The sequence below is a fragment of the Platichthys flesus genome, chromosome 1, assembly GCF_949316205.1.
Source record: "Platichthys flesus chromosome 1, fPlaFle2.1, whole genome shotgun sequence".
In the NCBI taxonomy this organism is placed as follows: domain Eukaryota; kingdom Metazoa; phylum Chordata; class Actinopteri; order Pleuronectiformes; family Pleuronectidae; genus Platichthys; species Platichthys flesus.
Window position 1 is genome coordinate 13,412,297 of NC_084945.1, and position 121,115 is coordinate 13,533,411.

General features: G+C 41.8%; 5 protein-coding genes across 9 annotated transcripts; 3 read left to right on the top strand and 2 right to left on the bottom strand.

The window, feature by feature from the left end:
• Positions 1-699: 699 nt before the first annotated feature.
• myo1ea (myosin IEa) lies at positions 700-49,083 on the bottom strand. Of its 2 annotated transcripts, XM_062385580.1 has the most exons (29): positions 48,838-49,083; positions 33,830-33,973; positions 32,058-32,147; positions 30,628-30,722; positions 25,354-25,441; positions 23,431-23,520; positions 22,491-22,622; positions 22,080-22,214; positions 21,829-21,961; positions 18,870-19,066; positions 18,679-18,759; positions 17,982-18,068; positions 17,791-17,874; positions 16,506-16,673; positions 15,437-15,522; positions 13,525-13,606; positions 13,209-13,315; positions 11,572-11,670; positions 10,820-10,964; positions 8,373-8,487; positions 8,106-8,275; positions 7,863-8,008; positions 6,497-6,643; positions 5,891-6,048; positions 5,059-5,148; positions 4,764-4,968; positions 3,890-3,925; positions 2,953-3,122; positions 700-2,281 (listed from the first exon to the last, which is right to left on the bottom strand). In XM_062385580.1, exons 1-29 carry the CDS (start codon positions 48,838-48,840, stop codon positions 2,205-2,207), a joined length of 3,360 nt encoding a protein of 1,119 aa, XP_062241564.1. In that variant the 5' UTR covers positions 48,841-49,083; the 3' UTR covers positions 700-2,204. The 2 variants fall into 2 exon arrangements, with proteins under 2 accessions (XP_062241564.1, XP_062241574.1); XM_062385590.1 differs by lacking the exon at positions 3,890-3,925.
• Positions 49,084-51,747: 2,664 nt separating this feature from the next.
• Positions 51,748-68,242, top strand: mtmr10 (myotubularin related protein 10). Of its 2 annotated transcripts, none has more exons than XM_062385602.1 (16): positions 51,748-52,297; positions 53,781-53,841; positions 57,090-57,226; positions 57,746-57,818; positions 58,718-58,860; positions 60,781-60,874; positions 61,009-61,156; positions 61,891-61,978; positions 62,153-62,241; positions 62,404-62,534; positions 62,664-62,733; positions 63,173-63,243; positions 63,523-63,695; positions 63,807-63,977; positions 64,349-64,531; positions 65,171-68,242. In XM_062385602.1, the coding sequence occupies exons 1-16, from the start codon at positions 52,241-52,243 to the stop codon at positions 65,780-65,782; spliced, it is 2,301 nt and encodes a 766-aa protein (XP_062241586.1). In that variant the 5' UTR covers positions 51,748-52,240; the 3' UTR covers positions 65,783-68,242. The 2 variants fall into 2 exon arrangements, with proteins under 2 accessions (XP_062241586.1, XP_062241593.1); XM_062385609.1 differs by having other exon boundaries at positions 57,749-57,818.
• A 2,304-nt stretch (positions 68,243-70,546) lies between these two features.
• atxn1l (ataxin 1-like) lies at positions 70,547-80,733 on the top strand. Its single transcript, XM_062385621.1, has 3 exons — positions 70,547-70,685; positions 72,206-73,413; positions 74,318-80,733. The coding sequence occupies exons 2-3, from the start codon at positions 72,331-72,333 to the stop codon at positions 75,809-75,811; spliced, it is 2,577 nt and encodes an 858-aa protein (XP_062241605.1). The 5' UTR covers positions 70,547-70,685; positions 72,206-72,330; the 3' UTR covers positions 75,812-80,733.
• Positions 80,734-81,671: 938 nt separating this feature from the next.
• On the bottom strand, positions 81,672-98,865 carry znf821 (zinc finger protein 821). 2 transcript variants are annotated; one of them, XM_062385672.1, is made up of 6 exons: positions 98,753-98,865; positions 89,546-89,677; positions 89,288-89,406; positions 87,976-88,074; positions 86,090-86,256; positions 81,672-85,334 (listed from the first exon to the last, which is right to left on the bottom strand). In XM_062385672.1, exons 1-6 carry the CDS (start codon positions 98,754-98,756, stop codon positions 84,371-84,373), a joined length of 1,485 nt encoding a protein of 494 aa, XP_062241656.1. In that variant the 5' UTR covers positions 98,757-98,865; the 3' UTR covers positions 81,672-84,370. The 2 variants fall into 2 exon arrangements, with proteins under 2 accessions (XP_062241656.1, XP_062241648.1); XM_062385664.1 differs by lacking the exon at positions 98,753-98,865 and adding an exon at positions 95,667-95,941.
• Positions 98,866-98,877: 12 nt separating this feature from the next.
• Positions 98,878-120,317, top strand: ap1g1 (adaptor related protein complex 1 subunit gamma 1). 2 transcript variants are annotated; one of them, XM_062385645.1, is made up of 23 exons: positions 98,878-99,016; positions 105,534-105,737; positions 105,860-105,984; positions 106,237-106,378; positions 106,525-106,621; positions 108,214-108,290; positions 109,807-109,902; positions 110,305-110,385; positions 110,475-110,573; positions 110,668-110,723; positions 110,812-110,925; positions 111,018-111,158; positions 111,637-111,691; positions 111,887-112,009; positions 112,145-112,234; positions 112,339-112,463; positions 112,582-112,686; positions 112,830-112,971; positions 113,501-113,627; positions 114,173-114,265; positions 114,461-114,621; positions 115,418-115,516; positions 115,663-120,317. In XM_062385645.1, exons 2-23 carry the CDS (start codon positions 105,537-105,539, stop codon positions 115,762-115,764), a joined length of 2,451 nt encoding a protein of 816 aa, XP_062241629.1. In that variant the 5' UTR covers positions 98,878-99,016; positions 105,534-105,536; the 3' UTR covers positions 115,765-120,317. The 2 variants fall into 2 exon arrangements, with proteins under 2 accessions (XP_062241629.1, XP_062241635.1); XM_062385651.1 differs by having other exon boundaries at positions 115,669-120,317.
• Positions 120,318-121,115: the final 798 nt, after the last annotated feature.

Here is a 121,115-nt window from a genome sequence, read left to right on the forward strand (position 1 = left end):
TATATTATATATATTATATTATATGAGTGTCGTTAATTGAAAGTCTCTTCAGGTCCGGGTAGGAGAACTGTAAAGGTTGTCACATAAGAAACTGGATCAACTAGAATGGCACTAAATAAAGTGAATCCCTCTGCTAAGGCCGACAAGTCCCCTTCTGAATCCACATTCAAATTGCATTCACTCAGATAATAATCCCCTAAACTTGCCGATGAATTTGGGGGGAAAAACATAAATCCACCAAAAAGGAAATCCTGGAGTTGTCTCTTTATCCAGACTCTTTTTTCCCCCATGTCCTGTCTTTCCACCAAAATCTGTTCAGTAGTTTAAAGAAACTAGAAGAACATTCAGAGACACAAACCTCCGCAAAGGCAAACCCATTTCAAAAACAATCCTGGCTCGGCCCATTGTCTAGATCTGCTTTCCAGATGTAATGGGTTCTTCTCATTTCATTTTTCATCCTGCTAACAGCATTTATTATTCTTAAATTCAACCTCTTTATAATTTAAAAATTAATACAAAAATACATCTATTAAAAAAATAGAGTTCGGTGGTTTTAGTTATTTCCTCATCCAGATTTTATGGCAGTTTGGCTTCTGTTCAACATAAGTTTATTAATATTATTACGTGTAAACGTGTATCTGACACTGAGCCACGCAGCCCTGGTGTCATGCGTGTGAGATAAAAAAGAGAAACCTCAGATTGATGGTCATTCATTTAATGATCGTTTTAATAAAACAAAAAAGCAGTTCAATATACAATATTACATGCTTCATTAAAAGGTTCATCTACTGTTTTTGTATTGCACAAGGATGTTTTAAACCATCCAAGATCACACTATATTTGATGATGAGGAAGATCTGTGACAAGAAGTCCCAGCATGTCTCTTTACTGACTCGAGTATAATGTGGTTATTCAATGGAAACAAAATAAAAACAAATGACTAAAGGAATGTGTGAGTAATTCAACAGCAGTGCAAAGGATGTGCAGAAACAATCAAGCAGAAGCGAAAAAGGAATTCTTTTTAGTGCCGTGGAAAAATGGGAACAAATCGTCTTCTTTCTACCAAAACAGCTTGACGAAAAACAAAAATCCATTCACCCTCGTGTGTGACAACTATTATTAACTATCTGTAGCCGCAAGGGAAACAAAGCAGCCCTCCGTGAATATCAAAAGCAGAAAAAAGAACTAAGAACGCTAAGATCCTTCAGAGAAAATACAAAAAAAGAATAATTTAAAATCTACCCAACGACAGGCACGTTCCTAAATATGAAAAACACATATACAGAATCAGCTCTACGACGCCCGTTTAGTTTCATCATCTCATGTAAACAACTTCTTCTCCTCAGTAACTGGGCTTATTGCTTTAGCTTGGCAACCTGTCCTTCATAGACTAAACTTACTGGCTGTGGCATGAACGAGTGACGGGTGTCTGTATCCGAAGGTAGTACCTGTACCAATAAAGTGCTAATACACCACAGACAGCATGCTCAGCTTACAGTATGGCCTCGACTCTGTAGGTTAAGTATACTGGTGTGATAGAAAAACAAACAAAAAACAAACAAAGATGAAGGTGGTTTTTTTTTTCCAGGTGAGTCACCCAGCTGCCCTCGGACAGACCTGTTCAAATTTATATTCCTTTGGTAAAAATCGTTAAAAAAAACAATCACAGTGTTGGTGATTTACTGAGCGTCCTTTCCCGAGGAAGCAGTTACAGCTTTTGCATCAAAAATAAATAAAACCTGGTAGAGCAGCCCGGACACCGAGGCGACCGCCCGCGCTCCGGAGATCACACCTTCATCGAAAGACGACAAGTTGAAAAATGAAAGTAAATCACAGCCTGGTCCCACAGATAAAGCATACTTCATTCCAGCGCTTCAAAACGTTTGCGCTCAAATCCTCTGCAAGAATATAAATGGCAGCGAGGAGAACACAGAAAGCTATAAATACAATAAATAGTTTTTGTTCACTACTCAAAGGGACTGAGGAGGGAACCAGACCCCTGGGTCAAACAGTGTTCTTGTCTCTGAAGCGGAGCCTCGCTGTCGGGCCTGACGGTCTTCTGGTCTGGTGGCAGAGCCGAGGGTGGCCCTCGTGCACCGCGATGCAGAAAGTGGAGGAAGCGGGAGGTTCTCTCCTCGGGGAAGCTCGCGGTGCTCCTGGCTCCACGCCGGCTCCCTCCTCCGTGTGCTGGAAACCTGCAGCTCTTAGATCTTGGTGACGTAGTTGTTGGGGAAAAGTCCCTGCTTTCCACGCAGGCGTCCCATCCACCATCCTGATGCATCTGGAGAAAACATGACTCAGTTAGTTTACAGTCTCAAACCGAGAGGATGAGAAGAATAAAGACGTTTATTACCGATAAATGGACAGTATCATATTACAGCTTTTCCAGTCTTAAGATTTAGGTGAAAGGATCTATTGGTAGAAACTGAATAGAAAAATCCTGGTGATGTTTTCACTAGTGTGTTTCATCTAAACTGTACAAATCATTTTTTTTATTCACCCTAGAACTGGCCCTTTAAATTTAAATATTTTATATTTACATTTGGAGCAGATCCTCTCTCCAGAGGCAGACATGTTTTTTACATAAGCCCAGACTGGACAAACTAAACATCTTTTGACTTTCTATCACAACTGAAGGCTCCCACAGGTTCTAGTTCATGTTTGGAAGGGTGAGATGAGGTGAGGGGTAATCAGCTGCAACGTGAAACTTCACCACTAGATGTCACCAAAGTTTACACACAAGTGCTTTACTGTACAAAACCGGTCACAGTCACACACACATTCATACAGTAATTCTATACAAAGGTGCTATACACGATTTGGGGTTCAATATCTTGCTCAAGGACACTTTGGAATGCAGCCTGTGGGAGCTGGGGATCGAACCACCGGCCTCCTGCTTAGCGGACGACCCCCCTCTACCTTCAGAAAGAGAGAGTGCTGCTGTGCGCTCACCCTCTTTGATGAGGTCGATTAGATCGTCAGCGTTGAAGCTGAGCTCGTCCGTGTCCTGGGCGTCGTAGGCGTACAGAGCTTTGCACTGCGGCACCTGGGGCTTGGGTTTGGGGGCGGGTTTGGGTCGTCCTCCTCCTGGTGCAGGTCGGCTGGCCGAGGGTCTGTGGGCTCTGAGGGATCATGAGACAAAGAGAGACACCACAGGGCTGTCAGGACGAGCTTCGTGCAGGCGGACCAGAAGTGACAGATTGAGTTCACTGTGCTGCAGTGGCTGTGAAGGAAACTCAGATGAGGGCTTTTTAAATGGGATATTACACTGTCATAGAGTATATCCCAACATACGAGTGCATGCATGATCACCATCTTGTTTCACTGTACGAAAATACTCCAATTTCGATTTTTTTGAAACTGTAAATATTGTGATTTTTTTCCAGCTGTTCACACATTAGCCACAAGATGGTGCTCTAGTGCTTTTCATAAAAACTCGACTAACTGAGGATCAACTACTTTAGGTGGCGTCACCTCAGGGAGCAGTGAGCACAGAGTGAAGTAGTTAGTTTATACAATATATTTTATTAACTGAATTAAAATATATGTCTTCCAGTTTTGACCGTGTACATGAATTTGTTTAGTGAAGAGGATCCCCGAGGCACAGCAGGAACTCTTTCACTAAAAAAACTCTTGTCTTTCATGACACAAGTGAAAGATGCGTCCACACAGGTCACCTCTGACATCCACTACAATGAGCATCAGCAGCAGAAAATGAAATATTAGTTGTGTGCTACAGTCGGCTCTTTTAGCGAGGTTGAACTATTTCATTTCCAGGGAAGATCAAATCAAATCAAACAAGAGAAGAAGCATCGACATGTGCTGCTGCCGGAAGATCTGCTGCTCGTGAACCACCACCACCAGAAACACCGCAAACACTCCAACTCACATTCCTCCATTGGAAGCTGCTCGTCTGTCTCCATTGCTACAAAAGAATAAATCATCCAGATTATGTCACATCACAGAAACACAGGTGCGTGTATGAGTGTGTCCACATAGACATAGAACAGCCTGAGAGCTTTACGGCTTTGTGCAGAGAGGCTGTTTGCACCCCAAGACATCCGGACTTCATCAAACATAAATAAATGTGTCTTATGTGAGTCCTATGTGAGTTTGTACGTTTATTTACACAGAGAAGTCACACTTATATAACAAATAATGATCATAAACTATGAACTGTGAATCACACTGCTACGGCATTGGACTGTATTAGGTTCAGGGTCAATAAACAGCATTTTTCAGCTGATGAGTTGATAAATGAGACTAATGAAATATGATGGAAAGAGAAAAGGAAGTCTAGTCTCCCCAGAGATCCAACAACTTGCCCTTTGTGCCACGGGAAACTGAGCTCTCCCCTTGACTTTTACCTTTGTTGCTTATCACCAGCTTTGTATCACTCACAACACTTTTTATTTTCAGGTGTTAAGCGTGCAGGTGTATGATTTTTATTATGGAGCTTTGAGCTGAACGTATGAATTTGATCTACACAAAGTTACACAACATCTCCAAAGAAATCGAGTCACCTGCACTGAGGATTATAATAAAGCTTTAGAATTGTTTACCACTTAGCGAGAGAACTGAAAAGAGTTTTCACAAGATGAAACCGACCAGAAGATGTGATAAACTTCTGCTGGAGTGTGAAGGGTTGAACATTTTGTCTTCCACCTAATACGGCCCATCCTCATAGCACTTACATGTTAGTGTGTGTTATTTCATCTACTTCTGCGTGTACTGTGTGTGTGTGTGTGTTTTGGGTTTCTCACCCTGCAGCTCCTTGATCAGGCACTTTGAGACAGTCCAGGTTGGGCGGCGGCCGGCTGCCGCCTCGCTCCTTCAGCTGGCTGATGTTGCTGGGCAGGAAGGGGCGCGTTGAGTTGCCGGACGGCGGCGGCCTCTGGCTGTGATGCTGCGAGTTCCTCTGATTGGCTGCGTGGTTGGAGTTTTTCAGGCCACCGTTCTGGTGAGAGCCTGTGGAGAAGAAACAAAGTATGGGTTTGTGTGATGCTGTGTTGTGGACAGTGTAGAAGAGGAGCTGGATCACTGTGAGGGTCCATGTACCTGGAGGTCCTGGTGCAGCCCGTGCTGGGATGTTCTGGTGGGTTCTGGACGTGTTGGTGCGACTCTGAGTGAAGCTCTTCCTGGTGGGGCCTGAGGAAGAGATTTTCAGGAGGTTAATATCTGACATGATGTTGAGAGGAATTGTAGGAATGGAGAAACATTTTGACATTTTAACATTTGATCCAGTTAGTTGTAGTTTGAAACTTGAGGAGCGGACTGGAGACTTTTGTATGACGTACTTGACATAGATTGGTTTGTGTGTCTGATGTCGGCCTGTTGCCAATTCTGCTTTTGTATCGTTAACTCTTGTCAACAAGTGCATAGAAAATATTGTCTTTCAGTTTGAATGGATAAAATGAATGAAACAGTCAATCAGGGTATTATATTATTTTCTAGCAGCAAAATGAACGTCCTCGTCTTTCAAACATTATATCTTCTAAGGTGAAGACTACAAGCAAATCCTGAGGTTGTTTCTGGATCTTTATCTTCTTCTGGTGTTTGCCGCTCTCTCAACTTCCTGCAAATGGTCCCAACAAGTGTTTCCACACCTCTTATATTGGATCAACAAAGTGTGAATGTTCCCTAGGTTATGCTTGAAATACAGGTGTAGTCTCCTTTAGTCTCACATATGGTAGACATGAGACTAAATTACCAATAAATGTGAAGTCTGCGATAGATACATCCTCTTATACAGGTATACTTTTCTATGGTTATATTTTAAACATCTGTGCTAATGAGCCTCTGACATCATCTACTCCGAGAGATGAGGTTCAACTCCGAGAGTCAGATGTTTTTTTTTTTAAGGCTCGTTCGCGGGGCTGTTTATACTCACGCGTGTTCTTGGGAAGCCCGGGGCCGATGCTGACCTGCAGGGATTTGCTGGTAGGCTTCAGGACGGCTTCGTTTCCCTGACCCTGGACGAACAATACCTGCCGGGTGCCGCCGCCGCTCAGGAAGCCCCAGTTCTCCTTCTTCAGTTTCAACTCCAGTCTGAAAACGACATCGTTGGGACAACTATGAGTTTTTTGTCATAGTATGTGTAGCCAAAGTGTTTGTTATTGTTTATTTAACCCCCTGGTAAAAGCTCCAGGGGGTGTGCTATCTCTTATTTTTTAACTCTTAAATTTGTTTGGCCGGTTATAGACAAAGACGGGAGTAGGGCTCCGATATTTTCTGTTGATCGTCACGTTTCGATTTTAAAACCCACAAAACGCATCATGGATTCATGGATCCTTTTTTTGAACGCATCACAGTCAGGCTGCCTGCTAAGGAGCATCATTCATTTTAAAAGTTAATACAAAATTTGAGTTCAAACAAGTATCTGATTGATTCACTTTCAACTGATGAAGTATTCAAACACCAGAGTCAGAAGTATACGATCATGTGCTGTGTCTGGAGTGTGTGGTTGTCTGGGATCGTGCTGCGTGTGTCGACTTACGTGTTACTAAACTTGAGTGGTAGCTTCCTCTGTGTTTTCTCCTCGAACCTGCGGGACAGCAGGCTGATGAACTCGGTCTTGAAGACGCAGTCCAGCAGGCTGTCGTACTCCTGCTCGTGGAGGATCATGAAGTCGTCCTGCATCGTGCTGCAAAGACACGAAGAGGACGCACCCCGTTAAAGGGTCAGAAAGAAATCTCACAGCTGCTTTTGTTGCTTTTGTCCTTTTCGATGAAGCCTCACGCGTCGGAATCGTCTTTCACATTTGCATAGCCCCACAGAGGGAGCCTCCCGGGGGCCGCTCACATCTGAAGAGGGAAGACAGCCTGTGCCCCGTAACCCACACAGGGATACTTTGTTCCTCCCAGTGAAGTGGAGCTTCTCTCTGATGAGCTCTTTACGACTCCTGCTTTCGTTCACTGCGCCACCTGGTCCGTATTACCCCAGTGACTCGAAAGCCACATGCTCGCACCAGCAGCTCCGTGATTCCTACCTCTCAAACCCATTATACAGAGTTCCCATCAACAACAAAGGCCCCGCGACTCTTTCAGTTCCTCTTCCTTTATTCCCCTCTTTTTTCTTTGTAGAGAACGAGTCCACATTCTTTCACCCAGAGTGTTTTTGATGGTTCATTATCACAGGCAACATTTCTGCGGCAACATTACAAACAGGGACACAGAGGAATACGTGAGGTCGTTTTAATAATCTCCACATACCTCCAGTGTGATTGGGAAGACAGGCTGTGGCCTTGAAGTAGATCCACCGCTCTTTGCATTGTCTACAGATTATATGGCGGATCTCTGCAAAACATTCTGCTGCTCATTGAACAGCCCGTGTCTTGTTGTGGAAACTAATCATCACCCACTGGTCTCTGCTCGCAGCAGCACACACAGAGGTTTCAAATTCAATCCTATCCAACCATAATAATCATCATCATAATACTTCATTTCTGTATCTCTCATTTAAACCAGGTTACAAAGTGCTCAAACAAGAAATCGCCATGTTGCACCGTCATGGTTCTACAGTAGCCTAGAATGGACAAATCTGTCAGAGATGGCTTTTCGTGTCTGTGCATTGATGCAGCAGCTTGATTTGACGGACAAAAAAGGACCCGGTCCGTAGAAAAACCAAAGAAGAAGAAGAAGCTGGGTCCGGATGTTTGAAAACTGAAATTACGCTGTGGAGGATCATACTTATCCTCTGCTTAGAAAAACAACAGAAAAAGCAAGGGAATCTGGACCAGTGCTACCAGTGCTCGGTGTTGCCTCTCCATGATGGAAACCTCTTTTAAAAATGATTGACACTGGCTTTTATATCACTGAGTATTCCTATTTATATAATTCTATAATTCTTGGACTAGTTCGTACCTGAGTGATACGGCCAAGATCTTCTCCACCTCGATCCGCCTCTTCATCACCTCGGTCACCTGACCTTTCTCTGGTCCCTGCTTCACCTTCTCTCTTCCAACCAGGTACACCGACTTCGGCGTCAGGATCAAGTCCCTCTTGATTCCCTACAGGGCAGAAAAACACACAAAAAACTCCATAGATGTTCTTTAGCTGAAGGAAAGAAAGAGAACAGGCTGCAGACGGAGCCGGAGCAAAACCAACCTTGAAGCGACGGTCGTATTTTGTGACCTTGTCTGCAAAGTCGATCTTTTCTCTCTTTCCCAGAAACTGCCGCAGCTCGGGCCGGTCGTCCATGCCCAGGTAGTCTCCTACAAAGTTTCTGTTGATGCTGTGTCGCCGCCTCTCCTTTCGATTCACCAGCAGGTCAGAAGCTAGACAAGCCCAGGAGGAGGAGGAGGAGAGAGTGAGAAGAGCACGACGGAGGGAGGCGGATAAACAGATAAAGCCGTGACCTGTTGCGTGACTCACCTTCCTCCCTCATCTGGACGTACTTCTTGCGGGCCAAATATTTCCTCCAGGCCTTTTGGATGGTCCTGGCGTAGCCGTCAAACTTGCGCTCCCTCGTCTCTTCCAGCAGAAAGAGCTGTGAGGAGACAAAGAGAAGATAACAATGTAAGAGACAAGAACACTGACACAAGGAATGAGAACACACCCATACTGAACATACCGGTGTGCAGGTGAATACACCAAACCCCGGTGTCACTGATAACATTAACAACTCAACCACTGAACTGTCCTGATCCCTATCTGACAGCAGGAACAGCCGAGTGCTGAGATCAGATCGTTCTATAGAGTAGCAACGTAACATTTGTTTTTTGCATAGAAGCTTATAACATAAACCTCAATGTTAGAAAATATCTTTTATATTTTAAATATATATATTTTGTTGACGTGCTCTGTTAAACTGGACTTCTATTGCACTTATGTCCAGTTAGAGTGAGAGGGATCCATCACTTGTGACTCTCCTGATGTTTCTGTGTTTTTATTTTACTTGAATTATAATAGGATTATGTTAGTATCTTGTTTTCCAGATTAAACAGGTGGCACGATTTTTTGATATTGTGTATAAATATAATGGTTACCATTATATAAAAAATATATAGATTTATTCTTTGGCCATAAAGTCATTTCATAATTTCCTGTACAAGGAGCTGACGACCACCAGTCTTCTCACCAGTCCATGTCATTTCCTGTAAGCCTGTAGATATGCAATCACACTCTGTGTCCTCTCCCACCCAGTCTAAACATCCTGCCCACTGCCTCGCTGCTGAGACGGGACTGGCATCGACTGGGCCGGCCACAGGCCACAGGGCGACTGGGCCGGAACCGACCACGAGCAAAACCAAAACACAACGTGATGGAAAACAAACTTTAACCACAATGGCTGTGAGGAGAAAAATGTACTGAGTCACTGATTGAGACAAGGGAACTACACAACCAAGCGTTTTTCACCAGAACGGCGACAAATCCAAGAAGAGTCATTATTGTGACTGCAACTATCACTGATCTTTATTATAGAAAGAAAGTATTTATGTTTGCAGGAATAATGTAGTTACTTGCTAAGTTAGTCAGTAACAACTCACATTTAATGAATCATTCTGTTAGTTAATGATTGACACACTTGTATATAATTATGCTATATGAGTAATTAACTATCTGCTGTATAAACAGGTAATGAACAAAATTGCAAAAGTCATCATGTGAAAAACTATAAAGGCTGACAAGTAGTCAACATTTAAATGTCCCTACAGCAGCTACATAACGATGTGTGATAAACCATTAAATAAATGCTTGTATGCTATTTATAGATTCTAAATAATGGAGGGATTTAAAGCCAAATGCAGCCCCCAGTGCGGCCCCCAGTGCGGCCCCCAGTGCAGCCCCCAGTGCAGCCCCCAGTGCAGCCCCCAGTGCAGCCTGGTGGTGAGACCTCTGACTGACAGTGACCCATCAGCTCATCCATCAACACTTGGAGGGAGCAGCTCTTCTCCTACATCTGGCTTCATGTCAAACAAACTAATTCTATCCAACCCGAAAAAGAAAAAGCCTCAGTCCTACGACTAATTAACTGGTGTCAGTGTCTTATCACACAGAGCTGTTTTGAGAAGCCTGGCAGCTCATTTCAGCGGCCCGCCCTGTGTGATATTTGCCTTTTCATAAGCACACCTCCATGACTTGGACTCTCAGTCTGGCCCAGTGGGGGGATGGGACCCTCTTGGCAGTGCCTGGCTGCGAGAATAAGTGCAGGCATTCAGGGTCAGCTGTAAGGCTTGAATTTAGACTAAGATGCCTGTGTATAAGCTTCTAAACATACATCCGTGTGTGTGTGTGTCTGTGTGTGTGTGTGTGTGTGTGTGTGTGTGTGTGTGTGTACACATGCATGCTCATTTGTGCACAAAGTGTACAAATGTCAACAAGTGAGCGCACAGGCGTCACACAAGTGCTGCTTTCATAGGAGTCATGAAAAAAGGGCAATTATGGTGGAAAAAGACGAGCCTTTACGATGTCCCCCCCCCCCAAACTCTGCAACCACAGTCTGTGCTTATGTTTTAGTTGCAGAGCGGTGTTGACTCAGTGCTGACGTGGTGCGAGAGTCGGGTTCAATCTCCTCCCCTGCTACAAGGATTTCAGCATGATTTGGGACATTAGTGCCCATTTATGGTATTTCGTGTAAAATGAGCACGTTCAGTTTTCTCCCTTCTTACAAACAGACCTTCACGTACCGGTGGACTTTCTGACATGTGATCTGGGTTTTCCCTCAACACAAGAACAACACGTGAAAAACTTGGTCTGCAAGTTTTTTTGCCCTGTAGTGCATTTTCCTGGAAAGCTTTCTGATAAACATGTGGGTTTACAAAGTGCAGCAGAGCAGAAGACACGATGGACACATGGTGGACGGCAGACGACAAACGTACCGACTCCGGGGCTTTAACGAAGATCTTGGAGCGACCGAGCTGGAACTGATCCTGGTCCATGTTGACGGAGCGTAAGAGATGAAGGACGCCTTGTTTCTCGTCTCCTCGCCACGTTGGCCAGGATTCTTTGGTCAGGATGGCGTACCTGAGCACCAGGAGGTTTTGAAGAACTTGGCATTAGATGGGCTGCTTGTATGGGTTTGGATAACAGGGTGTTTGTTTATCTGCACAATAGGACACTGGTTCAAAGCTCAAATGTTGATGCGGGACAAACTCAATGTTTTCTGTCCTGAATCGAATTCCAAAAACCTAAAATCTGGATATTTATCACTCACATACCTGAATGGTAAAAAATCATATTAGAGCCATTTCAGGTAAAACTCAAGTATGTTTAATTCAACAACAACTACTTAATGAACATACTGCTGGTGTGGTAACTGGTTAAAAAGGGGAAACTAAAGAGTCTTTAATGGTTCTATTTCATTGTCTGCTTTTCCATTTTCAATATATGTATATGTTGAGATTTGTTCCATACATGAATATTTATTCACTTTTATTTTGAAATCTGGAATTTATTACGGGAATATTTGCTTGATGCTGAGTGTTGGTCATCTGTGACTGAATGACTGTCCGAATTATCAAAGTGGAATACTCATTTTTTTTAAATATATTAGCATGGAGACCATTAAACTTTCAAACAAGATCCCCGTCAGAAGCACATGTGGCCGTGCTGTGAGGGTGAGCTGAGCTACCTGTTGAGGAACTTCTTGAAGACTCTGCGGTAGGCGTAGCCAGCACGCCTCACCCTGATGTTCTCCTTCAGACCCAGATACTCGACCTGGTGCTTCACTCTGAAGACGAGACAAAAAGAAACCGGATTCGACATGAGCAGAGAATGAACAGTTAATTGATCAGCACAACTGCCAACTACAGGACTGATTTCCATGAACCTTGGTGGAAGGATACGGTTTGGATCAGGGAAGACCTTGAATATGACATTTTACTTTCACTTTCTTTTCTATAACAATGTCAATGAGGACGTATTTCAACCAGAATGAATACACAGATCTTTAAACTGCTAATATTTGTGAACCGAATTGGGGGCAGATCCAGATAATGATCCACATTTTCAGAATAAAATCAAGTATTTTTAGGCGAATGCTCTTTCCTCAAGTATACAAATATTCCTTTCACTATACTGTGTTGTGTAATGTAAGCAGTTCCTTTGTGTGCATGGTGTATGTATCTGATGCTGCAATATTCTGGACATATATGTTGATAAAGTGGCCAATCAGCAGAAGTAAACACTCTCAAAGTGCCCTTCCAGATGACATTGAGATTGATACCCACAACTTTGCATTTCACTCGTATATTAGCTGCCATGTCTTCAGCACAAGAAGCTTCCTCTCCACTAGCAGAAGGACCTATCACAGGTCATTGTATGTAAAACAGCTGCGTGTTGCAAACTTTTTCCTCACAATAAGAACTTAAGGACTACTTAGTGCACTCAGACTTCCTGTGAAAACAGCGCTTCCGTTGCTAATTAATGAGCCACCCTGTGCCCGACTCACAACAGGAAGGTCATCGGCCCTGAACAATACGACCGCACAACAAAACTGAACATGTAGTGCCTGACGCCTGCGAGCAAGGAAGAAAGAGCGGGAAGCTGAAACAAAGGGATAAAGAGCGGCGGGGGAATGTCTCCGACACATCTCACATGACTAAGTCTGAAGACAAAGATTAAATAAAAATACAAAATAAGATGTCTTGGTTGTGTGAGAACTAAAGAGACAGGCCTGTGTATATCAAAATGTAAATGGAAGGGTGATTGTACCAAACGCAAAATATAATATGGGGATAATGATGGATAACTTAGTTGAATGAATTTGGTGTTTACGAATATCTCTTGAAGAAAAAGAGGAGTCATACACGAAGAAGATTCTGACAAATGTTTGAGTTCAAGAAGAGCACTGAGCTGTAAGAGCCAATGCCGAGGTTGATGTGTTTAAAGAAAACATGGGATCGCCGCAGGGGAATTTCTACTTCATATCTGACCTTGTACCTGCTCTACCCTGGTGCCCCCCCCCCTCTCCAGAATGTTCCTGTTGTTGTGAACTTGACTGATCCAAACAATCTCCAGCTGGGTTTTTCAAATGTAAAAAGGAAAACTCATCACCAAGTCGGAGTAAGTCAAGTTGATAAGTGTGTTTTGTTCTTCTCAGTCTCTACTCTCCTCTCACTTTGCTGCTTCAGAGAACTCTTACATATAATGATCCATACAGGCCGTGGATGGTGGCTGTCTCTAATGTGTGTGTGTGTGTGTGTGTGTGTGTGTGTGTGTGTGTGTGTGTGTGTGTGTGTGACTGTGAGGGGCCACAGTGAAACTTACCGGCTCTCCTCCCAGTCTCTGGGCTTCTTGGTTTCATTGGGCTTGATGCAGCGGATGTAGTGCGGGGTACATTTCATCAGCGTGCTCACCAAATCGTTGGCTTGTCTCTGAGGAGAGTAGTTTGAGCAAATATCAAGACAGAGGAAAGAAGACGATGATGAGACTGAGGATCACGATGTCAAAGTCATGAAAAACCAAAACACTGAGAATGAATGACTAATGCACATATTCTTTACGAAGGCCCCTCCAACAGCCGCCCTGACAAGGCGGAGGGGCAGGTGTACACACACACAAGCATACATTACTGAACACACACCTTTATTTTGCTGCCTGCAGTTGAGGGTCTACCCTTCTTCTCAGCGTTGAGGTTTTCTAGAAACAGTGCTCTGATGAAAGCGCTGTGAGGGGGAGAGAGGGAGGACACGGAGTGAGGACACAGAAACACTGGTATCATCCTCGTTCCAACCAAAACAAAGTATCACAGACCTAAAAACATATATAATGAGTTACTATGGAGGCTAAAAACAAAGAAAAGTTAATGATTAAAGAACCAAGGACATTTTACTGAGGTCAATGGTTTAAATTCCTGAAGCTCTTGGGAAGGTCTGAACTGGTGGGAAAACAAGTGTGTGAGTGTGAGTGTATCCCTCACATTTGTCTCAACCAAGGACCAGATTTATACTAACAGTAAAACTGAAGGTTTCACTTTTTAAATAGAACTAGAAATGTGTGTATATAATGTGACAAAGGAACATCCGTCGCCACCTGCCAAACTGGACTGAGCCACAATAAGACACCAAATATAAATATTGATCTCATTAAAACACAATTGAACTCTTTTGTTACTCATGTCTCATATTCTTGTGCATCAACATGTTCCTGTTTTAAGGAAAATGAATACACACAGGAGTATTTTAACAACACCAGGGTTTACTCGCAGCTGTAAAATAAAATGAACAATGATGTCTTATAGTTTTTCTTAGCAGTCTTAGGTTATAAATGTCCGACTTATTCAAAGACTTACTTTAAAAAGTTACACATTTAAAATACTCGTGTATATATAATCTGATGGAGGTCAAATCTAATAATAAGCAAAGTAGTTAACAATTTCATCAGTATTATTTTCACCACATCTGTCATTCAGGCAGAAATGTGGAGACCGTCAGGCCTGGTCGAACATGTAGTGCAGCGGAGCATTCCACATATTTCAACTTGCATATGTCGCTGCATTTGATGTTTATTGTTTTATTATTTCAAAGTGCGTTTTCATGTCGTTTTTTTCCCCTTCTAATTCCAGCCCCTTTCCAGTTTGCTCCCACATTGGTATTTGTTTGATTTGACATATCAGGCTCAGGGCCATGGACACAGAAGAAAGGATCAGCAGGTTGTGTGTACAAATAGACCACAAGTCCTCTAATATTATCCAGCTGACAACACTGCCCATTCCTTTCTTCTCTATTCAGACCCGCTGCTCCAAGGAATGAGGCTGCTTCCTTCCTTCTCGTGCTTCCTTTATGAACGATGGTGCCAAACTATCTATACGTGCACATGTTTGCAGAGTGAAGGGGAGAGCGTGGCCTAGGGGATAGAGCGGGTGCTCTGCAACAAGAAGGTTGCCGGTTCGAATCCCACTCTATCCCATCTGCATGCCTAAGTGTCCTTGGCAAGATACTGAACCCCTAGATGGCCCCTCATAAAAATGATGAGTGTTCTAAAAAATGTAAGTCGCTTTGGATAAAAGCGTAATTTTACAACACGTGTGCGTGAATGTGAATTTGGCATAATGGCCTGTGACGCCTCACGACACACAAAGGGGACGAGCGGTGGCTGAGGTCTGCAGGCTGTTTGCACAGATGGCCCCTTTGACACAAAGAAAGGCCAAGGAACCAAGACAGGGGGACCAGACTCCACTGTGTTTCCCCAGAGGGAGACCCCACTTTCAAGGTCAGACTGAGAAGACCCCCATAAAGCTGCAGACCGGGACAGCAGCCAGACGTGATTTGGGGCAGAGGGCAGAAGTGTACAGAAGTGCACAGAAGTGTGCAGGGCCCAGCCCTGCACACTTCTGCTACTCCCACCAGTTCCCAGATGCACTGGAGCATCTGAAGCTCTCATTCACATGTGTTCAATTATAACCAAATGCATCACAATACGAGGGTTCTTTCAAGTGGAGCGCCATAGAAACCCTCACCACCTGTTGGTGCAATGTGCAAATGGGAGTTACTTACATTTCACTGCTCTGCATCAACTCGATGAGGTCGGAAAATAGGACGTCTCGGTTCCTCTCGCAGAAACCCTCCGCGTCGTAGGACACCTGGACGAGAGAGACAGAGGAAGGTTCCATGTCAATCAAAGAGGACGAGGTGGAACCATTTGAAACCTCTTGCAAAAAGGAAAAGTGACACCTGTAAATGTGCCATGACAAAAATGGTAACTGATATTTTGACCTAAATCAGTGGCTTGAATTTTACGGGGAAAGAAAATGATGGGTTGCATATCCAGGCTTTACACCTCCCAGGATTAGCTCCCTTATAAACCCAGCAGTGGTTTAAAAGTGAAGAAAATAAACCATTTTATTTCTCTTATAGTGTCGGCTGAGGCTGGAGGAATGTTTTGAGCCCGGTCATGGGAGCCCCTCAAGTCTTTATGGCAAGGCTCATTAAGCCTGCGGCATGTGTGCCAGGCTGAGGCCGCCGCACATCTGGAGAGTGACACTGGACGACCTCGGCCCTGACCACCAGAAATAAGAAGGATGGCAAAACAAAGGCATCTACTGAACTGTAATGAACGGGCGAAATAAAGCTGATTAGCATGCATGACGTCACTAGGCACTGTTACAAACAGACCTTAAATAGTCAAAAAACAGAGCTCGGAGATGACGAAGAGAAGAATGAGTGGGAGCTGGAAGGTTTAAAAATAGGAAGATGATGACAGAAACTCCAGAATTAAAGCAGCAGCTGCAGAACTGGTATTTATGACAGATCGTAGAAGTGGGGAGTGACGGGGACGGCTTCCACTAACACCATAAAAAATGACATGTTAATAAGTTTCTATTTGTAGAAGCTACAGCTCCCAACTGCAGGCAGCCGGCATTACAAATTGATTTACAGTCGATACCAAAGCAAAGACAAGTGCATAGAGCTGCTGTAAACTTTATATTGAACATTAAATCTTTCTGTTTTGCAAGCAGCAACAAGTAGTAACACAAGGTTTTTCTGTGTGTGTGTGTGTCTGTGTTCATAAGGAGCTCAATGGGAGAACTCACTCTGGGCTATGTGCACTCAAACTGACACTGACCTTTCCGGCGTAATGGTGGACGATGAAGCCCTGGTTCCAGCTGTTGAAGTGTTCGTGGGTGTTGATCTGTACTCGGAGCTTCTGCAGCATGGTCTGGTCGGCTCCCTCGCCCACCGCGTGCATGGTGGCACACACATCATCCAGGACGCTCATGATGCCTGGAGGATTCTGGGAAAAACACAAAAGGAAACATATGATATTCATTTAACAACACTATTGCTCACACACTGTTGATACTGCAGATCATTTTTGACCTTTCGCTACTTTATTTATAATTAGTGAGGAACAAAGTCATAAAAAGACTCAAATGAAAATATCAATGCAAGGTTTTATATGTTCTATAGCTGCCTGAACTATATGATTGACAGAAAATGAAATAGCATCAACTTCAATGGGAAAACTATTGTTTAAATTCATCCATCTATCCATCCTCTAAACCACGCACTCTTTGAGGTTATTGTTTAAATAAAAATGTTGTGTATTTCAACTTCTGTAGTTTTGTTGTTTCCTTAGTATTTTATGTAAAATCAATATCAATTAGATATTCAAAGTCACCTTATAGCCTCTAGGAAAGTAAATGATTGTGTTATTATGTATTTATGGGTTGAAGTATAGTTTGAATTAATAAATTTAAGGCTTCTAGCTTTATCAGTCACGCAAAAATGTTCTTTCAAAATCTCTATGACACTAAAGAAGCATCTAAAAGAGTTGTAAAATAAATCAGATTGTGAGGTTAAGCTCGGACTCTGTCCAACATTACTCTCACACTTTGCCCTGTTCGGCTCCATTAAAGCTGATCAGTGTTGCTCCGTGTGTGCACAGTGGCAACAGTGTGTCGGACTCAGAGAACATGCGTCTCTGTCTCTGGATTAACTAAAGTGGGTCTGGTGTACAGAGCTGAAGTGTCAGGCACCGATACAGATCCCCCCCGCTCCTCTCAGGGGGAGGCTTGTTGTAAAGCCCTTGTTGTGGATTTCATGGATTAGACCCCTCAGTGGGGCAGATAAATCAAATTAAGAGGTGCGTAGGCACATTTGAGGATATCAAGAGGCAAGTCCTGGCAACAGAGCAGGAACTTGGCAGCAACTTGTGGAGCTCTAACCCTATATCAATATAAAACAAAACTACTCTACATGTGCCAATTTATTTTAAAGTAAAATGATGCGAGGGCAATTTATACTATGTGCTTTTGTGTTTTTCTAAAAATGATGCACCTAATGTCGGAGCAGTGAACTCAGTGAACTCATAGTTTGTTCTCTGTATTGTTTATCTATTGTTTGTTTACTTTGCTCTCGATGAGATCGCAGACAATCTTGTTGTTGAAGTACTCGATGGGAGTCCACTTGATGCCTTCCTGCACGTATTCCTCCTGCAAAAGAGAGTCCGGAGTCAGTACATGAAACATGTGAAGAACTTACAAATTCAAAAAGAGGAAAAAAGAAAAGAAGAAGAGTGCAGGGGGTGGGAGGGTGTTACCTGCTCCGCCTTCAGAGTCAACTCGATGAAAATCTGCTGCAGCTTCTCATTCACGAAGTTGATGCAGAACTGCTCGAATCCGTTTTTCTAATGAATAGACGATGTAGTTAATAAAACCCACAAGGCCTAAGTGAGATTTGCCTCTAGCAGAGGACGGATTTCCTCTGAGCACAGGGGCCATTGTTTGGAGCAGGAGCTCCACACAGATTGGCTTGCATTAAAGGAAGGGCCATATTGTGCAATTCACAGCCCATACAATGGGCTTTCAGCCTTATGCTACTGCAGCCTGCATCTTCCTGTGTTAATAATCTTTGGTCACCAAAATGCAGCTGGCCTTATCTGACATTGTGCATACAAAGAAACTAAACTTACAGAGTAGATGTCATCATGCTCAGCACCATAACCTTGATATCCTTACAAAGCCAAATAAAACAAGTACATCTCCATTTGGTTCGTAAACTCCTGACGCATCAAGGATGTCTTATTAAGCAAATGATACAATCAGCTTAGAAGAGCATGTTGAAGTCTGCTGCCTCAATCAGGAGATGGGACTTAATCCACATACTTAATAAATTAGTTTCATCCGTGATGTTTAATCTGTTTAAGTTAATGCCTGTTAATCTAACTTATGTGTTGCTGCAGAGTAAACATCCGGTTGCCATGTGTCAGCTCGTAAAACAAACAAAAAAACACTTACTTGGAAAATTTCAAATCCATAAATGTCCAACACCCCAATATTTAACTCCTGTTGATCCTTCACCACGGCTTTGTTGATGGACTGAAATCAAAAGAGTGGGTTACTGTAGATTTATTGCGGCTTTATTATCCGTGGAAAATATGTGGATATTTATTTGAGTTGCACTGAGCTGTACAGCAGTAAGATCATACCTCGACTAAGAAGTCAAACACACGTGAATGCAGGGCTTTTGAGAGGGCGTCACGAGTGTAACACGCCTGCTCCACATTCAGAGTCACGTCTATGGACTCCACCGCATTCCCCCACTTGCTGTCCATCTTCCGGCTCGTCAGTTTCTCCTTCAGACGGTTCTGGTCAATGCCGAGCAGGAACGCAGGAAAGGCTAGAACTGTTAAAAGAGGGGAAAGAAAGAAGAAGGGGAGACGAGGAGAAATAAATAAAGGAAAGGTAACTTTATAAATGTTTATTTTCCCAAGTGAAACTGTTCCAGTAATTTTTTTCCAGACAGCGATGGAATCTGTACACTCAACTGGAATAAATCATGTAATAGCAGGCAGTTACTATTGTTTTGTATTTTATATACGTACAAATTCCACAGACTATAGCTAATAGTATATGTATATAATAATAGCACCCACAATCATGCAAATGGGTCAAACATTGCTTAGTTTCAGCATTTTAAATGTGATGATTTACTGTTTTTCTTCATCTTTTCCTGGTATAGTTGGGTTTTGAAATCTGAGTTGGACACGGCGAGATGTTTGGTGACACCAACCTGGTTACGGGCAAATGTATTTGTTTGAGTTTTTTTCCTGCCCTGTCATATTTTTGACATTTACAGTTTAAATTATTATTCCACAAAATAATAGGAGGAGTTGCTGTACTATTATGATAAACTGAGAGTTAAGGCAGTTTGCCCTGGGTTCTGTTCGGAACTAGCAAGAAGAAAATCTGTATGAAAATCAAGACGCAGGACCTCATACGTTTGACAAACAGCCTTATGTAACCTTTGCAAATATAGGGCTCCAACGTTTCCTTAAGCTCTACATTGACTCATCAGTGTTACGGTCTCACGAGTCAGAAAAAACTTCTTCTGACAATCACAACGCATGCAATCGGAGCTAAAACCGCCAAACCGAAACTTCCTCCAGAGAAAATTCAACACAGATGAGCTCTGAATTACGGCTAAATAGAAGAACAGCACCGGACTAAGCATTGGAATAATAAAAAAGTGTTGAGCACACCACAGATCATTTGCCCCAACCTGGCGTTGATATCGTCCCCAGAGAGCCCCTCCCTGCCTTATTACAGTGACTCACTTCCCCTAAAAGGAAATAGCTCTCAGACCTGCAGACTCACTGTGTCTGGGAATGCATCAGGCTTTTGCAGTAGCTCCCCTTCTGGGACATTAGGGTGTGACTGACCATACGCCGGCTTAAATCACCGGGAAAAGCCACTGATGTGTTCAGCAGGGGAGCTATGGATTACATACTACGGTGTACAAAATGCAGGCTGTTACACATTGTTAATTTCAGGAACAATGCACAAGTTCCTCTGCAGGAAATGTGTTAAAACAGCAGTGACTAATAAAAGCCACTGTAGGAAGGGTTATCAATGCAGAAGTCTGTCAAGCGTGTGGCCTCATTAATTTCAAGTAGCTGTCACACACACAGTGATCCTGTCACGTTCGTTTACAGAATTGACTCTGCTTAACTTTCAATGTCAGAATTATAGCATCTTGGATGTTTGAATATCTAAGTTCTGAAAATCTCAAGAAAGACTTGAAATAAACCATGAAGCGCAAAAGAAAACTCAGCTTTTACTTACATTATCCATTTTTCACGTTCACCTCTGTGGGCAACAGTTAGCGTTTATGCAATAAATTAAAAGTTCAATAGTGTATACAATGATTTTTAACTTTACTTTTCTCATTTATATAAGTTTAAATTTCTAAAACAGTCATTTGTACCACTCTCGAGTTCCTTAATGTCCAGCCAGCCAAATTAGGTACAAGTCCTTTATAGGAAGTACAGTCAACATCAGATGATGTTGCACTGCTGAGGGTGACGTGATGTTAAATGTGAACTTTTCTTGTTTAGTTTTATATGGAGAGCAGAGTAGGACTGAGCAGTTTAAGCACACAGGAAGTGAGACTGGAGCGAACAGGAAAAGCAGAGATTTTGACGTGCCACTGTTTCGTCTGCACAGAACAGACCGAGGCTTTGTACACTGGCATCTGCTCAACTGGTTCATACCAAAACAGAGTGAGGAAGAAGGAGAGAGGGGAAAAAGGACAGAAGAATCAAATGTGGGAAGAGGCAAGGGGACAGAGGGAGAAGTGTTTTTCCGAGTCATTTTAGACTGTGACGAAATATGACCAGCGCTTCGGCATAGCATTTTATTTTATGGTAATCTCGCATGGTTTTGGGTTACTCCGGACATTTGGCTGCATCCCTGCATTAACACAATAAAACTTCAAGGAGACATTAAGGAGTGAACGTGGTGAGAGAAAAGGAAACTAGAGAAGGAGCTGCTCAGGGCAATGGAAAGAGGAGAGCCATTTAGAGAAAGGCGTCTGCAACCAAATGAAGAGAGTTACCCCTCAGCCTGAACAACACCTCAGTCATAACAACACAACTGTACCTAGGCCGCCACACCTGCAAAAAATACCCTACACATGGCAATGCTGGTCTTACACAATATGTTCAACCCTGATATATCTCAGCATTCATGGTCCCCAAAGGATGAATCGTGCTGACGCCACCATCATGTCAATGTTTTCACTCAACGCTCAGATTTCTAGCATAAGCTACATAGAAAGCTATTAGCAGGATTGGTGACAACAGCTAATGTTAGCTCACAAAGTTGTGCCTCAGGGTCAAAGTTCACCATTCTACTCACTTTAGCATGGCTGCAAGTTTCCCCATGTTGGGACTAATAAACAATCATCTTAAACTATTAGTCTTTTCGGTTATATTTAGATACTTTCTCTTTGTTTTCATGCTTTCATTTTCTTTAACTGTCCTTTCCAGCAAAATCTCAACAACACGTCGAAAATAGTCCCTGTTTGTTTTAAAGGTAGCTTTAGTTATTTCTTTTTGGTTGGAACCACACTGAGCACAACACAACTGCTGATGTGAGGCCACTTACACTCTTCACTCTCCACAGCAGCGTAGTTGCCAGATTCCCTGAAAGTGATATTTCCCAGGTGCAGGACTCCGGCCACAATCTGCAGCACCATAGAGCGGTCTACCGGTGAGATGCCGATCACCTCCATGGCGTGCTGAGAAAGCAAAGACAAACAATCAGGGCTTGGTTTATACTGTACAAACTCTTATTACTCCTCTTGTGGTTTGACCGGTCAACAAAAACAGGGGATCGTCTGGAAAAGGAAAACTAACCATTGTCTCCTGGAAGTCGCTCTTGTCGTTGATGTCGTCCACTTTGTAGGAACCAGACTGGTTGAGGTAAGTGTAGTAATCCAGGCTTGTGATTCCCAGGCTGTTCTTCTGCTCGACAGTGGCTCCTTCTATCAACTGTGCAGCAGAAATCAACAGGGGATATTTATGCAGTTACACACATGACATCTCGCAAATACTGTAGTAGTGTTAGTGTTCCCATCTACTCAATCTTTTACTGGAGAAATCTGAACATCTCTATGTGGAATAGGAAAATCGGGTCATGCACAATGAAAACAGATTCCCCCTCCTCCTGAAGCCAAAGGGAACTCTGAGTCCGATATGTCCTGAGCTCCACACACACGCACCTTCTCCCCAAATGTGTCCCATTAACTCTCCAGCTTGAAAAATCACCTGATAGAATATGTGGAAACTCCGCTCCCCAGGATTCCTCATGACGACACGTGATTTCTCCAGAAGGAAGTTGGAGATTTTCCCTCCGTCTGGTTCGCCACCGGAGCTGAACTGGATCTCAAAGTATTTCCCCTGATGGATCAAAGCAAGTTTGTTTTTAGTATCAGAGGGAGCTGCAATAAAGTTTAAGCTGTAAGATCTGAAAAACTGGCATCTGGTTGTTCCAATGTTGCTGCTGGTGTGTGAATGTATGTGTAAAAATCTGATCCTGTATTTTGCAATGCCCTCTTCTCTTGAATGTAATGTAATATCTGTTCCAGTCACGGTGAGAGCAAATCGGAAGTGGAGACATTTTTAATCCAAAGAGAGTTTCTTAAAAACTGAGACAATACTGCTTTGTATGCAAACACTTAACCAATCAACTCTGAGGGAATATGTTTTTACAGTCATTGCAGACCATCTTCCTTAATAAGCAGGGGAGGATGTGCCTCACTGGTTGTGCATGTATGTCTTTCTGTGCACAGCCCTCTCACAGCACAGCTCTGGTTAACCAGGACACACACGATGTTTGCTGCCTCATCCAGTAAAACAGGAGTCGGGAGAAAATCTGTCACTGTAAATCTTTGTTTTCCAAAGACTCAGCTCGAATGCAAAAGGTATATACCACAAAAAAGTTGACTCCTCAAGTTATTCCAGCTCCGATTGCATTTATTCCCCTCTGTGAAACATAGGATTTGCATTGACGGTGTGTCATTTCATTTTTTTCCCCCAGCATCATCTTCACTTAGGCTGCAAACCAGATTTGGCAAACACACACGATATGTGGCTGAAAAACTCTGTCCTTGGAAGAATAAGAGTTCTTTGGTTAACGAGCACCAGTTATTTATTGAGCCAGAATGTTAGGCGCTGATTCACAAAAAAAGTGAAACGAAATCCTTACAAATCTGCTGGAGTTGTTGTTCCTCACTGTCTTGGCGTTGCCAAAGGCCTCGAGCAGCGGGTTGGACTGCAGGATGATGTCTTTGACGTGCTGCGGGGAGACAGACGCAATGAGCTGTTAGCTACGTCACAGACGGTCTGTGGAGCAGGTACAGACACCACACACTTCACACCCTCACTAACAGGCTGCTGTGTACAAGAATGGAACTTTCCACTCAAATACAAACTGAACATGAATACACGCACACACACACACACACACACACACACACACACACACACACACACACACACACACACACACACACACACACACACACACACACACACACACACACACACACACACACACACACACACACACACACACACACACACACACACACACACACACACACACACACACACACACACACACACACACACACACACGGTCTGGAAGACATTATCTTTCCTGTGAGCCATCTGCATGTCAGAAACACATGAGTTTTAAATCGGTAGAGCAGACACAGCTACTCCCACTTCCATTTCGGTCCACAGAAGTTGAGTGGAAATTATTTCTTGTTTTCTTTGTTAAATCAAACTGTGTTCTGTGTAAAAGACAGGAAATAAACAAGCAAAACAGTCTTTGGTCTTTTATTTGATCACATTTGCCTCCTCCAAGACAATCCGTGCTGAGTTCAGTAACCAAAACTAAAACCTTAGATTTAGATTTACATCAACCGAGGAGATTATATTTTCACCTCTGTCTGTTTGTTTTTAGTTGGTTTGTAAGCAGGATTGTGCAAAAACAGATTACCACGCAACTTGGGGGAAGGATGTGGTAGGGATCAGGGAAGAACCCATTCAATTTTGGTTTTGATCTGGACCAGGAAACTGATGCAGGCATTGTTCCCCCCTTTCTATAACAATACTTCTTTTGATTTCTTTAAGGGACTGATATCAATGTGTGTGGCAATTTTGGTGAAGATCCAAATAAAAATCCCGATCTAATGGATTTAAATGCAGTTTCCTGAGGGCAAGGTTTAGACAGATGAATACTTATGGAACTGACAGGGAGTTGTTATTTGTTCAAAACTATGTGACCACATTGCATAAGAATGTACTGTCCTGCTCATCACTGAGCTCAACCCAGCTGGATGAGGTGGAAGAGACCAAATATGAGGTTAATGTGCTTTCTGTAAGAGTCACATTTGTTCGAACAAACAATAATAACTTACATTTTTACTTCCTTAGTAAAGGGCAAAACAGAACATGAATTATACCATAGAAGAATAACTCCTTTGAATCTAAAAAGTCTACCAGCTCTACTGTTCAAAGCCAAAAGATGATTTCTGACGTGGCCATGCCAGCAGCAGCTCCGACTGGATTAAATAAAAAAAACTGCACAGCCATCATGGTGAAGGCATTTCCTCATCAAACTTTAGATCTTTATCTAGCTTAGGGAACTGGACATCTGCTAGTTGGGGGGCTGCCAGATGGCTGTGGAGGGGGCTGGGGGAGCAAGAAGACGCTGATGAACTGATAATGGGGAATAAGGATGAGGATGATAAGATGAGGGGCCGGATCCGAGAGGGAGGGAGAAGTGCAGGAATGAAGTAGCAACAGGTTATGAGAGTGTTATGCTACATTTTTTACATGTTCTACAAGCAGGGTTGACAAAATATAATCAAACACATCATTTGAGAAGTCACAAAATGAAAAGGAATAATTCAAGTTAAAATAATGTAATGCAATATTTAAGAAGGGATGCTTAAAGAAAGTCCCCGACCACCTTTTTCCTCAGTCAACACAAATGCAAATGAGTTTCCTGCTTGAAGCTGAATCTCATCTCCATCCAGGTCTTTGTTGCTCAACATCTCACATGTTTCATGCATCTTTAACATTCTGTCCTGATGGAGAAAGAATAAGCAGCCAGTCTCACCTGTACTCTGGGTCCACCCCCTGACACTCTGGAGATGTAGCCCATGATATACTTGGCTGCTACCGTCTTCCCCGCGCCGCTCTCTCCACTGAAAGACAAGATCAAAATGTAAGCACATTTTCTCCTACAAGCAATCTGATCCGGTGAGTGAAATTCAAATCCGCCCACCAGGTGCACGGTGAAGTGGCATGAAACACCTGAAGTGTTTCATATGCACTTGAGTGATTGTTTGGCAGGATAGCCTAAGGCTTTGAAGGGCCAAACAAAGGGAGATCCACGCAAACTCCAAACAGAAAGACCCCGACCGAACTGGGATTCGAACAGTGCACCACCGTGCTGCCCTATTGCCGTGTTCCTGCTGTGTAATTCATTATGTCCAAAAATCTATTTTGTGAGATCATAATGACTTTGACCTTTGACCACCAAAATCGAGTCCGTTCATCCTTGAGTCCAAAGTGAATGCTTGTGCCAAATTCAAAGACATTCCCCCGAGGTGTTGCTGAGAATTGGGACAGATGGACGGACTGACAAACCCAGACACATAAAGCCTCTGGCCATGTCTGCTGCTGGCATAGAGGCACGAAGACGCCTTGTTTGTTCCATTATCCACGCTGCTCAATGGACCCTGAGAGCAGGAAGCATCCACTAAGGGACGAAGACACTTTGTATTCACTGTTTATTTCTTTGTGCCGCTATTGTGAATATCTGAGGCCGATGTACTGTAGACGTCTGATGTCTTACAAATGTCTTACAACTGAGGAAAAGGCCCAACTACAAAATGTCTGTGGATTAAATAAAACCTCATTTCTGCATGTTCCACCTGACGAGGATGTTAGAGGTTACAGAAATATTACAGGCACACGCTCCTTATTCAAATGGTAAAAATTCGGCATTCAATAAAGTCTTGACTGTTGAAATTGCTCATTATGCTTTAGACATTGTAAACCTTCACTCTCTAAACACGTAAGAGCAAGTTGTGATGTACAGATTTGCCGTTATTTAGTGTGCATCTCTGATTCTGTGCAAATGTTTCCAGCTGAGCAAAGACATCCTTGAGTTCATCAGTCATATTGAGTCTGCTGTACTAACAGGTCAAATCCATGCCCCTGATGAGATTTGTACACACTCCATTTACTGCATGAACCAAAATATGGTTAATACCACTAGAAGCAAAAGTCACATCTGGATGAGTGATTGGCTACAGCACCTCTGGACCGATGAACCTCTGCAGTAATAAGCAGACTGGTTCAGTTTTGTCACATTTACAGACTTTTCCCCCCCTATCTCTCCTTCCTCGACCCACACTTGTCTATTTTCCTCTTTGCCTTCTCACTTTGCCAGGGTCATACTTATTTTGACATATGTGGTTTGGCAGTGGATGACAGTGGAGTCTGTTTTTCTTTCGGTGCCTTAAAGCAGGGTCAGGTTGGTAATGCCTCTGTGAGAAGCACAGCTGCAGGCTGTTAGGAGCTGCCAGAGGAAGTCATGGTAGCCACTCTATTACACTGCAGTCTCTCTGTATGGTTTGTAACCCTCCCCCTATGTAACTCCTCGTTACTTCCAAATCTTCAGCATTGTACCCGCTCGCTGCAGAGGACTTGAGTAACAAGAAGTGGGGGGGCAAATATTCAATGAGGTTTAGCATTGTGTCTACTCCTGCAAGTTATTTTAAGTAGAAGCCGCTCGGAGTCTTGAGTCACATTTGAGCTCCCAATGGGAAAATCTCATTGAACTGAAAGCTTTGTTAACTTTTTTTGTTTGGAGATTTATTAACCAAACAAGGACATGAGTTTAAAAAAGGCAATGCTGGGGGAAGGGAGGTTTAAACATTAACTTTCAGAAGTCATGACAGACACTCGCTATGAGAGGAGATGCACACGCAACACTGAGTTCTAGTTTAGGTGTTTTGGTATAACAGTCACTGCGCTCCCATAGAAAGACTTGAACTTTCATTTGATGCCCTCAAATGCAATTGGAGTCTTTGTCAAATTCATATTAACAGATACAAATTAAATGACAACCAATCAAGCGAAAGAGTGCTTGGAGACTTTTGAAGCTTTACATGTGGTTGTGTTTTTAAAGCAGTTATGTGCTTTTTCTCTTTACATTAGAATTGTATCGTGATTTCTAGTATTATTATCAATAAGTGGTTATTGTCATTGGTTTGTACCTGTTCTTTTTATGTGCATTGTTTGAATTACTTCTGTTAACGAGAGAAAATTTATAACATATTGGTTAAAACAGTTCGATTTTATGTATGTATATAAATAAATAAAGTCTAAAAATATACACACAATAAAAGATTTGCAATGTGACATGTGAAATGAAGGATGGTGTTATGACGTATTGTAGCAGAAGAGTTAAGCCATTCGATGCTTTGATTTTGTTTTACACAAATGTTTAATTTCAGTGTTTGATGAAGTTTCTGATTCACATCTGACTCTTGGCACAAAACCGTGTGTGAACCTGTATGAGCTGCTGATTGGCTCATTTCAAAATAGTGCCTTCAATCGTCCATTGAGCCTAAACAATCCCCCCCACCCCAGTTTCTTGGAGCAAAACAACACAAATGATGGAGTGTTGAAGAACAGCACATCTGTAAAATGAGCTGGATTCATTCCAACTGGGACGAGATCAAAGTCATCAGCAGACAAAGGAGTCGGTCGACAGTTGAACAAGGATCAAAAAGCTCATCGGACAAAGACCATATTTGAACAAAGACACTGGTGATGATCCCCTATCCGTCTAAGACTTACTGTTAATGTATATTGGTCTCATGATGACACCTAAACTTTCTATCATAGCTTAGCTTTGTTATATATACATAAATGGCACACAACATTTCCCTTAAGAAACATTTAAATTCACTAGATCCAGATTATTATTTGGAGCGGCACCAAATTGCACAAGAAATATTTTTTATCAAGATTCCTGAATTATTCTCTAAGAAATCAAGGGGAAATGTTGTAAAACACCTTATCTCGCAATGTTAAAGGAAGTCAAATAACTCCTGTATCTGCCCTCTGATCCGGATCCATACCAAAATATAAATGAAATGTTCTTTTTCTAACCCAAACCAAAAGTTTCATGGAAATCCGTCCAGTAATCATGTTCAAAGTCAGACAAAGTGAAAACACAACAGCCCAGGCAGAGGTAATAATTATCCAGGTTGTAAATCAGTGTTTGAGCAGGTAGATGGGGCCTGTTCTTTGACCTTTACTTATTTATTCAAAGCAATTTGATGTAATATGTAATCCAATTTTATTTCTGTATGAATCCTATACAGGTGGCTGAACAACATTTCTGCCCCGTGCATTAACACAGTAGATCAATGTGTTGCTTGTTGGTTTAATAAACCAATTTAAGAAGTACTTACAAGGGAACAGTAAGCAACACCCTGTGAATACACCTGTGCTATTAAAAAGAACTTGGCATTCCCTCAATACACGTTGTCCTTTTAAAAACAGGTCCTATTTTCATTCAATAAAAAAAGAAAGGTAAATTTAAGGAGGCCTATACCCAACTGACACAGAATGAACCGTTTCTTTTAAAGCATTAAGGAGCTTTTGTTTGGCGAGAAAAACATTTGTCTTACTCACAGGACAGATGTGAAGCAGCTGGTTCTCACATTACAAAGGTTTCGGTTGATCGTCCTTTAAAAAATGTCATTGGCCTGATTTCAATGAATACTTTGTGAGCCAAACTGATATCACCACCTACGTACATCACCTGCTTCCATTCTTCATTTTAACATCGGATAAAGGTTTTCTAAGGACAGCCACGTCAGTTACATGCTATGGTCAGCAGATGGCAAATGGATAAACTGCTTAATAAAACAAATAACTTTTTATTGGGAAAGTCACAGTTTCCCTTCAAGAGTCATCAAAACTGTTTGACCTCTTTGTCCTGAATTCCCCTTACGTTTAATACACGGGTTTCCTTGGTTAATATGAAAAAGCGCCTGCACGGGGCCGATGCTGACCGCATTGCCTGCATGGCCAGCAGTTCACAGCGAGCCTTTGTTTGTCGAGACCTGGTTCATCATAAAAAACCACTTCCATGCTTTTGTTTGCTGATTTAGTTGGTCACAAAATCCACCTCGGTGCCTTTATGTGGGAAACTGAACGAGCAACTGCTGGCTGTCCAAACAACGGGCGAAAGTGCTGAAGCAGGGTTCATTCATCATGAGGTAAGCACTATAGTAACCGTGGTGCTCAGGTGACGAGGCTACAGGATAAAGGCCCGATCATGACTCCACAGTTTTCCCCGTGCAGCTTTGCAGCGCAAAAAAATAAAACCACCAACAAACTCAAAGAGGCTGTGAAGGGGTCGAAAAATCCCCCAAATACAGCGAGAGAGTGATTCTGCACAGAGGGTCCTGCAGGTGGTTTTTCTTATTTCAACCAGGAAGTTCTTTAAAAATAGCCTTTATAAACGATGCTTTGTTCTCGTCTCACATCCAAGTTAAAAGAGGCCATATCCTGCTGTGAACCGCACATTGTTTCCTTAAAAGGACATTTTCATTTATTCTTTCTCTATTGGTAAATTCCCCATTGAGGTACAATATCTCTTCTGCCTCCTTTTCAGGATGGGCAGCAATGTTCAAATATCAATACCAGCAGGGACAAATAACACACAGAAACAGCAAGCTGACTGAAAATAAAGGAGATACAGAGAAAGACATAGGAATCTGTGGCTAAAAGAAACAATAGAAAATAAAAGGCCCATGTTAAAAACAATAGCATTGTTCTATGATTTTTTTTAATGCACCACGGGAGGGTACATGATTCAAAGTTCAGGATGTCTTCAGCTCATTCAAAGCATAAAAGCAAAGGTCATGGATTTATCCATGGTTTATTATCCACATTTATATAGGTTTTCATTCCTTTGCATTTCACCGCGGGCGTGTCACTTTCGGTAAGTCAGCTGCACCGAGTAATGTGGTGGAACCTGTTCGGTCGGTTCTCCGAGCTGCTCCCCTGCCAAACCATTATCGTGACCTGCACAGGCTCCGCTTCACTTCAGCTTCATTATATCATCCCACAGATCACATTGCACACAGATAACCATCTCCACTCTTTGACTCGCTCGCTCCCATCCTGCCCAGTGCGAACAGGTGACGGGACAGGGTCAACAGTCGATCGGTTTACGAGCCATCGTATCGCACAGGGATGAATTCTTTCTCTGTTGCGTGCTGCGACATATTGAGGCTGTCAAGCATCATTGGTTCACGGTGTGCGAGAGAAGGTGGAGAATGCCGTGCGGGAGTCTCACCTGATGATGACACACTGGTTCTCACGGTCGATCATCATGTTCCTGTACATGTTGTCGGCCAGAGCGTAGATGTGAGGAGGGTTCTCATACTGAGCCTGCAAAACAAAAAATCAGTAAATATCGGTGTTTAAACCGCTCTCATTAAACACTGTGGAGGTTACTATTACCAAACTAAAGGTTGTGACATATCGAAGATGGTGATATTGTATATTTACCTCCCTAACCCAAGGAGGTTATGTGTTCATCTGTGTTTATTAGTTAGGATTACACAAAAATTACAAATTACTGTAAAACTAGAAAGGATGCAGCATAGGTCAGGGAGAAACCCATACAATTTTGTTTCTTGATCTTGACGGAAATATATATATTGTAGAGGACAGTATGTACAGCTGGTGGAGATCCAAATAAAAAGCCAGTTTTTGTGCATTTAAACGTTGTTTCTTGAGGGGACTGTTGCCTCTGTGGAGGTTTGCACTCTACTTAGGGCCATTATAGCGTTTGGTAGGATATAGTTGTATTTCATCAACTTTGGACAGATCCAGCGTTGGTTGTAACTCCCACGTTTTTAGTCTGTTTGCTAAGCAAATCCTTTTTCCTTTTTATTTCCCATAAAGTCTTTATGCGGGGGTCTGCTGGGCCTTGGCAGACGTACTATTTTCCTTACTGTCAACAGATTTCATGTTAACACTCACCCGTGTGCTAAATGTGTAATAATCCACCTCTCAAAATAACCTACAGGAAATGCCCTTTACCTACTGTTTGAGAAACATTTGTAAAAAACTACTGTGTCTAGATGTTTGAGGAAATGACTGAACCCAAGACTGTGAAGTCTGCACTGTTCTGACAAATCTGCTGCCCTTTTAAATAGGAAACAAAGTCAGCAGCTTCATGAATGTTTCATCTTATTCTGATGGAATCTGAATTTCACCCTGTAATCTGAGCTGGCCCACTCTGCAAATCAGAACCCAGTGCACCTCTGCAAAATGATAATCTGCCAATCTGTGAAATTTGGCATGTGTCGCACTGAGTGTTTTCACAGTCAGCCCGGAGGATTTTAAAAGTCTTCCAGTGTGCTCCTGGCTTTAAGCACACAAGCCCACTCTTCAGCAGACTGGCCAAGAGAAGGCAGACTCGAACAGGCTGTCCTGTGAAGGTGCTGCCAAGCCTCTCAATGGTTGAGTCAAGTTTCTGACAGCAACATCTGCGCCAGCCTGCTGGGAAGATCGCACCGCATCTAACCAAGTTCATTTCCGAGCATTTGTCCTTCACACTGCTCCCATCTTAAACCATTCAGCAATACATCAGTAACACTTCGGTAACCCTGGGGATTTCAATAAGGCATCAATAATTCAGTCGCACATCAATAATTCTAAAATATTCTGTGTGTCATGTATTCTCGCATGTCATTGAAAAGATGGAGTTGTACTTACAGCACCCTGATACATCTCAATTTCTTTGTCTCCAAAGTACGGCATCTGCTTGAAGGGGTTGATAGAGATGAGCACAGGGCCGATATACGTCTGATGACATGATGCATTAAGGATCAAACAGTGAAGACAGAAACATCACAAAAAAACAGATCCCATTAAAATCATCTTTTATCAGGAACGTTTCTTTTAGGGTTGAAAATGTTTAATTCCAACAAGAGTCTGCAAATATAACGTTTTTACAGAGAGATAATGAGACTGTGCAGGGAAGAGATGACTTCATCTGAGGCCAGGACGTCACCAGAGTGTGCACCAGCGCAGCAGTGGAGTATTTGGTGATGAGGTCTAAATGAGTATCCAGTGCTTATGAAATGACGGAGAAGAGACTGGCCGGGTAACACTGTGAGGTTCCTATGCCCCGGAGTAAAAACACCGCTCGAGGCAAATAAAGCTGCTATTGCGGGTGGCCTTCAGCGGCCGACAGCGACCCGCAGCCTTGGCAGGGCCGATCTCACAGTTACTGCGATTGATTGACCCAAATCAAAGGCCAGACTCAGGGCTGACAAACCTAAAAACTGCCGGGCATTTACCAAACTTCATGGTCCTGAGCGCTGCCAGAGCGTGGATTGGAGTTTATGTAATGTGCTGCTTTAAAAATGTTGCTTTTCAAAGGGCTCCATTCATTCATTCATCAACTCCTTTTTACGTCACTAACAGCTCGTGTGTGTGTGTGTGTGCCCAAACTTAGCATTTGTGTGACGAGTGCAGTGCCCGTTGTCAACATGCTTGGTAGGCAGGGGCTGTTTGTTTAGCCTATGGTAACAGTTCGGAGCTACTTCTGAATTTTTTCTTGTAATTAGTGAGTCCTCCTCAAACAGTTATTTGACAATATACTGTCACTTTTTTATTGTTTGTGCCCTGGACGTTGACGGCAGAGCTTTTTATAAACAGTCTATGGTGCAGAGTCAAGTTAGAAAACTTTGTGTTTAACTGCAAAGAAGATTTCATAGTCAATGTTTTTGATCAAATTAAACGAAATTTGCTTCATTACTGTTAGAACGTGTAGGTTTCATATAAATTTAAATGAGTTTCTGAACTGCTCTTATTTATTTATACATTGCCTGTCAGTCTTTTCAGCTATCAACACAATTTTCAGACTCAATTTGACATTTCACTTTTCAAAATAAAAGCTCTGTATTTCGACTTGATATAAAGTATTACAGCAACAATATTAACGTTGGGCTTTTACTTTGAAGAAATGTTTTGATAAAGAGGAAGAGATTCTAAGAATGATGCCATTATTGACAATATCGCACCAAACTCTGCACTGACTTTTGTGGAATACATAGGTAGACTTAATTTATGGAAATACTAGCTCTCACCACACCTGTTGAAATCCCTACCACAATGAAAAACACTGTGAAAAAGATAGCAGCAATGCTCTTATTAAAGAGGACGAAAATCTCCTTTATGCAATCTGCTACTCTTCACACCATTTTGCTCACATTTTGCACCACGGTGAGATAAAGCTAGAGTAAATTTGACACTGGTGGAGTAACAGGAGTCAGAGGTCTGGGAGGAAGTTTGAACAGAGAGGCCCTTTGCCCCTCCCGCTCACAGCAGCGTCTCGGGGGGAAGGCGTCACCTTCCAACACTGACTTATTACTCACTGCTGCACTGTGATGACCATTCAGCTATTCTGGTAACAGCACAGATGAGATGGGACTCAGCTATTCCTCACTGGGGTGTGAGCTGCGATCGTGAACAAAGGATACAAAGATGTAGTCATCCATATATCTCTTCTTGAGGTTGTCCACGATGGCGTCCTCATTGATCTTGGTGAGCAGCACCATGTCGTCCACGCCGCTGATTTTGACATTGTGGCTCTGCCAGTGGTACTTGTAGTGGCCCCGGCTCCCCTGCAACAAAACACACACAATGCGCGACTGTTAGCTCGCTGAGAGAGACACAATGAGATGGTGTGGACAAACCAAGGGTCGGACATTTAGGTTGCACAGAGGCGAGGCTGCTGCATGAAGGAACTGTGGCTTCAAACGCCCTTAGTGGCAGAGGTGGTGTGGTTTTTATCACAGTGTTCAGATAATCAGACCAAACTAAAGCCAGGGGAAAAAAAATGATTATCAGTCCAGCAAAAACCTCAATGTTTAGACATTTTCTGATGTCAGCAGTATAATGAGCCATGTTTACTTTGAAATAGTGCAAGGTCAGATTCCCAGATGTGCGTCGTGTTATTTGTCTAAATGTTAAAGATGCTCTGACCCAGATTCCCCCCCCCCCACACAGTCAACCACTCCGAGTTTCTCCCTACGTTCCTGTTTTTGTTTGAGCTGAATGAGTCTCTGGAGAACTGAGGTCATTCATCATGCGCTATGAGTCAGTGTTGTCTGGCTACTGTGGACGAGAGTCACAACGTGCTCGGAGGAGTGAGTCTCTTTCTCCTGGACGCAGAACCACTCGAAGCCACAGAGAGCGTCCAGAACATTAGTCAACACACAAGTTAACTCTTGACTTCCTCCGTCTTTAGTGAGGAAGTGTGGACAGAGGAAGTGACGATAAACAATACTCCCAATGGAAAATAAAGAATAGATTCTTCACAGACACACTTAACTTTAAGTAGCAAGTAATTCATTCTTGTAAGAATAATCAAGATTTCAATTGGTATGCGTTTTTCAATATTTTCACAGTTTTCCAAGGGAATAATACTGAATCAGGTGTAAACTGATATCTATGAAGTTGCTGGAGCTTGACTGAATACAATGGGACTGTTGGGCCATGGTGGATGTATACGCTCTACTGAATGCCATTCTAGCATGTAGTGGCTGTATTTAGTAGCTTTGTTATTTGTTCTGAGCATAAACTCTTCAGTGTTGTCTTAAAAGCTGAGAACCGTAACTCATTACTGAAAAGCAGCTGAGTGAACCGTCTATTATACACTGAGTAAACTGTCTATTATACTCTGAGTGATCAATCTGAAGACTGCAACAACAGCCACAGCTACTACACACAAGTACTACAACAACTCTTCTGCAACTATTTTCATTTAAATGCTAAAATAATATAGCTATAACAGCAGGACACTGTTGATTTGCTGATGAAGATCAAGTGTTATGATAGAAAGCTCCCGTTGTTTTCGCAACTGCTATTTCCAATGTCAAGAATGTACTTTAAACCTCAGCTGTATTTTTGTGTCCTACTTTTTCTTTCCCTTTCAGAGGCTGTAATAGCTTGCTGATTGCAGTATTACACATCATAAACACCAGAGTATAATTCTTAATCTGATCACATTCTGGCTCTGTTCAAGTTTTTTTCCTGTTTAAAGAAAATACTTGCTCATTCTGGGAACTGTTTAGTTTCTCTAATGTAAGGTCTCAACTTCACTATGTAAAGTTATTTGAGGTTATGTATGTTGTGAAACTATACATGCAGCTGTCCACTAGACACAACTAGAAAGGACAAAAGGAGAAGACAGAAACCTTGGTGAATATCAAGGACCATAAATAACCAAACCAGAGGCAGGTTATTGAACTTTCAGTAATTACAGTAACTTGAACTTACTAAATCATGGAGGGCAGCCAGCAAGCGTTTAATAACCTCCAGGCTGATTTTATTCTTTACAGCAGCAAAATTAAAACCACTTTACAGACTCTGTCATAGCATGGGAGATGGTGCTGTGGTGAGGAATGTTAACAACTTCTTCAGCCTAATTCAGTGAGTTTTTTCTCCTCAGGAGGGAAACAGCCAATTATAGCTGGATTAATTCTCCAGATCACACCCATTAACAAGTTTTACAACTCTCTGGGCGCTGCAGAGGGAGCTGCTGACTTCCCTCCTCCCTTAGCAACGATGACGAGCTGATGTCTCGGGGAGGCCGAGTAGCCAATTTGTGACGTGGAGAAAGTAAACACAGAGAGTAACAACACACCAACGTGAACAAGGAGAAATGGCTCCTTCAGGATGAACAATCAATACATGTTACACAGTTTGAACAGAGGTAGAGAGGGTACAGTTAGGAAAATGGAGATAAAGAATGACAACGTTCAGTAAATAACTTAAAGTATAATATTGGGTAAGTAAATAAGTGTGATTTGAACAAGGTTCAATAAGAAACACCTTATTCCCTGTGGTTCTAGGGCTTCAGGATATTGAACACAATATTTTACCAGCATGTTGATTCTCTTAGAACAGATTTGTGTTCATTCATCTGACTTCACTTTGTCCCCTGATGGTCTGACTGGGCCTCAGGTATCTCCAGAACCAGCACAACCTGAATCTTTTATTTACTGTTGTTGATACCGAATGTTCTTTTTAATTAAGACAATTACTAGGTATCCTTTCCCTGCCACCTTCTTATTAAGAGTAATACTCAGGCAAATGAAAAGCCTTTCTCTTAAAGCAGACATTAAGAGAGTGCTGGCCCGACCACAAAGTGAAAACAATTGAACACGCTATATTTAACCTCTCTCTGCTATGTCTGGAATGAACAAGCGCAGACTCAAGGAGGAAGAAGTAATGAACACAAGACTTGGGAGAAGAACGTCAAATATTCCAACGATTGCTTCATCTGTTTTGACTTAGGCCTTTGTGTAATGAGGCGAGAGGAGTAAGAAAATATGCTTGCTTCAAGGAGTGGACCATAAGGGAGTAGCTGCACAGGGAAAGTGGGCTGCACACTTACACACAAAGACGTCAGGGAGGTGCCCGAAAGCAACCGCACTCCACTGCTGCTGAGAAACTCCACAGCAACCAGGGGCTGGAGGTCGATATACTCAAGTGAATGTTGTACAGACTGAAGTTGGGGTGATGGGGTCACTGAACCGGTAGCTATTCATAAAAAATGCCTCTGCGTATCAACATTACATTTCTGCTATGGCGGTTTATATCCAGACACTTCTATAATAGAAGAAGAACAATATTTTGCACTCACTGCAGATGTTTCAGCCTTGTAATAAATAATAAATAATACTCTAACTGTTTGTACTTAAAAAAAATCTGGAGAATGATGAATTGCCCTTTGTTTTAGAGAATTCTGGATTTTCTTCTAATACCAAATGCAGACACAGTAATCCAACATCCAGTGAGTTTCCTTTCATTTTAAAACATCGTATGTAACTTAAGCCGCTATAGGGGTCTCTCAATCAAAACAATAACAAAAGACCAGTGGTCCTGTCCTACTGGACCACTGGCAGGATTTGCGGTTATAAGGGTAACTTCAACATCAGGGTTTTCAGTCCTATGAAGCTCGTTCACTTCATATCAGGGTGAATCTCCATGGTAACTTATGCTGAATGGCTAACCTGTTCCACAGCAGGTTACATTTGAGATATGAGAACAACCAGTATAAAAAGAACTGCCCACTGACCAATCAATTCCTTTGAAACATGCAAAATAAAATAAAACAAAACAAAAAAGGATTTTCCTGTGCAGCTGCATGGGTGCAGATTGTGAGAGTCTCTGAGGAGGACACAGGTCTTCAGAGACCCACAGAATCCTTTTACCTAATCTGATCAGTATCTTTATGAGAGATATAGATCCTCATTGGAGGGAATGATAAACCTTTGTCAGCTGCTGGAGCAGAACAGAACCAAGCTGACAAGCTGTCGGAGCAGCGTGCTCACAGTAACACAGACTGTCTGCATCGCTCTACGTTTCTTTACTTGGAGGGAGTTACTGATATTGATGTAGTGGGTGTGTTAGCGGCAGAATAACCAAATAGTTGTATCCTTTCCTTTAAGTAGGGTTTCCTTTGTAATCAAATATTCATTCGGAATGGGGGATAGATAGTTCTCAGATTTACCTTGTGACAGACCCCATTCGTCCCTCCTCCCATCAGATTCATATCTCCTGGTTATTATGTAATATTTTATTTCCCGCCCAATGTCACTGGGGATGCTCCGAGACTTAAACAATCACACATACAGAGCTTTTGTTTCCCAGAGGTCCTTCCTGATTAAGCAGCTGTAACTGTGTTTCTTTTAGTCCTGGTGTTTTTCTAAGACAACAGTTTGCTCCTCGTTGTGAAAGTGGTCTCTGCTGTCAGTTCACCTGTCCATGTTTGTGACTGGTCATACGCAGTAAACAAAGCCCCTATGCAAATGAGGGGAATTTGTGTTTCAAACAAACACACACACACACTCATGCATGCACCCATGCACACAAACACACACACAGGAAATATTGGGTGTCTATGGTGGCCATAACAACATCACCATGGAACCACAGCCTTCCCTCTGAGCTGAGCAACACCCAGAAATTAGTATCTGACATCACCACAACATGGTGATAACAAGAGCTAAGTATTTGACATTGTAACAAGTTAATAATAGGAATACAAAAAAAATCTATTTTCCCATTGGGCAGTCAATGAGACCGCCCAAAAAACCCAGAGTAGAGGACCCAACCTTTTCCCAGCAGTTAATACAAAAGGAATTTCAACACCAGTTCCTGATCCATAAGCCCAGGCTTTCCCTTCATGCAAATACCATCACCATATATGGAGAGTGCTGAGCAGCTCTGGCTCGAGGTACAGGAAATGGCTGGGTTTGATTCAGTATCATAAGCGGCACTTTTCCCCTCATTTCTCTCCCGTCTGTGTCGTTCTCCTTTTTCCACACCAGGAGTTGACACACAGTCCACCATGGGCTCGGGCTGCGTTTTAGCTCTGCCCTCTTGGTAGCCAATCTGGATGAACGCCATGAGAACCAACTCCTCTCTTCTAAAATAAGAAGCAACAAGAACCGTTCATTGCTCTGTCTAAAGGTGTGTAGTGATCACCCAGTTTCAATACAAGCGAATGACTGAGGAAAACAGCTCATCACGAGTGGTCAAAATAAATCTAATGCCGGTCAAGTATCTCAACATCTGAGGGCTTATGTGTCCCACAACCATGTTTGGTTTCTTTGAAGGAACACGCCAAGTCTCCCGTTTGTCATCAGCAGATTAGAGAAGGCATTTTTTAATGAAGACTTCAGGATGTAGGATCTTTTAGAGCTATATGACTTTGACTTTGGCTGGGAACAGACTTTAGTCCCTAGGTCTGATAAGCCCTTGTGTATTAAGATTATTATCGTTGCCATGTACCACCAGTTTACATGACCTGATTTCTAAAGTATTACAAATTGACATTTTCATAGCTGCTATAGCATGTTTTTTTTGGTTGTGTTGATTGTGAACAAAAACACAATTAAAACATTTGCATACCTCAGTCCTAAAAAACTAAACAAGTCCCTTAAATACGAGCTGCACCAAATTTCACAGACTCGTAAATATCTCCTCCCGTGTGCGCGATTTTTTCATCATCCATGAATGAATCAATGAGAAAATGGTCATACTGTTTAGAGAACGCCCCCTTTTGCAATGTAAAAGAAAGCAATAAAGGAAAATCCTAGATCTCCCCCAAGATCTGCACCAAAATGTAATGGGTTCTTCCCTGTCCCACATCCCTCAGCCAAGTTCCATGGAAATCCATTAAGTTGTTTTTATTTAATCTTGCTTACAAACAAACGGACAGAGATGAAAACAAACAACCTCTCTCTCATCCGACTAGTGGCTGCAGAACAATACATCACTTGTGCTTTTTTACTTTGAAGGGCAAGTGTTGGTCAAAGAGAAGAAAATTCTCCATGGGTGTAGGGGCACTGAATAACTGGGAGTCAGATGTAAAAGCTATTTCCACATTATTATCAGGACATGCCAAAGACTGTGGTGAAAAGGCAGCTGGTGAAAGAGCTAAGAACAAAAAAAACAAAGTAATCCAATTTAGTAAACATGTGTCAAAAATGAAAGCACAAATTAAATGTGTCACAAATTAAAGCAAAAAAAATTCCAACAAAACTCTGTCTGCCCTACGAAAATCAGTGTGTTTTTGATTTGTTTTGGTAACATAAGGCAGAGTTTTCTAAATGTATTTTCATAGGAACATTCAGTAATTATTTAGTAATGGGTTTTCTGAGAGAATCTGTCGTCCAAATGGAGTAAAAAGGGTTTGACTCGCCATCAAAATTAAAAACACCAGACAGGAAATCTGCTGTTGCTCCGCAGTTCTTATTATTACACAGTCTAACAACACACAGCAGTAATACACAGGTCATTGTGTTCTCTCAGTGTGTTTCATGTTTGAAGAACACTGTGAGCCTTTATCAAGAGCTTGTACCATTCTATTTATTATTTTACTCAACGGTCTTTGTAGTCTCAAAAATCACTGATTTGACTTTCGGTTCTTTTTAGTTTTTGGATATAAAAGTTGAAGAAAGAATTCAAATGTCATCTAAACTCAGAGCTCGACGATAAGTTATAGCATTTCGGGAAAAATCTGACCTCCAGCCTCAGAAAAATCTTTTTAATGCATAAAAAAGAAAAATTCACTTCATCCTTTCCATTATGTTGTAGTTCACTCGTTGTTAGTCTCCCTGGTTTTACTTTCCCCAACAATCTTAAAACTTGTGAACCCAGTGTGAATCCAATGCTTTTTGAGGATGACTCTCTAACTATCATATTTCTGAGCAGCAATCTCAAAATGGAAGGCTTCGAACAATGGCATGCTGCAAAGAACTGAATATACATGACTGTCTCATTGTCTTTGTATAGCACTGCTATCCTGCTATCCATCCACCCATCCATCCATCCATCCATCCATCCATCCATCCATCCATCCATCAGCCACAACTGCTTATCATTGTGGATAAGGTAGGAAAGGCAGTGCATGCAGTCAATAGTGTGGAAACAAAATCAAAGACAACCATTCACACCATTCACCGGTCTGGTATGACTGAATTACTGAAAGGGCTGTAATTGCTCCCCAAAATTGTCCACTTCCTGAACGGAGCCAAAAGAAGTCGGGGAACAGCTGCAGCACAAATTCACTGCAATAACGTGTTGGGTGATTTTGACACATTTTCCCCCCTCATGCTCTTGGAGGAAACTGAAGCATATCTGGTTCTATCGGAACTCAGAAGGGCTTAAGGAAGTATTACTCTCTAAACAGCATTTCCACCTGGTCTCTGCTGCTTGTGTTTGCACTTTGTCCAGGATTACTCACTGTGTGTGTGTGTGTGTGTGTGTGTGTGTTGTCAGAGGAGCAATGACCCACAGGGAGAGACAGTCTGATTCCTTCTGAACTTCTGAGGAATGGGATATTCATCAAGGTCGCACACACACACACACACACACACACTTCCTCTACAGTGATGCTGAAAAATACAGATGGCTGGATCTTGATTAGACAGTAAATCCAAAGTGAATTACACAGAGTGGAAAAGTGTTGCTGCACAACTAAACTGAAGCCGTCCCTGAGGTTGACACGCTGGTATAACTTAATATATTCTGACAAATAAAAGCTGTTTTCTAGGTGTACATTCTCACGTTCTAGTCTAATCTCTCTCCCGGTTGAAACCACACAATCAATCATGTGGTGCTACAGCCAACACGCAGTAACATCTGAGCCAGCACCACAGAGGAGGAAGAAAGTAGGTAACCAGTTGCTTCACCTGCCAACAAACTGGAGAGAAGCATCTGTTCTTATTTCATAGAGAAATGTACAGAGTAAGCTGCAGCCTCACATATTACACTTACTCTATTTTAAAACATCTGACTTATATATCACTGACAATGTGCCCTGTTTTCCACAGAAATCTCTAGTTAAAATCATAAAATCACAGCATTATAAGACTGTAAAGGTGAGACCGCTTCTTAAATGTCAATATCCAATTTAAAAAGGAAAAAAATACAACTTGCTGATATACAATCTGAAGTCATTTCCATCCATCTACTTCCATCTAAAGCCCTGACTGCAGCTTATGTGAACTAAGCTGTGAATTTGTGGAGCCATTAAGTTTTTGAATTGGATCTGAAATATGGTTCATATCTGTTCACATACCCAGAATAGCCAGGGACAACTTACCATAGCACTTCAGACATCACAACAAAGGCATTGGAAGTAAGACATTTATAAAACTGTAAACACAGTAGAGCTGATTGCTGAGGAGAGATCACATGCTCTCTTGGCATCTCAACCGGTGCCTTGGTCACTTGCATGTAATGGGCACACCACCATGAATAATGCAACCACCAGGCCCTGCCCATGACTAGATACGCCGCAGTGCTTGTGATCTGAACTGAGAGAGGTCACATACAAGGGAAGAATGAAACGATATGTATTATCCTGCTGCGATGTGGTAACTTGAGAAGCGACTGGTTGTGATGACGTTGTAATGTTGTGCCTGCAGGACGGGAGTGAGCACCAACTCTCCCAGAGACAAACAGGAGAGAATGATTAAGTGTAAACAGACACTGGATGATTTTTAACACATCTCAGACTGAGCTACACAACGTTTCAACTTCACACAGGCTCTATCCTCCTTGTCCTATCTACAGTAACCTATCTAACTGGAGTGAACGGTGGACACTCCTTACTTTAAACGTCTCCAACCGAATCTGTCTCTTAAATGGATGACAACAGCCCCAAGGCCACTAATACACTATGATATCAAGGAAAATGTGGTTTCGGTGGAACTCAGCTGAAATCCTAGACAAGAGACAAGTCACAGAGTGCTGTGCTTCCTCTTTAAAGCAGTCTCAGTAGTGGTTGAATATAAACAAGCCATCCGCAGTGGAAACTCATTCATAGCCGTACTGTGTGCCACAACAAGACTGCAAGTGTCAACCAATGAAATCCAAACCAGCATCTCCTCTTCTAGCCACTGGGTACATGAAAAATACATGTTGGACACAAACGGCAGTGTTTTCATCTCAAACTGGAGAGGGAGGAGAAGCCTGACCGAGCACATGGTTTGGTGAAATGCCACTAAACCTGAGGGCTCTCTGCGTTGGCTGCAGCTCAGGAATGACTTCAACACATCCTTCACATCTTAGAAGGTAAAAGGAGAATGGTGGAGTTGGAATTATGAGTTTGGGCAAGTAAGGTCAGGTAACAGTTCCAGCTGGATCGGAGTGTTTGAACCCAGAACAGGGTCAGTGCATCAGTTTGTGGGAAATCTATCATCCCCATTAAAACAGATAAGCCTCTAAAGCGGAGGTATATCACTAGATAACACAGTAACATCATGGCTCCGATTCCTGAATAAAGTGTCGATAACAGCCCAGTGCAACAGTCTTACATTGGTTTGCGGTACCTGGTGTTGCTGTGAGAAAGGTCATTGTGGGTCATGTGGTTCAGTAAACAACATTTTATTTAGTTTGTTCCAAATCTAGGAGGTTCTGTGAAGATCTAAAAGAGAACTGTGGTAGAGAAGCATGATTGCTCGAGTTGTTATTAAGCTCCGCGGATAGATATTCTTTTCACCTGTGTTGTTTGTTGGTTTGTTTGTTTGTTTGTGAGCAAGATAACACACTAAACAACTGAACTGATTTCCATTAAACTTAGTGGACGGATTAGATATGAATAAGGGGTGAACCCATTGAATTTTGCCGAGCATTATGAGACAGGGTGATTTTTGACATTTTCATTAATGATAACGAGCTAACTGAATGTCTGAGAATTTATGTACAATGAAACTACACATAAATCTATAATTGTTCACTGTAATTTTTTAGAACAAAGCATATGCTGCAGTGGTTAATCCCAGGAAAATTTGCTTGTGAATGATCAGACAGACGCAATTCACAAGAGCAGGAAGATCAATAAGAAATAATGTGGGAGATGTATTTAGTTGAATTGATTAAACTGTGACCCTTGCTGCTGTAAGCAACCACATCTCACGATAATGTCAGGAATTCAACACAAGCAGCCAAACCCAACGTCAATCGGATCCGAGTCAATATTTATTTTGGCCCAGTACAGACAAATCCACATGGAGAGCAAAAGTGACGACATGATAACATCACGGCCTTCACAAACCGTAGTAATGGTTTTGCTACCGAATACAGCATGAAAGATAAAGCATGTGGTGTCTATCATAAGGCTACAGCAGGAATCTCCACTGATTGGGAATAAGTTTGAGATTTCAGTTCTACCTTTACTCTCAGACAATATTTAGTTGGACCTTGTGAGTGTGTATAATACACTGAAGAGCTAGTATTTAAAGCTCAACAGGATGCTATTTAATACTCCAGTCACTGCTGATGGGTCACGAGACAGAAAACACAACTCATTAAAACCAGCTGATTTTGACTTTGTTTCCAACCGGTTCCTTCACGTCTTCCCATACAACAGCTGATAACCCTTTAAAAAGCCTTTTCCTTGATGGTCTGTGGAAAAATGAAACACTTGCCACTCGACATTTTGAGCTTATCACTCTAAGGTAATGAAATAATGTTCATTTTTAACAGATTTTGGATATTAAAAAGCATCAAAAACCAAAGGTGTCATCAAATTTTGACTCAACAGATCAAACCAATATAAAGACTAAGTGTCACTCAGTAAACTCAACTTCTGATATGTCATTTTGCTTCACTGAGCCAGTACACTTTCCTTGTTAAGGAAGTAAGGTTCAACAATAGCAGTGTAAAGGCCAATCCTACAGCAGACTGAGAACAAAAAGATGCATGAGGTTTCCACTGGACAGAGTGAGAGGCTCTAACCACTGAGTCAGAGGCCAAACAATGAGAAACTATTAGAGCAGATAAGCACGGGACAGCAGCAAGAGTCCGACCTTGTTTCCTTTCCATGATGAGGGAAGTCATACATGCAAATGCAACTAGGCGTCAGTGAAAGACACGACTGGGTTAATGATCCAAGAACACGGAAGATAAACTAGACAAACATGAAAGGGGAATTAACATTCACACGAAGCAGGACTTCTGTTCTCACAAATAACAACATTTACAACTTGACTGGCATTCACAAGGAGAGAGCCCCCCCCCCGCCAGGGCCCAACAGTCCCTTAAATTCATCCAGTTGCACCAAATTACACACACAGGATCTCAGTTGTATATGTTTTTGCCTGCATTTATTTGCTTGTTCATTTGTTAAATACTCAAAAACTACTGGACAACCTATTACGAGACTTGGTGGTGAAATGTGGTATGGACCAGGAAAGAACCTTATACATTTGGCTCTGCGGATCTGGACCAGGGGGGATCCAAGCTTCTTTTTTCTTTTTTTTCTACCTTTTTCAATGATTTTATTAATTTCTCAAAGAATAATTCATGGATAGAGTGAATCAGACATGTTAAGGGGACTAATATTTATGAGAGTGTGTAATTTAGTGCAGATCCAAACAAAAATTGGACGAAAACATGATCTCTCCTAGCTGGGGGTAACAACATTATAGTTTTCTTGATTTCATTAATTATTGTATATGGTCTCTTCAGGTGTTGAGTTGCAAAGAATGATCCAATAACAGCTGAGTAAAATGATTTAACACCTGACACGTTTTGAAACTGTTATAGACAGAAACTAAGACGCTGGAATGTAGACTTGAGTTCTCATTGTTTGATGGGAGTGTTTATCTGCTTGATGATGAACAATCACAAAGCATTGTAATCAGTGGACAAACAGGAACCATTCATATCTGTGAACATGCATCCTACACACCAATCTGTACAGTTGCTCCATCAGCTGATGTACCTGCTTCCTCTCCTCATCACACCGTGTTGGCTGCGACTCCAGTACCAGCCCTACAGCAGAGTCGTGCACACTATAAGGGCCAAACAGAGCCAAGCTGTGCAGCTGCACTGTGCTCTGGAGACTCAGACAACACAGTATACAAACCTGAGTCATAGGGAGAGAAAACCACGGAGTGCTCGTCACCTCCCCACTTCCAGGGTCAGAAGATCAGGTTTCACAGTAACTAGAATACTGGACTCTTGAAGACACCAGCCGACGTCATAAAAAGAACTGCACCAATCAGGTGTTTGGTTTCTGTGGAGATGATGCTTAGCCTTCCTCATGTTCCTCATTGTAAAATGTGATTGTGAGATAGCAGCCACTAGACAACAATAGCTACAAATATAATAAAATGTATTTTTATGAGTAGAAATTAATCCTATCTATGTAGGAACATGAAACACTTCATCATTTTTTTGTAATTGTAAGTGTAAAATGTACAGTACAACCAGATGAATGGCTCCATGTCTGAGTTTGAACAAAAATAATAGACATGCCCATCAGTCCCCTTAAACTCGATTTAGCAACACCAAATTTCAAACACTCATAGACACCAGTCCACTAAATATGCGTTATTATAATATGAGTTATTCTCTGGGAAACCAGTGACATTTTAAAAAATGCCATATATCCCAATGTTAAAGAAAGTGAAAGACAATTCCTTGATATGTTCTCTGATCAACATCAGAACCAAAATGTAAGGTGTTCTTCCCTGACCCATAACGCATCCGTCTCACATGTTTGGTGGAAATCCTTAAATTCGTTTCTGTGATATATCTCTTACAAACAAACAAAGAACCAGGAAACACACAAACAAATGATCTTTGTGCCTATGACGACAAAACATGAAATCTGTGTGCAATGTGTGTGCGTTTGTCTGTGTTTGTGGGTGTGTGTGGGTCCGCGTGTGCGTGCATGCAATGAAATGTTTTTATTTTCATATTCAAATGTATGGAAATGTTACATCTCCTGGGAAAAACCAAACAAAACAGTGTTGTGTTTGTGTGCTCCTCTGATCCAAAATGGTTTACAACAAGTGCCACTGTAGGCTAAGTCAACACGGAGGAGGTCCATCATCACAAACAGCAGAGTAGTGCAAACACTGCAGCTTTGTAATAAAGACGTATGGAACTGATCAGGAGGAGTGTGTGAGCGCACTGAACCACAGCGACAAGCCTAACGAGTTCCCCAGCTCCACAGAATGGGTGTTCGTCCTGTTTTCAGAGCGAGGGCTTGAATTCCTGAGCAAATCTCTACAGCAGTGATGGGTTTGAAAACGGAGCGCCAGCTTTGAAATGAAGGGGAGAGGGGGGTTGCTCGGTACGCACCTCCCTGCAGGAGAAACTAATGCAAACCATCTGCTGTCATACCGACTCGCTATTCAGCATCTGGCAGAGAGGGAACCAGTGAGCGATGCTGGAGTCGGCTGTTCCAGACAGTGAGGATGACAATCAGACGCTTTTACTACATGAGCAGATACTCGCCCTAACTGCCCTGAAAACATTCATTAACCTTTCTTTACTTTGAGCAAAGCATCGAAAAAAGTTGAGATGTTAAGTTCTAAACCTCAACATCATTATAATACCTCACAGGGAGAAAACACCTCCGATCCATTCCGACATTAATTTAACCATGACAGCTATACATTAGGCAAATACTACAGTAAAAACTCCTGCTTTAAAAGTGTGTAAATGTCTCCTCATGAGCAGATTCAAAGAATGAAAGTTTTTTTTGTCTTTGTCACAGTTCCAAGTGCAAAAGCTTTGTATTGCTGACCACTGTACTTTGGGTTTTGTGTCTGGGAAACATAACCGACAGGGTCATTTGAGCAGAAAGGGTGGCAGCATGCAGGTTCCAGCCCTGCACTTGTTTTAAATAGACTGTGTTTGTGTGTATATTTACATATAAACAGATAATGAAGTAGAGCCAGACTGATACTGGGCCCATGGTGATAACAAATGTACTGAGTTGAAAGGTTCTGATCCTGATGTATTAATCAATATCAACAGATGTTCTAGGTCCTATTGTAGTTGAGATGAAATGCTTGTTTATAAGTTAACCTGGGCTTGGAAGTACAAATCAAAAGATCAGCATCTTTTCTCTTTGTTGGAGTTTAATCAACTAAAGTATTGTCACCATTTCTAAGATACTACAAGCATCATTTTTCTACATTATGTTCAATAAAAAAAAATTGTATTAGCACTAATGGAGAACATATCAACCAATACAAATTTATCTGACCTATATTTTAAATTATTGTTCTTCACTTGGTCTCTATACATTCTTTCCATGGGTGGAGCAACTGAAACCCAATATTTCCCCGGGATCTGATTTCTGATCTGATTGACCTATATATTTGGCTGATGGATTATTGATGAGTCTCTAAGATGCCATAATGCATGAAACATATTGAGAAATGGGATTAGTGAAGAGGAGCTTTCTATGAGGATTTTCAACCTTTATTTTCATTTTGAACACGTTTTCATAACATTACTGAGTTGTTGATTACAACACAAAACCAAATTACAACCAATATGTTAATATTGATGTATCCAGTAATGGAAGAAGCAGCCATATTGTCAAAGTCCTATAAACTTCAAGCAGAACGACCGGGTTGCACAGTCAGGTAGGAGTTCATCCACAGTGACCCGAGGAGCTGTCGCCAGAACGCAAGGATGAGGCAACACGACGTCCTCCTCCATTACCTGGCTTTAGGCGTGTCAGGAATGGAACCCAGTAACCAGGAAAAACCTGTCTCCATGAAATGCACGCACCCACAACAAGCCACACACATACTGTACACACACTCCACCTGACACACGCTCCCCGCTGCGTGCTCCAGGACAAACCGGTTTTTAAAAGAAAGAGCTGAACCAATGTTTTCTAAATGACACCTCACATCACATCATTCCTGGGGCAATGACTTCTGATAACCTGCACACTACAACACTAATATATAAAAAATATGTGGGAAAATAAAACAAATATACACATGTGATTTTCAAGTTAAAAGGAAACTTATTGAAACTGGAATTAGTGTCATTTTAGAATAACATTTACTGAAGCCTACACATCAACCTTCCATAATAAAACCACTAAATAAAATAGCTTACACCTGTATCGACCACACGTGGATCCGTGTTTGTTAATTAAATATTTGGATTGTATTGACTCTGCCATAATAATGTAAACAGCACTCACCATCCTGACTCCTACAGTGTTCTCTGTGTGCAGTCCAGCTGCTCTGTGTGAGGAGCCTCAGTGAAGTCAAAAGTCTTTCCCTTGACTCGACCCGTTTCTTCCCGAACCCACAGGACGACAAACCCCCAAAATCCAAGTTCACTCCAGATGTTATTCCCGTTAGTGTGCGGACAGCGTGGAGGCGGCTCCTCCGTCCATGGTGCGATCGCTCCGGAGGGTTCGACTCTGACAGCAGCGGCGTTCACACTGGATTCACACACTGAGACCGATGCCCTCAAACATCGCCTCTACACAGCACAACACAGGAAACTGGGCCACGGCGACCAATCACGGGGCGCCGGGCGAGGAGCGACATTAAATATTCATGAGTTACACCGGGAGACGCAGCTGGGCATGCGCAGCTCCGGGGACGTCCAAACAACAGGGTCAAGCATAAGTGGACAAAAAAGGTTCAACAGCAGCACAACATGGAACCAAGATCATATTGTGATGAAGAGTTTTAACAATCAGCATCAAGCAGATAGAAAGAGGAAGAATTTATGCAGTCAACACTTAAGTTACTTCACCTTTAAACATTATGTTAGGGCTTTTGGATGAAAAGCAATCCCCAGATATCAACAGTGATTATTTTGCTAGGTATTGTTTTTAAGTTTCAAAGCTGGATCAGCATCTTTCTAGAATCTACTTTTAAAATACATTTGTCCTTATGTAGTTCTGGTGAAGGGATGGACTATATGGGACTTTGAAAGTGCTATACCTGCCATATGTTTATTTCTGTTTTTAGATCTACGGGTATTGTAAATGGATCCTATCAAATTAATTAGTGACTAAATTACCAGTAGTCAAGTAAATATTGAATGATGTTGTCTGAATTCTAGAGTGAAAGTTCAAATTAGCAGAAAAGGTAAATACTCAAGTAAAGTAGAAGTTCCTCAAAAGAGATACTACTTAAGTACACAACTTGAATAAAGGTTTAAAAACACCTGTAGAAATAGTATTTAATATTTTCTGCTGTCTTCTCTTTTTGCAACATCCATAACAACTTTTATTCCAACAATATTTCAGATTTATCTTTGTCAAATGAAGCCTTTTAACATTATAGAGTCAAATAATCATTGACCTAGCAGTTCTGTTTACAGGCAGCTGACAATTCCGTGAATCGTGTCATATGCAAAATAGTACAAGGCTGTGACACAACATTATCAGACGACCTTTACATTCTGTCGTGGAATAATCATTTGCTGGGCGGATGTTGGATCTGGGTGTTGCTGTATCATTGGGTTATATCTACACTGTTTTAAAAAGAAGCTCACATTGTGTCCTGTAAATAACCCCAACTCTCTCTTCAGACAAATACAATCCACAAGCTCCTTGGAAAATCTCTTTTGAAGTGAAGGGGTGGCACTGGCATCCTCCTCTCACAACCCGTCTCCTGCCAGACAGAGGCTCGCCTTGAAATCATGTTGGGCAGTGAGGCGACTCTCTGGGTGTGACCTGTCTGACAGGCTGCCTCTGTATGCGTCTGACACATAGGCCTAATGTGCGTGTGAATGTGTGTTATTTTATATCACATACAAATGAGATGTTATTATTAAATCAATATAAATTCCCCACCACAACCTATAAAACAGGTGTAACCTATGTCCCAACAGACCCCTGGCAAACAAAAGCTGTTTTACTGTATAAAGAAAAGATAAGTGAGCTTTGGTGATACTTGTGATACTGTTGGTGCAGTATTTTGTCTCCATCCAGTGGGCATTGTAGGACAAAACAGACACCAGGACAAAAACTTGAAAATATCTGTGCATTGTTGATGATATGCGATCACAGCAGGCATTTTATCAAAGAGCATTATGAAAATCTATGCAAGAGTTGAGAAGAGTCTTTGCAGGCATCCATTTTTTCTAAGGAAGCACTGTTATGGTTAACATTATTACATGCATTTAACAGCTTTATATACTGTAATGCTGTAAACATTTGTTACCTTTTAGAACACAAAAATCCGTTCTTATGAGGTTTTTTGATTTCTTTACAGGTACTAATTATCAAATAAAAAGTTGCTATGTACAGCATGGCCAAAGTGAAGTTGTTTTTTGTTTTGGTTACAACATTTTCCGTGACCCTTTTTGTGCAGTGCATGCTGTGTTTTGAAATGGAAGCAGAATTAAATATAATGGATTTAGCTCTAAATGTGATATTTATATAGATTTTTATATCCAAGGCGTTGAATCATTCAATTGCATCTCAGCAGCAGATGTGAAGAGCAAAACTAGAGCAAAACTCTAGCCAGCCAAAAAAACTCCAGCATTTAACCAACAGTGCCACCTAGTGCACAAGGCTAAAAGATAAATGGAACTCTGTTGGAAAAAAATACACTTGGCTCTCTGTTAAAGGCTTCGTAAAATCATTCACATTTTAAATATTGTTGGAATAAAAATGTGATGGATGTTAAAATCGCAAAAAAATAAGAGATTTTGCGCTTTATTATGTTTTATATAATATATATATATATATTGTTCATTTTATTTGTGGTAGTTTGAGCTTCATAAATTTCATTAAAAAAAGTAGAACATTCAACTTGTTCACACATGAGTTTGTGTGGAGCGAAGCTATTGTAACAAAAACACAAAAAGAGGCACGCCCGTTCAGCCCGAAGTTCCCAGGGTCTCATGGGAGTTGTAGTCAGTGGGTGGTGCACTTGATGCACTTGAACAACCACAATCGTTGTTCTATCGCTCAAATCAGAATAGTATCCAGATATATATCAGCACGTCCACTAGTATCTGTCTATCTGGGTGATAATACGAGCGGAGTTGCCTCGTGTCCGGCTCCACTTCACCCAGAGAAAGTCTCGGGACAGAAATAAAGCTGAGGAGCGAAGCCCGGAAACAGGGCGGGACCTCGGCTCTGTATAAACATGGCCGCTAAGCTCTTCGCAGCACCAGGTACTGCGTGTGGGTGAACTAGTCAGACTTTGAGGAAGTCACCGAGCTAAACTAGCGCAGGAGCGGCCGGAAAGAAGATGTGGACACGCGACGGGGGGTCTCTGAGCTATTTCACCCGGTTCCCCTCAGCGCGAGGACGGCTTTTATAAACTCCATGCAGCACTTTAAGCTAGCTAGCTCACGAAGCTAACGCCGACGTCTCAACGTTAACTTCTGTCAACTTTTTTTTTTTTTTTTATCCAGCGAGTCCGACGTGCCACTTGACTACGTGACGGAATGGAGGAGAGCTGCCGCGTCCGGCCCAGCGCGTCCGCATGACTGTTTCATTACCCACCGAAGTCTCGGGCTGACTCGCTGAGAGGCTGAGTCCATCTTTAGGGGAGCTTTCCCCCTTTTGGTTCGTGTCTTTTATTTTTCCACTGGCAGCCGCAGAACGTGCGGCGGGGCGGACGTAAACAATGTTCTCTGTCAAACCCGTGAAACCGACCTTCAAGAGTTACCTTCCTCCTGTGCAGGTGAGTGTGTTTACCACAGTGTGTGTTTGCTTGCCACTGCGGGCTGCCAGTAAACAACGTCGGGTCATTTCTTGAGTTTGTCCTAGTGGGAAGCTGTCGTCACTGGGGTGTCCAGGATGTCTGACGTGTGTCTGAGCTTATGAGCAGATACTGGGCAGCTGTTGTGCAGGACTGACAGCATCTATAACAAGCTGTAGTGGGATTCGACCCAAATCAGCATCCCCAGAAAGCTGAAGCATGTAGGATAACTACACTGTGTTTATCCCCGGGTGGCAAATAGCAACACGAGGTCCTTCCTGCTCTTGTACGATTTAGAGAATTGAAACTTGCAGAGTGAATCTGAAAGGGAATCGTAGATTTTTTTAGTTAATCTTGTTATAATTTGGCATCATTGGATTTACCCATGCATTAGGCACAGCAGGTGAAAGGGGTTTGCTCACAGACGCTGGTGGTGCAACCCAAACAAATCCAGCGTTTGTATGCACATGGTCAACAGCAGTGTTGGGAAGTGGCTGGTGTTGAAAGTAGCTGACATGGGTTAGGATTAGGGTTATTGTCATGGACTTGCCACTGATGGGTTTTATAGTCTGCACGGAAATGCTTCTCCAAGATGAACAATGGAGGAGGGGACTCTGAGGGTGAAACGAGGACATTTCCAAAGTGGTAGTGGTATTATTTGATTAAGTAAAGGTCTTTACACTATTTAAAGAGATGGGTTGTTGCACTTAAGGAAGCTCCAGATCTTAATATAAGAAAATGTGCTTTGACCATTTCATTCAGCTTTTTCTTGCACAGTGCAGTCCTAGTATTTGTTGTTTTTGTTTTTCTGAGCACATTGGATCTTCAAGAAGGCAATTACTGCAAAGTTAAATCACTTACTATTAGATCTATTTTGAGGATATTTACACCTACACAGATTTACACACTACACAAATTGTGACCACGTTTATACATAATCATGGGGAAATTCCTGAATGATCCCTACACACTGACACTTTCAAACAGGAAACTCAGCACTTCTTTTAGTCATTCATTCACAGTCATTGTGCTGAAGTAGGGCCAACGGTGGAAAACACTGGACTGCCCAGACACTAAAGGAATGTCACTGCATATGCAGGTTTGAGCAGCATTTGTGGATGGTGTAAAAGTATCTTCTAGTTTTCTTCAGAAATCTTGCAACAGGCTTAACGTCACTTACTGCATGCTGTGTAGATGAAACATTTGCAACATGAATTCCCCAGAACAAATCATAACAAATGTTAGGATATTCATTATGGTTTTATGACAGCTGTCAATGAATAATAGGTATTTGAAAGTCCTACTAAAAGTCTTGTGCTTTGTTTACAATCAACTGACACATTTGAGTTGTAATTCTCTCGCCCCTCCCCCTCGTAATGGCAGGTGATTGCTCTGCCATAATTCATTAACCCTCCAATGACTTAGTGTTTAACTAACTCTGATGTGAATTATGCTTTTTCTCCAGACTGATGGGAAGAAAACCTTTGAACCGCCTATTAGGAAGTTGGAACCCAAGTTACTTCCAGGTACGTTTTATGTTATTCATTATCCCAAGATTAGTTAAAAGCACAAACATATACTGGAAAGCAGTTCTCACATTCTCAGCATATTAAAATATATTATCTAGACACAATGTTAATAACCAGAGAAAAGACTGTATTTCCTTAAGAATCGTATACACAACAAGAGAGAACTATGTCTTTGGCATGTTTACAGACTTCTTAATCAGTCCATTTTGTTTAATGATAGCAAAAACAAAATGCACAAATTGGCCTGATTATCAGTCAAGAAAGATTGTATAATGAGCTCCATGTAAACAGCTGTAAGAAGGAGCTGGAGTAGATGGATCTGAATTAATAGCTGAGGTGAGGCTGTCAGCAGAATTTTCTCTGAACTAGCTGATCCAAGTCATTATAAATGGGATTTCTCTGAAATAAATTGTTAAACCTAAGAAATAAAAAAATTGTAGGCTTTTCATTGCGCCGTCTTTGTTTAATCAGACTGTTCTAACAAGCCTCTCAGCAAACATGTCAATCTGTCTATTCCTATGCAAATTAGGGTAGTCTTAAATCTTATCCCAGTGCTAATAATTGTTGTGGACAGTGATTATTGTCTTCACAGAACATTATAGTTTTCACAGAGCATTATCAATTTCGATTTCACATGGTATTTCCCACTTGTAGCTTTCACAAGTGTCATGATGGTGCATAACTCAAACAGCTTGACTTGCTATTGTGCAGTGACACCAGTTATTTAAATGATCAGTATTCCTTTGGATTAGGGCTGTGTAATATGAGCAAAATTCCATCCTGATAGAAGTAATTTCATGTTAATTGAGGCAATATGTACGTTTTTACAGCAGCTGGTTCTTTCAGGTTAGTGATTCTTACCGCATGGTATTTACGGGTTAAAGCCTCTCACAACATCTAATATTGGAGTTTGATTTGCAGCTCTCCTCCGTAGACTCTCTGTCTTGTTGTGCTGATTGTTGTGTAGGTGGTAAAAGAGGTTAGACATCTTTGAGTCTGTTGCGGGGACTGGTCTGCAGCTTTTAGGAAGTATAGATTTTTTTTTCATACCGAAAACCACATCCATGCAACAGAAGTAGCCCCTCTTTTAGGTATACTGTACTATATGTTAGACACGATTGAAGGCGCAAGGTTTTAATTTGTAAAACTAATGTGTGAATTCAGTGATCATTAAAATGGTGTTGAAAAGTAATTTTTTCTTTTTTTTTTTTTTTTATCACGAGCATCAGCAAAATGCCTCCAAACCCAATCGTCAATAGATGAGTTAGTCATCACAACTCTAACAGGTTTCTATTCAGTCATCGTGTTTGAGGTTTTCTCATGATGTCACATGGATTTGCAAACGTCTCCCTGCCAGTGATAATTGCATGAGCAACAAAGTGGAGCTAAGTGCTGATTACAGCATAGTGCCATTCCTTCCACCTTCTTTGCTGCTTTAAGTGTTTAGTAAAAAAAAGTAGGATATGGGTCTTAATACTGTGTCCGCTAACATGTGACTTACAAAAAGTGCAGTTAGTTAATTAAGTTGAGCGACAAGAGAGAGTTCATTATAATGATTTATTTTGGTTAGAGTGTTAGTAGTGACTCAGGGTTCTCATGGACACCACCTTTGCATAGTGTCATGTTGAGTGTTTTATTTAACTATGCAGATATATCCTTTTTAAAATAAAAAGAGGAACAGATTCTTTTAAGTTAACTTTTGCATATTGTTTTATTGAAACACTCTACAGACCGGTTTCAAACCTGCTTTGCTGAAGTCAAGAGAATTTGATTGACCTGCTAAATAGCTGGTAAAGCAAACTTTCCATACAGTCCCAGGCAGCATTTACTGCTGAAGGACTGTCGCTCCCTCACTATCTGGAGTTTGGAGCTCGACAGACGAGGTTAGACAATGATCAGCTTCCTTGTTGTTAACACACTGCACATCAGATGTGCGTTCCTCAGAGGCAGAGCTTTGAAGTGACTGCAGGACTCCACCCTGTTGGCCCAGTTCATCTTTAAAAGATCCCAGGGGCAACTTTTTATAGCCATGTTTTTGTCTATGCATTTATTTAGTCATCATGTTTAGGGCTAAGGGTCATTATATCATCATTATGTAATATATGAATAGCTGCTTTATTAACCCTAAGTGGAAATAAAATCTATAATGTGACTTTCATGTGTCAGAACTGAAGGGAGTTACTGTTCCACTTATCACTGTAGAAACTGTGTGTGTGGCCTCTGAGCTTTTACTCTGCCTGACAGAAACCTTGTGTAACTAGCTTCTTTTTTCAACAACAATGCTACCCTTTCAGAAGATTTATCATTTGTTATGTGTAAATGACCTAAGCTTCCTGCTTGTTTCATTACTGTTGATAGTTCGTAGAGCATTATTTGATGGTTTCTCATGATCTTAAGCATAGTAAGATGAAGCAACGCTATTTAGGAAGCTTGTGAAACATTACTGCCGTTTTCCTTCCTGCTCACTGAGACAGAAAACAACTGAGGTTCACAGTCAACCGGTCAAATATCTGCTCAACTAGTTGAACTTGTTTTTTTGACTGTAAGTGGCTTTGTTGTGACTTTAAGGCATGTGAAGTCTCTGTAAAGATTTTTTCCTGGATAGTTGATAGTAGCTAACACTCCTTATTCTAATGAAAGGCAATTGTAGGCTATTTTTTTAGCCACATGCTTGTGAAATTGAGTATTATTTATGTGCTACAGTTATGTTAGTCATAAGCAATATGTTTGTGTCTTACATCAGTATCAGGTTGTCAGTGTCACTATTTACCCTCAACAGTGTCATTAAGACTAAAACCTGTAACTTTGAGCTACCACTTATTATGCATTTTATCACACCATGTCAACAGGGAGGATAACAGTGGAAAGCAGAAGATGTTATTCTCTATGCGTGGAGAATTGATCATTTGTAATGATGAGCAAATTATCTGTAATCCATGAAATAAACCCAGGTCAAATCAGTATGTTTGTAAATGAGACATATCTTTACTATCACAATTTCTGTGAGTTTTGGTATTAATTGTTAAACATGTAACAGTCACAATGGGTTATGGTGTAGATTGTATTGTAAAGTTCTGCCACTTTTCCGTGTGGTAAGAGGATGTGACTTCATTGCAGTACTGTGTCAGTACTGAGGCTGTTTACTTTGCCTTTCTAATCCTCAATTCCTGCATATTTCTTTGAACTGTAGAACTTAACTCTAACTTTACACACTTCTCTTTTTTTTCTCATTTGTTCGTCATCAGGGGAGATAGTTGTTAATGAGGTGAACTTTGTGAGGAAATGCATCAGCTCTGACAGCAGCAGGGATGACCTTTGGGGGAAGTTGATATGCACCAACTTTAAGGTCTCCTTCATCCTCCAGGATGCCCCACCCAAACAGGTATTTGTGTGTTCTGATTTTTTTTTTTTAAAGCTGTCAAACTCTGCAGTGAATAATTATCCACCCTTCAAATCTATAATGCTATTGATCTGTTAAAGTGGGAAAGGTTTAAGATTGTCATACTGTTTTTAATGTTGTCTAAATTATATCAGGCATGGACAATTTTAGCTTAATATTTGTGAAACCTGTTGATGCCACACGTATCCTCCTGAATAGCTCTTTTTTCCACAGCCATGATTGCATGTGCAGTGCATCTGGCAAGGAGGAAGGAAAACTGTATTTTCCTGCACAACATTGTGAGTGATATCGCACAAGAAGTGAGAGCTGACGTCATTTCCTGCGATGCTGCAGATTGTTCTTGTGATAACAGAGTTGAACCTGATCACCCCCTCGGGTTGAGGGAATTAACTTGATCCACCATCCAGTGTTTCCAGATGATATTCATGGGTGCAGGAAAACTTTGTATATAATATCAATATATATATATATTTTGTATTGATGAGGTTGCCTTTACCACAGAAGTCCCACTTGTCCCACCTGCTGCTTGGAGAGCATGACATCCCCCTGACCTGTCTTGAACAAGTAGTAACAGGTACGTCTGTGGTCACAGACATGTTTGTACTGACTTTCACCTGTAGTGGTTTCCAGCTCTTAAATGTTAATGTTTTCTGGTTAGTTACTAGAATAACAAAAAGCTTTATTATTATAATGATATTACATGAATAAAAGCATTATTTTATTAGCACATTTACAATATATTTATAAAATATGTAATCAGTCAAATTTGTGATGCTTGGATAATCAATCAACTCTTACAGCACAAACAGCCTGGCCCAGTCATTGTAGAGTGATCCACAGTGGTATGTAAAGTTAGATGGGCCCAGTTGTTCCCTCATTAATCTTTGACAGAATGGATCTCTTTTGTTGATCATTCCTGCTCAGCAATCTGATTATAAGTGAAGTCACAGCTAAGGCCGTATTTAGTGGCTGCGCTGCCTGACCAGGATTAGACCTGTTTTTATTTCTCATTCCTGTCAATTGCTGACAGTGCAAGGGCCACTGCCCAGAGCAAGGTTTGTTGTGTTACAGTGATACAGCACAAGGCTTTGTTTTACCCTGCTTGTTTTTCTGACCTGTTAGAACTGGGCCACCAGACTTTACATTGCCATTATTGGATTTGCACGAATATAGGACCGTTGTGGTTAAAATTAACCTGACAGTACAGATAACTGATATTTTTTCTGCCAGTTTCTTTATATAATGTATGCTAAGGATATGTAGTATGATCTCAATCCACCAGCGAGAGTCACAATCATCAATTGTGTCTAACTTCATGTTGAAAGTCATGAATCATAATAAATAATATTCTTTCGATTTAACATGTAACATGTCTCCATTTACACCTGGAATTAACTTTAAAAATCAGTCCTGCTTATTTATATCTGCAGTAGTTGAGGTTTTCTAAAAGTCTTTTGTGTTTGTTCCTCTCAGTGAATGATACGAAGGGGAAGAAGAAAGTGTTGGGGTCCAACCAGAAGCTGAAATTCAATCCCACTGAGCTCATCCTGTACTGCAAAGACTTGCGCATCATGAGGTTCTGCTTTGATGAGGCCGGGCCTGAGAGCGCCAAGAAGGTGAGTTATTTAGAAACTGCTATTTAGAAAGTTTGTAAGTGGAAATTGTGATAAATGAATGGCAAGGATTCTTCTTAATGCAATTCAAGCCCAGTAAAGGGGTTAAGTGTAAAACTTGAAACTTTCACAACTGACTTGTAGCACAAACATTGCCATTGGCCACATCTGTAATTCTGGAGTGGGTAAAAACAACATAATTTGGTCTTTGAGAACACAAATGATGTATATGATTGTTGGAATGTGAAGAGGGAAGTGAGATCCGATCACAAGAGACCCATTGAGGACGTATTTTAATGCCAGGTGTGAACAGGGCCTAGATCTGACCAGGGGACACAGATGGTACCAGTCTTCCCCAGTATAATTATTTATTTTCTGTTACTTCTCTTGAAAAATATCGTTCCCTTTTTTTGAGTTTTCTCTGCTCATTTCACTGTTGGCTGTTGCTGACCAAACTTTTCCTTTTGTGACTCTCTGAGCTCACTACACACTATGTTTTGACCACTTCCTCAGAGACAAGGATATGTTCCTCACACAAACCGTTTAGTTCTGCTCACTCACGCTCAACCTGAAGAGAAATGACACACTTCTCACAACAACATTTCTGTGATGCCATTAGCCAAACAATGGATAGGAGACGTTAAACAATGGCATTCAGGGCAGAGGAAACCGAGAGTCGTCCAGAGTGTAGAAACAACAGGCAGCGTGACTCTGACTCATCTCCTGCTAGGAGAGATTGGAGGGACAGATGTTTCATTCTTCACACTGGAGCTCAGTTTAGTCGGGTCCAAGTATTACAAGTAGGGGACATTGTGATTGAGATGAGTTTGTGTCATTTTAATTAAGGTTTGGGAACTGGTGTAAAATATCCAGATACTTCAATATTTTTGTATAAAAATATAATGTTTAATAGTTGAAGATATCAAAAGTTGAGAGGTGGTGCTTTCAGACATTTTCTCACAATGGAAATTAAAAGGAATTTTAAGTAGAATTCTATGACTAATGTTGGAAGCTGATGCCAATAATGTGTGATAATGTGTAAAAGATCTGAGATACCAATCTATCAGCCAATGTAATTTGAGGCTTGATATTGTTACATTATAGATATACAGTAGAGCTGTAGAGCTTGAATTGGAAAAATAAACAGCGCTTTTGCATAAAATGTAAACATAACACATATTTTCTTCATTGTAAAGTCTCACTATGGAGTAATGGAGCTATATATCTCTTGCCAGTGAAAGAACGTGAATGTGAATGCACATTGTTTCATGTCTGGTCTCTTCTCATGTCATGTGGGAGCAATTTGTCTGTAGGACTAGGAGCAGCACAAACCTACAGCACATCAGGCAACATTACAGTGTGGCACTGCAAAGAACAGGATCTTACAAATTAATTTAATTTGAACCAAAAACAAAATATTGAACGTTAACTATCTACAGAGAACTGAAATAGAAACATGTCTGCCCTCCCTCACTCCCTGTGAGTTTATTTATGGACACCATGTACGTAATTACAGTGTGATCCTAAAACAGGGCTCAGGTCTTTTTTGTTTTCTTTGAGACATATGGAATTAAGCCAGTCTATAATAGTGTATTTTGCCAAAGGAAATTACAGAGTTGGGAGCAGCCTTACACACACACCCGCACGCACGTACGCACGTACGCACGTACGCACACACTCTCTTTTTCTGTGTCCTCATGTTATTCACAGCTTTACTACTGAATGGAGTGCTTTGTGGGACACTGGTGGGGCCACAGAGAGATTCAATCCTGAGCAGCAGATTGTCAAACATTTACTTTCCCAGATTTCACTTGTTCTTGTGTTTGTGTGGTAAAGAACTTGCATTTTAGCAAAAACAAGAGTTCAAATGCAGTCGATTGTTATGTTTATCCCATAAAAGTACCATTGTTCTATATCTTCTAGGTTTGCCTTGCTATTGCCCACTATTCCCATCCAGCTGATCTCCATCTTCTATTTGGCTTTGAGTATCAAGGACGACGATACCATGAATCTAAAGGTAGCCTACAGAATAACCCATTCTGAAAGACTCATTAACACATTTATATTTACTGTAAATCCAAATTGTACAACTAGGGTGTGATATATCTGCATAATGCATAATAGATCATCTCAGTGTTTCTGTATTTCCAGAGGATAGAGTCAATGGTTCATCCCCTCGAGGAGGATTGCAGACCCCCATTTTTGACCGTCCATCTGACTGGGATCGAGAGGTCAAGAGGACGAGTGCTTCAGGGTGGAGGGTGTGCTCCGTCAACGAGAGTTATGCCATCTCACAGAGGTTTTTAACTTGTGTTTTTAGTTGTTGGAAATTTATGATGGGCTTTGTAGGACATTTATGTCTGTAGCTCCAACAGTTTCTCTAAATTGAATCCGCTACTCAAACTTTTTTGGCAGGAAATTGTATTTACATTGTGCACATTTTTGCTTATTTCATAAGTGACTTGTAAGAAAATGTTTTTGTGAATGTCGCATTGTAACTTGCAAGTCAATGTCGACAGTACACGCTATTCATCTGAGTTCAGTGGTGACATGGTGAATTTCAGAGTAAGGAATGAGGATCGTACAGTGTGAAATGTGCAGGTGGAGAAAGGACGCCTGTATGGCCTAATGGTAGTTTCCACCAAACTGTACACATCACATTTTGCTGAAGCAAAACTGACACTGCGATTAACTTTTCCTTTATTAAAACAAACCTTGCTGCTATAGACATTCACCAGCTTGAAAATGTGCTAGAGACGCAGTTAAACCAAACCAGTGCTAATAAGTTATTTTCAGCACAACCAAGGCTTCATTACCAGTAGTTTAATATATGAAAGCATCAAACAACGCAGCCATAAGCTGTACTCGGCTCATTTTTACCTGAGGGATCTCACTATTTGACTTTAGTTAAACGTTTTTGGAAACATGAAAGTATTTTTTTTTTCTAACGTGTCCTCTGCATTTTGTTTTCTCATGGTGCCTTATATTATATTCCTTTGTAATCCCGTTTGCTTTCTCTAAACCACTTGTCAGTCTTCCAGAGTACGTCGTCGTCCCAGTTTCTCTGGCAGATCAAGATCTAAAGCAGTACTCTATATTCCTCAATGATAATCGCATCCCTGTGAGTATCCAAGCTCAGAAATATCCATTAAATGCTATCTGTTGGTTAATCTCTGCTAAGGAATACTTTTAATTTATTCATATGAGATGTGCATTATAAGATCTACTCATTAGTTTGATTCATCAGTGCATCCCTTCACTTTTCTTCTTTTAACCATTGCATTATTTTTCAAAGCTCTGGTGCTGGAATCACCCCAATGGGAGCGCTCTTGTCCGCATGGCCAGCATCAGTGATCCATTACAGCAGAGGAAGATTGAACAGAGGTAGGGCAAAAGTCTCAATTTCACTTCTTTATATGTGACTGATAATCATAATATATTTTTACTTCCGGATTCTAATAGTTAAACTGTTTAACTGCTGTAATAAGTTCAATGGCGTTTGTTGTTACAGCAGTTTTGAAACGAGTCTGTGTTGTGTTGTGGTAGGATCTTTAATGCCATCACAAAGAGCCACCCACAGCGAAGTGATGTATTCAAGTCGGATCTGGACAAGTGTCTGCCCAACATCCAGGACATCCAGTGCGCCTTCGTTAAAGTCCGGCACATCTGCGTCATAGGTGAGCTCCACTGCGCGGTTTAACAGTCACAATCCTATCACCACTGCAAATATTCAACTTCTCTCTTGTGCACAATTCTATGCTGTAAATGAAATGCGTGTATTTACATGGTTTGACTTATATGTGCAGATCCTTTTGAGGAGTCTGAAGAGAGATGGCTTACATCCATTGAAAACTCACGTTGGCTGGAGCACGTCAGGTATGTAAACAACACAACACTATTAATAAACTACCAGTCTTTTAATGAAGACTCAAAATTTAAATTGCTGACCTTAATGATATTTGTATTTTCCTCCTTTTATCTGAAATATAACAAACTTGCATAAACATCTTGTAGTGGATTAAGTTGCATGTGAAAAAGTATCATTGTAGATACATTTACATAGCCAATGTAACTTCCAGTGTTTCTTTGAAACTATATTGTAAGTTATTTATTGTCAGAATAAATTTACACCGATGAGATGAGTTGCTGTTTGGATAGCAGGATTATTTTAAAAATGATGGGTCTGTCATCTATCGAAAAATAAATAATCAAGTATATCAGTTTATATCAATGTAAAGCTATGAATGCGAGTCAGTTTTTTTTTTTTCATATATTTCAATGTCTGTTAACATGTATGTTCTGCTTGTGACACAAGGGCCTTTTTGAAGCACTCAGCTGAGATTGTCTACACTCTGGATGGAAAGAATTCTTCAGTCATTCTCCAAGGTAAAACTCTCTAAATTATTTCCCCAAGTTGTTCGACCCCATCATATTTCACACTTTTAAATCAGCAGTCATACACTTGCTTGATGTATAATGTTGTTTGTATTGGTCCACCAGTTGTGATCTTTCAGCAATATTTAGCTTTAAACAGATGTTGCCTACCCCACATGTCACATTAAAAAATATCATTAAATCATAATAATTAACTATTTTCCAACCTGAAAGTGCTGTGAAAATACATCCCCTGACTGTTTGTTTGTGTCTCCCATTGCACCTAAACAGAGGAAGAAGACAGAGACCTGAACTGTGTGGTGTCGTCATTGGTGCAGCTCATGTTGGACCCTCAGTATCGCAGCCTCACTGGCTTTCAGAGTTTGGTGCAGAAGGAGTGGGTGATGGCTGGCCATCGCTTTTTGGACAGATGCAACCACTTAAAGAAGAATGACAAAGTGGAGGTATGCTGTGGAGAACTAAACTCTATCCAGTCACAGAGTAACTGACCTAGCGATTTCCCTGGGACGCTCGTGCTTCTTTGTCATTTGTTTCTCTGTGTTGTGCCGTTCCAGTCGCCACTGTTCATGCTGTTCCTGGACTGCGTGTGGCAGATGATAACCCAGTACCCAGCGGCGTTTGAGTTCACAGAGACCTACCTGACAGTACTGAGTGACAGCATGTGGATTCCACTCTTCAGTACCTTCCTCTTCAATTCCTCCAAACAACGCACTAAGCACTTAATGGTAAGGGATGCCTTATATCATATATAATGTTTACTTTTTCATTAAGTTGAATGTTTCCCCATGTAAAATATCCAAATGCGTCAGTGGAATTAAATAGTGAGAGTAGAAGTCATGTTATTATACCAGGTGACAGTGTATACATGTGTTTTTGAGGCCTCATCTCACATTGGAGACTATAATTTCCTCTGGTGGTTTCAGATAATTGACAGGAAACAGTGCAAAGTCATGCATAAAGATAGAATAACATCCTGTGATCAACAACTCATTTTACACAAGAAAATTATGTTTTTTTGGTTTACTGCCACCTATTGCCCGTGTCACACTACTGTATGTGCAGATGTACTGAGAATGAATATTGGCTTTCATTACAGGACTTTGCCAAGATTAAAGCCATCCCACAAGGAGAAGACCAGGTTGTGTTTTTCCCTCCGGTTTGGGACTGGTCGAAGCAGTTCTCCACCAAAGATCAAACCCTCTTTAACAACCCCATGTATGTAGGAAAAGGAGCTGCCTGTGTTCAGAACGGGGGAGTGAAAACCTTCACACGTGCAAAGGTATGTAACGCACAGAGCCGTACAAGTTTATAGAAGCAGTAACGGCACATTGTTAAATGTGTTTGCCCTCTTCATGGATGTGCTACAAAAACTTTTTTGAGATTGTTTTGAACTCAGATCAATTACTTATCGATGTAGACTTATACCCAGACAGAATTTTATGTACTTAACATAAAACATTATTCTTTCACTGGAAATATAGATACAAAATATATTTTGAGTTTTAACTATTCATTACATAGGAATGGTATTTTCAAGGTCAGAATAGGATCAGTAATAATGTGTAAAAATGTTAGATAAACGTCACTTCAGTCCTCTGCTCTCTTCAGCCTGGAGTTAACCTTTGCTGAAACAGAGATTCTGAGAGTAAATATTTAACGTCAGTAATCCACCCAGTCAGCAACTTTGTTCATTGGTGCTGAGATTGTATGGGCAGCCTGTTGTAGTGGTATCATCAGCAAACAAAAACAGAAGAGGAATTACCACACAGAAAATAGATTTACCTTTTGGCTAAAATGTATGTTTTCAGTGTCATGGTGCAGGGGTAAAGGTGACAATGTGGAATATGTGCAATCTGCTTCTGCAGTTCACAGAGACGGTTAGTGGGAATAATCTAACACTGTGTCCTTCCTCCCGCAGAAAACCTACAGTTCCTCTGTGCGAGCATCGCCAGCCTCTCTGCGTAATGGGCTGAGGGTTGGAGAGGACACACTGACCCGCCGGGCATCTCTGCTGTCGGAGCTGAAGCCCGATTTCTCAACAGTGAAAGAAGAGAGCCCGGCAGAGCGCTTCTTCAGGGACTGGTTCTCTCAGCCTACTGACCAGCAGGGCCTCCTGATTCCCCTGCTCATTCCCTCGCACGTGGCTCTCTGGAAACTCTACTTTCTCCGCTGGGTCCCTGAAGCCTGCATCCCCAAAGGGGGATCCATCACTGCCTACCACAAGCTCTCCCAACTGGTCGATGAAATTGAGATACTGCAGAGTCAGCTCAGGCAGTATAAGGGACCCAGTCCGGGCAGCACGCCACTCCCCAGCCCCCATGGGCCCCCTTTAACCCAAAGGAGGATGTATTTTAAGGCCAGTCCCCAGAACGACCCCCCTACACCCCCAGACTTCCTTAACTCCTCCTTTCCTTTCACCCCAGTGGGAAATCTGTGCCGCCGCAGTATCCACGGGACTCCCATTAGCAAATTTCTGAACGGGGCGAGGATCTGGCTTTCGACAGAGACTCTTTCTAATGACACTGTCTGAGGACGGCAGGCTTTTCGGTTCACTTTTCTTTCCAAGCCGGTTTATTTTCTATGACCTCTTTCGTAAACACCAAGAATGAAACTCTGCATTAGGAGAAATGTAACTTTGAACTTCTGATTTATTTATAAGCTAGAATTGGCACCATTGATGCTGCATCAAAATCTGAGGTGATTTCTAATAAGTCGTTCTCCATTACAGCTGAGGAATTCAGATTCGCGGTCGTGCACCCTCTTAACTGGCCACTGAGTTGTTACTGTGAGGTGTCCTCTGACTGTGAAAGATCGTCGTCCACTGCTGTTCCTTAGTGCTGAGCAAACTTCATGATCCACAAGAGCATCGCTTTTAGAAATTTACATTTTGAGTTAAGATGAGGCTGAGAACTTCCTTTTCCAAGATTTACCTGTGATTCACTGCGTGCACAACTGTAATGAATTCAGTGAAGTTGATCTTTCTTTGAATTCCATTGGACAGTAAGACTTCTCCACTGTAATGGAATAATGATACATGAAATTGGAAAGCCCTCCTTTTTATTGCAGCAGCAATCATGCGTTCACTGAACACTGATTTCTTATTGCTCAATTTATTTTTTGCCTTGCAGGAAAATTGAATTGAAGACGTGATGTTTTATTTGGTCAGAAAGAGGAACAGAAAATAACACTGCTAACAACTACTCGACTATATAGAAGAGGATCTGGTCTGGTTGAATGTAATGGGGCGTTTATTTTCGACAAACCCAAAGCTATTTGCTCCAGGTGCCCATATTGTGTTTGGTGTAAGTAGCAAATTGTATGAGTTCAGGGTCTTGCATTGTAGATTTACTATTTTTGAAGCAGAGATAAGGAGATATATTTGTAGATCCATGATGCAGGTGATACTGAGGGGAAGTGGAGCTTTGAGGACTTAAATCTGTGGTCGATACTATTTTTTCTTTTTGAGTTTTTTTTTTCATAAACTTTACTAGAAGCCTTCTGGTAAGGCACTGAGGAGAATCCTCCGGTTATTAGTAGCTAAATTGGTAAATATTTGAAATCAAAGGGACAGATAAGGGCTTTGACTCAAACCAGTCCCTAGCTAAATGCCTAGTGAATTGAATTTCAGGCCCTGAGTCACTGATTCAATGAACACAACAACAATGGGTGGATGACAAGTGACACTGTTACTAGGCAGCACATGAAAAACATCAGCATCAAATCATCTGGATAGTAGGTGTAATAACTACACTGTGTGTAGTTTTGACATTTCCAATGAAAGTAAGGTCAGATGTCTATATTCAATACAATCTGCAATCTGTGTTTCTTTGGAGTGAAAAACCTTCACAGCAATAACTGTATACACTGTTAAATATACTGTATATCTGGCTATAGCAATACTTTTGTATTAATATGAATTAATATTCCTCAGTAACGCTGCTGCGCATGGATTTATGATCAAACAGAAAACACAATGACGTTACTGTACTTCCAGTCAGGATGGTCAGCGTGAGTGTGGTTCACAAACGCGCTCCAGGCTATTACTGATGCAATTAGGGTAATTTCATGAGAGCTACACTGTGCTACAGATTTTCTTTTGCATTTCGAAGTGTCTCCCTGTGAAATTCACTCACAGCTGAACAAGGGACTGGTTTGAGACACATCTGGGGAAATGGGATCAGTCATCCAGAGCCCTTTTTAAAAACTGGTAAGAAACTAGCACTGTTTTAATATTTCTTAAAATAACAACACAGCTTTTATGAAGCTCTTTGTCATTATGAATCTAACACCACTGGATAGATGGGATATTTGTCCAGGAGCATTGATCCTTTTCATGCTAGTTTCACGTGATATTTAGATGATTCTTTGGCAATAGCTAGTTCAGGAGTTTATTTTAGCATAGATGTGTATATTGTGAGTGCAAACCTGTTTGTGCTCCTGAATGCTATTCATTGCACATTTTACTCAATATATTGGATAGTTTGTTTAAAGTGGTTTTTGAATATAGTTTTGGCAAATATTATAAATACTGTATATGCTTGAAAATCTTCCAATTAATATTTTTGATTAATGGTACTAAATAGCTTTTATCCTTGATTTAGTTTTAATATTTTATGGAGAGATATTTATATAATGTGTTCTTCCACTAATACACAATGTTGCACTCTGCTGTTATTGTATGATGACGGTGTTTCCACCCTGACACAGTTGGATATTGATTAGCAGCAGATGTATTTATTCAGTTATGCAAATGTTCTCTAAGAGGGATGCAGATGCTACTGTAACCCCCCCCCCCCCCCCCCGTGCCTTTTTTGGAAGATTGTTAATTTTTATAACTATATTCTTAAATAGTTTAAATTTCAAAAACTGATGATTTTATAATCTATTCTAGTGAAATCCAAAGGTACAGCACTGACGCTGTCTATCCTAATGGAAAATAAGTCTCAACTGTGTACCAGTAACCAATCAATTACAATATTTTTCAAATGAAGTTGTGTTCTGGTATTTATTTCATTGGTGTCAGGGTCATGAAAATATTACGAGCTTTAAGAATTCTGATTTAAAAAGAAAATAGTGAGGGTGGGGAAAGACAGGGGAAAGAAAGCTGCCACAACCAGTAAGGAAGGACAAGTGATATGGATCATTCACAGGTGAGGTTTGGTTGCAAATGCTATATATATATAATATCACAAACATAAACTGTGTTTTGAGTCCTATTATATTGTGCTGCTGTGTCATTAAAACCAGAGGGGACAATATAAGAAGAAGCACATCTGAAACAAAAAGTAAAGAATATGTAGTAGAGCACTCAAGATTAGCTTGAACCCTTTGTCATTTTATTTTAATTTTGTACGCATGGTACATAGCAGCATAGTACTATAGTGTAGTCAGTGGTTGAGGAAGTACTCAAATATTTATGTGAAAGTAAAGGCAGCACATTGACTTTTCTTCCTGAGAAAAAGTAATTAAGTACACAATTTTAAAGTATTTCAAGTAAAAATACTTGTAAAGTCTAGCCTATTCCATAATGCAACTCTCTATTGTAATGTCTGAATCTTGGTTGGGGTCTCTTCCGATCCATTGTAGGTGTTTGTTCAACTCTGTGATTACTTTTGAACACATGAAACACAAAAAAGAAGCTACAGCAGAAAGTACGGATATTTGATGACAGTGAAGTACAAGTGATAAGTACCTGAAAATAAATCTACTCAAGTAAATGTACTTCTTTACATCCCATCACTGAGAATAGTACAGCTGTGTAGGCAGCAATGGAATCACCTATTTTCACATTATTATAGACTTTAGTTCAGCTATATAATCTGTGTATGTGGCTGCAGCTCCCCCTACCGTTCAGCTGGAGTTTAATGATATTTTATGTTTGTTTTTTTGGTTTTGTGAATTTGGATTGAATCGTTATTTAATTCTTTGGGAATAACTAAATAATATAATTGTTTTATTAGGGTCCAAGCACTGACAGACAGTGAGGCCCTATTGACATTTTAAGGATTATTTTTTTTTTCAGGCAAATTATTTGGCTTTTTGAGGGCTTTAACATGCCTAAAATCTTATGAAATTTGAAGAAAATTAGAGACTGATGAAAATGTAAGTATTCTGGAGGAATTTTCAATGGGCTTGGCAAAAAGGCTCAACGGTGCCCCCGAGTCCCCTGGAACGTGTTCACATTGACCGATCTTCACAAAAATCTATACACATGTGTATCATGACCAGTCAAACAAAAGTCTATAAGGTTCAATTGGAAAAACGCAACAGGAAGCCTGCTATTTTGCATTTAGTGGCCATATTCCACATTTTTACATTGAGGTGCTTGCACCAGGGCTTACATCAGATCAACTTCAAATGGAGATGAAAAGATGGAGAAACAAACTAATTCAAAGATCGATTTTTCGTCACACGGTGTGACTGTGGCGTGGCGTCAAAGTTTGATTACACGCCAGTAAAACATTTTGTATCGCGGACATACATGGACCATGACTCTTTCGATGCTGAACCGTAAACAAACAACTCCACTCCTGCAGTGTCAGTGGTCATAGATTAAAGGAATCTTTATGTCTTGCAAAGGTGACATCTCTCTTTCTCTCTTTCTCTCTCTCAGAATTGGGACATTTCCTCAAACCGTGTGAACATTGAGGTACTGCGAAGAATCATCCTTTGCCAAAGGAGACGATGTTGTCATAACTCCACTGTGAAAACATCTGTCTCTCGATCAGAGTCCAAGCCTGAACAGCCCTGTGTCAATATTTCCTCAGTCATTATTTATCTTTTTCAGGCAAAAGGCAAAACCCAAAACAAAAAATATCAAAGTTTATTTGATCTTTACATTTTAAACGTAATTAAATGATAAATTAAACTATCGTTATATCATATAACATATATTTGTGGGCAAAGAGAAAAATTGTAAAAAATATATATAAAAAAGAATTAAAAAAAAAATAACTTAAATTAATCATGCGAAGTCACTTCTGATTTAAGTTAATTTCATTTCATTTAATTAAAAAAAATATATATTTTTTTTACAATTCGTTCTCTTTGCCCCCAAAATATGTAATCATATGATATAACGATACAGTTTAATTTATCATTTAATTACGTTTAAAATGTAAAGATCAAATAAACTTTTATATATTTTTTTGTTATGGGATCACACCATGAGTTTATATCTAAACTGTGGGCCGATTCAAATTGACTTTTTTTACTTTCACTCAAAAGCGAAGTAATTTCTTTCTGTGCGCGTGTTGGACTTTGTGCAGCCGACAAACAGGAAATTGAATAAACCCAGTGACGTCATCGGCGAGCGCCTGTGCTGGCCTTCGAAATGGGCTCGACTGCTGAGCCCTGATTTCTGCTGTTTCTCCCCCAGCTCGTCGACTTCATTTTCTCCATGAGGGGACGTCCGAGCGCGATGACATGTGGAGGTACGTCCACACACCGACACGCCGCGGACACACGCGCGACCCTCGTCCCGAGCACAGCCACGTTTAGCCGGGGGCAGATGTGTGAGGCGCCTTCATGTTAGCTAGGTGCAGCTGTGCTAGCCGCGTATGCTAAACCAGCCTGGACCTGCCCAGTGGGTTGTAATGGTGACAAGTAAACGGCTCCAGACAGCAACAGGCAACATTCGTGTGGTGTTAGTGCAGGAAGTGTCATGCTGTCGTTCCTCTGTGATCACGGTGGAATGACGGGGCTAAGCGGCGAGCTAACTTTAGCCAAGTCAGCCACTAGCTAACGGTAAATACAGCTGCTCTTGACTGGAGTGTGGCGGCAACTGGAAGAAATCGCAGATAAACCTCGTACATCTAAGTTTGAACTAAGTTTATATAAGCAGAGCGTTTGTTTGCTGGTCCTCGTCAGGGCTTTGACCCAGGAGGCGGCTGTAGTGACTGTGTTTAGTGTCGAGTGACACCGAGAACACACTCGGCTCTGGTGTGGGGGCTGATGTGAAGTCGAAGTTGTGAGTAATGAGTGGATCTGCTCCTCAGATCAGGTCCAGTCACTGAACACGTCGGTGTTGACTACAGCTCAGACTGGTGTTACAACCCAAACCCACAGCAAGGAGGAGGATCAGCTGTTAGTGTCTGTTGTGTTACAAAGAGAATGTGTAACCACACTAAAACGTTCATTTCACTTGACAGTGGTAGATGTCGTGATAAATGTCACATTTTTAGTTTGTGTTGAGTTCAAAGACTGATTTCCGTTCCTGGGTGAAAGTTGTGGTTTCAAACTCTTCTTCATGAGCAGAGAATGACACTTGATGAATAGAAAACATTTTTCAAATCTGACGTAGATCAATTATGGTTCCTCACCGCTGCACTGTTTTTTCATTGGAAGCTATATGTATTTTACTTATTGTTTGGTCATATACAAAGGGACATTTGTGCATTTGAATTCATGTAATTTTACTCATAGTAATATCATTTTTATATATTTTTTTAATTTGCCACATTTGAACTTTTATTTAAATGTGAGTAATTGCTGCCCCTTTTGTAGTGTTTGAGATAGTGATGAAATACATCGTGCGTTTTTTCGACTGAGGGCCAGAAAAAGCCCTTTTTAAGGCCTCGCCTTGGGAGATCAGAGGTTTGAGCATTTTTCTCTACTTGATGACAAATCATTGACTATCAAAAGACGAAGCAGTAATGAAAGAGGAACCATGAGTTGCCACGTAACACTGTACACTTTGTCTGGAATATCACTGTAGTTTTCTAGTGTGTAACAACTCAAAATCAAAGTTTTTAGAAAAGCAGAACAGAAAAGTTGCAGATGTATGATCACTGAATGAACACATGCACTAACACAACAGGTCTCGATCTTTGGAATTGTTAATGTGCTAAGAATCTTATAACTATATTGTTTTCATCTAATTTTGAAACCTCTGATAATCATTTAGTTGTGGTGTGACGAGGCTGTGTGTCTATCTTCTTCTTCTATTTTATAGGTGAATTGGCAGACAAGGGCAGCCAGGTGATTTCTGAACTGGTTCCTGTGCCGGCGGACTGGCCTGCAGTTCCTGTCGGTTCCTGTGCAGTACAGTAAAGCAACTTGCCCAGTCAGACGATCACAATGAAACCAGCTCAGGAGCGGAACCAGGAGTCCCTGCCTCCAAAGAAGAGGGACCTCCCACCTAGTAACAGTGGAGGTGGATCTGGAGCGAGCGGGGGGGCTGGGGCTACAGCTGGAAGTGGGGCTACAGGTGGAAGTGGTGCAGGTGGTGCCGGTGGTACAGGTGGTACAGGTGGGGGTATTGGAGAAGATGAAGTGGTTTCCATCCAGAACTCTGCAGCCAACAGTGACACTCAGGGAGGGAACCCATCTGCAGAGTGGCTGCGAGCTCAGCAAGGACATCATTATGGAATGGATAATTCTGATGGCATACCAGCAGTCCCGGTTGACCAGTACAGCATGCTCTACAAAGTGGCTCTTCCGTCTGTTACCTACTCGCCTACCAGTCTTCACCCAGTGTTAAGCCACATCTCTCCAGCCTACACTGTTCATTCTCCTTTCCTGCAGCAACCAGGACTGTCCTATCCTCCTATGGGTTACACCCAGATCCCTCACTCCTCTCTGCAGTTTGTTAGTTCCCCCTACGCAGCGGTACCTTATGCTCTCCCCCCTGGCTTTGTCCCGGGATCGTTGATCTCTCCTTCAGGCACCATCTCTCAGTCCCATCTGGTTCCCTATCCATCTGTCATACAGGAAGGGGTTGTTTCCCCACCTCCCCAGGCCCAGGTAGCTGCTCATACATTTGCCAAAGTTGCAGCATCCAGTGGTGTCCCGATGATGCTGCAGTCCGAGCAAGCTGCCCAGCAGCACCTCAGTGCTGTGGGGGTCCTGCCCGCAGCCGAGCTCAGCTCCCGAGGGATGCCAGTCTACTACCACCCTCAGGGCGCCAGGGCTGCCATTGCCATCCGAGACCTCCACAGTGCCCAGCAGGAGAATGAACCAGAGATGAATGGAAGGGATAAAGAGCAGATAGCCCGGGAGGTTGCACTGGACTCGGCCTACGCTGCCAGAAATGTACGTCTGCTGCAGGTAGCACCGATCACTGCCGCACAGGAGCACATCCAGGACCGAGGTCTGCAGAACCGAAGGCTGGAGGAGAGGAGCTCACCTGGCCAGCGCAGCACTCCAGACAGTGACCTGGAGGTGAGACTTACTGATGACCTCATAATGTGACTACTGTAAATGTGAATATTCCCCACTGGTAGCAGAGGTGATGTTAAAAATCTAGGCAGTGCAAAACCGTTGAACATGATGAAAATAATTAAATACACAAATACACAGGGAGCTCCTCACTGCAACATGTGTGATACTATTACTTTTACAGATCTTTAGAAAAACCAGGGAAGGAATACTGAATGACTCCTGACTAGAAATGCACTCAGATGCTCCACCCGCACTGCATGCAGTCTTAATTATTCAGAATGCAATTACTTAAGTTTGAACCTTTAAGCCCTGGTGGGGTTAACTGATTTCTATAACTTGATTAACATAAGTGATACGCAGCCCAGGGGAAAAAATAATACATTGATAGAGCACAATGTATTTGTGTGAATATTTATTAACACAGTGTGTAACTGAATTAAAGATGATATAAAATGTATATATATTTGCTCTATGTATTTTCCATTCATTAGCATTAGGCTAACAGTTTGATCTAATTTGGTGACCTTTAGCCTCCAACCAACTGACCAAGTTTAATCCACTTTTGATTAAAACTGCCGGAGACATTCCTGTGACAGGCAGACCCCTCTATTTTCAATACACCTAAATGAACTAATATCAAACACTTCATTCTCGTAGTAGTGATACATGTCATTGTGTCATTTTAAGGAAGTTGTTGTAGTCTGCATTGTTATTAAATATGTGGAGTGTGTCTGCATTCTACACCTTCTCACCTCAGTGTTTATGATAGAATATGTTAATTTACGTCTATTCCTATATTGCGTGCAGGAGTCTGTGGGTATTCGTGCGTTCACTCGTTGCCCAAAGTCTCATTCGGCCAAAGCTGTGTGACTGAAACTCTCTTCCCCTTTTTTTAAACTTCCAGGTGCAGCAGGTGGTTGGTCGTTTGATTTCCTCTAACCAAGGTGGAAGTGGCGTGAGGAAAGAGGTCTCCTTCGCTCCCCTGAACCTCTCCCAGGGTCACCAGAGATCCAGAGAGATCCATGGAGAGAGCCCGGGCATCAATTTCAGCCGGGCGGCATACGCGGTGCAGGCGAGTTACAGTGACCCCAGGGTGACCGGTCTCCAGCAGCAAACAGGACAGCATGCTGTTGTGCTTGCTAATGGGCAGCCAGTTCTTATTCCCCTGGAGTATCACCTGCAGCATCATCCCCAAGCACCCCAGCAACACTACCCAGAACTGGTTAATGATGCCCCGGCCAGCCATGCCTCAACCATCATCTCCTCTTTCAACCCAAACTTTAAAGCCTCCGATTCTTCAGCCAGAGTGTGCCTCTCTGAAAAGGCGGAGCCGCCCCCAGCTCAGCAGCAGCTTGCCCATCATCCTCCTGTCCAGCCTTCAGCAGATATAACTCAGGCCTTAGCTTCAAGCCTCGCTCCCGCCGCCACTCCCAGCAGCCCGTCGCACTTCATGAAGGGCGCCATTATCCAGCTGGCCACTGGGGAACTGAAGCGTGTGGAGGACCTGCAGACTCAGGACTTTGTGCGGAGTGCGGAGGTGAGTGGGGGGCTTAAGATTGACTCCAGCATGGTGGTGGACATCCGAGCCAGCCAGCAGAGAGCAGGTCTAGTGTCGCTTCACTTCACTGTTGGTGAGCAGCAGAGCAAAGTGACCATCGACGTGCCTCCGGAGCACCCCTTCTTTGTGTTCGGGCAGGGCTGGTCGTCCTGCAGCCCTGAGCGCACGGCCCAGCTTTACGGCCTGGCCTGCCATCATCTGCAAGTGGGAGATGTGTGTGTGTCCATCACCCTGCAGCAGCAGCAGCAGCTTCAGCCCCAGCAGCAGAAACAACCACAGCACAATCATTCGCAGCAGCAGCAACAACAACAACAACAACAACAACAACAACAACAGCAGCAGCAGCAGCAGCAGAACCTGTCCAGGACTTTGAGCAAAACTAACGCCACATCAGGACTTAGTCACCAGCTCATGGGGCCTCCTGCTCCCCAGCAGTCACGGCCTCAGTCTCATTTCAGGATAGACCGCATCCACAGAGAAAGACAGAGGGATGGGGAGAAAGACACGGCTGATAAGGAGGAAGCAACATATTTGGGGGTTATTGGCCACACTGAGTCGCACATCCGACCGAGCAGGACCTCAGCAGAGCATCCGAGGAGCCAGAGCAGTTACCACTTGCACACAGAAGGCTCTACTTTTGCAGGGGCGGGGACGGGAGCAATGCATCCTTCGCTCGGTGCCTCACAGAGACGCTGGTCCTCGCCTGGCCTCCAAAGATTCAGTATGAAGGGAGATGAAGGGCCACGCCCTCAGATAAGCAACTCCGGCCACATAAGACCCTCGTTCATCCCCCAGGAGGTCAAACTGTCCATAGAGGGGCGCTCTAATGCAGGGAAGTAGCATCACGTTTGGTAGCAAATATAGAAGAGACTGCCATCAGTAAGAATGAGTCTGACGAGGAGAGAAAGAGGAAACAGAGTGTGAATGTAGCCTCAGAATGTTTGAGATTTTGCACACCTAAAATATACAAAAAATACAAGATCTTTCTGTCTGGTGAGAAGTTCTGGTTTGTTTTGGTTGTCACTCGGCCAAAAGGATCGGAGCCAGTGCTTTCCCAGCCAGCTGAGGGCTGATGGGAACATGAGAAGCTGAGTCGAAAGTATGTAGCTGATGAAATGCCTACCATAGTCCGCACACACTGCATTTCTCTTCCTCCCTCCCTCCTTTGTCGCCACTTCCTCATACCCACGTTTGGAGGTTCCCATCGCATTCAAAACGGTCTCGCTTCCTTTTTGACCAAACTGTCTCTTTGGAAGACGACGGACTACAGAGAATGTGTTATTAGCACAGTAAAGCTACCGACTCTGCAAAGATCACAGCCAGGGATCTTTGAAATCTCCATTCCCAGGATCCCGTTTACTTCAAAAGCATTTACCCAAAAAAGAAAAAGAGTGGAGTTGCTCCTCTGGTGATGTCTGCACTGTTGACGCTAACTGTCAGTGTGTGTTACATTATGCTTCTCCGACAGGAGTCTGAAACCTCTGCTGTCAGCAGAGATTCTTTCTCCCCCCCCCCCCTTCCTCTTCAGGAGGCGGGTTTGCAAGGAATGGGATTCTCTCTCAGGCCTCAAGCGCAGCATGTCCTGCTTGTCTTACAATCGAAATAATGATAAATCAATCAATCATGTCTTGTCTATACTGCAATCAGTGTCAACTCCAAAAAAAGATGAGCTTTTATAGCATACTCTGGTTTAGATGGAGGGCCTTTTCGAGTGTGTTTGTTTGCATGAACGCCGCGGATTGAAATTTGCTTTTATTGGGAATTAGAAATGTTTTGCATTCCAGCATCATCCCTGAGTACATCCATTATTTACCATATTCACCCTCATTCAGAATCATGCCCCCCCCCCCCCCCACCTCATGATAACTTACCAAAGCCATCTGCAGGAGTGACCTCACCCTGTCACATCACTGGCTGCAGCCAACTTCAGCCTGAGCCCTGCATGAAGAGGACTCTTCGTCCTCACCATGAGCTCCTCTTGCTCAGTTAACAAAATGAAAGCAATAGTTATTTTACAGCTTGTGGCTTTACCGCCCTCTAATCCTTTGGTTCTATATTTCTAAACATCAGAGGTGTGAGTCCCTCCTGACCCTCTTTTAACCCAGACTGTAAAAGCTGATGCACTATTCATTTTTATTGATTCGTCAGTAGTTCTAAATCCTCTGACGGATTCCTTCAGAAATCTTTGTAGATAAACCTGCTCGTCTCCGATTTTCCATCTCACCTATGCTCTTTTGTTTTCCCATCTTCTCTTCTGTCTCTTTGTTTTGAACATTTAACATCCTTCACTTTTTGTACCAGGATTTCTTATCCAGTGTATCTTACGATTGTCTTGTGTTGCACATAGAAAATGTCACTCATTGATTTCACACTGACCTTGTTAATAGGAATCACAGCACAGTAGGCGTTTTGTTTTTTTAATGAAGGGAATATGTTTGAAGTAATATTGTTTTGTGGTGTGTGTGTGTGTGTGTGCATGAGAGAAAGAAAGACAGACAACTGATGTGCATTTTCTCTGTTTACAAAGTAGCCAAGATGAATGCTGCAGTTTCCTCCTCCTGACGTGTCCTTGTCACTCGAAAGATCTAAAAAGGGTGAAACAGAAAATAAGTGCAATTAGACCCCACATAAAATCATTCAGAGGTTAATGATCAGATAGCATTCCTCACGCGGACATTCCCATCGCAAAATAGAAATCACACACTTCTCTTGTTTTCTGTCATCGTTCTTAAAACCTTTGTCTTTCCCGCTTGAAAGTCGTGTGCGACTAATGTGTTGTACTAGATTGTTCATCAGCCTCAGACACTGTTGTGTACGTCTGTTTCTCTCTGAAGCGGCCGTGGTTCCCTGAGTAGAAACACCCTGACCCTCTGTCAGCAGATGGAGGCGCCATGAGGTGACGTACCAGACGGGGTAACCTGAACCGGCCCCGGTAGACTCTCCTCCTCTGGTGCTGCTACTACGAGCAGCTTTTAAGAGATAGCTCAACATTTTTCCAGTTCTGTTTTAAAGCAGTTCTCACATGCCCATAAAGACTCAGTGCTCGCTGTAAACATTCCTCCTGCGCTCAGTGGCTGCGTAAAGATTCCTTCCTGATGTTATTCCAGTAATAAGCGATTTGGGACTAAACCAGCTTTCATGTTTTTGTTTGGCAAAGCACTTAATATGAGACCGAAGCAGTCGCAGACGATTCGATCTTCCAATGTTATCAGGAATACGAAATTCACTCTTTAATTTACTGCCCCTGTGCTGCAGCTCAGCAAGGAAGCAGAATTTTATATTCAAACTGGAGTGGCAATTAGGTAAGTGAACATATCCGGCCAAGCCAAAAAATGCCCCAGTACATTAAATCTAACTGCGGCAAATTTCACACACTCGTAGAAATCACTCCTAAGAGGAAAAACTAATGATTTAGTGTTTCATCGAATAGTGAAAATGCAAAAAACATCAAAAAGCCCCATTTTTCAATGTTGAAAAGAGGAGAAAAACATTCCTGATATGCCCCTTTGTATGGAGCACTGCCAACATGTCAGTGGCTGCTTCTTTACCCACGTCCCATCCATCCATCAATTTAGGTGGAAATCTGATGAGTAGTGTTTGTGTGATCCTGCTGACGTTAAAAAACCAATGTAGTTACTTCCTTCAGATGATTCACACACGTGACTTCTTGAAGTACTCCTGCTTATATTTCTGATCAGATACAGATCAACTGTCGATGGGTTTACTCACAGAATTCAGACTTTAAGGGTTTTTGTGCTTCTCCCCATCACTTAAACTGGAATCCCATTTGGAATAGATCCCTAAAAGGCCAATGTGAAGAAGAGGAACGTTTACAATGACAAATAATTCTATAAATGAACTTAAAGACCAACTATTGTTTTGGTCAAATCAAAGTGAAACATTTGAACTTTAAAATATTTTTGAAACGGTTTTAAAAATCTTACAATCGAAAGCTCAGCCTGTAGAATTTCTTATTTTGTCATGCTTTAAGCAATATGCATAAACCTGAAATCATTTCATGTAGTCTTGGCTTGTTCTATGCAGTAACCTCAGTGTTGTACCCGTCATTGTCTTAAGTACAGCTCTTTGAAGCTGTAGGGCAGGTTGCCACATGCAGTCATTTCCCGCTAATGTCTGGTTATAGGATTTTTACTTTAAACGACTTTTCTTAAATAGGAATATAAACCAGTGTTTAGTTTGTGTGTTTGTGTACTCAGCGTTGTGTTGGTCCAACTGCCAAGCCACTTCAACATCGTATTACTAGGTCAAGATGCATTTAATGGGATTCAAACGGTGCAAAGCAGTGCCTCCTGTGACTTTACCTCCTGATAATTCTCACCGCAAAACCATGGTGTGCAGCCATGAGCCCTCTGCTTCGAGCAGCGTGTGCTCGACTTCTACAAAGATGTCCAGGGAAGCTTCTTTACATCTCTGGTAGTCTGTCGCTGTCTGTAATTGCACTAAACTACCCTCCTTCACAGTGTTTTTAAAACTGAAAAACAGATTGAAGATTTTCCAAATGAAAAGCACACAAAATCATGGAGAAATCACCGGTTGTGTGTTTCTGTAGATAGACGTGTTTTTTTTTGTATAGTTTGGATGATGCTTGTCAATAATGCCTTAAATTCTGCTGTGTACTATGTGTGAAATTGAAATAATGCTTCTGGTAGACTCGGCGTTCCCCTTTCAGGCTCCACACCTTTCATGTTTCTCAGTGGAAACTCTTATTCAGATGTCTCAAAGGGCGACAGGGAATCTTGTTTGGTCCCAAGATGATTCAACAATGAGGTCTGCAACTTTTTGTTCATGTGTTTGGGTTTCCTCCTCCTTTTTTTTTTTTTTTTTTTTTTTTCATTTTCTGTTCTGTTTTCTGCTATGTTTGATTTTTTTCATACACTCTAGATACTTTTAACATTTAGTTTCTAGTTTTCAGTGTGTGCAAGTGAAGTAAATGGAAGCTCTCCTTTGCACTTTTTACAAGACGATGCCGAGAGAGTCAGCAACGGAGTGCAGTCCATTAATTACACACACACATGCACATTAGTTGTTTTTAATTGTTGCACAAGCTCTGTAGTTTTTTTTTATTTTAATTTTATCCCTGGAATTAATGGATTGTGTTTGGTGTCATGTGTTTTGTCCGACAGTCACTGGACGGCAGAGGGTTGGGTTTTAATTCAGCGACAGGCCGGCTGCATAAATCCGATATGTAGCGTTCACTTGTTGGTAATGTGATGGTTTTCTAATGTTTTCGTGACGTTTGACCCAGTATCTGAACTGGGAAAGGTGAATTTAGGACGGTTATGTTGTCTCTGATGTCGAATTTCAAATCAGGAGAATCGAACGGTTTAAAGTTTTAAAGAAGTCTGCATTTTCAGATTTGACATTGTACTTTTTGTTGGCACAAAGTGACACTGCTTTTTATGTGATGTGTAACTATTGAAAAACGAAACAAACAAAAAAAACAGCATCCTTTTTTCTCTTTTTTTTTTCTAAATGCCTAAATCTGCAAAATATATGCAATGATGTATGTGTAACATTCAATCCTCAAGTATAATCCAGGTTGTATGAACTTTGTATAGTGAGTTTTAATATCGTATGGCCGTACCAATATGTATTGATCTTTATCAGAAGCCTTAGAATTGTCGACCCAAAGTGCTCCCTTAGAATACCCCTCACCTACCTGACTTTAACAAAGCATTAATATCTCTATTTTGTTGCATTTTTATTTGTACCCTTTTTGAATAAAATAGATTTGTACTGTATATTTGTACCTCTCTGTGAACTACTTAGGGCGGTTTTGGTTCTTTTGTTTTTGCTGTTTTAATTCTATGTAAGGACACAAAGATATTGTATTTTTATTGTTACAGCTAACTTGGAGACATTGCATATATCATGTTTGTTAAGTAAACACAATATAATATATATATATATACAAATATAAATATAAACTATTATCCAAATGGTGTGCTGTGTTTCTTTAGTCAAATGTATGTTCTTATTTGTTTTTAGAGGTGGAGGAAGTATTAATGTTTTACTAAAATGAAAGTAGTAATAAGTGCATTAGTTTATTTGTGAACAAGGTCAGACACAAAGTGAAAGATTGGTTTTGATGCTGGGGCTGATTAAAGAGCTCATTCACCTACTTTTTATTAGTTACTGATACTGAAACCAAATATTGAATCTACTTGCACTGCAAAGAAAAGTGTTGCACCAACTTAAAAAATGCTTAAATCTGTAACAAATGAAGTTTATATATTCAAGTTAATTTAGCACAATTGAGATCTTTAATTGGAAAAAATGTACATGCACATTTTTTCATATAAAAAAACTATAATTGCTGTATGATAGTTACTACTGAATGTGTAGTAAAATAGAGCCAAGACTTAATTCTTCATATTGAGTTTAAAATAAATTCTCTAAGTAGAATAAAATGGTATACATTCAAATTCAATACTGACTTAAATTCACTATCACATTTAGTTGCTTATCCATAACAATTACATGGCTGTTATGGGCCTGTTTCTGTTTTGATTTTAAAGAATTAATAAGAACTGGAATACAAAATTGAAACTCCATCCATACTTGCAGTTTTGAGAGAAGACCAGCCAGCGTTTGAGAATTGTTTGTGTGACAGTGAGCCAATAAAACCCCGGTTTGTGTGAAACAAAGGGCACAGAGGAGGAAAACTACACTGGACACCTTCATTGTAGTAAAGATGTTTATTTCCACATTCTTCATGTTTCATCGTGGTCTGTACATCTGTTAATCCAGTAACAGAGGATGGCGCCCCCAGAGGCCCATCCAGTCAGAATGCATTGATATCACGGCGAGCGTGAATGTTCTCATTTGCAGTTTAGCTCATTCATTTGGCCTTGTTCAGCGAGATTTGTTCTGTAAACATGGACATCGAGAGAAAATCCTGATAGAATTACTATAGAAAGGCCGACGTCATCGACAACATCGTTCTTTTGACTTAACTGTAAAAAACAGGCAGGCATAAACTAACAGTAGAACACAAGCTCATATCGAACCATTCTAGGACAAGTGCAGTTTCACGACATGCAGTGCTTATTTAATCCACACGGAGCGTACTGCTTGTAAAAAAGACCAGCGTCTCTCCCGGGTTCCTCCTACTTTCCTTAGCGGGAGTATTTTTCGGATGCTGACGTTTCCTGTCCCGTTATTCTGCTGCTGGGGGGGGGACCAAAGGGATCACAGCAGTTTCCGAGAGCGACCTCGGAGAGAATACCCAGAATTCAGTCTGAGAGAAGAGACAAGTGACACCTGTCGAGAACACTGATCTCCCCTCGGTGTGTCATGAGCAGGATGGCAGTGAGACCCTGTTGCTTTCGTGTGCTGAGCCGCAGAGAGGGGACACATCTCAGGAGGCAGACTGTCTCCGGAGCCCGTCTCCGTCTCATCGTGTGATCGACCTCTAAATGATTCTTATGGACCAGGGTGTTGCATCGAGGCTCTGAACCCTCTCACTGAGTTAAATTGCCTGAGAAGCTAAACTCTTTAACATTGAAGTCTGTTTGAATTAAAGTCGCATTCTGCATAGTTTCAGGGGAAAAGTGACTTAATTTCCCTTAATCTGTTGCATAGAGGCTTGATGCACTCCTAGAAGAGTCTCTGAGGATGAGACGCAAGAAAAAAAAATCCCAATTTGTTTTCATCGTCACTCGTTATGTTTTCTGCAACAAGCCGCCAGGTCGAGGGACTCTGGTCTAGGAGTGACTCAAACAGGACCAGCACTCGTCCCCCCGTCTCTGATAGTTGTAGAAGAGTGTTTCAGCCACGCTCATCTCCGACGCTATGACCATTTGCATCTGGTGAGGTGAAGTCAAAACAAGCTGGAGGTAACTTTACAGGCAGGATATTAAAACACGGGATCATCCAAACATGGCCTCTAATTCAACACATTCATGGAAATGATTTGATACCACTTGACGGAAAACAAAGCAACCCAAATATTTCCACGAGAAAAATATATTCACATCATATTGCATAAATATGTGCTGGAATGAGGTTAATGAACACCGATGAATAAAATCTCTCCCAGAACGGACTTGGATTTAGCCTCAGTGCTCGGTAGCAGATGGGGAAATACAAAATTAAAATCGGAACACGAGGTTAAAATAATTCCCGCCTGTCGTGATTCAACAGATGTGTTTCTGAGGAAAGGACAGAGGAAATATAACGAAAGTGGTCCTGTTTCATATCGTCATTGATCCGTCATCAGGGAAACAAAAAATGCATCTTTTATGGGCAGAGTTCAAGTAATGGGTAACGTGTTCCGGTGCTGCTCCACTTGAACAGAACATTTAAGCACAACACTCCTAAATGTGAGTGATGAGCCCCAAATACACAAGAGGTAACTAATGTATTGTACAGTACAAGAACAGCAGCGGTTTGTGAGAGCCAGAGAAATCCTCTGTAACACAAAGTCAAAATTATTCATGACACTGGCGAAAGGTTTAACAGCGTAAAGAAAAAACAAATATTGGCAAAGAGAATGTAAAGAAGCAAATGTACAACTCAGGAGATGGGGGGGGGGGATGTTGCTCGACACGGGGCGAGTTCAATAGGACAAAACATTCAGAGTGTGTCTGTTAAACATTACCATCAACCCTAAGAAGTTTGTGTAGTACCGGTGTGTTTCTGTACATCAGTCGCTCGTCCCTGTGAATGTTTGTGTCCTATTAAAGTGCCTGAGTGATCCATGCAAACACAAACTGTGGGGAAACAACCCGTCCTCTGTCGTAGTGAACAGTACGTGTAGAGCTTTGGAAGCTTGGGAGTGGGAGCGCGGTGAGCCACGGGACCACGGCCCCGGCTGAGGTAGTCGTTTTTTTACTGAAGGTGAACTTCCCAGGGACCCTCGGTGGCAGCTTGAAGAGAGAGGTGTAGCTACCGGTAAACCCGAGTCACTGGGCTGGCGGGAGTGGACCAGAGAGGAGGGCGCTGGGGCTACAGAGTCCCCGGTTCCCTTTTACTGAAGGTCCATGTGCAAAAGACTTTTTTTAGAAATTTCCCCTCAAAGGAAGTACAACTGCTCCTTCTAGAATGAACTGTGTTAAATCTGAGAGTCCACAGAAAAAAGATAAATCTCTTTACAACATGCTTTTATGTCATCATCCATCCATTATGAAACATTCTCAACCCTGTTTCCAAGGTTTCCTCCGCTGTAATAAATTAGAAACTGATGTCGTTTTTTTTTAACTGTATTCACCACACAGTTTGTGAATCTGTTAGACACAGAAGACGCTGGGAGTAAACCAGCGAGGAATGGTGGTTTTTTGCTGTGACCACGACAGCGTGTTGGTGGAGGGCAGAGGTTAGTGATGCTGCTCAGAAGCCAGTTTGTCATAAAACCCTTCCCCCAGAGGCCTGGTGCGATCAGGGCAGCTTCATGAACAGGCCGTTATCCATGGAAGGGACCGGCATGGGGCAGGGGAACTGAAAGAGACTCATGTCAGCTGTGAGCGCGGCCATGGCGGCGGGATCGTGCTCTATCTGGGTCCTCAGGGCAGGGTCGATCTTCTCCAGTCGCCGCTTGATCCTCTTGGCCTCCCTCTCGCGGATCAGCCTCGTCTGCCTCTTGTCCGGCGTCTCGTTGGCCCTCTTCAGACGCATGGCCTCCCTGTCCCTCTGCAGCCGGCGCGACCGCTGCTCCTCACTCTCCTGCATCCGCTGCATGCGCTTGGCCTCGCGGTCCCGCAGCCTCCTCAGCTCCTTCTCCTCGTCCGTCTCACACGCCCGCTTGTTCTTCTTCGCCGTGCGCTCGCGCTCCAGACGGTGCATGCGAGCCTCCACGGGCTCGTTCTTCCTCCGCAGAGCCCATTTCCGCATCGGCGACTGGGCCTCCAGCAGCTGCTGATAGGCAACGCAGCTGTTGCACACCAGCAGCACCCCTGCAGGATACACCGGCATGGGGCTCATTATGTCGGGGATGGGAGGAAGGCCTGAGGAAGAGGAGTTAAGCGCATCGGGGATAGATGCGAGTGACGGCCCTTCAGAGAGGAGACTGTCGGGCAGCGAGGGGAAGGCAGGTCCTTGGTCGGAGCCCGAGCACGACCCAGAACCCAGGCCGTGACATGACCTGGGGCCTTGACACTGGCTCGAGATGTGGCCTTGTCCCTGGCAGGTGCTATGGGCTTGACATAAGTTGGGGTTTGGGTCAGGTGCTTGACACGGGCGCGGACCCTGACATGAACTCGGGCTGGGGCCTGGTCCATGGCAGGAGCGAGGGCCGGAGCCTGGGCTGTCCATGGGGCTGCTGGAGAGGGACGGGGACATGGAGCAGTCCCTTCCACCACTGACATCCATCCTGTTTGTTTCGAGGACGTCTTTAAGCTTCTCCCTGTGACAGGACACAGCATTAATCAGCTTGGTCAAAGAAAAAGAGCAACCTGGAGTCGTTCTTAGAAGCATTAGATCCTCGACTCAAGGGTTCGGCTCAAGGATCTTTTTTAAACTGAACTAAATTGAACTGCTAAAAAGTCAGTGTTATTATGGGTTTAGTCTTAAATTCCTTTTTAAGTCTCAAGCCACCAGTCGATTTGGGAACAGTCACCTCCTACATTCTATATCTTACAAATCACAATCATTGTATCGTTTGAAATATTTAAACATTTAGTTTCCTGCCTTGCATTCTTGTTAGTCACATACTTAGTTTGCTGGTTAAGTCTTTATCTATGACTGACATGACGTTAAACCATTTTATTCTAATGGGACTCATTTCATCTGACTCAGTTCCTGAAATAATTGTTTCAGAGATAAACACACACTGAGTCTCGTGAAGAAGAGTTGAGTCCACTGGTAATGGCCTGAGAGCTGACAGATATTCATAGTGTATTACAGCCATAACAATGACAAACTCAGCCATTCCACATTTAACTCACATGTAGTTAAATATGAGTTAAAGTTACAAGTTAAAATACGATCCCTAACAAAACAGAGTATTTCAAATTATTCATATTGATTTATTATTTACCTGAAAATAATGGAAGCAGCCGACTTAACATTTTTAACCCAACTGGTTAATTATTGATAACAGGCGATTATTTGCAGAAAACACAGAAACTTCCGGGGCGTAAGGAAAAGTCGGAGCCGAACCTGTTAAAGTTGTTGATGTCTGTGAAGTGTGCGCCGCAGACAGCGCAGTTGGAGAGGCGGTCCTCGGAATGGATGAGAAGATGGCGTCCGAGGGAGCCAGGCGAACTCAGGGCCCGCCCACACACCGGGCACACGTAGCTCTTGGTGTTGCTCATCATGGCCGTGTGCTGTGAGACAAGGCAAAACAAGAGAGGGGAAAAAAGAAAGACACGTTTAAATTACACCACAAAAAACTGTCAGTTCTCCAAAAAGAAACAGAAACCAATCGTAATCCAAAATCATTCTATATATACCGTTGTTTAATCAACTACTTTTCAGCTTCTTTGCATGACCAACCATGATGGAGAAGATAACAATGGAAATAAGGCTGTGAAATACTGAGTGGTAACCTGTTTTTAAATATAGATGATCAATGATTGAAAAAAACATATATATTCTAATATACTGTACTGTAGAGGTCTTAGGCAAACTAGGTTTTCATCAAAAGAGAACTCAAGCATCTGATGAACATTACATCTTTTGTCTTGACTGCCAAATGAAATAAAAATGCCATTCTATATGTATAGGAGAAATGTTGAACACAAAATTGAAGGCCGAACCCTGTTTTTGTGTATAAAATTCAAATGACAGGTAATTTACCATAATTCAAATAACATTCAAATACATACCAAGAACTGGTCTTAATTATTTTATCTCTAATAAATTACCACGGTCACAGTTACAGCACAAACTGCCTGAAATTGCAAAATAGAAAAAAACGAGGCTGCGAGTTCTGCAAGTGCTGAGATTATAGAGAAGAAACCTAGTTAGTGTTGATAAGGGACGATGACTGGAAACAGAGAGAAAATAAGAGCTTGGAAGAAGAGATCAATTTGCAACTGCAGCATTTTAAAAGAAAGAATTTTTAAAAGTTTAAAATATATAACCTTAAAACAGTGTTAATTTTGGCAGCTATTTTGGATTTAGCCTTAGTCTTAGATGAAAATGCATATTAGTTTTAGTCACATTTAGTCATTTTGATCCTTCTTAGTTTTAGTCTAGTTTTAGTCACATTTAATAGCCACATTAAACTATTTTTCTATAAAAACATACAGCTGCAGCCTAATAGCTTAAAAATATATATTTAATTTGAAATGTGAAAACAAAGAGGGAGAGCAGGTCAGACTGGAGGCGAACACAGATACTGCAGCTCAGTAGAAACCACCTGCAGCTTCTGCTCTGATCAAGAAGCTGCTGCGCTGATCTCTGATCAGCTGAGACCAGAGAAAATCTGTGTTTTCACTGTTTCCATAGTTAAGAAGCAGTCAGTCAGTGACTGACAGCTTCACGTGAACGAGTTCTGATCTCACTGTGTCTCTCTGAGCGAGGACACACACAGACACACAGACTCACTCGCCCGCTCCTGATACTTCATGACGGCCTGATACGATGATGTTTTAAAAATTATTGTGACTTAGTCAACCACCAACAATTTTGGCTTGTCTCGTCAGCGGAAGTTAAAATAGATTTAGTCATAGTTTTTATTTTCAAAAATTTGTTTTCGTTACGTTAATTAACACTGCCTTAAAAAGATTTAGCACTTATTGTGATTTGGTTTAATACGTTTTATTAACTCGTAAACCATCTCACTCTGGTTTACTGTGATGAAAGTAATTCATTGTTTTCTCTTTAATTAAGCCCTTACACTGCAAACTGCAAGGCTGCTATACAGTTGAACATGACATAAGAAGCACTAGATTAGATCCTACAAGTCAACGCCTAAACCGGCCCTGCACTGAAGTACTGAGGCCGACAGCTACTTGAGGGGCTTTTAAACGTGCTGCCTTGTTAGAAACAAACTGCAGTTCTGTACTAGATCAGGACAGATGAGACGAGGTTGTCCTCACCTGGTAGACATGGGAGATGAGTTTCTCAGGGCTGCTGAAATCCAGCGGGCAGAGAGGACAGACAAAGGTGCTGATGTGCTCGGTCCCGTCCTCACTCTCCTGTAGAAAACAGAACACCATTAAAAACACACACTTCAGGAGAAAATCCAATAATGTAGGCGAGTGTTTCTGCAACATCACCTTCACTCCAAAGCAATGTTATCAAATCCATGTTTATATATCAATTCACAACCATTTCTGAAAGGTAAAGGTTGATCCATTATAGAATCGTTTTTCACTCATTTGTAGGAGATGGGAGTTTGCATCGTGTGATTTGAGACGGACCTTTCTCTCACTATTCGCCTCACTTCTTTCCAGCTGAAGCGTTTCTGCAGGTCTTGCATGGCGATGTGTTGAGTGGATGAATGAGCTACATCCTCACAAGCCCCAGTGACTCACTACGAGTGTCACGATGATGCGGTTTGCTGTCACATCTGTGACTCACGCACGAGACGAAATATAGACGATTTTTCAAACAGAAGGTCTGAGCAGAAAACACATACACCTCACCCAGGTGTTGTTCTGGTGGACAACACCTGGCTGTTGTCCACCAGTTTACAAAAATGGTCAAAAGCACTTCCGAATGGGTGTTGAAGATGTGTGGCTCTGCTCACTGTAGTTGAAATCCAGTTAGTATAGGAAGGTTTTAGCAGATGAGAAGGAAATGTCACATGACCGATAACAATACCCTCTGTTGGAGTTGAACTCACAGTTCAACAAATGATCTGCTACTCTTCTCACATGTGCAACACATGAGATAAGAAACCCGAGGTAAGGGGATCTGTAACTAAGATTAAAACCTGTTAAAGCTGCAGCAAATACGACAGTGGCACAAAGGAGTACAATAAGATCACAGTAGAAAGTGTAGGGGGGGGGGGCAATGGCAAAGGGTTCAGGCACATAAGCCTCGAGCAGTAAAGGTTCATCTACTTGACCTTTACATACTAAACGAGTCGGTTTCAAACGATGCGTCTGCCCACGTACTTCCACTGTGCCAAAGTCAAGACTACCTGACAGTAACGGACGTGCACAAGTATGGATGGAATTTAAACAGAGTGCGGACAGAAGGCTCTTATCTAACGTAGAGCATAATAAAGCCTCAAGTTCCCACCTCGACTTGGGGCTTTTTTCTGAATGTCATTCCCCTTCTCTCCCCCCCGCTTCCTCTGTTTCACTTTCGAGGCCAAAAAGGCCAATTTATAAATAATACATATGAAAATAAAACACACCAAGATTACTGTGTATGTCATTATCATTATACCAGCCCGCTCACCTCTTTGACTCCCGCTCCCTGGAGGCGGCACGGTGTTCTGTTGGTGGACATGTGGTCGTCGGCGGAGCAGTTGGAGGACGAGTCTTCCCCGTGGTTGTCGAGGTCACTGTCGCTGTCTTCTACGGAGGCAAACACATCCCTATCAATACAGACGGACAACAGAACACAGAGCAGGGCTTACTCTCACTAACACCCCTCAGTCCGAGGATGTTTCCTACAGAGTTCCGGCCAGTCCGGCCCCGTCCCTCCATCCTGTACCTGTGATGCTATCCTGCCCTTGGACCTCCCGGGAGTTGTTGCTGCAGCATTCACTGTCTTCGGGGAATTCGTCCCTGCCGTCCATGTTAATAGTGTGCTGTATTCCTGTGATGCCTGAAGTGTGGAATGGCCCTGGAGAAAGAAAGACAATAGATAGCGTAAGTGGACTATTCTGACGGGGGAAGAAAAGTGATGCCAGTCAGGTAACCCCCGGTAGGACAGGTGACTAGGGTCGGAGGCTTGTGAATACTCGACCTACATGAAAATATATAAAAAATCTCAGCCTGCATATAACGGTTAGTTTGAAATACAATACAGACTCTGGATGAGGAGGTGGAGCGGGTCAGAAAGGCAGTGGGTCGCTCCACGGCTCATCAAGTACACATGCAAAGTGTCCTTGGGCCACAGTGTCTGAATGCTCTGTGATAGAAAGAGTGCTGTGTGTGGAGGCGCTGTATGAATGTGTGTGTGAACGGGTGAATGACTTGAACTGTAAAACGCTTTTAGTGATCAGTAAGACTAGAAGAGCACCACACAAAGTATAACTGTTGCCATTATATGTATATAGAAAAGATGCATTTACCAAATACCATCCACACATATTTTTTTAGCAATCCTGCTTATAGTATGCATATGCACCCATTCATAATTTGGGTGTGTTAAGTATATTGTTTGAAGTGTTAATATCATTTCTGCATCAGTGTGATGTGTAGTTTGCTGGATTAGCAAAACAAGTCATTACCATCTGGATTATCCATGAAAAAGTCCTTAAATGATTATATACTAAATGTATTCTATCCCCATACAGTAAACAGTGATATCTACTAATATGATTAATAGGAAGTTACATATACCTTTAGTAACAGAGGATTATTATTTAAAAAAAAACGAATTCAAATGAATCTGCTGAAGTAGTTTGACGGAGAAACCCTTTGGCATCATTGTTTGAGAAAAGGCTTAGGATCGATGGTTGATGTACGACAATGAAGGAATACAATTCCAAGAACTGGATTGACAGATTGAAACTGCTAATAATAACTAGTTCTTATGTTTGCAGTTGCATGAAAAGCTGTTGAACACATGAATGAAAAGCAACACCACTCCATGAAGTTGCACAACACAGGAGTCTGCCTCTGTCTATGGAAACACGCTGTAATTTCCTGAACACAGTGAAGCACAGACACACGCTGGTATGAGCAACTGGTTTCATACATAATCTGCTTTTCAAACGATAGAGCTAATAATCTCGTATCACTATATCAAGTAAAAAAAGTATAAATAATAAAAGACGAGAAGCCATATTTCCAGACATGCATTTCTTCCAGCGTGAGTGCCTTATCTCCATAGAAACAGCATCTACTGTTGCTCATAAGGCTCTTTAACGTTTTTAAGACGCACCATGTATCCAGGCCTCTCGGAACATTTCCCAATCTGGTTAGTCACAAAAACACATAATAGCAACAAAAACCTCTGGGGGAAAAAAAAGTACTCTATTTATACAATTTCACATTAATCTCAAGACTTTTGGGATTCAACCGATATGTGCTCCAGGAAACTGTCTTCACGGATTCTGCTGCTTCCATGTGAACCCTCCGACACTGCAGCATAATGAGAGCGCATCCAGCGAGGCGAGCTCCCTGACATACGTGCACACACTTCATTTGCATCCCAACCCCCATTTTTTCACACGCATATACACTCGCAGATACATGCTAGCGCTGTTCGACAGCCATGCTGCAGTCCCATGGGGGGGGGGGGGGGGGGGAGCAGCCTGCACTGTTTTCCTCCAGCTAACTGCCTAGCTACTCAGTTTGTTTCTCTCTCTCTCTCTCGCTCAGTACCACCCACACAATGAACAGCCTGGCTCGCCCTCTGTCCTCCCTGCTTGTACAGAGCTCTGACTACTTCCATATCTATAGCATCGGCTCACAGAGGGAGGATGAAGCTTCATACCATGGCAGCCCATATGTGGCTCATTTAAGTCTTTGTGACGCCACCCTCTGTTTCACAGTCGCGCTGGCCGCTGCGGGATGGAGACAAAATACCTCCACCTTTTGTCATTATTACACTTGACCCTGAGAACAAGTAATAAACTGCCTCGGTGGAGACGGATGCAGTGGAAGCTCCTCCGGCATCCGCACGCGAGAGCCGCCCACCTCAGAAAGCTTAAATGAACCATATCTTGAGGTCCATCGTTCGTCCCTGGTGAGCTCTGTTACCACACAGATCAGAGACAGGAGAGAGATCCTGACTTCAGTTACCTGAGTCCGACAGTAAGTAATTACAGCCCCCATGACAATCCAGAGCTACTTCTCTGGCTCTTTCTGTGTGTGTGAGGTATAATATTGAAGTTTGTCAATCTGCTCCCGGGCTACTGGTGAGAAGTTGGTGTGTGAACCCAGTTTAGCACTTTTCCCATAGATGCACACGCATCCCATTGCATCCCATTAGCGTTGGCAGAGTGGGTCAGAACTATCAAAACTATACTACAACAAGCTGGCTGCATGGACGGCACGTAGCCAAAGATTGATGTGTGAGAGATACCCATCCCCCCGCTGCTAGAGCTCTGTCTGTACATCTGTCTCTCCTAGAACAACCCCCCCCCACCCGGTCTGTGCCACTGTGATGTTATCTCTGAGTCTGTGTGTCTGTAGGCAGGAGGTGACGCAGTGTCTGACTGAATCCAGACAAAGAGACAAACTCATCAGCCAACAGACACATTGAAGAGGGAGCGAAGAGGAGGAGGAGGTGGAGGAAGAGAAGGGTGGGGAGGGTGGGGAGGGCGCAAAACAAAACAGACAAAAGATAGAATGCCAAAACTCGACTCAAACACCGAGCAATGGGGGTCCTGATGAATTCAAAGCCCCCTTTCCCTCGCCTTGTCAGCCACAGTCCCGTCCAAAACACACACAACACTAACTAAGTCTGCAGGCAATGCTGCCCCCCCCCCCCCCGTCTTGAGCAGACACACACATCGAGCACAGCAAGAGTGGGGGGGCCCAGAAGTGATCAATTCTCACTATGACACAGCTCACCTGACATCATAGAAAGGAAGATGAGGTGATAAACCAAATTTTCCAGAAGAAAGTTTGACACCATGACCTTAAAACCTGTACAAACTCAATTGGCAACAAGACCGAGACAAGTGTGAGCATGCAGGGGAGATCATCTTCTTTTAGTTCAAATGCAGTTTTTCCGGATGTAAACTTGGAAACTGTTAAACAAACTGATTTGTATTTATTTGTTAACCCAATGGAAGCACCACCTCCAAGTCCTCATCAACTTCTATATGATGCTGTGTTTCCTGGTGTGGCTGTAAATCAAAGTCAAGGAGGAAAACAAATGGCAAGACAGACAGCACGGTTGTATTATTGTCTGGAATGCTCAGTGTGTGTGTGTGTGTGTGTGTGTGTGTGTGTGTGTGTGTGTGTGTGTGTGTGTGTGTGTGTGTGTGTGTGTGTGTGTGTGTGTGTGTGTGCTTTTTTTGTCTGTCGGCCTGCCTGCCTGTCAGACTGTCTCCCTGCCTGTCTGGTCTGTCAGTCTGTCTGTCTGGTTTTGACCCTCTCTTCTGGGGGGGGCAGCTCATACCTCGAATGAAAAGATAAAGTGAAAGAATCGAGCTAAAGCAGACAAGAGTATCAATGTACGAAAACTCATTGTGTGAACTCACACTCTGGTGACACAGTGTGTGTGTGTGTGTGTGTGTGTGTGTGTGTGTGTGTGTGTGGGGGGGGGGTACCGCTTGTCAGTCCAAATGTTGTTATGCCGTTTATCGCAGCGTGAGGTGCACTCACGATACCAGCCAGCACTACATTACACGATCCCCTCTTGTGGGTGTTCAGCTCCCACTCCCGACTCGAGGAGACGTGTTCGAGAGCAGAAAATGAGCTCATTAGCTCTCAGGGATTACTGCAGCCACAAGTGCAACATGTATTTCAACGGCAGTTTAAACAAACTATGTTTAGAAAGGAGGGCGGCAGCGTACACACCTCCAGTAGATTACAGAGGGAAATCCCCTCCTGAGGTCTGAGACGTGTTGAGGTCAGCAGGCCGTCCACCAACAAGGGGATTCAGGGGGCAGAGGGCCAGGGGGCAAAGCCACAATGGGAGGGGGGGCAGGACAGGACGCGACGGGATGACACCAACAATAGATCTACATCAGGGCTCCCCCTAGAATTCCTGCTGTTTCAATCCAATGTATTCTCCTCCTCTTGAGGAATCAAGGTTATTCAGTGAGACTGCAACCTCAAATAAGGCTCATCTCCGTTATTGATGATTCTGTTGATCAAATAACCGATGAATCACCGGGACAATAAATGTCCGGGCAGGGAAATTTGATTTCCCAAAGGCTCAGATGACATATTCAAAACAGTTTGTTCTATCGGACCAAACAGACAAAACTTTTACAAATCCGAAATGCACTCAGGGACACGCTTCCCACGCACTGTGTCTTTTTCATAGTTTCCCACATTATTACTATAAAGACAATTTCACATGTACATGTGTGTATATGAGCATTCTGTGTCGTAGCCAAAATGCATTAGGACAAAACTCCTGATCCCATGTTGAGACCTCGACCTTTAACTGATTTGAGAAAACAAAAATCAATAGTGCCGGTCCAGACCCTGCACCCAACCAACTTCACAAATTGAATCCAAATTGGATTATAACTGCCCAAGTCATGGCTGTGACAGACAAGCAGATACACACCACCAATTACAATACACCCGACTGTTACTACCATATCTACATTACTAATCTCATTAAACCAAAGAAGCTGAATGATGTTTGGTGTCTTCGCGTGGAGATTTCCAGGTGATTTCAACTCCATTTGCTGTCAATTGACAAATTCTTGAATTGGGTAATTGCTTTAGTTGGAACCTAGAAATGAATTCAGAAAGATGTGGAGCCCGCGCTGCATGCAGTCTTAAATATTCAGTTTGTTCTACATTGTTAAAATGCTTAAGCACAGATGGACTTTACTGATTGACAAATAAATTGAAATTGTAACTGCATTAACCACCACTTCAACTTTGACCACATGTTGTGACCTTGACCTTTGATGGATTTGGTAAGAAAAAAAGAAAAAAAAAATCGATAGCACAGGTCCTGACCCTGCCTGCGATCAATTTGCCAAATTTAATCCAAATTAGATTAAAACTGCCTGAGTTATCACTGTGACTGCCCCGATTACAATACACCCGCCTGCTGCAGCCCAACATCGGTGCAAACATACATGAATGGTGTGAGTGCAGCAACAAACACTGAAGGTACTTCACTGCACAGAGGAAGAAAGGGAGAAGTAGCAGCACTGTTGATTTTCAGAGAAACCATCATGTAAAATTAAATAAAGGAATGGCACACATTTAGAACATTTAGCTGCTGCTGTAAAGGGCAGATCCACACTGGGACAAAGTGGACATGCCAGTCCGCTCTGATCACGGTTTACTATCAAGCGGAGTTATGGTGCGAATCAAAACCGTGTCTAATTTAAAACCTGGGACATGTTGTGACTGAGATATGCTGCAGAGATGGAACTTTAAACAAAACCCAGAGATCAGATACAGGGTCCGCCACAGAATGACTGGAGGGAGTAAAAGGAAAGTAAAAGGTATTATAAACTCTGGTCCCAGCGCAGCACTCCAGAGTTTACACAGATAATCAATTTGAAATGAGAGATTGTGTTGGAAAAACCATGTTTGAAAATACTACGGACACCAACAAGCATTTCTGAGTCTGATTAAGCAGCAAAAACTGCTTTACAAATTGTTTTCTTGATGCACATTTCACACTGAATCAGGTTTAACTTGAGTTGCAGTTCAATCCTTCCCCTTATTTCCATTCATCTGTAAATTTGTCCATTTAAATCCTCGAGAGGGGGAAAAATGAATAATATAAAATCAAATTAATAATGACTCAGCCAATAAAAGGTGAGTTCCTGCGTTTCCCTTCCAAACATGAGAAACCTGCAGAGTCTCCAGATCTCAGCTGCAGCCGGGACACACCATGAGAATGTGATGCTATGTGAGGAGGTTCGAACGCATCAGTGCCGGGGACGCTGGGTGTAAACTCCGCCCCCCCCCCCCCTACCCGTCAGCGAGCTGGAACCCGGGATACCTACAGTCAACTCTGAAGGGGTTGGTCTGTTTTCTCCTGGACATATTATAGAACCGCGGATCAGCCACACGCGCGGATCTCCTCCTGCCCGTCCGGCTCCGTCCAGGTGTCTCCGCAGCGAGGGCACGACCGAGGAACCGAAGATCGACACAAGCACAGAAAAAACGTTCCGCCGCTCGTTCTAATGAGTTAAAAAAATAAACACCGGAGACACCGAGGCGTCACATTCTCCCAGCCGGGAATCACACCCCGTCTCCGGTCGAGCAGGGGCGGGGAGTGGGAGGGGGTTCACACGATGTCCGAGCCGAGCCGAGCCGCTCCGATCCTCCGCCGCCAGCACCCGCGCGCTCACTGCAGAGATGCACGAGCTCAGCTGATCTCCAGCGTAAACCCGCCGAACAGGATTATGGGATATGCAGGGGATGTTAAAGATACTGTGCTGCGGCGTTCACGGCGTGTGGGAGATAAGGCGACGATGGAGTGAAACTATGCAACAATATAAACAACATTATACCTTTTTTTATACTGGTGAATTTTGTTATAGTCTTCCTGATTCGATCAGTCATCCTTTGCTATATTTTTGCTATACTGCTTTCTCCACCAAGACTGAAATGTCTGTAGTAAAACTTCTATATTGTGTACATATATCCATATTTTCAATACTTTCATGCCTATTTTATTTACTTCTTTTATTCTATTATATACTTTCATTGTCCTCTTCTTTACAATCTGCTGCTATTTCAATACAAAATATGTTTTAATCTTATAATATATATATATATATAATAACATATAATGTATATTTCGATACTATAATTCATTTGTAATATATATTAATATACTACATACATACAAAAATGTAATTGAATATTTTTTATATTTTATTCAAATCAAAGATCTCTGCTGAAGACGGCAAAATAATCATCAAACTTTTTGGGGAATAAAACATTTTTCCTTAGTTATTAATATAATAAAACCCATAAACGATATTTTCTCTAGAAATTATATGTTTTTATATTTGTAGTAGCAGCAGTAATAGTAGATGTAGGCAATCAATGAGCATATTTTTACCACTATTTAATGATTAAGCACTTTTGATTGGTGAGTGATGCATTTAAGTTTGTGTTGGTTGTCAGTCACTAAACAGACATAAAACACAACAAGAAGCTGTTTCCTACTATAATTTCTGAATACACGTCATTATATTGCCTTTGTAGATGACTTATGTTGCACAAACTGTTCAGTCCAAACACATATCTCCCTGATGTTCAGCATCTATCAACCTGTCTGGATTAGAAATTATATTAAAACTTCACTGTTGACCTTTGAGGCTCTGCGTGATATGGCATATGGAGCTACCGGGCTGAGCTTCTGAGTCACTTCTCCCCAGAACTAAAAGTAGCTCTAAATCCTCTGATCAGGCTCTGTTAGATATTCCCTGGTGAAGGCTGAAGAACCGCTCACCAGAAGATCAAGACACTGAAGTAGATATCAGAGGCAAAGAGGTCCCATTAAACCAAACTCATCAGCATTGCTGCTTACCACTTATTACTTTGTGACTTGTGAACAGACCCTTTGTATTTAAGTCTACGCTCTCAAGCTTTGAATTTTACACGGTAACGTTGCCAGGGTAACATAGTATTGTATGCATGTGTGATACAGGCCACTGATTGAATGAGCAGGAATGCTGATTGTTTACCCAGATGAAAAGACGATGGGCGGGCCAGTCAAAAATATGAAAAGGTGACCTGATGGGTGTGGGCTTGAACAAGCACTGGAAACCATTAATGATGATTCATGCACACCAATCTTAAAAGAAGGAGTCGTGAAAGAGCGCTGCATGATTCATAAAAAGTATTGAGGCTACACAAAGTATTTCCAATAAGAAAGGCCACATTATCTCTTCACAAACAGAAACCCTGTTTATTTTTTTACCATTTAACACAGAACTCGTCTCTGACAGGTTTATGATAATTTTACGACGGTCAGGCCCGAGCACATGAATGAATGAAAGAACAGTTTCAACTATCAGGCTCCTAAACTCAAAGTCAACTCATGACTAACAACCCTCTGCACATCCGCTTTACTTAGAAAAATGGGAAACAACTGATACACACGCTGCAATAACTAGTCACACACACTCCATACAGTTGAAATTGTTCCTTCCTTTGCAACGATTGTCACACTGCTCCTTTAAATGTATAGAGCTTTTTTGTTTTGTGATATATTTGATTTCTGCTCTGTTGACCCTGTGCTAACCTACATATGACAAATAAAACTTGAAACTCGAAATCCTCACATCCCACAACAGTCACTGTATCTAATCCTCCGCACAAAGGAGTAAATTAGATACCTTTTAAAAGCCTTTGAACATTTGGAATTTTTTACATTCAATGACACCAAATTGTTTTTTTGTTATGTCACTTTTCATTTGTTGTTATTGTGACGTTTGTTACAGCTAAGTGGAATGGTATGTTACTTCCACCAGACTTCAACCCAACTTTATTTCGACCTTAATCTCAATCTTATATCAATGGAGATTCTAAAAGCTACTTACACATAAAACAAAACCTGATGCAGTCCAGTATCTGTATAGTTAACAGAGTTAATACCTTTAAACCCAACCTACAGCATCAGTGGCTCTTCAACAGCGCGGTATGAACACTAGAGGGCGCTACACACCACTGGACGGATAATGTCACAACATCACACGCAGTCGTCATCACTGGCTGCCACGAGTAAACGGACCGCAGCACAACCTCGACAGGGCTGGAAACGTGTTCCTCCGCGAGATGGAGAGAAAATACGGCATCGCAACAAACAAAACAAACACACAATCTCTTCGTGTCATTCTATTTAAATGAGACAAGTGGCACGTGACACACATCAACGCGCAAACCGATAAACACACTGATAACTAATGCAATCAACGAGATGACGTTAGCGAGCTGGCTAACGTTATCAAGCCCGTTAGCCCTTTATTGTGGAGGAGACGCTCACTAGCAAGATGGCAATACTAGCAAATGAATAGCAAATGGCGATCGACTAGCTACAGCTCTGACAGACAAGAAGACGCGGATCGGTCATTACCCATGGTGTCCAGTGAACACGGGCATATCAGGTGCGATCCCGGGCACGGCTGCGGTTAGTGTGCGGTCAGCGTGAGGAGGTCGAGCCCGGTGCGACGGCCAGTCCGCGCCTCTTTCCCAAAACCTCTGCGCTCCCTCAGTGTAACCCTCCGCCTGCCGTCGATGCGCCGAGGCTGGAGTAGCCACCATTTTGCATGTCTAGTGTGTTCCTCCCTCCATTGCTAACAGAGGCGAATCCGGTCGTTTTCTGCCACCACTACGGCTCGTAAGTATCTCCCGGGTACAAAATGTCGGTGCGAGTGTGCGATAGTGTCTGTACGCGGGGCCGGCCGCCCGGGGATCGATCGCATCCACGTTGACAACTCTCACTGTGGCGCCGCAGAGGAAGTCGCAGCCCCTCAGTGCGCCGGGGTTGCGCCTGTCAGCAGCTAAGGGAGCTAGCGCGGTTAGCATGCCCCTGTAGCCCGGCTAACTACCTGCTGGGTGCTAGGGATGTGAAACTCCTCAGACAGTCGTGTTGTGTTCTCGCCCCACGGGTCACCATCACAGTGACAGCGTGTTATCCCGAGTGGACACTTCACGTCTTGACAGAAAGCCCACATTTGTGCCGCTGTACTTTTTTTTGTTTTTTAAAGCTAGGTAGTACCCGAAGTAAGTATGACAGAAACTGTCAGGTAGCTAGCTAACGCCGGAGGGCACTCGCTAGCTTGATAATCCAAATGCTTCAAGAGGGCCTGAACTGCATCAGGTCCCGATCTATCGGCGATGGGATCCAGTCTGTAATGGCCTCAACACCTTCACACAGGACTCTATGCTGCTATTGAATTGAATCTTCATTTAATCCTTAAATCCTGTCAGCCAAGGTGAAGCTACTGCTGTGGTGCCAACCCAATATGTTGCCCTTTCTCTCAGAGTGAGCTAGCTGGGGGTTAGCTGGCTGTTTGCAAGGTGTAATGTGCGCTTGCTAAGGGACGTATGGCTCCACAAGGTACATGTTTAACTCTACTTCTCCTAAGGGATGTCAGACTTTTCTAACATTTGACAAATAGTTAACCTGTCAGTGGTTAGTTCACGTTGCATGTGGTTGTAGCCGTGGCTTCAATGATGGGAGGCTTCCTGTCTTGGTGAAAGTTGACTCATTTTGTGCCCGTTCCCGAAGATGCCCTCTCATCGCCTTAATGCCCCAAAAAAATGTTTTTTGCGTAACAACGCATAAGTTGACGTTAAGCTAGTCGGCTGTAAGTAGGAAGTGTGCACATGAGTGTGACGTGAACTGTTTTTGCGTGATGCCTGTACTTCTGTACCTGATCCTACATATTTACGAAGTGCCATTCCAAAATGTCAGCCTCTTCCTTATGTCTTACTCTCTATGTGAATGACTCTGTTATGTATTATTAACCCATAGTGAATAAATACCCAGGATTCTACAGAAGCTTCAGTTGTCCTTCCAGGTTAAATCTCTCAGGATCCTAACATTACAAGTTGATATGGTTGAAAGAAGACAGCTAGGATCTTGATTAAAACTAGTTAACTTTCATGTCCTCTAGCAACAAAGACTAAGTTTGTAACCCAATGCTTATCCTAGCAGGTGATGCTTCTGTGTGATGTTCCTCTTTTTGACTTTGAATTTCAATATTTTCACTTTGTTGGCAGCCTATCAGGATAGAACAGAGTATACCACCTGTACAGAGAGTACTGTCGGAGTTAGGATTAGTAACAGAGGCGGTTGCTTTTTGAGCTTTTCCTGCTGCCTATCTTACAACCTCACAAAACCAAGCAAACAATTATTTGCCTGGCTTAACCGAGCCAACATCTTGAGAGAAAAAATATGATAATAACCAGGGTTTAGGACGTGATGTCATAATCCTTGCACACAGCGAGTTCTTTCTTAGACATCCATCATGCTGCCATTGTTGGTCGGTTGGGGGGGCCTGTTGTGCAAGTGGAGAGCCCCTTCATGTTCAACTACACATTCCCTTGGATGACAAGCAGTTGTCATTCAGTTTCGTAAAGGCTTTGAGCACAGGCTTCAAGTAAGTTCACATATATTGAGCAATGTTCTCAACATATTGAACATTTGTATGTGGTTGTGGAACTTGGTAGGATGAGGAACGGGGCTTACTGCAAACAGTGTTAAAGGTTACAATCTGACCATCTTTTTGATCCACCTTTTATAGTTGCTTGAAAAGAAGAGATAATGAATTCAGTTTGTTTTTTTGCAAACAGACAAAAACTGAATCTTGACAACCCAACATTAGTCTGGATATTTTGACAATGGAATACATTAAATATCATCTGGGCGGAGGAGAATTGGGCAGATTTTTCCAGGAGTTCACCCTCCTGACAATCAGAGAAGAAATCTGGTCCGTGACCTTGGTCGGTACCAATGTTTAGATTATCTGATAAAGTGAGGTGTTTACTTAGTCAGTCTTAAACCTGCAGGCTCAAAAACCAATTGGGGCCGACTAAATAACATCTAGTCTGGATGATCAAGATAATGTTCGCATCACTTCTTTCGGCTGATAGCGTGAAGCCGAGCAATGTAAACATTCTATCCCTTTAGGCTAACTAATGCTGATATAGATCTTAGGACAGATATTAAAACTGACCTCCAGTTCTCAATGAAGTGTAGACAAACAGTGTTGACCTCTTCTAACGTAGGCTAGTTAAGCATAATGCTTTTGTTTTTTGTTGATACTACTAACAGAAGAGAAAGTTGTTGCACCTGTCTCCATTTTGTTTACATCTCCTTTCCCATCAGATCCCGTGGGAATACAGGAGGCATTGTACTGCTCCTTGATTGCTCCCAATGGAATGCTAATGTTTATAATATCCTGTAGTGTGTGATGTGTCATTGTTTTAAACCTTGTAGCTCGGGCACATTTAAAATGTCTTCAAGAAGTACCTCAATATGTCCGGGATATAATATGATTTCCAAATTGGTGAGGTATTTCAAATCTTCTGAGCCTGGCTTAAGGTGCAGGACTCAACATTTTAATTTATATCAATAAGATAAAAAAAACATTTAAAAGCGACATGTTTGTTTGTATATTTGGTGACAGTTATTTTTTAGCTGTGCGTAGCTGGTCACTTGGAGATGGTGAAATAAGTCTTCTTCGATAGTATTCAATTTGTACATACTGTAACTGAGTACACAGAGAACATGAAGAGACAAAGTGCAGGCTCCAACAGCCTGCAAAACTGAGTAGGGAAAATGCTTCTCCCCTGTGGTAGCTCGGTATGTTTTCATCTTGCAGCCATCTGATGATTTTTTTAGTGCAATTCTTTCCACCCAAGAAGGTAGCACATCTGTGCTTTAAGTTTCTCAGCATGCACTCCTGCCAGCTTTCTTTTATCTATTGTAAAACCATTTAAACTGTCTTCTATCTCTTGATGCTGCAAGTATTATGTCTCATACTCAACAGGTTGAATGCTCCCTGTGGTAAAAGCTTTTTGCTTGTTGCTGGTTGTCAGGCTCTGAAAGCTTCTCTCGACTGGCTCTCCACATCTCATGAGAGGAAAAGCTTGTTTTGAACATTTCAGAATACATGCAAAGTAGGCCTATATAGGAAAGATGTGTTATTGATATTAGATTATGTTTCCAAATGCATCCACATTAACTCATTGTACGTTTATGTCAAGGCTTTTGTGGACATCTTTTTGTATCACTTTGATATCTCATAAATTGTTGCGTATGATTGTACTTTGCCTTTTGAGGTGTGTTTCATTACACTATTTCTGTCCTCCTTGGCACTGGCCAACACATAGAGCAGCACATTTTGTCATAGTCACACTCCAGATATCCTGAGGTAAACTTAGGTGTTTAGTTTTACGCAATCTATAATAGCTGAAGTGACTCATGTGTTTGGTCACTCCCTTTATCTGTGATATAATGGTAGCCTTTTTGTCTTTGTAGTGAAGTGGACCTTAGAGACCACTTGCCTCGAAACAAGACCAATCAGGACGCTCAGTTTATTTACTCTCGTATATAGGTCCTGTCCCTTCCCCCCTGCAGTTCATACAGATTCCCATCCTTCCAGGGACATGTTGGGCCAATCAGAACCATTCAACTGAAAGGGGCCGGTTTTAATAAATTGACAGAACAGTGCTGCAATATCCGTTACAACCAAGGTGGCTGCCACTGATGTGGAGAGGTCTGTTGAATCCTCTGACTTTACAGTATTAAATGAAGTGGATAGTCAACTTTCAGTGAAAGAAGAAATGCATTTATTGAATTTTGTTTATATGTTACATCAAACTTTATGTTACTGTAATTGGTCAAGTTGTGTCCTGAGGCGTTTTGGTCTGAACCTTGACAATCCTGCTTGGAAACTTTAAAAAATCAACCGAGAACTTCCAGATCCATTTGCTAATGTGAATTTGTCTGCTGATGCCAAGCTGGAACCCTACACTGCTGCTGCCAAACAATTAAATAAACTCACAGCTCCCCATCCCACGGTCTTTACAACCCACCTACTATGTGTGCCCCCCCTTTTTTGTAGCTTTTATATTTAAGCTAAAGACACTTCTACTTCCCATGAATATTAATACAAACTAATAACTCTTATAGATAGTAACACATGTTTTTGATTGTAGATGAATGTGCAGTTATACTGCGACTGACAGAACAAGGAACTGTTATTTAATTAAACTCGGCAAAGGCCGGATTAACTTTCTTGAATGTGAACACATTTGATTATAAGCACAGCAGGAGACGGGGAGCCATTTTTCATGGAGCCCAACACTAGGTCCATTCAGCTCAGGTAATTTAAATGGTGTTAAGACAGACAGTAGATCTCTGGCTTTATTAAATTGTAGCCTTGCCCGAGCACCCAGGCCACGCTGAAAACTATTCCGTTAATGACCTTGAATTCTCACAGTCTCTACAAACCACCACTTCATTCAACAAAGGATGTCCTCATTCTCTGTATATCTGAATACTTATTTCCCTCAGTAGATTGGCAGCGTTTCAAATGATTTCACTTGATCTCGTCAGTGATGGTTAATGATTAAAAAGTAGGCAGTGAGCTTTTCCACTGAACATCCCGGTAAAAATACTACAACCTGCACAGTTATGCAGGCTTAAAACAAGGCAGCTAGGTATGCTGAAAGGAGATTTAAAGTTCATGTGATTAATAAGGCTTGTTCTTTGCAGTCACCTTTGTCTAAAAATGCACAGTCAATTATCAGAGTGTGTGTCATGCGGGGACAGGAGCTGGAGTTGACTTTCCGTGTAAAGTTCTTTGGCAATTAGCCAGCTCAAGATCTCCAGGCGTCTTATAGAATATATCCAGTGAGAACAATAGTAGCAATATAACAGTCAGCAACATAAAAAAAAAAAAAAAGAAGTTAAACAGAGCCTCAAGACGAGATGGTTTGGGTGGTACACTATAGCAGCTCCTGTGCGTGTCAGGGAAAATCACAGGAGGAAAATCAGTAAGCTAACACATCTAATACCCCACTTTGAGAGTTATTCCTCTTGACAGCGATCTAGCTGGAGATATAAATGTTAACTAAACTACAAAAAAATCAGAAAATATATCAGCAAAGGCAGCCTGCGTCGAACACTTTTTCCGGTGGAGAAGTTATTGTCCAGGATAATTTGAATCCTTTACCTTCCCTGAATTGTAAAAACCTTGGACAGCCTGTCTGGGCAAGTTGTAGGCATGATTTAATGAGTGCAGGCTCACATTTAGAGAAGAGAAGAATTGCATTATTTATGAGAACAGTTGTCTATCGGCAATAACATCCACTAGTTCACCCATTCGATTTTCAAGGTCCCTACTCTGACAAAATGTATTCTCTCTGTCTATCATCCTTTTCAGTACTTATTTGGAGAAAATAGATCTGTTGACAAGTCGCCACCGTTGTTTCTGTTGTTGGAGCAGCTTAATCATGTGCGGCATGTTACCAGATAAATGCTCCAGGAGATGGGAGACAAAAATGTGTCCCTTTCTCATAGAGAAGCCAACATTAATAACCCTCCAGTTTTATAGGAGTAATATTCACATCCCTTTCGGTAAAATTTCATTGCTAATTCAAGTAGATCATACATTTTCTCATTGTCACTCCTCAAATCTGCTCTAACCACCAGACAGATTTGGTCCCACTTATAGAAAAAAACAACTTGCTTTCATACTTATTGGAGTTGTCGAACAACATTTTATGATATGGTGAAGTTGTTTAAGACCCTGAACAAGATGATACAAAATGTAATTTAAGAGACATCATAACGCATCCAAGGAGCTGACATATCATCCTGTGGATTCAAAAACAATTTAAATGTTTTTATCATTAAACACTGACTTTTATTAAGTTCTGTGTTGTTGTAATGAACTGTTTTATCTCCTCGTAAGTTGTATTTGCTTGTCCATTAGAACTTATTAATAGCTCAATATATACACTTTCACACAACCGCACACTTGTCATTCTCCACGAAAGCGTTTATTCATCTTGACTGAGAAATTTGTTTCCCAATAAGTTCTTCTTATGACTAAGCATTTGCTTATTTACTATATAACCTCCACCTGTTGTTTAAAGCTTCACCTTCACCTCATCCACCCGTGCACATCAGTACTATTAGAGAAGCGGCTCTTAAACAGGTGGCCAGTATTCAAATTAATTTCCTTCTCATTACCATACTGCTGAGCCCATGCTGATGTGTGTGACTCTTTTCCATTTTGTCCATTCCACATTTAGCTGTTCTGTTTTTGTGTGGTCTGGTCTCTGTCCCATTCTGAGGCAATGTGTGCCAACCTGTTTCTCTTCTTCATGTTTTCCAGAGAATGCCAGCTCCGATTAGACTTCGGGAGCTAATCCGGACCATCCGGACAGCACGGACCCAGGCCGAGGAGCGTGAGATGATCCAGAAAGAGTGTGCTGCTATCCGCTCGTCCTTTAGAGAGGAAGACAACACATACCGTTGCAGAAATGTGGCCAAGCTACTTTATATGCACATGTTGGGCTACCCAGCACACTTTGGGCAGGTATGTTTGGCGATGGCACGGTGGTGGTGGGGGGGGGGGGTATTTTTTAGATTTCCAGTGACATTATCGGAACATAGCTTTATAGCCTAGGTAGTGTTGTGACATGATGATCGGTTTTCCAGCTGGAGTGCCTGAAGCTGATCGCATCCCAGAAGTTCACTGACAAACGGATAGGTTATTTGGGAGCTATGCTGCTGTTGGATGAGAGGCAGGACGTCCACCTACTAATGACAAATTGCATTAAGAAGTAAGTGGAAGATTTCTGGTTAATAAAGTTAATAATCAGCTTTTAAGTTGTTGCTTATTTGCATTTGACAGGCACAACGATTTGTTTATGATTGATTTATTGATTTATGACTTGTGCTCTAAGTTGATATCTATTTGGGCACCACCCCAACTTGTTTAACTTCTTTTCGACTGAATTCCTGTTTCCCTGAGTATTTTTGTATGTACTCTTGTCTGTTTCCGTGGCTGATTCAACTCTCTTCTCCCACACCAGTGACTTAAATCACAGCACACAGTATGTACAAGGTCTAGCCTTGTGCACATTGGGCTGCATGGGTTCCTCAGAAATGTGTCGTGACCTGGCAGGGGAGGTAGAGAAGCTGCTCAAAACATCTAACTCCTACTTGAGGAAAAAAGTAAGCCTCACTGTTGTCATGTTTACATTTTTAAATGAATGCAATGTCATAGAAAATGTAGACATGCGTTATTCTCTGAAGTACAATATAGTGTTGCAGATCAGAACTTTTCTTCATGGATTTTCTCATGTGTAAATATTTGACAGGCAGCGTTGTGTGCAGTTCATGTCATCAGGAAGGTTCCAGAACTCATGGAAATGTTCCTTCCAGCCACAAAAAACCTGTTGAGCGAGAAGAATCATGGTGAGTGTACACGGTTTGTCAGGTCCCCGTTGCGGCCTCATGTGCTTGTTCTACTACACGAATGTAGACTTTGTCCTATTTACTGCCACTCACAGTGCCTCGCTCATAACAGCTGGACGGCTCGTGTCCTTTTGGTGGTGTCCTTTGCAGAGGAGAGCAGAATTAATGAGCCTGTCATAAAGTATTCGGGGTGTGTGTCCCCCACCTAGGGGAGATATGCTGCAAGAAGAGTTTGCTGTTGTGCTGAACTAACTTGCCCTTCTCTGACATTGTGTGGCAATGCATTAATGTTTGCTTAAAAATAGATAATCAGAAAATATACAGAAGCAGTTCATGTCTGTCCTTCAGTAAACGTCATTGAATAAAGTGTAAATTTAGGATGGTGTGACATGGTCGTAACATCCACTAATATGTACTCAGCGACCAACCTGCTCACTGAGTGATTTAAAAATAGAAAACATTATTATTACGTTAGAGTTTCAACATAGTTAAAAATGTGACATACTGAAGAATGCATCACGTAGCTTCCGAATTCACCCACCACTGCTTTCACTCAAATCCCGCAGATGTGTTTTCAACCTTCAGGTCACCAGGAAATGATAAACCTGCACAGATTCATGAGGCTGTCACCTGCTGCCCTCTATGGTTAATCATATGTATGCTAGTTCATCATAATTGTTGACATCTTACTTAGACTCCTTTGTGATTGGCCAGTACTAAGTACTACAAAAGCAAAGCCTGCGTACTTGCACATATGTTTTGCAATGTATGTAAAACATTTTAAAAACAACATTGCAGATATTTAACTTGTCTGTCATACAGAATATGTTGTTGTTACAAAAACCCACTAAGAAAAGTTTAATATTTGACTCGTATCTGTTATGTCAGTGGCAGTACGTGGCAATAACACAGCACATTCATTCATTTCTATGAGACCGCTGCATAGCTTACATTTTTTCTTGTCATGTAAGGAAAGCACAGGTATCAGAGATAACATTAACACTGGCTGTTCAGTTTAAGTGGTCCAGTAAGACATGACATGTGACAGTCAGCTGGTACGCAAGAGTTTTTATGACCAAGAGCCTGAAGCAGCTTCAATCATCATATTTGTGCATGTGCCTTTTCTACTATGACGTGTCTAAAATATATGTTGCTTTGGGCGTGATGGCAGAGTTGCATAAAGAATTTGCTGGCACATGCTCTAAAAGAAACCGCATTCCATGTTCACTGTGTTGACCAATCAGATGCAGACAAGTACACATTCCTATAAGATTACTCAATAACATGAGGTTAATTCTGCGGTTAACCTTGCAAATGTCCATACAGAGGATATCATTTTACCATGACATTGTTTAAAGTTGTAAAATCCCAATGCAGTGTTTCAGCTATGACAAGTTTTAAAACTTAGTCCAGGAAATTTTTTAACTTGTCTCCTACTCAGGCTGTTCCTCTTTATAATTCATATCTCTAACATTATATCTGGTTATATTGGCTATACATTCTCTTTTTCAAATTTTTAGGTTTGAATATCCTGATATCTTGCCAACATATTCGTTCAAAACACATAACCTTTCCTGTGTATGTTCCCTCAGGTGTTCTCCATACATCAGTTGTCCTCCTCACTGAAATGTGTGAAAGAAGTCCTGACATGCTGTCCCACTTCAGAAAGGTACAGATGGATACTACGCTCTAAATTTCCTCAGGAATTTCTTCCGCATTTGTCGTTAGCTCATGTCACATTTCATTCTCCCTTTGCGTACACATTTCTTTTTGATATCGCTAAGCTAGTCGAACTTTGAGGTTTAGATTGTGCTACAGGTTTCCTCTACATTCAAAGTATGTCTCAATCTTATATCTCCTACCTCTGTCTTTTCCTCATGTATTTCAAACACTGCTGTACCTCTTCCTCCTCTAGGTGTGACAAATACTGTGCCAGGAGCACCACTCCTCATGCTCATTATCTAAACATTAATTTCTGAGCTCTCTGAAAGTGAATGATTTCCAGTTTCCCCTCCCTAACATCTACCTCATATTTTTTCTGTCATTTGTCTTTGTTACAATTCCTGCATTGTGTTAGAATGAGAAGGTAAGAGTACATTCTGATCTCATAGCTGGTGCATGCTGTAAATAGTAATCACTCTTCAGTCACCTCAGCCGTAACCAAATTTGTGTTGAGTAATGTCATCTTGTGTTTGATTTACAATTTGATTTCTTTAACTTGCACAGTGATCATTACTATGTCAGTGTTTTTGAATTGTACAAACGAGTTTTTGGTCCATTTGTCAGATACATTTTTCACTATTGTTTTCAGTGTAAATATATGCAACTCATTTGATCAGTGTCTACTTAAAAGCATTTGGGTGGGTGTGTTTCCACGTAATTGCACAGGACGTTGTCACTAAGACCAGGTGATCTTCACTGTATCTGTGTCATCGTAAGGGAGTGGCTTATGGGTCCTGACAGTAACCATTTAAGATCTTTATAACTAACTTTAAAGAGGTGTTTATCTGTCTTGAGCAAAAGTTAAGAGTTTGACAAAAGTTTTGTAGAGTTTACTTTATTCCATTTTTTTGTTAAGGTTCATTTGTTAAGAATATTTACAGCCATATTGGCCATCAAAAAAGTCGACAGTTAACGAGCAACAAGGAAGTTAATATGTGGAAAATCTGGCGTTTCAGGATGCAAGTTTGTCCTCACACCAAAGGCAGAGTAAAAGATTTATATTAATTTCGTATCTACATATCCTGTAACAAAAAAACTACACACATCTTAGACCTCTCAAATCTTAAGATTTAATGTTGCATTGGTAATGAAGAGGTTTTTAATACAATAAAAGTACTTGTTTGCACTGAATTAAATTCTAGGTTTCAATACTTTTATTTAGCCATGTTCATTTATAAAATAAGAGGGTGTCTAGATTTTCCTTTCTAAGCCAAATATTCTAACCCAATATAACTATACGACAGAGGGTTTAATTTTTACAACCCCAGAAATTTGAAATCATCTTGAGTTTGAATCCATATCGATCTACTTCAATGAACAAATATTTTAACCCCTTGCTCTTGACAGTAGTTTAAATGGCTTCCCTTGTGAATGAATAATTATTAGCTTGAAAAGTTGAGGTGAGATTCACGCAAATATTGTGACACCTCGTCTTTTGTCTTGTGTTGTTGATCTCTCTGTAGCTGGTTCCACAGTTGGTGAGAATCCTGAAGAACCTAATCATGTCTGGATATTCTCCTGAGCATGATGTGTCAGGCATAAGCGACCCTTTCCTGCAGGTAAGTCTCCCTCTTTCTTCCAGTGAGCTATCTATGCTTAACATGCAGAGCCCAATTTATCCTGATGCTTACCATACCAAGAGCAGTCAGAACTCCAGAGGATCAAATGACAACATTAAACATCATGTATCAGGACAGAGATTTGTACAGCCGTGTGGAAGTTAAAAAAAATCTAAAAGTAAATCCTGATCCTGATGTAACTTAATTTAAGTTAAACTGCGAGATAACGGTCAAATTTACAAACAGTATATATGTATACAGTAATTGTGGGTTGGCACACCTATAACAGCAAAAGAGTGACTACAGACGAGAAGAAAACAAGGGATGATTCAAGAGAAGTCAGAATCTTCCTATAAGGGATGACTTGTCCGATTGTCAAATAAATTGTTTATTTTCTCTCAGGTGCGGATATTGAGACTACTGCGAATTTTAGGCAAGAGTGATGACGACTCCAGTGAAGCAATGAATGACATTCTCGCACAGGTCAGACTTGCACTTTCAGTCGTTGTTTTCACTTCAGCGCTCATGGATTAAATGTCATTCTGACTAATTAATTGTGTTTAAACTTGCAGGTTGCAACAAACACTGAGACGAGTAAAAATGTAGGCAACGCAATCCTGTACGAGACCGTGCTGACCATAATGGATATCAAGTCTGAAAGCGGATTGAGGGTAAGCTGATTGGATTTAATTGAACATATGAGCCTGCATTGGTCTGAGCAGTTTGAAATATTCTTTCATGACCTTAATGTCTTTTCTCCTCCAGGTCTTGGCCATTAACATACTAGGACGCTTCCTTCTTAACAATGACAAAAATATAAGGTAATTAATTCACCCACAGAACTTGACCCTGCCAGGAGGTTCTCCAAAATGTGATTCTGACTTCCTGTAATCAAACTCACTCTCCTAGATACGTTGCATTGACCTCCCTACTAAAGACGGTACAGACGGACCACAATGCAGTGCAGAGGCACCGGAGCACCATCGTGGATTGTTTAAAAGATCTGGATGTGTCCATCAAGAGGTGACTGTCTCACTGCACTTCGGTTTGAATTTTAACTTATTATTCAGTCTTTTTGTTTCTGACCTTGAGATGTTTTTGTCATTGCTGTGCAGACGTGCAATGGAGCTGAGCTTTGCCCTGGTGAATGGCAACAACATTCGAGGCATGATGAAAGAGCTGCTCTATTTCCTGGACTCCTGTGACCCGGAATTCAAAGCAGACTGTGCATCAGGAGTCTTTCTAGCCGCCGAGAAGTATGGCCCTGGCACACATACCTCCCTACACATACTAAATGTACAGCTGCTCTGTAGTAATATGATAGCACATTCTGTGTGACCTTGTCATGTGCAAGGTTGCAAATGATTCTCAGCTTTTGCTCTTTGCTAATACTTGCAGCACAGAGTTCAAGGTTGATACAGCTTGTTAAGAGTAACTGTTTCTGCATGAATTCCATACATGTAGAATGAAAGTCAGTTATGTCTGTGAAGAGGTTTTATGAACAATATGAAATACACCTGCACCAAGCTGATCATTTGTTTGCTCTCCAGTGGACAGACGATGCCTCGTGCTAAATTGCTGTATGATGATAAAATGAGTGATCCATCGTCTGACAGACTATGTTGATACCATTTATAATCTGACAGCATTTGTCTCCTTGATGTCAAGAGTTTATTAAACTTCCACGCCCATCATCCTTCTTTGGGACCAATGAATGTATTTTTTGTTTGACAGGTATGCCCCTTCGAAAAGATGGCACATAGACACCATTATGAGAGTCCTGACAACAGTACGTATATTAAATAACCTCTAATGCTGTTTGATTTGGATTCTCAGCAACAGAAGTATAACCCCACAAAACGCGAATGTTCTCACCAAATCTGGGAACACACCTTAGTCCACACTTGCTTTCCTTTGAATTCAAATCTAGAAATTTATTCAGGATTCATTTTCATTTCTGATTGGCTTCTGTTCTTCCTCACAGGCAGGGAGCTATGTGCGAGACGATTCCGTTCCGAACCTCATCCAGCTCATCACCAACAGTGTGGAGATGCATGCCTACACAGTTCAGAGACTCTACAAGGCACTGCTGGATGACATCTCACAGGTCAGAGCAGTTCTCATTAGATTTGAGACATCTTCATTAATGGAGCACACGTATATTTTGGTTATGTAATGCAGTGTTTCCAGGTGGCTGAACAGCTCAATCAGTGTTTGACATGAGTTACTCTGTGTTCTCTAGCAACCTCTAGTGCAGGTGGCCTCCTGGTGCATAGGAGAGTATGGAGACCTGCTAGTATCCGGACAATGTGAAGAGGAGGAACCCATCCAGGTACACCTTGAAAGATCCCGCACACACACACACACAGACACACAACCAAACTGAAGACAAACCTTTAATCTGTGAGTTTTTTCTTCTCTTCCTGATGAATCAAGGTCTCTGAAGATGAAGTTCTGGACGTGCTAGAAGGACTCCTGGTGTCCAACATGTCCACACCTGTGACCCGGGGTTACTCCCTCACTGCCATCATGAAGCTGTCGACTCGCTTCAGTGGTGTTAGGTGAGTAACAACCTTTTAGACTCATCTTTTACTGTGAAGCTTTGTAAACATTTGGCTGCCAAAGTGATTTAGTTAATTAACCGAAAACCCCTCTCTTTTGCTAACCTGTAATATTTAGCCGAATCAAGAAGGTGGTTTCGATATATGGCAGTAGCATCGACGTGGAGCTCCAGCAGAGAGCTGTGGAGTACAACGCGCTTTTCAAGAAATATGACCACATGAGGTGAATATGCAATCCTACCTTCCATCATAACATCCATCACAACCACACCATTCCAATTAGCAGATTTTGGAAAATCCTCACATGGTTGAGTTTGGAGCATTTTCTGCCTCCCTCCTTATTCTGTGCTGGTTTCTTGACTATAGGCCAGCTCTGCTCGAGCGAATGCCCATCATGGAGAAATCCGCATCTAATGGCCCCACAGAGATTGCTCAGACAAATGGGGAGACAGAGCCCTCTGGTGTGGAACCGAAGCATCCACCTCCTGTCTCCCAGCCAACCAACCAGGTGAGGACAGCTTTCATTATTTTAAAATGAACAAATAACACCTTGAATATTTTAACTAGATAAGCATTCAGCAGGATACTTTTTTCCCAGTGAGATCTAAAAACCTAACATGGACTGCACTAATTATTTTAAATTTTAAAGATCTGACTAAAGGTAAGTAGCAGAAAATAGATGGTTGAGCTAAATTTACCTATACTGATAATAAATAGCTATATATTTTAAATGTTTATTGTTTCATGAAATACACCTGCACCAAGCTGATCATTTGTTTGCTCTACAGGGGACAGACAATGCCTCGTGCTAAATTGCTGTATGATGATAAAATGAGTGATCCATCGTCTGACAGACTATGTTGATGCCATTTATATTCTGACAGCATTTGTCTCCTTTATGTCGAAAGTTTATTAAACTTCCACGTTCATCATCTTTTTTTGGAACCAGTGAATGCATTCTTTATTTTACATGATTCATTAATGTGGTGAACACTGTAAGTAATTGGTCATGTTTTCATGTCGTCCCTGTCCCCCAGGCTAATGATTTATTAGACTTGCTGGGTGGTAATGATGTGGTGCCGGTGATCCAGACCACAATCCCCACCAAGCCCGCCTCAGCTGGAGGAGAGCTGCTTGATCTGCTTGGTGACCTCTCGCTAAGTGGTAGGATACTCTGTTTACGGCTCTGCAGCACCCTGTTTAGAGCAATGCCAGGACCTTGTATAAACCTGTGTTTTGCACAAGTGTGAATGTGATGCATCTGCTCTTGAACTGCCTGTTTTTTGTATAAACATTGAGCATATGATAACTTTTTGATACAAGGTGACGTTTCAACTAGGAATTGATTTAAATGACTTGCAGAGATGCTTGAACAAAGTAATGTCTTTTGCAGCTATGAAGCAGCTCCTCATTATTCATCATTCCAATATCAACACCATAGAGCTCACTTTTAATGGATTTGAATTTGACAGTTCTGTTGAGAATATTGATTCAAACCAGGTGTAGCACAAATGTATTGTTTGTTTGGTTCTTGCGTTCCAACGACAATAACATATTGTAAGTTGGAAGGTGTTTGTGCGAAATTCTGCAGTATAAGTCAAACCAGCTATAAATCAACTTAAGAGGGGAAACATGGAAACAGTAGGATTTATAATATTGTGTGTGTGAGTGTCCTTGTAAACCCTGGTGTGTTGCTTCCCCCCCCTCAGGTCCAGCCCCTGCCCCTCTGCCCTCCTCCCAACCTCCTTTCCTCTTGGATGGCCTCTCCTCACAGCCCCTGTTTAATGACATTGCAGCTGCAGGTGAGAGTCAGTTGCTCTCGTTCACCCTCTGCTGCCATATAAACAATAGTCTCTGCTTCTGGTCTTTTGTATTAAAAGATTATGTTCAGTTATTTTGTGTTTCATTCCTTGGATTACCATAACGCATGCTGTGAATTGTTACGAGCTATATATCTAAATCTTTTGATGGTCTGCTCCTCTGATGTCTCTGCTAAGGTATTCCTCCAATGACGGCGTACAACAAGAACGGCCTGAAAATAGACTTCACATTTGAAAGAGCTAATCCCAATCCAAACGTCGCCGTCATCACCATTCATGCTTCCAACTCAACAGAGGCAGATATGACAGAATTTGTTTTTCAGGCTGCAGTACCAAAGGTAAGCAGGCACACTCACTGAAATGAAGCGACTTTTATTTAGCATTTAATGCCACTGATATGTTGATTATGTCTCCATAACCTCATGAATGTGGTAAACATTCATCTTAACGACAAGTGGAAATAAACCATATAATTAACTGGTTTGGTTATTCCTAAATTTATGTGGGGATGCTTTAATCACTAACTTTTTTAAATGGTAAATGGTTTTGTATTTATATATAGCGCTTTTCTAGTCTTGATGACCACACAAAGCTCTTGACAGTATAGTTTTACATTCATACAGCGCATCTATTAGCAGCACTTTGTTGTTCTAAAAAGTGCAGTTCAGGGTTCAGTATCTTGCCCAAGGACACTTTGGCATGCAGGGAAGACTGGGGATCGAACTGCTGACCTTCAGGTTGGAGGACGACCGCTCTACTCCTCATCCACAGCCGCCCCTGTGACCAATAAAGAATCGAATCGCTTTATTAATCACAAAACATTGTAGACTTGACAACATCACAAGTCTGCGTTTGTTTCGACAGAACAAATCATAAATATGTGTCATCAATATCTGGCTGAGATGACGGTTCAGGCACCAAAACCATTGAGTGTTGTTCATTTACCCACATCACCAATTATACAATCGTCTTATCTGATCGATAGAAGTGCGATTGAGTAATTTGAAGGGAACATCTGTGGTCAGCGCCCAATCAATAAGAGCATATCTGGTTCATCCGGCTATAATAACGCCATTTCTCAATTGATGTCCATGGAATTGTCCTCTAATAAACTGTCCAATATCTGTTTTTCAGACATTCCAGCTGCAGCTCCTCTCCCCTAGCAGTAACATCGTCCCAGCACTCAACCAGGGATCTGTCACACAGGTCATCAGAGTCCTCAACCCACAGAAGGTGAGTTTGTTTTTCACAAATTGTCTTGAATCTGTTATTTTTGTCCTTTTTGAAACGCCAAGGACAAAAAAGACATTTGCAGCTTTGAATGATTTGCCAGAATTTTCTACTTTTTTATAAACATGACCGTCCTTGCAACTTTTCAGCAACAGCTACGAATGAGGATCAAGCTGACGTACACCCTCAAAGGCTCGCCCGTGCAAGACCTGGCTGAGGTTAATAATTTCCCCCCTCAGTCCTGGCAGTGATGAGCTGCGCCGGTTGCTCTTAACAGCCCCACCAAGGGAACTATGAAAACGATTTTCTTTCACCTCCCTCCTTTCTTCCAATGGATCCCCCTGTGACGACAATGCAGACCGCTGCCCTCGAGTTGCATGGGAAGCAGCAGAGCATCTTAACACAGGAGAAAAATAGGGATGTTACAAAGACCCTGTGGGCATCACCAGAATAATTGGGGAAACATATCAATCAATGAACTTTATCTTCTCTTTTTCCTAATCGGTTTCCATGATCTCTTTGCTTAGTCCGTACTCTTTTCCACAAACACCCCCCCCCCCCCGTCCCTGCACCATCACCACCCACAAAAGCACATATACAGTATGTACACCATTCACTGTGGTACACTTTACCACTCAAGTCACTGTTGAGAGAAAACGCGTTGCCTGTTACAAGCAATGCAATAACCTTGGATTTACTTAAATTTATGATTAAACTTCAAATAAACACGTTGCTCCATTATTCATGATTGGCTTTGCATTCAGGCTTTTTCTACGAACCTTCAGTCCCGTGATGGCAGCGGAGAGACTCTTTGAAAGGTCTATTGAGTTAAGTCCTTTACTCCATATCATAAGTGATATAACTTGTCAGAGAGTTGTATACATTTTGAATTACATTAATTTGCTTAAAGCATGTTTGAGCATTGTTAGGATCACAATCACACCTTGACTCGAGCTCGGAGGGTGTTCTCTGGTAGTAGATCTCTTTACCCTATGTTTCTATAGGAAGTCGTCTACATTTGTGTTGGCGCGATGGACGCTACGAGCATGAACAGATCCGAGATGCCCGGTTTGATCACCCGCGGGACGTTTTAGGAGACGATACTCAGTCCACACAGCTCTCTCTGAAATCATCTCATCTGTAGCTTTAGTTCTAGATGTGTATATTTAATTCAACAGATAATTGCTTTGCATAGTTTGATGCTGTTCACTCGTCGGGATGGATTAAATCCACGCCTGAAATTTATCTGAAGACATGTTGATTGCATTTGTGTTGGGGATCTCTGTTTAAACCTTTTACTGCATCTCTGTCCTCACAGTCAAGTTTGCAATTTCGACCCATTCAGATTAATTGAACCTGATTGAACTTGGTCACCATGCACATACATGTAAATGAAGCTTGTTATGAATGTAGTTACATGCACTGAATGCTTTTTTCTCCCCCTCTCTCCCTCAAGTCTTCTTTTTCATGGCTGTCTCCTTTGATGGGGACGCTCATCTTATCGGCACTATTTTTGTGAAACTTATATTTCTGCAGTAATTTGACTTAATTATTTATGCCTGATATCGAAGTGATGTGCCTTTCTGACTTAGCCAGATAAAAGCCCCTAAACTCTTGAGCTCTGTATGAGCTTTGTAAGTTTGCTCGTGTGCTGATTGTGTTTTCAGTCTGAGAGAAAGGGTCCCTGATTGATTTGAATAGATGAATCACTTCGTCACAGAAGTTTTACGTTCTCAATTCTGTATCTCATTAGGAGTTAATAATAGTGATTCGCTCACTGTGACATACTCGGATGTCCACGGTTCGGATTTGACAGAAAGCTTAAATTACAGCTTCACAAATCTGATCATTCTCCCTTGTACTGTGTGGCAGAATTACAAATAAACAAATTGGATATTATTAATAACGTGTCCTAAAAACAAGGAAAATCTTCAAGACTACGGCAGCTACTATATGTAAACATTTCATAAGCTGACATTGAGGTGTAGAGTCTTTTTGAAAAATGTATAAAATATTAGACTGAGGTGAGGCGTCATCGTCGACAAACATTGAAGTGAGTGTGGATCACACAGTGAGGTACAGGTTGTTCTGTTGGGACTAGTTCTCATCTTCTTTAAATCCGATTCTGAACACACGGTCGGCTACAGGAACCCTCTTGCCTCACGATATTCTCTTTCTGTTAACCGTCAGTGGCAGTAGAGTGACCGTTTTGTTGAGTCATGAATTGCAATCAAGGGGAGCGTCTGCACCAGAGAGAGACTAGTGGTAGTTTGTACGTTAAGTATTGAACAAGCTGAGCAGCCCCGTGATGCTGTGTTGAGATCCTCAGATGTTCATCAGGCTGTACTTATTTTCACAATGCTTCACGATCTTCTAACTTCTTTGACCAAATCAGAGAGACTATTAGCTTTGGAAATATTTTTGAGCTATGATATGTGTATCTGGAGGAAATTATTTCAGTTAGGACTTTTTTTTCTGTTGACAAATGGCTATATTGGCTTTTTTTCTGTATATATTGAGGGCTTTTACAGTTTTGTCTCTTGTACTGTCTTTCATCCTTTTTTTAGATACCATTTTCTAAAAATTCCAAAATATCCACGATGTATATTGTCTTAATCGATCCAGTCAACATCAGTCTATTGAGACTTCCCTGTATCATCAATAACCCATTGTAAAAGATATATGATCTGCTGCCTGTACATTGTATATAGTTGTAAAACAAACAAATCTGATCGGAATAAATAAAACCCACATGAAGAATTAAGAGATTAGCTAGGAAGTATAATTGTATGCATATATGTACAAAACAGAATCTTAAAAAAGGATGCAATTGAGCTCGATTTTGTTTGATTTGCTATTCTTCACTCTTCATTCACGATCAGATGTGTCATCTCGTCGGTAGGCTACTTGTCTGGGTTCCCTTGGATGTTGAGATGAGGGTTGAATCCGTCTGAATAATGTACTGTACTACTGAGAAACCTAAGCACAGTGCTGCGCGGCGGCAGTAGTGGCACCTTACTTCTTCTGCTTCCCTGCCCCTCAAACTCCTCATGTGTCCGTGCCCTCTGTTGGAGAGGAGCAGGCTTCTTGCCAGGATCTAACTCTTCCCTCTGGCCTTGTGTGCGCTTTAGTGTCCTGCGCTCTCTCGACAATTCACATCACTTGAACTGTCTTCTACCCACAAATTGATCCGTGAATCGATGCCCCTCGTCGGTGACACGGCTCTTCTCGTTGATTACAAGCTTGCCTTTTTGTCTGGCATGTAGTATCTTCCTCACAGCCTCGTGTCTCTACGCCACATGCAGATGTTTCTATCCTCACTTGTGATTTACTCTGGCCTGTGTGTTCGCATTGGAATTCAGTTTGATCACGACAAGAGCCAATTCTTGTGGCGCTTTTTGTGTCCTAGGTGGTTCCACATATGCATGTTGGGAGGGGCAGTGTCCTTCCCTTGGTCGGAACAGTGCAGGGTTTTCTTTTTACTTCCTTTCTTTACTTTCATCCCTCTATCACCTGCATGACACACCTCGCAGCTTCTCTGTTGCTAAAATAAATTGTGGGGCTGTAGCCCATCATATCAGATTAATCTGAGCCCTCACTATTTTAGCACAGTATGTAGTAGGAAGGCAATTATTTTTCTCCTTTTTTGTTTTGTTTTGTTTTGTATTGTGGAGTGCTGCTCAGAACAAACCTGGGACATGCCTATGCTACAAGCTATAACCACAAGGGGGGGCTGTGCAAAACGGAAGGCCGATAGGATGGGAAAGGAAGTTTCATTACATCTATTCCTGAATGTTTGTTTTTGTTGGTGTTGTTTGTACTGTCTTATTCATCCAGTATGTACCCCTGTTAATCACATCTGATCTGAGTTCTTTCTAATGAAACTGTAATCCATGCCGTTTTAAATGTACAAATGGAAATGAACCCAACATAAGTGCTTTGGACAGTGTAACTTAAAAGGAAGAAAAGAAACGGAAACAAATACCCATCAGCGGTGTGATCAGCGTTTGAAGTTATATTACTGTGTGTGTGTGTGCGTGTGTGAGAGTGTGAGAGAAGAAGTGATGCTTGAGAGGGGGTGTGTGACATGTCTTTTAACTAGATAGGACATCATTTTTTTGGGCTGCAATTTCAACTTTCAGCTTTTCAGCTGCATGTGAAAAACCAGTGTAAATAATGTCATTTCTACTCTTGGCCTGAGATTCTTTTTTGAAATGCAAGACAAGTTCAAACGATACAAATTGGTCACACCACCTTCATGGGTCAGGACTAACATGTACAATAGGATGTTGTTCAGCTAGTGCTCACAATACTGTTAATGTTGAAAGTGCACATCCATCATTTGGATTATTTGGAAAGCTGTTTTTTTTTTTATTATTATTGGTTGGGGTTGAATTCAGTGTGTAAAGGGCTTGGAAGAGCATCTGAACTGCGGCTGTGTTCAGTTTCCCTGTTTAAACAAACAATGCAAACATTGTATTTTGAAAAAAAAAAAAACGTTTGTTACCCCTCCCCCACCCAGTCCTGACTATAAAACAATATGGTATCTGATTTGTCGGGGGGGGGGGGGGAATGTTGGAGATGTAAGGTTCACTTTTTTTTTTCCCAGTCGAGTTTGACATGTTGAGCTGAACAGCAGTTCCATGGAGTCAAGGTGAGTGTGAATGTCAGACTGAAAGTATGAAAAGATGATTAAAGATGAGAAGTTGTAAACTATTAAATGGGATATTTTCAATTTATGCTGTGTATTCTTGTCTTTGGGTTGGAGAAAATGATCAAGCGAATAAAGTCAAATAAAAAACTAGTTGAAGTATGGTAGTTTGTTTTTTTATTTTTGTTTGGGGTGTGGTGTAATAATCTGATTTAATTTAAAGGAGTGCTGGATGAAAATATGAGGACACATAGTATGAGACAATTTCAATTTGTCAACCAAGATTTATGATACCATTTACACCAAAGTAGTTGGAATGACATCAGTTAACTAGAAGAACAGGATTTGACCTGAGTTTTGCATGAATGTGTTAAAGTGGTTTTAAATGTGCTGCTTTTGCTAGAAAATTGTTTGTTCATAAGTTCATCAGTTGACTTTACTGAACATGCAAAGTATTGCAATATAAATGAATATGATAGATTTAATCACGATTGCCCACCCCTAGTTCAATAGATTTTGTATTTCTCTAAACTGTATAGACAACATTCTGTGTATGCCATACTACTCAGCTATACTGATGAAAGCTTTTAAAAGATTTTTGTTAGATTGCTGTTTATTATTAAGAGGCAGTAAGTTCAGATATGTTGAGAATTTTATGGAATAATAAAGTACGGTTAGATAAATGACAGATTGAAATCCATGATATTGTTCATTTGTCACATTATCGTGACACATAAAGCTGCTTCTAGTTTTCATCCAGTAGCGTCACAAAGGTTCTTACTGAGAAAGGTATTGAGAAATAAAGTTAAGTATGAATCAGCATTCTGCGCTTGGTGGGCTTCTCCAGACTTTTCTCCTCTAATAAGCCAGAAACGTATCGGTTATACATATACACGAAACAAATAATCCTGTTTTTACAAATATTGATAAAGTTATTGATATTATAAATAA

Coding starts and splice junctions, on each gene's coding strand:
- myo1ea (XM_062385580.1), bottom strand. Junction 30,723..32,057: donor TTGAGATGTATCAGGGTGCT/GTAAGTACAACT, acceptor TTTGTTTTGCAG/GCTCAGTATGAGAACCCTCC. Junction 2,282..2,952: donor AATCGACCTCATCAAAGAGG/GTGAGCGCACAG, acceptor TGTTTTCTCCAG/ATGCATCAGGATGGTGGATG.
- mtmr10 (XM_062385602.1), top strand. CDS start 52,241: ATGTTCTCTGTCAAACCCGTGAAACCGACCTTCAAGAGTTACCTTCCT. Junction 63,696..63,806: donor AGAAGAATGACAAAGTGGAG/GTATGCTGTGGA, acceptor GTGCCGTTCCAG/TCGCCACTGTTCATGCTGTT. Junction 63,978..64,348: donor AACGCACTAAGCACTTAATG/GTAAGGGATGCC, acceptor CTTTCATTACAG/GACTTTGCCAAGATTAAAGC.
- atxn1l (XM_062385621.1), top strand. CDS start 72,331: ATGAAACCAGCTCAGGAGCGGAACCAGGAGTCCCTGCCTCCAAAGAAG. Junction 73,414..74,317: donor CTCCAGACAGTGACCTGGAG/GTGAGACTTACT, acceptor TTAAACTTCCAG/GTGCAGCAGGTGGTTGGTCG.
- znf821 (XM_062385664.1), bottom strand. CDS start 95,706: ATGTCCAGGAGAAAACAGACCAACCCCTTCAGAGTTGACT. Junction 89,678..95,666: donor CAACCCCTTCAGAGTTGACT/GTAGGTATCCCG, acceptor TTCTTTCTCCAG/GGCCATTCCACACTTCAGGC. Junction 89,407..89,545: donor AGGGCAGGATAGCATCACAG/GTACAGGATGGA, acceptor TTGCCTCCGTAG/AAGACAGCGACAGTGACCTC.
- ap1g1 (XM_062385645.1), top strand. CDS start 105,537: ATGCCAGCTCCGATTAGACTTCGGGAGCTAATCCGGACCATCCGGACA. Junction 113,628..114,172: donor TGGTGACCTCTCGCTAAGTG/GTAGGATACTCT, acceptor CCCCCCCCTCAG/GTCCAGCCCCTGCCCCTCTG. Junction 115,517..115,662: donor GAGTCCTCAACCCACAGAAG/GTGAGTTTGTTT, acceptor GCAACTTTTCAG/CAACAGCTACGAATGAGGAT.